We start from the raw sequence: 144,179 nt of genomic DNA on the forward strand, positions 1-144,179 counted from the left end.
TAACTAGGTTATATTATTTCTATTTAAGCATGTTTATTAAAAAAAATCTGCTTCAGCAGTACTAATGCAGCACTGGGATTCTTTTAGCAGAGGGCACTGTCCTAAAGTTCTATACCTATGCACTTTTACCTTCATGTTACAAAAAATAGTTTCTGTTAGATCTCCAAGGTACTCTAATAGTTTTTGTTGCTTTGGGAATATAATATATCAGTTTTAAATTTCACTCCACTGCTAGGAACGAAGGGAGAGGAGTGAATCAGCAGGGTCCAAACACCTTATGACTCAGAGGTTTAATGTTACCAAATAGTTTTAAGTCTTGAGCTGAATTTATAAAATGACAAGACTAGAAATGCATACTAAAACATTTTAATGGAGTGTCCTGCTCCCCAAAAGGCAAAAGAAAGAGCAATGACCTATCAGGAACAGGGATTAAGTTAAGCAGGAAGGACTCTAATAATCAAGAATAGTTGGAGATCAAGGTGAAAGACAAGGAAGATTTTTTTTTTAAATCATAGAATTTTTCAGAGGAAGGTTCTCAGACCTCAAAAAGTTTGGCATGTTTCTTGCTCATTGTTACCATTTGCAATAACCTGGATCATATCTGAGAAGAGTAGCTCTATATTGGAGATACAGTATTCAGACCATGTGATTAAACTCACGAGGCAACTGAACTCATGAATATTTGGTCCATGTCTTCAGATTTTCCTCAAATCCTCAGAAAGATTTCTTTTCCTTCCTTCCTTCCTTCCTTCCTTCCTTCCTTCCTTCCTTCCTTCCTTCCTTCCTTCCTTCTTACCTACCTACCTACCTACCACTCTAAATGTTTATATCTCAAAGTAGCATCTATAGATCTGCCCTCTGCCTTCTCATAAATGCAATGCAGTTCTATTAATACCATGCGAAAATATACTCCTTCATTCTCAAGGATTTAGAATTGTGGAAATGTCTGGAGTTGATAGAAAGTATTGTCCAACCTGTCTGGACTGCAACAAACCATACATAGAACTCCCTTGGCTTTCACTAAAACACATTTCTACAAGGAATACAAAATTTATTCATTTTGGTTTCAGTCACTTGCTCATCTTCCAAGCTAGCATATTAGAAGAGAGAATAGGGCTTAATTCTCTTCCAGAGAGAGAGAGGAGAGAGAGAGAGAGAGAGGAGGAGGATGTGAGCAAGGCCTTGGAGCAGGAAAAGGAATGCTTGGAGTTCAGCAATCTTGTCCATAATAAACAGAATTGGATTTATATTGTTTAAAGGAAGCTCTATGATAGTCAAACAATAATAATACATTTGGTAATCGTAAAAATATTGCCAACTAATATTTACCAAGCTCTGAAGAGGCCTGCTTGCTGTTCTCCTAAAACTCATTTAATTTAAATATTTAAAAGGTATTCTTTTTCCTTATCTTTTTCTTAGAAATCATATTGCCCAAGTCAAATATGAACTGAAACTTGTAACATTAGATCTATATGTATTAAAAATTCTCAGGTTAAAAATGCATGCAAAATGTGTATGTGTGTTTATGTAAAGTATAAGAGAAAACAATTTGCCCAAAAATCATGTATTCAGAAAAAAGATGCATAAGAAGATAACATCTTCTAGATACATGTACATAAAATATACATCTATTGTATTGTGTTTAAATGGATATATTTAGATGAATGCTCTCCTGTAATCTGTTTTTATTTATTTTGTTTATGTTGTTTTATTTATTTCAATAGTTTCAATAGTTTATTTTAATAGTTATGACATTGGTTTTATGCTGCCCAAAGTCACATTTAGTGAGATGGGCAGCCATATACCTGTTTTTAATAAATAAATAGTCACCTAGAGTTACTTTGGTGATTGAGATAGCCTAGAAGTTGATAAAAAGTATAGAATTCATCATTATAATGTAAATACAAATACAGCACAGTTCTTCAATGACCAATTTTAAGCTGTCCAATCAAATTGTATGTTACAACAAGTGCCTAAATAAACAGTTACTTAGCACATTCAATTTATGGGGGGAAATTAAGCATAACATCAAAATGAGAAAATAGTAAATATGGCAAATTCAGAAGATTGGAGACCATTCAAGCTGACTCAATGTTATTTTTTAATTACATTTTTTTTTACTATCGGTTTGGCCAAACCAGTAGCATTTTTTACTACCAGTTCGGCTAAACTGAGCTGAACCAATAGAATACCACCACTGGTTTAAATGCAAGTAGTTTCCCAATTGAATCTATGGTTGAGTCTGTCCATGCATTCTGAGATTAAGAAGTGTTCATTGTGTCTTCTGATTGCTAGGTAAATGTTTGTGGTAAATGTCTGTTAGTCTTCTATTTACATGATGGCAGTTGCAATCTTTGCATTATTTGTTGTAGATGTCTCCTAATTTTTTTCCCTTCTTGGACTACTGTTTTTTTGATTTGCTTAAGATGTTTTGGGGGACTTTAGTGATGCTGAGTGGGTTGTAGTTCTCTTTTGGTTGTTTCTGAGCTATAGTGAGTTATGTGTATTCATTTTCCTGGAAGATGTTGTACAGATGGTGAGTTACTTTCTGTTCCAGATTGCTACAGTGATGTTTATATTTATCTTAAACAGTTCTTCTTGGAGGGAGGTTGAAAGGGTGGTGTAATTTATTCCTTCCATTCCATTCCCTTATGATTGTTATTTCTTTAAAGATGTATCTCATGTTTTTTTTTTTTTATCATGACAAAGATGTCATTTAAATAGTGGATCTATTCTTTTGGTTATAAGTGTAGGAGTGCTACAGCTTCTAGACACTGTATAGTCAAACAATGCTATGAATCCTGAGAAAAGTGATCCCACAGATGTTCCTCTGGTAGTAGAATTGTTGATTTAACTGAAAGTAGATAGTAAGACAAAGATTGAAGATTTCCATGAATCTGGTATTTCAATTTCAGTGTATTTGGTTAGGTTGTGTACAATACAATAGATTCTTCCACTAGTTCTGGATCTACTGTATGTTGTGACATTGAATGAAACCATAATTTCATCTTCTTCTATTCTTAGGTCTTTTTATTTTCTGGAGTCATGATACAAATTAATTGATATAATGTTCACTCTCCTCTATGAGATGCCCAACTCTCTTTGTGTGTTCTAGGGCTATCTTATAAGTTGGGATTTCTAATCATGATACAATTGAATGAAGTAGTATGTTGGGTTTGTGTATGTTTGGACATCTACAGAAGCTGGATGGGTTGACTGCTTTTTATGCACCTTTGTGATTTGACCTTTCTTAATTTGCTGCCATCCATATTTGTAAAAAAAAGGAAACTGCAGAGCAGTCACCAAAGGAACATACGTGAGATGCAACCCCTGGGAATCACAAGCAAATTGTGGAGTGAGGTACTTTGTTTTCCTTATATTTCCTCCAAAGTTGATTAGTTTGTGGAGGCAAAGTATAGAAAACCTAATCCCTAGATAAACCAGCAGCAATGGCTCAGGTGAAGCAGGGACTGAGCCTGGGATCAATTTAGACAAATGGCTAAAACAGCCCCCTGTCACATATCCACCAATCATAGCAAAAAAAAAATTCAGTTTTATGCATGAGAAGGATCACAAAACCATTTATTACCTTTTTTAAAAAGTTTGAGAATCTCTAGGTCATCTGATACTCTGCTACCTGTATAGAAGCTCCATTTTTATAGCTTATGGGCTAACTCCATCAAATTTCATAAGTTAATTGCATTTTTGTCTTATGTGATATTCGATTGCACTGAAATTCTAAATCTTATTCTGTGTGTGTGTGTGTGTGTGTGTGTGTGTGTGTTAGGGAGATTCAAAATTAGCTTGAAATGTTAGGCAGAGTAGTTTTTTCTGTCACCATATTGCTTTTTGCAATGTAAATAATCTTCCCCCATCCCAAGTGAAAAACAAATATTGGTGGGAAAGCATGATAAGTACTTTTGATTATTCCAGAGAAATACACATGAGCAGCATACAGATTTTCTAAATAAATAAATAAACTTCTTCATCTCAGACAGTAGTATAGCTACAGCAGGAAATCATATTTTCAACAACAAACTGGTTATGGTGGGTGGCACTTTACTGATTGCCACCTCAGTTGACATGTGCAAATATATTAAACTTGACAATGGTTCTGTGTGTGATTTAGAGTCTAATAAGCTACAAATTAAGATAAGAGGCACCCTCTTAATTCGCTAGTCAATAATTGCAGACAAACATAATATTTATTAACTAGAACAGAAATGTAAGTGAGTTAAGTGATAAGGAACTTATTTTGGAGGGGTTTCATAAGGATAAACAAAATCTGTTTATAATATAATACAAAATACCACAATCATTTTATGCTTTCAAAATCTTTTTAATATTTTTCAAGGGAATCAAAATAAGTAATTTTTTATTAACCAAATCAAAGGGGCTGGTGAATGATACTAGGGAGAATTACTTATAACTCTGGCCTGGCCTGACACACCTCTTTAATTGATGCCCTCTTCTGCTCAGCTTTGTGATACAAGAGCATTGGTGGCAGATTATTTTTTCTATCCAGCTTCTGAAATGGAAAGAAAGCATAGAATAGCTTTGTTCTGGGCAACTTTGGTGTCAAACTACATTTTAATTTACTCCCTCCATGGACATACAAGAAGCTGGATGTGATGAACGTCAGAAAGGGATGAATATTTGTGCATCCTTTCTCTCTGTCTGGAGTGGCACTAGCCCCAATTGGGCCTCTATGTACTGTTATTTTCCATTTTATAAAACACACACAAATGTATGCACACATGGAAATGCCACCTTCCTCTGTGTCACATGAGAATATACTAAAAAGAAGCATCCTCTTTTGACTGGGCCATCAGTGATTGTGTATTCCTAAATTGTGGTTGTTAAATACTTAGCCTGAAAGCCAAGAGACTTACTTAACAGTTGCATTATATAGACAAAGTCCTAGTGGGTTTATGCTTTTTGTAATCAACTGACTTGACCAGTTGGCTGGAAAGTCTCATACATGTCATTCTCAGTCACAGGCTTAATGCACCCACAAAGAAGATGGCCATGTCCTTAAAATAGGTCATAACATCCCTTCCTTTCATTACAAATACAGCTATCATTTCCCCGCATTTAATTACATTATTTAAAAAGTTGGCATTAATGAATTTTGTAGCATGTAACTTCTCTTTTTCTTCCCACCTCCCTTGTCCAGATTTTATCCATGGTGCCTCACATTCATAACTTTCTATTTTCAGGGTTGTTTCATGTATACCCTACAGTGTCATAGCTTATTACAACAGATGTTTATCAATACAGTATGACATTAAAAATCTAATACTGCCATTTCAAACAGCTCTGTAACATATTTTAACTGACAGCTAAGAGCTGTAGGTTTCAGTATTTGTAATGATGAACAATAATGATATGCTGTGGACTGGTAGGAACTTGGAAACTAAAAGCATTATGCAACTAATCAAAAGAAGGAATGAAATAAGTAACTGGGAGTCCCTTGGACTGCAAGGCAATCAAACTGGTCAGTTCTAGAGGAGATCAACCTTGACTGGTCTTTAGAAGGCCAGATCCTGAAGATGAAACTCAAATACTTTGGACTAATGAGAAGGAAGGACTCACTGGAGAAGAGCCTAATGCTGGGAATGATTGAGGGTAAAAGAAGAAAGGGTTGGCAGAGTATGAGGTGGCTGGATGGAGTCACTGAAGCAGTTGACGTGAGCTTAAATGGACTCTGGGGGATGGAAGGAAAACCTGGAAGAACGTTGTTCATGGAGTCGCAATGGGTCAGACATGACTTTGCAACTAACAACAACAATTTACCTGGATATTATTTCAGGAAAAAGGTTTTTGGCGGCAAAATATTATAATTAGGAAACATCTGATTGCCAATCGCACTTCGATATGAAAACTTAGGATGGCTTTGCTAATAAAAATGTTTTCCTTTTTAAAAATTCTTTTTGAAAAATGTAAGCAACTGCTTTTAGATTTATGGATTCATGTACTGTGCTAAAATATTTGTGAGAAAAGATAAAGCGCATTGACTGAGGTGACATCCCATGCTTAACTTGCTTAGTAAACTGGCCCAGTTTTGAGATCAATACAGTTCACTGAAATATAAATTAACTTGAAAGGCTGGAGTCCCATAGCATGCTAACTATTCCTAAAATAAATCAGAATTAATTTAGCTTAGTATGTTGTGTGACTGCAGGTACTAAATTAGTTTAACTGATTTGGTTAAAATTATGTGTGAACATAATATCCATTCTAGATGTGATCAACTGCTATCTGTGATATAGTGAAGGGAGAATTATAGGAGAGCCAAGAGTGCTATTTCACTTATCAGATATTCTCTGATAAGTGAATAATATGGTAAGAGGAGCAGATATGATAAAGGAGATTATTTTGTCTCTTCTCTTCTTCACAGGGGAAGAATTACTCAGAAGTCACTGCCTATAGGTGTAACACTTTCACCCCAGCTATATATTTTGGCTCAGAAAGCCTTTTCTCTATGAAAATCCCATCCTTCCCCTGTTTGTAGACCCATCTTAGATCTCTTTCTCTGCATTGATTAACTTTTGTAGTTTGGTTGTCACCATTTAATAACTGGAGTGTCACTTGACATTCATATTTTACCGGTTCTTCAACCATCACCATGGAGTTTCTTGATTCTTAAAGAGCTCTTTTGAATAAAGGGCAGGGCTGTTTTTAAAATTGCTTGTTAGCTTCCTTCTGAAGGGTCAAACACTTCTCCAGCACTGCCCACGAGGGGAACATAAGCACCCTTCCCCTATAAGAATATTTTTATCTGTATAGTTTTGAAATAAAAGATACATGGAAAGTGCAAGTTATTACCCCATTATTTTCCTTCAATATGGATACTAAATTTTGGTAGCAATTTTGGCTCAAAGACAAATTTATATGACATTTGCTCATTCACCCTGCACAGATGGGAGATGGGCAGTTGCTAAGTATAATGAATAAATGAAGATGGGTGTCCATGGCAAATGTAAGAACAATCAAGATGGTGGGTGTGATCACGTATTGCAATTGTGATATGTGCTTTTTTTTTTTTTAAAGGAAAGGGCTTCTATCACAAGATATACTATCTTAACCTTTGTTTGTTTGTTTCTCACTACATTTTCTACTGCCAGTGGCTACTTCCATACCAATCCAGGTCATACTTTATTCCTCATTGACCCATTCCATAACATCAAGCCACAATTTAATAAAGTCAAGCACGTACAGCACTCCTCATGTTAGAATCTTAGCATTCCCCTCATAAAGTTGTACACAAATGTAGTTAACGCTAAGTTGCTCCCAAAGGAACACTGTACTCAAATCATTTCACTATGGGGTGGGGGACAATCCTTTTTCACCCATTTTCTCTACAAAGAGATTCACCTGTGCAAGACTGCAACAGTCCTGATCTTAGGAAGAGAACTGGAAGGGGCAGGCGGTACCTCAGAAGCTCTTCTCCAAAAGATAAGAAAACTGCTACAATTATATAAATTAATACATGTGATAGACAAGAGAAAAGTACTTCTTTTTTTAAAGTACTTTTTCTAAGACTACGTGTTGGAGAAATATTTCATTTTTTAATATAAGTTTGTGGCTCTAGAAGAATGGTCCTCAAATTTTTGGGCATCAGGGAGAAAGATTTTTTTGTGGACTGGAGGGTGCATAGATTCACATGCTGCCTGCATTCCATGGATGGGGCTTTGTGTCAGGGTTCTGGTAGTTACTCCAATTAAATCATGAGCCTTGAGCCACACTCCCAAAACTAAAGAGGATTTATTTGGAGCTACCATTCTACCTCCGGCAGTAACCTGGGTGAAGCCAACTCTGAGAGACGTAATTCATTGTCACCCTTGATCCTGCTTTCCCCCCCAGCCCTCTGGGTGTATCATCCAATGAAAAACATCCATAGCCAAGAGTCATCAATCATGCTCTCCAATTAGATTCAGCCATCTAATCAGTTTTTGAAGAAAATATGAATAGAATGTACACACACTGATTCCACACTGTTGCCTGCTCTTTGAACCCCCCCCCCTTTTTTGTTGTCAACTATAAAACATGTATACAAAATGTTTTATGAGTTGACACTTTGCTTGTTTCTGTGGCCCAGTTTCTGGCATACCGCAGATCTGTGTCAATCCACAGACTGGGGGTTGGGGACCCCTCCTCAAGAACACTGTAGTCACAAGCAGTTTTTAATAGTGAATACAGGGATAGTTTGTTGAGACAGATTTCTGTTCATCTTTTAACCCACTAACATTTGTTTGGGTTTACTGATGTGGATAGATACTTCAGTATGATTTGCATGTGCCCACAACCACTCAGATGAATTATCCACTAAATAGCTGATGGCAGTGGCAGCAATGCAGAGGATATAATAGACCTAAATGACTTCTGAATAATGGTAAGGTTGAAGCAAATTCAATGAATTTAGCATCGGTTCATTTGTTATTTATTGTACATCACCGTATACATTTTTAAACCCTTTTATGTGGCATGTTCCAAATAGACTAGGAGAAAAACTACCATGGAATTAAGCAACTTACTAAATGAAGTGTATTATCATTTGCAATTTTGGAAGAAAATAATTCTGCCTATATGGAAATTCCTCAGTGTGCAGAAATTGGCAACTCTTCCCAGGCCTTCTGGATCTGCATATTCCATTCTCAGCTTCATAACACATTCAGTTTGCATCCAAGATACCCTTTTTAAAATATATCTAAACATGTATTTGAGACATTTCTCCAGCAGGACTTAATTTATAAGGACACATGTCTGATGATTATTTCACATGTTGTCAATTTAGAATAGCACGAGAAGAATGTTTTTTAAAAAGCAAGTTCTGTGTTGTGACTTTCCATTCCTCAGAGAATCTACATCAATGTTTTCCTGAGTTTTTCTTTTAGAAACATTATTGGTTTCCAAAAACAAAACTAAAAGATAAACGGACAAGAAATAAAAGATTGGAGAAAGAAAAGGAAAAATAAAGAAAATAGACAAAGAATGCCTTCCAACTTTCTTTGACACAGATATCAATAAAAAATACATCAAACTATTACTCTAAGGTTAACATTTGTCTACATTATCTCCATAATCCCATGTACTTCTAACCATCAAATCCCAAAATCAACATTACATTTCTTTCAGTTTCTCATACACACAAAAAATCCAAAATGGTTATTCAGTACAAAGTACAAAGTTATTCAGTCTTTTATTTAATCAACCTGTCAATTTTGCCATCTCCACCAATTCCATCAGTTTCACTATCCATTTCTTTTTTCATTTAAAGATCCTTCCACCTTTGTGCATATAAGAATCATATCACATATAAAAGCAATGTTCCATAAAATGTTTCCATTTGTTTCTGTTTGTCTATGAAACCCAAAAGAAAAATCTCTGGCATGTTCACTTTTAAAATTTTCTGGATGAAAAATTGATTCCGGCATTTTGCTAGAAAGTGTTTATAAAATTTTATCTTTTATAAAAGCTTTATAATTTTTTTCTTCTATATTTCTTTGAATCCAGAAAATATGATAATTCACTAAGTAGAAATTTATCCTGAGGCCCAATAAAGCTCTCTTTACAGCGTTACAGTTGTAAGTTTGGTTGAAATCATTTGACTCCAAGCACTCTATTCATGAGCCATTTGTAAAAACCTCCATTCCTGCAGTGCTTCATGGGGAACAACTGTCTGGAGTACAAATGAGCACTCTCACAATCCCTGTGGAGAATTGTACTTCAGAAACATTATGCAAAGCCTTAGCTCTCTAGAGAAAGAAAAAAGGTGGAAGGAAAGAGAACAGGAGAAGAAAATGGACTCAGTTATGGTGGCAATACTCAAGTTACTCAACAGAAACATATAAATGCAAAGTTGCCCTTTTTGAGATTTCCTACTGAAGGGTGTTTGAAATGGCACCAGATCCAAGAGTATGAATTGACTAAGGGTCCATTGTCCAAACAGTATTGCTATTCAAATATACTTATGTATAGCAAGTATTCTGTGGTTGTTTTTGTTGTTCTTTTAGTGTCCTACTGCTTCTTGTTATTAAATTTCCATTAAAACCAAAGTCTTATTTTTATCATAGTTGATTTGTAATTGATTTTCTTGGCAATATTTAACTAGTGCCTCAAATAAGTGATTTAAGCTCAGTCTAGTGCATGAAAAATGAAAGCATCATCCACATGTAACAAGACACAAAATTTCCTTCTAACTAATGATGGACAATGACCTTCAACCTGAAGTATTGTGGTCTCCAGATCATTGAAATGTTAAATAATATAGGGCTCAGGATGCAGCTTTGTCTCACTCCCTTATTCATTGTAATGTCATCTGTAAGTGAACCTTTTCCATCTAACTTTAGATTACATTAGATTGCATTATGCTACCTTGATATAATGCTGGTACTAGATAGTTAAGATGCCTGTCTGGAACCAAATTATCTAATTTAGCCCAAAATCAATTTTACAACTTGGTTCCTGGCAGGAATATTATATGCTAATATGGTAGAAGGGAGTTAGAAGTACTACTAAAGTATTAGCAAAGGATGCCTCAAAACATTCCTTCAAATACTGGAAACTTAATCTTAATGTAAGCCATTAGCATGTACTAGAGTAACAGCTGTAGAAGTACTACATAATTAATTGGGGTTATTACATTTTGATGAGTTCCTGATTGAAAGCAGACAAATGTCACTTATATTTATATTAGCATTTAGGATGTTTTGTCAAGACATTTGAGTATCTGTTCATAAGACTATCAAATCAACATTTCCAGTGGTTCCTGGATAAGAGAATTAATAGCAAGGATCGTTTTAATTCTTTTCTGCCATCTAGTGGTCATCCAAATTTTTGCAATTCAATTTGATAATCCTAATTTTTCAAAATTACTTAAAAAGCAGTTTTAACAGTATTTCAGAGATAAATTAACACATCAAGATGAAGCACAATTTGGAAAGTCTGAATCAACTATATAATATGCTATCCTGTTTCATGTTTTTAGCAAAAGTTGATGGATGTAATAAAAATTGGAAGTTTTAAAGAAAAGACTGTACAGCCACCTATCTGAAGTGGTATAGGGCCGTGATGGCAAACCTATGGCACATGTGCCACAAGTGGCACGCAGAACCACTTGTGCTGGCATGCGAGCCACAGGTAAAGTGCGCACACACTTGTGTGCCAGCATCCAGAATGCAATGTGCGGCCCCCCTCCCCATGCCCCCGTATGTGCGCGCGCCTCACAACTGATTTTTTTTCTGTTGGTTTGAAGCCTTTTTCGGCCTCCCAGAGGCTTGGAAAAAGCCTCTGCTAGGCTTTTCAGGACGAGTTATGGGTCCGTTTTGTCACTTCGTGTAATACTGGAAGTGATGAAATGGGCCTATAATTCATCCTGAAAAGCCTTGCAGAGGCTTTTTCCAGCCTCTGGGAGAGCCAAAAAGGCCTCAAATCATCTGTGAGGTGCACTGCAGGTAAGGGGGGTGTTGTGCACGCGTGTGCAGGGGGCATGGAGAGGGGGGGTGCACATTGCATTCTGGGTGTGTGCGCACTGGCATGCACGCATTTTTTGGCACAGGAGCTCAAAAAGGTTAGTCACCACTGGTATAAAGTCTCCTGCTTGAGCAGGGGGTTTAGAAGACCTCCAAGGTTCCTTTCTTCCCTCTGTTCTGATTGTTTGATAAGCAAGGGTTTTCATTTCAAAGACAATTTAATTCAAACAAATCCAACCTGGCACAATCTCTCTTTGTTATCGCTAGTATTCTAAACAATTAAATAGCGCAAGAATTAGTTAACAAACCTTTACAGCAAATCATTTCTGAGACTACTGTCTACTACTTGGCAATTCCTTCTGGTCTGGGAGGCAAAACTTTAGTCTATGGGTGGATTATTTAAGTTCGACATTGCCCAAAAAGCTTGCTTTATTTATTTATTTGTTTTAAATTGGTTGCGCCTTGAGATATTTCATTTCTATCCAGAAACTCAGTCAATGATATTCATATGGTATAATTCTGAAGAGTTAATAATTGACACTTTGGATAATCTGCTGTGCCTTCTTAACAGGAATCATCAGCCAACACTCAAAATAATTGTAGCTTCATTGATATGTAAGTGATTTACACTCTTATGCAGAACCAGCTCCCTTTTGTTTGTTAATCATGATGTTCTGGTATAATCCTTTTCTCAGTTCTGATGATGAGTTTGTATTTCCCTCTTTTTCTCACTTTAAAAGGTACAGGAAACAAGACTGGATGTGGGATTGAGGCAGAGGTGGTATTTAGCAGGTTCTGACCAGTTCTGGAGAACCAGTAGCGGAAATTTTGAGTAGTTCGGAGAACCAGCAAATACCACCTCTTACTGGAGATTTTACAGTATCCTTCCCCTGCCACTCCCACCAAGCCATGCCCACAGAACCAGTAGTAAAACAATTTGAATCCCACCACTGGTCTCAGTCCAAATCAAGTCATAATATTCAGTTTCTCTTATGAATAATGAAGTGAAAGCTCCCAGCAACATCTCTGCAGTGTATCAAATGTATCTGCCATCTGCCTTTAGGTATTCAGCATTGACAGAGCACTTGTCATGGGACTATTGCCCTGTGCTCTGGGCAAAAGATTGCATTTGTTCATTTCTGAATTCAGTATTCAGCATCCTTCTATCTTTATAGGTCGTAGAAGCTGCCATCTCAGAAAATAGAAGCACTAGCAATTAAGAGCCTGAAGGGGAAAGCAAAATTCATGCCTGCTTAGTTCCTTCTAGAGCTAAAAGTGATGACATTGGAGGAATCCAAATCTTTTAACTGAACCATCCTGTCCAGCAGATTCAGTATCAAATAAAGACTATTGAAGACCATTTAATAAAGGTATATACAAATCTGTTTTGATGTGGCTTGGAAGCAGTTTCAGGTACATCAATGCACTTCTGAGAAATATTCTGATCCTCTTTATCCACCCCTGGCAGTTATATTTTTTATGTGGTTTAAAAAAATGATTGGCACATCTCACCTGACTTTTGACTTTTAAGAATGAACACCTTAGTTCTCTTTATCTTTCTTCCGAGAACGCTCTTCCAGATTTCTAATCATCCTCACAGTTATTCTTAGAACCTGTTCCATTTCTGTATCCTTCCTGCAGTGTACAGTCTCAAACTGGAAACACTACTTGTGAGGCATTCTGGCCATGCAGATTGAAGAACTGAGCTCCCATAATTTTGAAAATAACCAGGGAACTTCACCCTGTTGACTTCTAGATACTGTTTTCAATCAGCTACTTTTCCAATGTTTTTTTCACAAATACTATTTCCAAGCAAAATTTCTCCTAATGCATACCTGCTCATTTTTATTTCTGTTACTTTTCTCTTAAACTGCATTCAGCTCACTTCTCTAACCTGTCAAGATAATTTTAAACTATTTCTGTCCTTTAGGTTATGAACTATCACACCCACCAAGGGCAAATTTGATAAGCATTTCCTCTATCTACTTATTTAGGAGAATTCTGGTCTGAGCGATGTGAGATCCCACTTGATATTTTTCTTCAATTTACGTAGAAATATTTGGTAAATTAAATTAGGATATGATTTTCATGATTTAATGAGTTGCTTTGCCTTCCAGCCTACATTTATCCAGCCAACTGATTGGAATTCTATGGAATATTTATTCTTGTATTAAGCTTATTTTCCCTATTCAGATCCCCACAGCCTCCAGATGGTGAGAAAGAACATAAATGACAATGCTTGGTCAACCCACGGTAGAGAGATATAACTGAGGACCATCAGCATACTTACGATACCCCACCCCATGCCTGCAAATTACCCCATGTGTTGATTAGGAGAAACTGTGGAGTCTTGAGGAATACCGCCAAGAAATGTCTAGAGCTAGACCATTTCCCATGCTATTACAGATTAGAATTGCTCCAGAAGAAGGAGAAGAGCCATTGCAACACAATATGCCTACTCCTAGCTTGTGAAGGCAATCCAAGACAATATCATTCATATTCAAAATGACTACATTTGATCTGCTCTAAGACCATTTCCTAGATACTGATACCATATTGAAATCAGTCATTTCTTCGACCCTCCTTTTTTCTTTTTCCTCTTTCAGTTATCAATTTCTCTAGTATATTCTCAAAGATAATTCATACCCTACGTGAACATTCTTCTAGCCTTCAATATTTAAACTTATTCAGGATAAATAGATACTTAAGCTTAAGTTTCCATGAAGCCTAACCTTACATGCCTATGAAATCTAACCCTATATCCTATCTCTTCATCCAATTGTGTGATGGAAAACATGCCCCTTTTTGGAGAGCATTGAAACAGAATGGCAACTGGATTTTTCTTCTTAATATTTTGAATGTATCAAACATTCTTTTTGTAAGTATCTTTCTCCGACCTGAGTTTATTTTACACTGTAGCTTTTCTGACTTCATCTCTCCCTCTTTCTTGTTTTCTTTTCTTTTCTTTTTTTTACAAAGAACCCATATTATGTGACTATTTCTTTTTTAATACCTTCTGTAAAATTTTTGTGCTTCTTCTGCAGTGCTCCATTTTTATCTTTATTGGTACCATTTGCCATCATGCTTCTACTATTTCCATTTTTGGAACTCCCACTCATCTTTAGCTCCTTTTTTAATTAGCTTCTGTCATGAATTGTAATTATCACTGCTTGGAGTTAATTAAAATCTGCTTTTCTAAAAACCCAAAATACCACTTCAATTATATTCAGTTTTGGGGTGTTATTCACTTGTTTACTTGCTTTTATTGTTTCTTGCCTGATAAACATTATGTTGCAAGGATTATCTATCAATCATTACCTGTTTGAATTCCAGTAAACTCATGGTTGTGATACCAATGATGGTATCTACTCGCCTTGTCTTTAGTTGATCTCTCTTCCAAATGCATTAAATTTTCTACACATCTGAAATCCAACTTTTATCTTCATTATGTTACTTTTATAGGGAGCAGTTGATTTTATTTTATCATTGAAATATTTCTTTTTGCACACCAGTGTATAATCAATAATTGTATTCAACATCTCCATTCAAAGCAGTAATTTTTCATTCAGCATTTCTGATGATCCTAGTCTCACAATAGTGATAGCACTTAGACTTATATATCACTTCACAGTGCTTTACAGCCCTCTCCAAGCAGTTTACAGAGTCCACATATTACCCCCAACAATCTGGGTTCTCTTTACCAACCTCAGAAGGATGGAAGGCTGAGTCAACCTTGAGCCTGGTGGGATTCAAACTGCCAAACTGCAAATTGCATGCAGTCCAACAGTCAGCAGAAGTAGCCTGCAGTACTGCATTCTAACCCACTGCGCCACCAATAAGAGACTACAACTGATAATTCAATGGGTTTTATAATACAAACTTTAGTAGCCGGTGTTTCTGCATATTAATATTCTGTCTAGATTTGTCACAGTATTTCTCCCAAGTAGCAAACATCTCTTCATGATTTCATGATTACAATCACCATCCTTATGAATGTTTGAATCTAGGGAAATAAAATCTGTTATCATTTAGACTTTTTCTTCACATACTTTCATTGGGTTAGTATTGCCCATTGACTATAAAATAAATAGAGTATTGAACAAAAGACTTTTGAACTCTTTCATTTCACCTTCTACAATTTTGTTAAAACTCACTTCTAGCAATCAAAGTGGTATCTATCATCAATATATCTAAGGTTGTTGATAATTTTTCCTGAAATTGCAATGCCAATTTCTATTAAACTTGGCATTTTCTTTGAAATATTTTGTTTCATATTCTAAGGATTACTTGAAATGAGTTAAGCACTTTTGCTTTTTCCCTGCTCCTCGTCATCTTTTTGCCATTTTCTCCCATAAATGGACCAATCATTTCCTTGACTTTTTAATTGTTTTTTTACTTGTTGAAAGAAGATTTTTTTATTTGGGGAATTTTTAAAACTTCTTTTGAGATCTCTGAATGTATCCCAACTTTTCCAGTGAAGGCAATAATTTGGAAGTCCTGTCATTGCTGAAGGCATTGAGAAATTTGGTAAGGAAATATCTTGAAAGGATGACCTAATGGGGCACGGTTTGTCTGGTGTATGTACATTGTTATTTTAACAGCCCAATCTGATTTCACCTGGCATTTGCTTCTTTGTCCAAACCAACCTCTACCTCAATATATTTAATTGATATAAGCAAAGCCAGGAAGGCTACAGCAGGTATAACTGAATATTTGCACAAACCTTTTGGCCATTATCTTAATACATTAGTGCATTTTATCTAGGAGAATATCATCAACGTTTTCTCTTCCTTTGAATTTTTTTTTTTTGAAAGCAAATTATTTTCCATGAAAAATACCAAATATTTTTTGATAGATAAAATAATTCCTATGCACTCAACTGATAAAAATTTTCAAGATGCATTGATAACTTAAAAAATAAACATGTCTTCAAGATTATTTTAAAAGGAGGTTACAGAAGAGTGCAAAGTTATACATGGATACCAGTTTATGAAGGCTCCATGTTTCACAGCCTATGAATTATTAGTGTTTTGGGGTTTGTTGCTTAAGGAAACAGAATATCAGATTAGATAAACTATTACTTGGATCTGGCAGGATTTATCTTTTGCTCCTATTTTCTCTATTGTGAATGGTTTAGTAATACATTCCTATTAATGCAGATTTAAAAGAAATCCATCATGGATTTATCTGAAAATAAAACAGAATGATCTGCCACGACAGAGTTAGTTTCAGCATGAATAAGCAGCAATGCAGATTTGCCTAGCATCTCTTAATCTATATTCAAAACGATGGAATTATGCATTAAGTTTTGTAATTTTTAGCTCTAACTCTGTCTCGCTCTCTGTGTAACATACAAGGTAACCTACAGTAAAATGCCATTCAAATTGGCTTGGTTGCTGCTGACTTCATTGACATGCCCATGTAGGTTTCTTGCAGCAATATGGGAATGGTTTTTTAAAGCTTTTTTGCAATCAATCAAATCTGCAGCTGGTGTTTCCTGGTGGTAAGATATATTTTCATAGTTCTTGCACTAAATAAGGAAAAGTCTCTAAATTATGAAAATTAGGTATGAAAAGATATGTGGATTTTATATTCCTTAAATATTTTTTTTAAAAATATTCACAGATCATCTAATTTACTTGTGACACTGTAATGGATAATTTTAAGCTGATCCAGGCATCTCTAACTTGGATACCTGTTGCTGCACTGGATCACTCACAATACTGAATCACAAGCAATCCATTTTTTAAATTTTTTATATTCTCCATCTTCCTGGCAGAATATTTTGAACCTTGCTTGTTGTTTTCCCCAAGTACCTCAAGATAGCATTTGTTAGTCCTGAAACTGGAAAAACAGAAAGCAAAGAGATGTAGCACAGACAGTGCCATGGTTTAAAATGATGGCAATGTCCTCCAGACACATGTGGTGTGGGGGAGGGAGGAAGAAAGTTACAAAAGGTTAAGAAAAATAAAACTATTTTGTAAAAGCTGTTTTTCTGTTTAAGCAAAATGTTTATCTAACCATTTGGGTCCGTGAAGATTATGTAGTTTGCTAATTATTGGGGGGTGGAAGGTTAATCAAGTTACATGTGTAGAAATTTTATGGCAACTTCTTAATGGAAGGATCATGAAGTAAGTCTTAAGAAACTAAATAGAAATCCTCACTGAATTAAAGTCCTATTGATTTGATGGAGTCACCCATGTAGATTTCTTGATAGCAATGGAGGGATGGATGGAGAAGGAGAAGGAGAAGGAGAAGGAGGGAGAGAAGGAGAAAGAGAGAGATATCTTACAGCCACAGCTGTTGCTGATGGTCTTCTATGAAAATACTAATTAAGTTTGATGCTGCTGAAGTTCTGAGCACAGACTAGGTAATCCAAATGCTTCTGTGCACTGAAACAAAGCAGTAGAATGCCTAATGTTATTATTAGATTTTAAAAGTGACATAGAATTCATTCCCCTAGCAAATATTGCCTGCCCAACCCATTTATTGCATAAAATACTAAATAATAACTGTGTTCCCTAGCATAAATTCTTGTATGAGTACAGTAAATGTATTGCATGAACCCTCTGTTTGTCCTATGTTAGATGTTTCAATGATTCTGTTACGTAAATAATAATATTAAATTTTGTTGGTAGATGAATAATTAAAGGGCCTTTGCAGAGTATCTGAGAGAGCATGATGGAAACAAGAGGAAGAAGAGAAGGACATTTCTAATTTAAGTAGAAGCCAAATTGCTTCATGCTTTAATTCAGAACTTTTGTGGATGTATACAACTTAGACAGAGTACCTGAGAGATCAGATATTATGCAATTAATGGACAGAAGTCAATAGTTTGCACAATTCATGAAACACAAATATAAAGTTAACTGATTTTGCTAACCCAAGAGGATGATCAAATCAATCTAATTTATTCAGTAGAAATACATATCTGAGAGATTATCAGTATCATTCTATTTTGTACTACAGATAATCCCAAATATGCCTTTTCAAGAGGAAACTGGACTTTCTGGTTTTTCTTTGAAGACATTTCGCTTCTCATCCAAGAAGCTGAAGAAGCAAAACATCTTCAAAGAATGGATGAGAACTGAAACATCTTCAGAGAAAAAATAGAAAGTCCAGTTGCCTCTGAAAAAAGCACCTTTGGGACAACCATGAACAGGATGACTGAAAATCTCCTTGTTTCACCTCCTCAAATATTATATGAATAAAAGTCACCAAAAGAAGAGAATGTCATGAATGGAGCCAAATACTTACATCTGTCTCAGGATAATGTTGCAGGATCCAATCTTAAAAATTTATTATTCCAAGCTTTCAAGCTCATCAGATAACCGCTCTTTTTCCAGAATATGTACAGCAGGCTGTTCTACAAATTGTACTTATATGATGCCTGGTTGTGTGTAGTTTTTAGTTAACTAAGGTGTTGATGGCTGGCTATTAAAATGTTGGTTATTATTTCCTTGTGACACTGTGTCCTCGGTTCTAAATACCCACAGAAGAGAATGTACTTAACTCAGGGTTGAACTGTGGAGTTTTTGATGCTTTCTGAACTTGGTTGTTTCCTTGCAGACATTTAACTACTGTACTAGTTAACACCATCCATGTGAGCGAGTGTGGATTTTGTTCCAGGATAACATATTGCCAGTTTTGGTAGGGGTGTAGGTTTCTCTTTGGTAGTTCCTTGATTAGGATGTTGCTTTCTGCTTGATTCTTTGCCTGGTATTAATCCTTGTCTATCTGGATGTTAGCTGCTGGATAGGATGCATTTTTGTTTCCTTCTTAGCTTTTTTATTATTGCTTTTCAATGGTGTACAATTATAGTTTACCTCTATGTGTCTATTGATGGCTAATTTATCTGAATGCCAAACTCCCACGACTTCCCTAGCATTTGGTGGGGGTGGGGTTGGTTTGATCTAAGATGCTAACAGTTTCCTAGTTGAAACTGGTTGAGGCTGTCCATGTATTGCAAGATTAAGGAGATTTCATTGTGTCTTCTCACTGTTAGCTGGTGTTCATGGTTGTACTCTGCTAGTCTTCTCCCTATCTGTCCTACATAATGGCTGTTACAGTCTTTACACTGTATGTTGTCCATTATGTTCTTGTCTAGTATGTTTTCTTACAGTATTATAACATAAATACTGTATGTACTGATCTTCAACATTTCTGAAAACAGTGAAGAAAACTTCCACTTAAGCATTTTTTAGCCTTAATTTACCAGCAAGGAAGTATCCTTAGATAGAAAATTCTAATACTGTCATCCTAGACTATATTCCAAATATTTGGAGAATAGAAGGTGATAGAGTTTATCAAATAGATCCTGATAAGATCAGATTTTTTAGCAGCTATATCAAAGAATGGTGTACATTTAGACAAATTTATAGTTGCTTCTTCAACAAATCCCATGATAAAATCCGTCAATTTATTTCCAATTGATTGAGATCATATTCTCCTTGATTTCTTTTCTTGCCTTATGAAATATTTTATGAAATATGCTTCCTACCACAAAAACAGCTACTTGAAAAGATAATAGAAACTCTAAAGCTAATCCCACCCAATATGAAAAAAAAATACATTTTCTTGTACCACAAAAGAATAATTTGTGTACATTACAATGGCTGAGAACTATGGCTTTCTTCTTATCTGCATCACATTCCTTCGTCAAAAAGAGAGCAGGCCAAACAATTTGTTCCTGTGTTATTTTACAAAGGATTCAACCAGCTGAAATCCCTGATAAATTTGTCCTGCTTTGTTGCTATGATGAATCATTGTGTATTTTTCTGCTGCATTGGTTAATCTCATTCTGCAGTCTAGGGCTTGTATGTGCATTAAGAGATAAATTGGACAGTGACCTCTACATAACAATGTTACAGCCAATGCTAAGAACTTGCAACTATACTCTTTAACGTCATCAGGTTGTGTGCTTTATGCACGACTAGCCTTTATGCCCTATCATTGGGTAGGGAAGGCTAATGCTGATGGTTCCAGTTTAACTAGAATTTTAAAAATATATCTGAGAAAATGGATCAACTATCTACTTTTTGATGTTTACTTTGAAAAAGTGGAGATAATTGTCATAACACTCCAGCCCATATGCTATGAGTAGAGCAAAGAGTGAAGAATTTAAAAGCCTATGGGCTGATTTTTTAAAAGAAATATTTAAGTTGAAGACAATCCTTGTGGGGCAAACAATCCAACATTCACTACCACGTGGTCAACTTTCAAACAGAACAGCTTTTTCAGCCAAACATAGAAATGAATGCACTGGAGCATTTTGACCAATGGAATGGCAACTTTTATCAGGCAAAACAGTAGAACATAAAATAACAGGATTGGAAGAGACCTTGGAAATCTTCTACTGCAACCTCCTGTTTGAGCAGGAGACCCTACACTGTTCCAGACAAATGGTTGTCCAATATCTCTTTGGAAATCTCCAGTGACAGTGCATTCAGAACTTCTGGAAACAAGATGTTGATTGATTGTTCTGTCAGGCACTTCTTAGTTCTAGATTAGTTTTCTCTTTAACTTCCATCTGTTACTTCTTGCCCTGTCCTCCAGGGGAGAATAGATCAACCTCCTGTTGTTGTTGTTGTTGTTGTTGTTGTTGTTGTTTTTGACAGCTTTTCAAGTATTGGAAGACTGCTATCATGTCACCCTTAGTTTTCCTCTTTGTTAGACTAGACATACTTAGTTCCCACACCGTTCATTGTGAAGGTCAGCCTCCATACCCCTTATCATCTTTGTTGTTCTTTTCTGTACTGTTTCTAAAGTCTCTGCATCTATTTGGTCTCATGGTTACCAGAACTGGACATAGTATTCCAAGTGTGGACTTACTGGCACAGTATAAAGCTGCACCATCACTTCATGTGATCTTGATGCTATCCCTCTCTTGATGCATCCTAGGACTGCACTGGCATTTTTGGCAACTGCAGCATACTGCTGGCTCATGCCTAATTGGTCATCTACTAAGACTCCTAGATTCCTCTTGCAGTTATTGCCATTGAGCCAGGTACCTCCTATTCCACACTTGTGCATCTGCTTTTACTCTTTCTTTCTTTCTTTCTTTCTTTCTTTCTTTCTTTCTTTCTTTCTTTCTTTCTTTCTTTCTTTCTTTCTTTCTTTCTTTCTTTCTTTCTTTTTTTCTTCCTTTTTGCCTAAATGTAAGACCTTACTTTTCTCATCATTAATTGCATTTTGTTGGATAGGGCCCATTGTTCAAGTCTGTCAATAACCTTTGGTATCTTGAGTCTATTTTCTAAAATTTTGGCTATTCTACCCAGCTTGGTATCATCTGCAAATTTGATGAGTTCCACTTCTATCCCTCATCTAAATCATTTATGAAGAAACTGAAGAGCGCTGGACCTAAGACAGAACCATGTCAAACCTGGGCATTTTATGAGGCAGGAGGTATTGGTGGCATTGGACTGTAGCAGAGAGTGGAGTGGCAACAGTGGTGCTCCACAACACTCCCATTTCTTATGTAGCCCCTTGGGGAAATTAATTCCACCCATGATCCATGTAAATATAATTTCTCTTAGCACAGTTGGTCAGACATTTGTGAACTGCTGGTGGTGATGCTGTCTATCCCACATTTCTGTATCTTACCAAGAAGTAGATTGTGATCAACTTTGTCAAATGCCTTACTGCCTTGCTAAATAAACTATGTCCACAGCATTTTGCTGATCCACTCCTTTAGTCACTTTGTCATAGAAGGCAATAAGGTTTCTCTGGCATGTTCTATTTTTAACAAACCCATATTGGCTTCTAGTAATAGCTTTGCTTATTTCTAGGTGCTCGCAAAATGATTGCTTGATTACCTTTTCCAGGATTTTTCCAGGATTTTTCCATATATTTAATACCCTTCACTTCACTGATAAGGGGACATTCTATATGGAAGAAATTGTTATTTTGGTTATGGAATGTTTCAAAATTCATAATCAAACATGGTGGTGTATCTTGATATATAGCACTGCATTATCTTAGAATAGGCTACCAGATCTACAATTTCTGTGTTGCAGCCCCTAAAATTTCCTCCAAATTTGTCACCAAATTTTAAAAGAAGGAGGAAAAATATCATTGGGAAGTACTAGCATTAATTCTACCCTAAATAAATTTCATTTAATGTAAGGAAAATAAAAATCAATTTTATCTTGTTCCTGTCTACATTTTTTTAGTAAATCCATGTACTGAGCTTAGCCAAATAAAAAAGGTTGCCTACCCATCTTGGGCAGATAATTATTTTGGCCCAGGGGCATTGATGTCCAGTACCTGTCAAAATTATATAATTCACGTCAAATGCATGATTACTTCATGCCCTTTACCCTTATGTCACTTATACCCTTTACAGATCCTCAGACACACTCATGGTCAATAGTTTCAGAGTGGTTTTGCAGATTGTGTTCATTACTTATATATGAGCAGGACAACTGACAGAGTCAGTACAATGTTCATCTTTTTTCTCGTGCCCAAACAACCAAGGCATGTTTTTTTTTAAAGTAATATATAGTGCATGGGATTCTTGCTTGGAATTTTTCAGATGCCATCTTTTGAAAGGTTGAGGGATGCAAATAATGGAAAATAACCGTAATACATTTGCTTCCAGTACCTTCCCTCCAAATCTGGGTGTCAAAGGGGGAAAAATCCATGTTTTGTTTAACAAACCAAATTACTAACTTACTGGAATGCAAATCTGTCTATTGTAAACACATTCTGTGGATGAGATCCAGAAGTACAGTTGTATGCATGCACGTGTGCCTTGGGGACTCCTGGGAACTGCCTTGACTTGTGTTTTTGGGAAAGTGTTTCTAAAGTGATTGGCCATTACCTCCTTCCTAGGGCTGAGAAAGAATAACAGCCCAAAGTCACCCAATTGGCTTTGTACCTAAGACAAGACTAAAATGTAAAGTTTACTACTTTCTAGGCTGATATTTTAAGCACTACACCAAGCCAGCTGACCTTTAAGGGAGTGTGATGGCTCTGTGGTTAAAAACGCTGAGTTTGTCAGCTGGAAAGATCCAAGCACCTCTCTGTTCTTGTCCCAACTCCTGACCACCTAGCAATTTTTAGGTCTGTTAGCAGTTCAAAAGCATGCAAACATGACTAGACAATACTGGTTCCCTCAGTTAAGAAATGGAGATGAGCACCATCCCCTAGAGTGAGACACAACTGGGCAGGGGAAACCTTTACCAGGTATTTACGATCTCTAGTATCATTGGTTTTCTTCTTTTCTTGCCTTGCTCATTCCACTTTTACAATGATTATCTCTAGGCCAAAATTTAACATTCTTTTCCATCTTGAAACTTCATGGCAAAACTACTATATAATGATTCTGGAAGCCTTGGGGGAGAAAAGTGGACTTACTTACAAAAGAAAATCTATCAATAAGCCACAAAAGAAATTTGCTTACTGTCCAGTTCTTTACATTATCCTCTTATGGAAGAGCTTAACGTAACCTTCATGCTCCTAATGAACACAGCATATAGGCTCATAGCAATAAGATTTATAAAATAGATCAGAAGATTTAATTTTTTTTTTAAGCAGCAACCATTTTCTGCCTAGCTAAAATGCATGCAAAATCATGTCAGTAATTCAGTTCTATATACACACATAGAAACACTAATTGTTATTCTCTTGTAATGTATAGTATTTAGGGATCTGGATCTCACAATTCATTTTAGTTTTTCCTTCTTAAGGCATTAAGAAATAGGTGCTTAGTGCTTTTCACAAAATGAATATGAAAATAATATTTAATAAAAAATTAAAATAAAATTTGGTCCACTTATTTCAGAAGGGTTCAAGAGCTGCTAAATTCCATCTTTTGTGTTCATTTAGTCTTAAATTACCACTTGTTTAAACAAGCAGGAAAATTCTGAACATTGGTTCAAGGCATGCCAAAAATTAAAGCTGTTATGTTAGATTCACTTTTAACATTGAGTTTCAGCCACTTTCTCATACCTATTTTATAATCATATAAGAGTCCAGGTTTTTTTTCCTTCTCCTTTCTTCCAGGCATGAAATTAGAGAAGAATTCAAAAGAGAAGACATCTTGCTAATAAAAATTACATCTGCTCAAGGTATCTGAATGGTGATTGAACAGATTTGATCGAAGCAATAATCCTCGGGGCTGATTCTGAAAGAAAATGATGTAGACTTCTCACAAGTATGCAAAAACATACATTAAAAGCAATCAGACATCTAGGTGGGAGTACGGAGAATCTTTGAGCTATGTTTGATCTTGATTTGATTGATAATATTATGAGGTAGAAACTGGGATAGTTTTGTTGCTAAAAGTGTTCGATATGAACACACAAACTAAGTGCTTACTTTTTTCACTGGTACAAGAAGCATTGGTCTGATCTTAAATATGTTTCACCAGAAATAAAACCAACTGGGTTCAGTCAGACTTTCTCCAAGAAGATAGATGCACTGTACAATAGATTACAGTCTCCCTGGCTTAATTTACTTTGCTAGACAGAAGAAAAAACTGAGATAAACACCATCCCTGAATTCCAGGGAGGGAAAATGTAAGAAAGGTTCAAATGAAGGAAATATATCAAGAGACTGTAAGCATGCTGCAAATAAAGTCATCCATATAGAGAATATAAAATAAAACATAAAAGAGAATTATCCTTTTTATTGCTCTTCCAAATTGTAAGACATAACCTCTGACATTTCTGGTAGTGTTCCTATTGTTATATCAAGATCAATAAATCTTAGCTAAATCCCCTCACTTGTTTTTCACATTGTTTTAATCTTATTATAATTAAACATATATTCAGATACAAACCTTTTTTTGTAAATTTTATTTGAGTTTTCATAAAAATATACAAATAAAACATCTTTTTTGAAAGTAGCATAATCCCGGGTTACATTTCTTCGTACAGACACAAATTCAATTTCATGCTCATTTTTATGTTCTATTCCATATCTTATTACTGTTTTACATTTTCTGCATAGTTTCTCCCCTCTTTTAATTTTCTCAATTTTATTTTAATTATCTCATCTCAATTCAAATCATTATATTTATATTTTTTGTCTGTCCTGTTTCAATTATCTATTATCTTTTCTCATTAAACAAAGTTTCTCCTGTAGTTACTGATTGGAGTATGACGCCTTTATATCTTTTAAGTTTATCCATTTAACTCTTATTTAGGCTTCACTATATATACCCTAAAGTTATAACATTCAATATAATACATAACTTCCTTTCAGATTCTGCTTGGTACATTCTTAAAATACATACTATATTCTTAAAAAAAGAAAAAAAATATAAATATATGTAATTAAAACAACACATTCCATTCCAATTCAATTCTATCATTAATATTAATATTCATTAAACTCTTAACTTCTTTAACATTACTTTTCAATTAAATATCATACTTCTATGGGAACAATTATAAGCTTTCCATAATTAATTTCCCCCCCTTCACTTATATTTTATAAAACATTAACTAATTAAAATGTTCCCGTCCCTTCCTAATTCAATTTTCTCATTTATTTTATTTCACTTATTTTATTAACAAACATTTCACTAAATTACACTAACTATTTTATCCCTCATTTTAATCATACATTGTTTCCAATTTTCTAAAGTTATTTCTATTACTAACATAACAATACAATCTTATGTACCTTTACAGAATCCTTTTTTCAGTTAAATTTTCACCCATTATCTCTAAATAGGTCCTATTTCTGTATATCTTGTTCTGGTCCTTTGTAACTTCTTTTCCTTTCCTTCTTCTCTCTCTTCTTCTCTCTCCCCCTTTTACCCCCTTGTCTCTCTACCTCTATTTCTCTCTTCTGTATTCCCCACTTCTGTTGCTTTCCAGTATTATACTTATTTTTCAAATTATTTTTCTTTTCTTTGGTTGTTTTTTTAAGTCTTAAATTCTCCATTCTCTTTCCCCCCTTTCCTTTTTCTTCCCCACATAGAATTACTTGTTCATTAAAGATGGCTTCTTCTTTGTCCCAGTCTTCTTGTTTTGCAGACGTTTCTTGTTGTTTCTCATAGTTCCAAATCTCCATTTCTAAGAATTGAAAAACAAAGCCAAAAGAACCCCTCCCTTCTTGTGCATCTTCTTTATACTTTTAAAGTTCCATTTTCAATTCATCCAGAAGTAGTGCCATTGTATAAATTTTTAAACAATCACCCGATTAATTTTAGTCATTCAAATGCAATAACCAAGAATCCAAAGATCACTAAGTAATCCAAATACATGCATGCTGTTTCTTTTTGCTTTTTTTTTTCACTTTCTCTTCCTTAGGTTCTACTGTTTAGTTACAAAGTTTCACTTAAAATGTATCTTTTGGAAGTCTTGTTGAAGTTTTACTGTAGATTCTTTTTAATTCCAGGCAGTCTCCTCCCTCTTTCCAGATCCTGCCCTTTTATTCTTTTTCTCTCCCTTCCTGCTTATGAAAAAAAAAAATTAGTGTCCAGAAATCTTTATTATCCCTTTGACATTTTGTTTTATTTTCAGCTTAATTGCCTGTTGATGTCAAAGTGGATTTTTCCGATTTCTTATTTAAGTCTCTTAGTTGTCAGTATAGGGAAAGGGAGAGAAGAAGAAAAAAACCAAACCTTTCCCTTTTCACTTTCTTTCGCTGCTTCCAACTCTTCTTTGGGAGCGATGTTATTTTTTGTAAGTTTAAATTCCAGGGTACCTTAGTTGTTGCTTTTACAATTTAACCCAGTCAGCCAAAACTTTCACTTCTTATCTTCCTCCTGCACATTCTTTTCCGGTCGAGTTCTTCTTTGAGGTGGCCATTTCTGACCACCGCTGCAACCGCCTTTGGGAAAGGGAGTAATGGCCAGCTGAGGAGGAGAGATGCGGCTCTCCTCAACCCTGCTGGCAGTCTCCCCACCCTTCACTACCTCTATGGGGTGGCTTAGCCCCGAAACCAGCTCGCTTAGGCCGCTCCAGAGGCAAGCCCAGACCAAAACTGCGCATGATCGCAGATTTCTGTCTGTCGCCGAAGGAACTCAAACCGGAAGACAGTCAGATACAAACCTTTTTGTGGTTAATTGTCAGAATTACATTTGTTTGGCTTGGTGCTTAGTACTGTGATCCAGGATTGGAGACAGCTAAGAGAAGTCAGATAGCTGTCCTTCCTGGGAAGACTGAATAAAATAATGTTAAAGGAACACATGCAACATAACCAAGGCTGTTTATTGTACATGTTGATAGTAACAGGAAGGGTTTTATCCTCCTACAAGTATGAAATGTGGCATAATGATGAAATACTTGACATTTCTCACATTGGCCAAGAGCTCAAAAACAGAGATGGCTCTGTGGTCCCACGCCTCTGCAGAGTCATTTGCAAAAATGAATTAAGCAAACATAAATTCATTTATACTATAAATTCACTCACTAAAAACAACACCATCCATAAAAACCTCTGATCTTGTCCTGACCTAACCTTACAACAATATGCCCACTCCCACAGAACTCCCTCTGCACAGAACTCAAAAATCATCTAGACAATGGAGAGAAGGACCTGTACATTGATTACCCTGCAGACTGTATCAAAAGAAAGTCACACAACCCACAATTCAGCATCCAAACCTTCTTCAACCAATCCACCATCACCCAAGACTGGGCACGCATGCCCCCAACTACCTCAATTCAAACTACAACTGGCCTTAAATGCAAGCTACTCAATGCAAGAAGCCTGTAAATAAAATACCTGAATTTCTCCTCTTACTAAATACGGCAAAATTTGACATCATATTTGTCTGTGAAACATGGCTCAATGCATCTCTCCCTGACTCCCTTACCTCAGTAAGAGACTATCATGTTTACCGATCCGATCATGAAATCCGTAGAGGAGGTGCTGTTGCTATCTTCTATAAAAAGTCCTTACATCTAAAAAACATCCAAATTACCCAGGAGATTGCTCTTCCTGAGGCCATTATCTGCGAACTGACCTTAAATATCACATTTTGGTTCTTACTATGTTACAGAGCCCCTGATTATGACGTCAAACATGTAAACAAGTTAAATACAATACTAATATGGGCAGCATCTTGCCCACTCACTTTTATCTTTCTTGGTGACTTCAATCTACCTCATATTAACTGGACCTTAAACGAATGTACAACTGAACCCATACATGCAATCTTCTACAATGCTGTAACAAATCTGGGACTGGAACAACTAGTAACCAACAATACTCGACTTAACAACTGCCTCAATCTCATCTTCTGCAATAGTTTGAATTCAATTTATGGAATACAAATTAAAGAACCCTTTTCCAACAGTGACCACAACATGGTTGACCTTTGTCTCAACATACGTCCACACAAAAATATCACAACAACAAAAACCCCAATTATAACTTCAAAAAAGGCAGCTATGATCTTATAATCAATGATCTCTCTTCCCTTGATTGGCAATTTCTATTCACTGGATGCAATACTGTTGAAGACCATTACAACATATTCTTACTAGAAATCAAACAAGCCATCAAACTATATGTACCAATAACAACTCCCAAAACCAGGAAAAACAGATTACCCATAACAATAAGGAAGCTTCAATCCAAAAAGAGATCACTTTGGTGAAAAAACAAATCTGGTCATGTTGCCAACTTCAAAAGCTGTTACAAAAATCTATGCCACCAGATTAAAACTGAATGCACTAATTATCACATTAAACAAGAGGAAAACCTTCTACTCACAAATTCCACCCGTGCTTTCTACAATTTTGTAAACAACAAACTAAAAGACTCAAGGTCCATCCCACCCCTGAAAGGACCTAATGGTAAAGACTGCAACGATGATACCATCAAAGCAAACCTCTTTAACACATTCTTTGGCTCAGTATTTGTAAACAGCAATGGATCAAGCCCAGTACTTCCTAGTCAAACCACAAAGACTACAATGATCTAATACATATCGATTTTACAGAAGACATTGTTGAAAAAGCACTGTGCAATCTAAAACCATCTCTATCTATTGCACCGGATGGAATATGTGCCTACTTCTTTAAAAAGTTACTGCCATCGCCAAACCTCTAAGCATAATCTTTGAAAAATCTTTCAGGACCAGCTCCTTGCCAAACCTATGGTCACAAGCCATGGTCATCCCCATCTTCAAAAAGGCAGACCCCAGCCTAGTTGAAAATTATAGACCAATCTCCTTATGCTGCATCACCTGTAAAGTCATGGAATCAATTATTAACCAATCCATTATCCTCCACTTAGAGACAAACAACCTACTCTCCAATAAACAATTTGGTTTCAGAAAAAAACTATCGTGTAATTTACAAATGTTACACTGCAAAAACATATGGACTACATGACTCAATCAGGGCAAAGCAATAGACGCAATGTACATAGACTTCTGTAAAGCCTTTTATTCAGTAGTACATGACAAATTACTACTAAAACTAAAATCTTATGTTATCTCTGGACACCTACATAACTGCATGGAAGCATTCCTGTCAAATAGACAACAAATGGTCAAAATTGGGAGCATCCTATCAAATTCCGTACCTGTCAACAGTGGTGTCCCCCAAGGCAGTGTTTTAGGACCAACTGTCTTCATACTCTACATAAATGACCTCTGTGATCATATTAAGAGCAACTGCGTTCTCTTTGCTGATGATGTAAAGCTATTCAACACCACAGACAATACTACTACCCTCCAAAAAGACCTTGACTATGTATCAGAATAGTCAATCAAATGGCAACTTCAAATCTCAACAAATAAATGCTCTGTCTTACATATTGACAGAACAAATCAGAAAATAAAATACAAGCTGAATAGTCAAGACCTTGTTGATGATCCAAACTCTGTCAAGGACCTTGGAAAACTCATCTCTAATGATCTAAGTGCTAGACCCCACTGTAACTACATAGCCAAAAAAGCATTAAGAGTTGTTAATCTAATCCTATGTTGCTTCTTCTCTGGTAATATCACACTACTAACTAGAGCATACAAAACATTTGCTCGACCTATACTCGAATACAGCTCATCAGTCTGGAACCCTTATCATGTATCTGATATTCACACAATTGAAAAAGTCCAGAAATATTTCACAAGAAGTGTTCTCCACTCCTCTACTCATTGCAGAATACCTTATGCCAACAGACTTGAAACTCTAGATCTAGAAAACCTAGAACTGTGCCGCCTCTGGTTCAATCTAAATATCGTATATGAAATAATACATTGCAATGTCCTACCTGCAAATGAATACTCCAGCTTCAATCATAACAACACAAGAGCACACAATAGATACAAATGCAAGGTAAACTGCATCAAACTTGACTGCAGAAAATACGACTTCAGCAACAGAGTGGTCAATGTTTGGAATACTCTACCAGACTCTGGTTTCTTCCCCAAACCCCAAAAACTTTAACTTTAGACTGTCTACTATTGACCTCACCCCTGTCCTAAGGGGCTTGTAGGGGGCGTGCATAAGCGCACCAATCATGCCTACCATCCCTGTCCTATTGTTTCTATTGTATCTATCTCATGTATTCAAAACTATATTTATTCTTATACCTGTATCTTGTAAGCAATTGACAAATAAAATAAAATTTAAAAATGTAAAATGTAAATAATCCCACCCCCCTCCACTCCGCCCCCACCTTCCACATGTGTCTTTGGTTTTAATGTTTGATTTTAACTTTTTATGTTTTAACTTAGATGTAACAGTAAGCCGCCCAGAGTTACCCTTTTGGGCGGTCAATAAAATAAATAAACAAGCAAACACATGCACATATATAAATACAATACAGTACTATACAATACAATAGGTAAGTTGTTTTGTTAATTTATCAAGCCTTCCAGCTAAAGGATCATAATGTAATTGTATTACTTCTTTTATCTTTCTGTTTCCAATGTAATGACCAAATGTATATAATCTGTAGAAATGTCTCACTCCAGGTTCTCTGTTGGCAAGAAGCCTAATGATCACCATAGTGCATTCTAATAAAAGTATATACTTTATTGCATGTCTCTCCAATCATTTATTTTTATTTTAAATGAGCAATACAACAATATCATCTTTATTGTTGTCACATTCATATGCTGTTTCCTTCTTTTCTTAAAATGCACCATCTCTCTCTACTTGGTGAGATTCTCATCAAGTCCATCCTACCATAACTTTGGTCTTTGCCTTTGTCTCCCTAAAAAATAACATGTGCGGCCTGATCTTCATTCATAATTAATGAACATCAGAAACCTTCTTAAATGCACACATTTCACAGTGGCTTGTTAAACAGCAAGAACCTGGTCTGTGCATATTCTACTTGGCATAATGCTGTATGACCCTTGCCAGATCTTGCTCATTGTCTAATCTCAAACCCTTTCAACCAGTGTTGTCACTACTATGTAGCTTTTTCAGCATTCACTCCTGCTGCCTTTTCATTTATATAAGGAAACAATGACGACATTCTTCCAATCTTCAGGTACTGATGTAGTCATTCCAGTTTTATTCTTGTGATTTTCATTTTTTTTCTTTTTCTTTCATGCCTATTTTTTTTGCAAAATTCACTACTGACACCACTTTAAAGTGGTCTGTTCTATATTCCGAATATCTTACTACCTGTATACTCTCCAGTTCTCCTTGTCATATACCATAACAATCAAATCAATTACTTTTTAAGGTTATGTTCATTCTTTTGCCATTATACAGATAAACAATTACTCCAAAACATGTATTGAAAACCTGTTTTTCTAGAGTAAGTAGTATCACTATTTATTCCTTTTCTATACTATCTTCTCATTTACCACCATCTGTTCATGTTCTCCTAGTATTTTCCATGCATCACATTCATTCAGAATGCTGCACAGTTTTCCAAGAGTCATCTCCCTTTTATTACTATTCACTAGTGTGTTATGCACTTACCATAATAAACTATGTATATTGATTTCATACACATCCACAACAATCGAGATGACACAAATTCTACTTTCTGGTTCACATCTTAGCACTTGCATTCATTATTAAATCTACACCTTCAATTCCCTGAATGTAGTAAGCAACTCCACTTAAGTAGATCAGACCAAATCTATAAAGTCCTTCTTTTGTCTTATTTTAATGGATACAACAACATATTCTTATTTCTCTCCTCTCACATTCCCAGTCTATGCTATGGTCTTTATCAGATAAGCTCAGGAAAAATGAATTGAAAGTTCTGCTTAATGCTTTTTACAATATAGATAAGGCATAGATCAGGGGTCCCCAAACTTGACAACTTTAAGACTTGTGGACTCCAGAAGACCACAAATCTTAAAGTTGCCGAGTTTGGAGACCACTGGCATAGATGATCCAACTAGCCTTAATGTGGTCATTATGACATAGCATTCTTTATTGATGGTAAAGAGTTTTGATACAGAGCTTCTTTTTGAATATTTTGTGTAAAGAAGTTCTTATTGATCTCTCCCATTGTTCACACAATCTTATTGTAGGTGGATATACTGTAGGACTGTGCTGGTTTGCTAGCCAGTCACTAGTATTACTCTTCAATGTCTATGTCTGGCATAATGCTTGAAAAGGAGCATATTTAGACATATAGCTATGTGAGTGCAGGTTTTGAAAAAGTTTAACTGAATCTGTAGATTCAGATCCAAGATAAGAAGTAAGCTCATATCAAGAATACGATCAACAGAGATGTTTCCACTATTCCTTCTATCTCTTTCTATATATTGACATTTTCACTAGAGAAAATAGAACATATCATTGAAGTTCTGCAACCATGAAATCAACCTCTTAACAGATTTTTCTCCCTGATAAATAATGAACTCCCTTGGCAATGCCACAGGCCTGTTTCATTTGACCTTTTCTCTTCCTGACACTATGCAAATATTCAATAATAAATTACACATAATACTTCTCATTTATTCCACATTGTATGAGCTTCTAAACTTTTAAGCTATATCTCCCGAATTGGAGTGAGCTGATTTAGCCAAACTTTATGACACAATTGTTCCAAAAGTCCCCGAGAATGACTAAAATGCATGCAGAACATCTCTAGCTTCCAGGTCTAGCCATTCTTTCTAACAAATTGATTCAATGCTTTCCAAACACAGAAGTAATGCTTTCTAAGCATATTCATGAAAAATTGCTCTCTGGACAAACTACTGTTACCAAATCGCTTTATGCACTAAATGCTGAGATTTAGATATTCTGTTAAAAGTTCTATAAGATTCAGAACTCACAATTCAACTTTTGGCTTTTCTACAAATTCCACAATAAATTGGCAGAAAGAGAATTATCCAAATTTACATTTTGACTTAATTTTTTTAAAAAAAAATCAAATTTGTCATATTGTGGATATTTGGATTCTATCACCTGATATCGTGACAGTATTACAATCCTCTTTACTTTTAGCTTTTTAGATGATTGTGGTTTTAATACAGAACTTTCAAATTCAACTGAAAAAATTAATAGGATGTTAAACAGAGTGGAGATTCAAATTGCAATGTGACTTCTGCCTGTAGCAGATAATATTCTAGTCTTCTCTAAGAATGCCAGTATAGGTAGTTCTTGATTTATAACCACAATTGAGCTCAGGATTTTGGTCGTAAGTCCGGACAATTATTAAGCAGATTGTCATGTGACCTGATTCAACTGTACAAGTCACAAAGCAAGTTGACATACTTTTAAGTGAACCACATGGTGTTAAGTAAACTATGGTTGTTAAGCCAATCTAAAACACAGTCAGCATTTTGCTGCGGTGTGCCACAACTGTCAATGCAATCCTAGGCTACATCACCTGAGGAACAGCTTGTACCCTTAAGCTTCAAATATCAAATACAAGGGGATATTTAACATAGGAAGAAGTATGAATGCTGTATGAATGCTGGAATTCTTGTGAAGAAGCAGGTAAGAAGCTAATAGGAGTGATGAACCATCATAATTTCCAATGAAGTAGCACTATTAATGTTGTAAAATAAATTGTGATCTGTGTGAGTGTGTGTGAATGTGTATGTGTGAGGGGGGGAGACAGAAACAGAGATAGAGAGACTTTAAACACTAAAGTATGTATTGGTACATTAATTTATGAGGTATAATCCTGAGTTGACATATAAATAATATTTCAGTAATCAGAGCTATGTAAGGATAATTCGAGCCAGTTTACTAGCATTTTCCATCCTCAAAAATCAGCAATAATATCTAGAATTCTTTCTACCTTGACTTTAAAAAACAAAAACTGAAATAACAGCTCCACAGTTTTGGAGAATAGGTAAATTTCTCTAGAGTTAACTTAATGTGTTCATGGGGGTGGTTCAGATCTGTTTACATTTACACTGATCTTCAGCTGTTATATTGTCATAAATTATCTCGAATAGCGAATTCTTAAATTGATAGGCAAAGCTGCATCAAAGGAATGCTGAACTTCTTGTTACCAAGGCTACAAAAAATCTGTAGCAATAGATCTATTGAATCTATTGCTCAGGAGAGCCAATTATCTGAAACATTTTATTTGGAAAAGAGATTAGGATTAACACTGGAATTATCCAAGGTAGAAGCAATGATATGCCAAGAAAAGGCTTTCTGCAAACAGTTAGGGACACATTAAAGTATTAATTTGAAGAATTTAAATTTTTAGTTATTAATAACAATCTTTCTATTCTAAAATTCAAATACTTAATCACTATGGTTCCACTAGGAAAAATTCAAGGAATGTAGGCCTTCTAATAACATCTTGATAGTCAGAAGACTGGGGGCAATTGTAAACCATCTATCTAAGTAGGTTTCTCCAGGTACATCAGAAATCACATGCAGTTCAGCTCATGCAGTTCCTCAGGTTTACAAAAGGATGTTTCATTAAGAAGAGTTCAGAATTCCCTTTACATGAATATGCACATCCTCATTTGATTAGACATCCAAATGTCAGGTTTCACATTAAATCACAAGAAGGGAGCTGACAGATCTGTCATTATATCCTCTGTATGATATCCTCTATATGATATTCTATATTCGACAGCAAGCACTGAGCCACTCTTTCATCATCAATATCTCTTTGCTATGCAGACAGTCCAACTGCTCTTCCATGTTCATTTCAGTGTGCAGAAACATGAGTCAAAAGATAGTCAATCAGGTTTCTCCTGCATCATTTACCACAGAATTGTGATAAATCCTTAAAAAACTTCATTAAGTAAACTCAGTCACAGTTGTGTTTTCAGCTCAAAAAAGTAGCAGTCTAAAAAGTAATTGGAACCATTGTAAGTGTAGCAGGTTAAGTAGGAGTTAGAACAACCCATTGACATGGAACTTGGGTTAAAGTTGGAATCCAAATACTATATCTCGAAATTATTAATATTGAATGGGCAGGAGCCAGAAAATAGACGTAATGCCATATTTACTTAAGTTAACCAATTCACTATTTATCAAACTGCAGAAAGCCTGGCCAGGAAGATGTCACCAATATATTGGACCATGGAATAGAACATCAGATAAAATAAACTAAAATCATCATTACTTTTAGGAGGCTGCAGCTAGCAAAAAGGCTGGATCAATCTCAGTTTGTGACATGCTCAGGACACACTATTTGGAGAAGTATGTCTCACTTAACTTTTAGACTCTAGTCTAGTCAAACACGGTTACAAACATGGTTTGTAACTTCTAATCAGAAAGCTATTAGAAGCATTTCGTTCAGAAAATGCAGGCCATTTTGTTTTAAAAGGGCAAGTATTGGATTTCTTTTTAAGAAGCCTGCATTGGATTTTTCTGAGATGGGCAGAACTAGGACAGTACTGAAACTTCAATTGTCAGGCAAAGTGATTTCTCAATTCCAGGCAATCCTGAGAAAAGCAAACAATGTCATCAAGGATGAACATTATCTGGAAATTAGTAGATTAAGTCTGACTCTATTGTTCCTTCTGGACCCTTCAGCAACCATAAGAATTGAAGGCTTTAAAATGGTTCTGTTCCTCTCATTCAGGAATATATCAGATCATGTAATTTGAAAGCAGATGCTTCTCAAAACAAGATGAATTATGTGGTGCCTATACATGTCATGCACAAGCAACAGACCCACATGTGTAGAATTCAAGCTTGATGTCTATGGAGATTCTCAGTCATCCAGGTTGATTGTCCCAAAGGTTTTTCTTTGACTAAAAAAGTGAATGCTTATTACTTTATTTTTTTCTGCCTGTTATACAGGAATCTCTCCAGACTTTCAGACCCAGCCTGGGATTAGATAGATGACACTCTATAGAGCTCAAGGGGGATAGTCCTGGATCTCTTGAGGTTGTGCAAGGACTTGAGGCTAGTTCCAAGCTTGAGCCCCCACTTGTTTTCTCAACAGTACAATTGAAAATGGAATATTAGACCAGATGAATTCATAGCCTGATATGAAAGGCAGTTATTACTTATATTTCTGCATTTTTTTTCTTAGATTTTTCCATCCAAAGTAAGTATAGTTTTGATACTGACATATATGAATAGTGTCTTTCAATCTCTCTTGCACACAAAGATACACATCAGTTACTTTCAGATAAATATATATGAAAATGATATCAGATCCACATTTTAAGAAAATTGATTTAATTTGTAATATATTAGTATATGGATTGGAATAAAGCTTTTCTTCAGACTACAGATATGATGGAGCTCTTAACTCAAAAGCCATGTAGCAAAATATGGAAAAATTGCATATAAATATGAGAAAAAAGATATTTTCATTGCTTTTGTAACCTACCTTATAATATGTTGAAATTCTGTTTTAATATTACAATAATTTTCATAAATCTGTTAGAAAAGCCAATTTGTATATTTGTAGCATTGGTCAGTAGAATCCTATCTGCACAAGGCTTTGTGTGCTTGATGAGGATTGGGTTACTTTCCTTCTCCTCTTCCTCCTCCTCCTCCTCTCTTCTATGCAGAATGAAATAGTAGTCTTGGGTAAAGGATCCCAAAGGAGAGAGCAGTCTCTACAGCTTTCTCTCTAGGCCCCTCTTCAATTTAATTTTGATGAAGGGCAGAGCTGTATTCAATCTGGCCTCTTTTGCCCATTGCTGCCCTCTGATATGGTAGAGGTCAATGTTGAAGTAAGACTTAGCAACCAGTTTGATTGCAGTACTCCTTCCAGGCCAGCCGTATGGCCAGAAAGGTTGTTAGCTCCACCAATTAGAAGGTAGTAGTGCAAACAATCTCTAGGAGAGAGAGAGAGAGAGAGAGAGAACTACATCATTTTATCAGAAATCATAGAATGTTGATTATCCTTTCATTGGATATTTCAAAAGGTCTTCTCATGAATTTAAACTTTGATATTTACTAGTCTAATTATTTTAATGATTTCATCTCAGGATAAGCCCTGTAGATATCAGTGTGCATTGAAACACTGAGAAAGAACATAACTCACAGACTAATCTTGCTCTTTTTCACTAAAATTGTGAGATTTAAACATCAGCAAAATAAAAACATGTTGCATAAGCTTAGCTGATCCAATCGATTCTTTTCCCCTTTGCTGTATTTCAACAGTTTTGTTTTGTTTTAAATCCCCCCCTCCCCAAGGAGTATAATTCAAGGCAATCACAAGATGCTCAACCTCTCCTGCTGTTTCTTCTGCTGCTACTTGTTCCTTTTTCTTGTTATTCTGAGCTGAATCTCCACACAGCCATGTGTATCTTTGCCTGCTTTCTTGCCTTATTCGAACCCGGGAGCTGCCTTCCAGCTTGATGAATACAAACTGTTTGATTTGGAAAATGCCCACGCCTGTGAGAGCAGTTTGCATCTCTGAAGAGTTCAGATTCATTTGCTCCTCTTCCTTCTCTTTTCCAGGCAGGCAAGGCAGAAGCTGTATAAATAGCCAAGTCTGTGCTACCTCCAGTTTGAGATAATCCAAGCCTCTCAGAAGCGAGACATACAGCAGGGAAGAGCATCAAGCAGCTTCCAAAATGAAAGATGATGTATATTCCAGACTCAATCTCCTGACCAATCTTGGGAAGCTTGGATGGATTACAATAATACTTCAGCAAGGCTGCTGATATCCATTAAAAGCTGTCACTAACCAAGCGGGATAAGAGCTGGAGAGAATGTTATTCTTTCCACATCAGATTAATTTGAAGAGCTGATATCCTGGAAAGGATAAGACCTGAAAATTCGGATGGATTAAACTTTTTAAACCTTTGTTAGTGGAATGGGTGAGTGTTAAAGCTTCTTTTCATTTGCAAGAGGAAAATGGCATGATATTAATTCTTAACAAATCACAATTATAACACTTTGGCGATTATTTCAGAACAGATTACTGCTGCAAGAGTGGTACTTTTTTGCTGTTATATCTTAGCCATACTTAAAATCATCTATGCAAGCAAAGGTGTTGTTAAACTGGATAAGTTTGGATGCTAGGATATTAGACTCTTCTCTTCTGAAATAAATCTTACTGATGTACCTGTTTTTAAGTAAAATACATGGGGTTGAGCTGCATGATTCTAGAACGTATATTTTCATTTTCTTTCTCAACCTTTTGTTACACCAAAGCTTTTACACCACTGGGTTTTCACCGAAATCAGAATTCCATTCATTTCAACATTCCATTATTTTGAACATTGATAAGGGGAATAGAAGCCCCAGAATAAAGTGAAGTTTGTGAATGGGGTTTATAATTAATCTGTGCTACTTGATTCATCTCTGAAACTACTGAAAGACTAAGGGTCCATATTTTAAGGGTTCATACTTTTAAATGAAAAGATCATTAGATATTTTTGATTAATGAAGATTTAAAAAAAACACATATTGCTTTTTAAAAGGTTGTATATACTGCAATTTTAATTATGAGAAATATTTTCAATATAAAAAAGAATATATTTCAATTCTATTTTCATTTAGTACCTTTTGTCATAAAATTATTATAAAACAAAGTTACTATAGGCTTAAGATACATCTTAAGACTAAGTTCAGAGGAATGGCTAATAAGTAAGAGGCAATGTTGAAGATAAATATTAATTGTATCTTTATAAAACAGAAAACTATGCTTGCTTATAAAAAGGAATATTTTTTAAAATTAGCTTATATTTTAGTTATGAAATCCTATGAAATCTGAACACCAGCCTATTAACAGAGGCAAATTGTAACTGAAATCTATGATTAGCTATATGCTTAATTAATAGCAGACACACTATTACATTTTCTCCATTGAATAATGATTTAGCACCTCTGCCCATGCATGTTTACAGTTCAAAACTAATTCATGACAAGTCAAAGAAAAGAGGTGAGATATTAAAACATAAGGATTTAAAAGAATTTAGAATGATAGAGAGAAATAAGAATCGAGAAGTGAAAGAGTGTGTTTCTAAAGAGCAAATAAACAAAAAATATATAATTTTGCTGTTTATCAATAAAAACTACAATATGAGAGTTCTGCAGGAATTTATTTGATATTAGTTCTTTTTCCTAATAGGTTCTGATAGACTCTGAGCAAAATATAGCATAACTAATTAAATAAAAAAAAAATGAAAATGAAATTTGTTTAATCCTGTTAATTTTCTAATGCATGTTTAACTCTAATCACATTTCCCTGGAAGTAAATCCATAGACAACCAGTGGAATATACTTATTTGTTTTCAAAAGATGGGGCTTGAGGGAGTTACATCACAGATCAGAGCATGTTTACTCTGGCATACTCAGTGTGCTTTGGTTTACAACTTTAGCACCCTTTCTGCAAACATTATTAAGCAAATTAAAATCTGTGTGTTTATTAAAAATAGGGTTGAAAATTTAACTGAGAATGAAAATAGTTTCATAGAAAAGACAAACTATTTAATGTTATTAATGAGAGTAGTTTCTTTAAAAGTAACCTTTAAAATTCAGTTTTCCACTTCTAATGTTCAGTCAAACAATTTCAAGTATTGAGATTATCTGCACTGAAAGTCTAAGCAAGATTATTTAATATTATAAAGAGGGGTCCAGAATATTTATCTCACAATCTCAGTTTTTACAATAATTTCTATTTTTGGATGGGAGTGGGCACTACATACACTGATTTCTCAATATGAAACATAATTTTCTTTTTATTTTCTTGGAGGCTGATTCAATGCAGAAAAAATGGCCCCAATTCTTTAGAAAATGTTTCATCTGTATAAATTGCACTGCACGAAAACAGATTTTCCTCTTTATAATATCAAAGCAATAATGCCTACTAATACAAACAAGTGATAACAGACTCTTATAATGGTAATTCAGTATAATGTTGTCTTATCCTTTAGTAAATTGATACAATTTCCTCTCACAGTAAGATCAAATTTAATATGTGGCATTTATGTAACAACTATAGCTATTAGTTTGCTGAAGTTGTTAGAAGACATTCATCTTTTCAAAGTGCAAATTGGCTTCAATTTAAAAGAATTTGAGGCAAACAATCACACTTGAGATTCAGGAAATTCATACCTCGCATGTTATGTCATTACATGATTATACACAGGATGATTATTGTTTCTGTCAGGAGCTTCAGAAACAAAGAAAACACATCTGTCAAATTTAGAGATAATTTGATCCACTTTGGATGTTTCTGTAAGGTAATCTTGCTAATTCAACTAGTTTATTCCTGAAGTTTTGTGTCCTTTTTGTTATAAATAAATGGATGATGATGATGATGATGATGGTGATGGTGATAGTGATGATGACAATGATGATACCATCATTTGGGTGAACACTGTGATTCCATTTCACCCCAATAACATAGTCCTTTCCTCTGCCCATAAAGTAGACTACCATTAATGGAGGAAAATTCTATGCATGTGGCAGGAAAGGGGGGAATATAGCAGAAGACTTGGACGCCTCTTATGGCAATTAAGGAAATGAGCATTTTAAAACCAAACTGATGAAAATATCACTTTTTTTTGTTTCACCCCTGAGAGGCTGCTGTATAAAATCTAAGAAGAGACACTTATCACTTCTGCAAGGTAGTTTTGAGCACACTTTCTGTTTTGGGTGCTGCTTTAGGTAGCTGATGTGCCATAGATTTTAGCTAAGTAGATTAAGAACATCAGTTTAAGACACATCCGTCCTCTCTGAAACCTCATCTGCAAATTTTAGGAAATGATCTGAAGCCTGTTTCCTGGCGATATTATAGGAAATCTGATAGCAGAAGTCATCTGCTTCCCTTGACTGTTATAGAATAGTTCATCATACAAGGAACAGCTGTTCAGTAAAAATTAAGTACAGTTATATGGATATAAGGCCTGAACTGGGTTGTTTTATGGTGCCAGAGGAATGGGATTAATCTATTTCCTCGTGCATCAGTTCTAAATGGAAACTCTGACACTAAAAATTGCTATTTATTGCTTGAAAGGAAACTAGAGGTGTCGTGTTAATTTTTTAATGACTTTTCCCATTTTTAGGAAAATAGCAACTCTTTTGTAGGAATGAATTAGATTCAGCCATGGAAGACTAGTTTCACCAATAAACAAGTGGAGGCAATCATCTTGTGTGTATAAAAAAGTGTGAGAGGAAAGAACTATGTGCCATTCACTTTCCTTGTATCCTCTCAATACAAGGATGTTGCCTTATTAGCATAGTGAAGATATCTGGGATAATATTGAACCAAGATTCAACTGCCAGTCAAATCAGCTTTTGTACACAGAATGGAAGAGATAGCTCCATTTTTATGCGCACTTTGGAAACGTGTCTTACATTAGCCATGAATTCACATATTAAGTACTTTGGCTAAGGTTGTTGTTTTTGCTGATTATTTTAATTTTAAAAAACAGAAATAAAACAAAGTATCCTGATTTTTTTAAAAAAGCTGGCCTCACCATTACCACTATTTGTACTCATACTGATTCACAAAATAGTAAAATAGTGTTCAAATCCAGTTCCAGCTACATATCTAGACATAATTTTAATGACAATTTAACATCCCAGATCACCGCTGAGGGAGCATTCCAAGTCAGAAGAGGTTTAATCATAAGTAATAAAGACAATGTGCTGAAACATTGTAGAAATGGAATGAAATACAAATCATCAGAATCTGGATTGGTTGATGAGCTGAAGGAGATGTGCAGAGAAAACTCTCAACATTTCAGGTGCTTTTACAAGTCTTTATCTGCAGCATCCTAAAATAATTTAAAATTTGGTGGTTCAGTAAATATCATTAAAACACAGTTGATTTAGATGATAATTTTTTTTAAATAGGTCCAAACTGCTTTGCAAGTATTTCAATATTTGATTTTATTAAATCAAATTGTCAACTAAATCTATTTATCTGTCAATTGCAATAAAACATATATAATTATTTGCTTTTTTCATAGTTTATATTACATTATATTATATTTTCATAGTTTATATTATAGTATAACAGATGGCTTGAAAGTGGAATTTCACAGATGATACTATCTATATATCAGTAACTTTCTTCAAAAACTGTTGGTGTATCCAAGTTCTCTCTAGAGCCAATCTTCTTTGTCCTATATTTTTGAGCTAAACTTTTTTTCAATAAAGCAACCATTGAACCATATAGGACATTATAACGTTAACTTGCTGAAAAGTACATAGGGTATATACATTTCCTGTGGGCAATGTATATAATGGGGTAATTTTCTAGCTTCTTGGAAAGTTATGTTGCCCAGAGTTGGTTTGACTTTAATTAGAAAATTATAGAAGAGCTAAGGTAATGAAAGAAATATTCTTGTCCATTGGTACTATAGCCTGGCTTTAATTTAATGTTGACTATTTTAATCATTTATTCACACAGTATTTCATCCAGAAATACAGTATAATGGATACAGTGACATTTTTAACTAGTATTTTATTGCAGCAATTGTAGCCATTTGGATTGCTAAAGCTAATGACGGCTCAAAGTCTGTTTTGCCATTTCTCATGGGGGTGGGGTATTTTCAAAGCACATCAGAAATTATTTTTCTTTCACCAGTATTTTAAGCTTATTTTGCCATGCCATTGCTATTCCACATTATTCTACTACCATATAATTTCTCTGGATGTCGTCAGTACTCAGCCTGGAAAAAAATTTCAGGAGGAATTCCTTTAGGAAAAAATCATTTAAGAATTCACCGAATTGGGTGGAGGGGAGGATGCAAATTGAAAGATTATTATAATGAAAGACCCACCATTCAGACTCACCTATGAATTACCAAGCATTGAAGTAAGTCAAAGATCACTCTCCACTGTGAAAATTTCACAGAGAAAATTTCAAAAGCAAAAGCTTTTTAATCAAACTGAGTGAGATCTGGTAGAGGGAAATGCAGGATTTTTTTTGTCTAGTACTGAAGAAATCTCTTTCTACTTTATGGCTTAAACATCTGCAAACTTCTTTGCTTCTCCTTGTTTTTTTCAATCTTTCTTCAGCTTTTTTTCTCTTCAGATTTGCATTTGATTTTCTTCTCATAAATCTGTTCTGCTGAAGTAGCACCCACTTTGTATATTTATATATACTTATCAATGTAAAGTATTTTGTGATAAATACTTTTTGAAAATATGCAGGAATGCTCATTAGAGGAAAGGGCTTCAATGCAAATTTCAGCTGAAGTCATAGCTGGCAGAAAATCTGGTTTTATTGCTACATCATCAGTGAAGAACAAATATGACTCTCTCATCTCAGTTTAATTTTAAAAATATATTATTTCCAAGTCCTCAAATTTATCTTTGTGAGCTAATTTTTTTAAAATGCAATATTTCTCTTCCTTACTTCATCTAGCTGATTTTCTTTTTAACATTTTTAAAAAACTATCACTTAATTCTCTGTTACAGTAAAATCAGTCATTATTTCATATCTGAAGAAAGTTTTCTGCTTGTTCTACAAAGTTCAGTTAAGAGTGAATCCAAGAAGTTAAGAGTGAATCCAGTTAAGCCAAGAAGAAGTCTTTAATATTTTGAAAAATTGGCCTTTGTTTTGATGATTTGCTGTTATCAGTTCTAGGAAGCATGGACATAACCAATAGCACAATGAAGAATCTTATAATGAGAAACAGTCATATAGCCCTTTAGTTGGCAAATCCATATCTTTGTTCAATAAAAAAAAAATCTACTAAATCATCCCCAGCCACCATCTGAAAATCTGTAAATAGGATATCCATCACATGATAGCATGATTGTCAGGAAATTCTTTTTAATGTTCAGCCTTTCTTTTAAATTTGATCTATTGATCTTTTCCCCTAGAAAAATAGTTTCCCTCTTTCCTGGAGCAATCATTTAGGTCATTAAACTGAGGACATCTCCCTCTTTTGCCTTCTTTTTAGTTAAACGTGCACAATTCTGTTGATGATTCTTCATAGGACTTCCCCTCTGATTATCCTAGCGGTAATCCTCTAGCATTTAATTCTCTAAATATGCTCCAGGTTTTTTTCCTTTTAAACTGTGGTCCCAAGAATTGAACAGAATATTTCAAGTGCAACTGAAGTACCAAATTTTTGTTTGTATCCTGCTAATGGTCCACTGGAATGTCTATATTCTTTAACATGTACTCATGCCAAATCTGAACCTGTGCATTTGATTTTCTCAACCATGATATAGCTCTTTATATTTGTTATAGTTAAACATCATCCTGTTGTATTTGAACTGTCTGTCAAGGTCATTCTGAATTATGCTTTCATTCTCTAAGATGTCAGAAAACCTCCTTAGTTTAATGGCAATTTAACATGGATTTCACTCCATACAGTAAGTCATTTATAAAAATCAGAACTGATTTAACCACACAAAATTTCTTAGAAGGCTTCAGAAATTTTTGTATAAATATGATTAGGAGACTAAGATCTAAACAACACGGGAAGGTGTGGAAAAGGTGGAAAAGGGGCTAATTGAACTTATTAGAATTAAAGGCTGCCTGAATAGTTGTCTGAAAGGAAATTTTAGAAGATGGTTTTTGATATGCACTTGGTTCTAGATGAATCTATATTTTCTCCTGAAATATCTGATTCACAATTTGATAAAGACTGATCTGAATTTAAAAGTCTAAGAGATGCCATGATACAAAACCACTTCCATTTTTTGAGACTGGGTCTTCAGTTATAACCACACTCAAAGACAGAGGTAGCCTGGAGATATTTATTCTGCACATTAATGATAATTCAATTCTTTGTGCAATATTAGATAATTCCCATACACTGTATATGGGGCTATTTTGGAAAGCTGGGTTAAAATGCAGCAATGTCTTTCAAGAGATTTTATAAATGTGATTCTGAAAATGTTGTTGTTGTATCAAAACATTGCAAAACAGCTACATTTGTACCCTTTTGTGCTTCAAAGCACCTTTTTGGGGACATGAATACAAAGCACCTCACAAATTCCATTGATTATTTTCATTTATATCCTGTCCTTTTCCATGAGAACTCAATATTTCCTAAAGGGCTTTCCCTTCATTTTATCTCTACTGTCTCAACCCCAAGAGATGCTTTGAGCTTAGAGACAGATTGCAGCTCTATTTTTGAATTAAAAAATTGTCACATTTGTGAGAAGGTATTTAGATATTCTTGTATATACCGCAGTGTGTGGTATTTTTACAAACACAGAGTCAGGGATACAGTGTGGGGGTAAACTGAGAAGTTATTTTTGTAAAGGACTGCAAAGTAGGCAGTCAAATTCAATCTATGAAAAAAAGAAACATCTTGAATTGAAATTAAGACTGCAATATGTGGATGAAAACAAAACTGGATTCCTCCCCCAGTCTCCCCCTCCCCCCCATACCATATATATTATAAGACTCCTGCTAAAATAGAACAGCAGAAATGTAGAAAATGCAGAAAACATTTTGCTGAAACATCAATTCTGAGAGGAAGGCTAGAAGATGCTTAGTGTCAGTGTTTCCCAATAGAATTGGCTCCAGTTTGTCACTGGACAAAATGCCTCCTTTGATTGGTTCCTAAAATTGTGAGACCTGTTGGTTTGCCTGGCAACCAGAATACTAAACACAGTCACGAAGCAGCACTGCAGCCTTTTCCTGGAAAGCCTGCAGGTGTCATTTTAATTACCTTCCAAAGCATTGTGGGAAAATAAACCATCCTCCTCAAAGATTCATTGAGGGAGAGTCATTAAATTAGTGACTTAAAGGTGTCTGGGGCAATGGAAGTGCCAGCTTGTTTATTATTATAAATAAATAAAAATATTTTTCAGGGTTCTAGGAATTGTCACCTTTACACTGTTGGAGATTGAAGTGTTCTTGCAACATGGGAATGTTCCTGAAAGTGGGAATATGATCTCATGCATAATTAGTGGGGCAGAATTTATGAGTATAACAAGTTATTTATTTGAGGGAATGCATTATAGGCAAAGTCCAGAACCTAGGTAACTCATCCTATCAGGAAGAAAATCCAAGACTCCATTTGCTTAAGAAGTAGGGTAAAAAGAAGCAGTCGTGGATTACCAATCTGCTAGACAAAGAACAGACTGAAAAAAAGGAACAAAGGGTAAATACTTAACTCTGAATGCAAGTTCTACTTCCCTCTTGCATTTAGAAGGATACAAAATACTGAAGTATTTTCAGTTTAGTCTGTCATACAAATACGGCACAAGAGTCCAAATATACCAGATGAAGGTGTGGTTGAACAGAGAAAAGGGCAATTGCAGGCAGAAAGCAATCTGAAGGTCACATGTCAGTGAATTATACAAGAAATGAGGAAGGGGAAAGAAAATGAGAAAAAGTCCTACACATCCCAGTTATACAGGCTTTATACCAGAGATTCTAGAGAACCAAAGTAATGTTAGGCAATACTCATAAAGCATGGGCCCTGTTCTATCTAAAAGTAAGTTCTTCTATTGCTTTTATCAAGGAAGTGGCTTCATAACGAAATATGAGCCTCAATTAAAAAGTTTCAGACAAAGTATATCTAACCTAGTACTAATATTAGATTTTTCATTTTTAAGAGGACATATTTCAACGTTTTAAATGATCCATTTTTGCAGAGAACAGCAGGCTCCATTTTTAATGACAGGAACAGTTCAATCATTAGAGGTTGAGACCTTCCCACTATAATTGTAATCCTGGCCCAGTTTACCATTTAAATAATGGGTTGCTTTGACAAATGTTGTAGTGAGTTACAAAGAGGAGTGGGCATGTCTATGCTTAAAGTGTACACTATGTATTTGACCTTGCAAATTTTATGCTGTATTTTCCCCTTCTCACCTATTCATCTGCATATGTTTTCTGAAATTCTTGTATTGCTGGCTAGTTTAGAATTTGCAGGATGGATACCAAGACTGGAGAACATTAAAGGAAGTGCCAGGATTGAAACAAACAACTTTATGTTTATTGAAATTGTCCCCATCCACTTACAGTACCAGTATAGTACCAATCTCCCACAATGTGCCCAAGTAGTGGGCCTCAGAATTTGACTGATGAAGGGCTTGATTTCACTGGGCAAGTTTTATAGCCCTGCAAACTCTTTCTCCCCCTCTAACCTTGTTTGGTTTAGACATCAGAAAGAGAAAGTTATATATTAATGAGAATTAAGTATCTAATAGGCACTGTACACTTGGTACAATAAAAGAGAGGAACAGTTACAGGATCTGGGACTGGAACAAAAAATGTTATTTCATAACTTGAGAGAATAAATAGGAAGAATTAACTTGTCTAAGCATCCTTAAAATTCAGGTTAATAACGGAATATCACACCTATATCTATTATAAGGATGGGGTACTAACTGTAAAATTGGAATCAACTATATGGAAACTGAAGAATACTGAAGAACTTTAATTGAATGGCAACAGTCTTACTATTTGCCTAAGCCCACAACAGCTTCTTAGCTGTGCTTTCTGCAGGAATAATTAGATGCAAGGGGATTGGGTGTGCATGTATTAAGTTATATGAATGTCAAAATTCTTTCATTCTTAAGACTGGCATAGATATATACCAAGGGTCTTCAAACTTGGCAAATTTAAGACTTGTGGACTTTAACTCCCAGAATTCCTGAGCTAACATGACTGGAGAAGAAATTCTGGGAGTTGAAGTCCGAAAGTCTTAAAGCTGTCAAGTTTGAAAACCCCTGGTATATACAGACACCAGGCAGAAAAGGGATTGACATTAATACATCTTTACAGTTGAAGATCAGAGAAAAAAAGGCTCTCTTATACATTTGGCATCTTCATTTCCTTAGTGATATTCTGACTGTCATGAAAGTAACTGTTCAGCAACCACAATCGGTTAACAAGCTCTGCTGAAAGATTTGGGAAAGTCGAAGTTACTAGTAATGGGAAGAGAGCAGCCCAAAGAATCCATCCGTCTCTAGAAGTCCTTCCCCCACTTCTCTTTTTGACACCTAACCCTTTTGAAATCAGAATTAGAACCCCATCCAGGGCAGTTGAATCACATGAATTGTAGTCTTTTTTTTTCTCTTGATAGGAAGATTTTACTGAGCATTATACCTGTTTTCCCCAGCTGTTTTCCAATATCAATATACAATTTTGGCTGCCTAAGCAAGAGCAAGTTTAGAGGTATCTTTCCTTTTCTTTGTTGATGGCTGAGATAATATTCATTGGTGATACAAAACTGAATTGTATTTGCACAATGTGTGCCAAGTGGGAATTGTGAATGTTTGTTCATTACAAAATAATTGCCTCTCTGCAGGTAAAATGGATAAAATTGGATTGCTCGGAGTATGAAAATAGAATGCCCCTTTCCTTCTCAAAGAGCTGACAGTGCCTCAATATCCATTACTAAGATCTTTTTTCTCTCTTACTTTTTTTCCCTCCCCCTCCTCCCATCTTTATCTGTTTGTCTTGGAGACTCTCTGATGCCAGCAGAAGAATGAAGAACTTCTCCAGGCTGATGAGAAATGGCATTGCAAAGCTGGAGGAAATATTCCTCCCACTGACTGAAGTAGGATGCATGCTAAGGCTTTGACTACTGGTGAAAGATTGAAGCCTAGAGAAAACCTGCCCACTTGGCAGAGAAAGATGAACTGGATAATCTTCACGCCTTCCAAAGAGAATTTAGTTTCTATGCTGAATTTAATCGTTGTGGTATGCTGGCAGATTTTCTTCTCCTGATGCACTACTGCATGGTAAGGCCTGGTTCCTTCCTCACACAGAATGCTATTTGTGATACAGCAGTTTGTTATGGTTCTTGTTTCCATTTTAATTGTAAAACACGTGTAAAATGGTCTTCCTTCCATTATTCTTCTGATGGGTATTAGTGCTTACCATTATCAATCAAATGTTTATGACACTGAGTTTAAAGTAGTTTAAATGTAGTGTTTTGTAGTAGTTTGAGATTTCAGATGATGAGTTTGTGACCTTACCATGCATTTATTTGTGAGTTGTTCATTGGTTTCAATTAAGACTATAAATGAAAAACAGGTCACAGAATGTTTTTTTTAAATCTGCTGCCAGTCTAGCATGGTACTTTCAAAATAGTCTTCCGCAAGCTTCACCCTCCTGCATATAATAAATGATATGCCCACAAATGCCCTGTGAATAGGAAAATATAGATTACTAGGTAAAAACTGGTCTAAAACCATAATAAAGTTACTTACTGTTTAGATAGCAAGATGTAATGAAATGTTTGACTCTGTAGGCATGGTGAAACAGAGGATAATTGGATTTTTAAAAATTCAAGATTGATTAACCACCATCCTCACCAGTGGTGGGATTCAATTTTTTTTTTCCTACCGGTTCTGTGGGCATGGCTTGGTGGGCATGGCAGGGGAAGGATACTGTAAAATCTCCAGTCAGAGGTGGTATTTGCCGGTTCTCCGAACTACTCAACATTTCTGCTACTGGTTCTCCAGAACTAGTCAGAACCTGCTGAATACCACCTCTGATCCTTACTTATTTTGATCTCATGCATACCCATGACTACACAATAAAAGGAATGTGTCAATCACACAGATGCTCTTTTCCAGCAATTTCCACAATTGCAACTATAGTTTCTTATAACAGAAATCACCAGATAGCATCTTCAAAAATTTCTGGAAAAGCTGTATTTTCACTACATGCTCCTCTGTTCAGTATGGTACATGTTTAAAAAAGTCACAGTGAAGCAAATGTAACTTCAGCCTGTTCTGTAGGTAAAATATGAACTTTACACCTTTTTTCTCACAGCTGAAGAAAGTATGTTAAGCAAACCTACAAAGAGGCTGAATCCCACAAAAGTTAGGTAAATTTGTTTGGCATCAAACTGAAGATTTCCTCTTGATAAAGAAACATATTTTATGCTTTGGTAGATGACTTTGGGTCTTTGTATATTTTTGAATTAGCAAAAATTTGTGACTAGATTAGTCAGATAAAAGGATGGCCAGAATGTAACTTTACATAAGAAAATACGATATGTGTGAATCAATTTTTAATTAAAAAGACCTAAGTGAAAGATTTCATATTTGTAAACGTATTTCCCTGATAACACTAAAGGACAGGTGTTGAGAGGCATTTCATTTCTGCAATTTTTAGAGCAATTTCAAATACCATCCTAAGCTTGATTCAGAGGATCCATGTTAGTCAGTATAATTGATTGATTATGCACCATCAAGTTGTTTTCAACTCCTACCAACCACACAGATATATTTTCTTTTCTAATCTGGTCTTTCAAGTCTCCAAAAAGTGCATTCATCTTCACTGTAACAAAGTCCCTCCACTTTTTTGGTGGTGGCCTTCCTCTTTCCTTCTGATCTTCCGGGTGTTAGAGCCTTTTTCAGAGAATTTGCCTTCAGATAATGTAGGATATATTCGTCCTGGTCATTAGTATTACTTACTGTTAATGAGGAACTACAATGTAAACACAAGAGAGAAAGGCACTAAGTTAAAACTTCAGTGTCTTTGATGCTCTCTGAGCTTGGTTTTTTTTCTCACAGGCATTTCATTGCCAAACTAGCACTGATGTTACCCAATTTGGTAATGAAATATCTGCAAGAAAACAACCAAGCTCAGATAGTACCAAAGATCTCAGAGTTCAACCTAGAGCTTCAAATATTTTCTTCTTTTGTTAAGTTGACGCCCTTTGAAAACCCTGAGTTTTACTCTGAGTTGAAACCTTGAAAAAGCATAGCATGAGAATAAGGTCAGAAAAGAGTTTATTTGGCAAAATTAAATTCTGGATTGTTCAAAGGATGGAGGGGAAAAACTGAACAGATGACATGAACATTATAGACTTATATAAGACACAAATTGTGAAGATATAAAACTTCAATCAGAAAGAAGAGTCTGGGTTAACAAATTGCAGTTGTTGTACTTGTGTGAAATGCTCTTTAAAAATACTACCTGATGGCCTGGTGTGCATAGCATACTAAGGCAATGGCCTGGTGTGCATAGCATACTAAGGCAATGACTGGATTTCCCACAACACATACAACCGCAAGCTAAGCTAATCTATATTTTTTCTAGGAAAGACAGTCCTTGTACCAGTTTTTATAACAGTACTGTAAAATATTTTGGTTCTAGAAAAGCTGCATTTATCCATGCTCAGGACTTCAAAAGGAAGTCAAAAAGTGTGTGTGGGAGGGGGAAATCTGCTGTATATTCCTACACACACACACATACACACACACACACATTCTGGCTGCCTCCCTTCCAGTGATGCCTTGTCTGCCCCAGTTTCCACCATGCAGTATCTTCTCAGCATCACTTCACAGAAAAGGGAAGGCTCCCTTCCAACTCCCACCACCTGGCCAGTCTTCACAAACGGGCTCCCCAGAAGAAGAAAAATACATCTAACCTCCTTGTAGGAAAAGCAAGCCTTTTAATGAAAGAGAAAAATAGCTGCAGAAGAGATAGACACCCCTTTCCATAACAAACCCTTCATAAGGTTGCCAAGAAGGGAGAGAAAAGGAACACGTGTACGAGCATTTTCATTGCATGCTGAGAGGGCTGGCAAAGACTGGAAAAGAAGACAGCTGACACCAAGGATGCAAACAGTGCTCCCAAATAGGAACAACAATGTTTGCTGCAGGGTCTGTCAATATATTCAGAGCTCAGGTGCAAGAAGTTCTGCCAACAGTTTTTTGTCATTTACAGTCATTGTGTTATAAGCACTTGCAGGAGGACTGACTTCAAGCCTGGTGTGATTTAGGTGCCCCTGCAGCCAATCAGGGTTAGGAAAGAAGCTGTGTTTAGCAATGAGCTCTATAACTGAGAGCCTGGCTTTTCCTGTTGCTGTTTCTCTCTAATTTGTTTCTGAGGAGGCAGGCCGAGCAGGTGGTGTAAGGCAAATGTGTTATTCGGACAGGGCTACCATATGGTATTTATGCAACATGGCTGATCTGCTGAAGGTATTTTAGCCCAATATAAATTTGCAGCCATTTAAAGTTGAATCTTTTCTCTCCTTAACTTCAGAGCTGAATGCCTGAATGCCTGATAAGCCTGACATAATTTTACCAACTTTCATGTTTCATATCAACATATCAAATTGTTCAATGCACTATGTCCTCCAGAAAAATCTTCTGGCATAACCAGTAAGGAGCAGAACAACTAGGGAGGAGTGCCCAAAGTTCCCGTCCACAACAGAATTCATAAGGATATTCCTCTCAGGTCCCTAGTAAACCAAAGTGATGATCTGGCTCCACCAAAAAGAAAAGGGCACTTAAGGCTGATAATATCAAGTACCCAATCTATTTCAATAATGTCTCATTCAGCTCCACAGTCTTCAGATCACCAACTCCATCTGGTTAAAATACTAAGCTCAGCGTGCGTTCCACTATATGCTGATGCCAGGAACCAGCTGGGGTAGATATATAATTAATCACTGTAGGCAGGAAATTCTGAGCCAGCTCTGACAAGGCAACCTCAGTGTGAACACTGAAATCCCCCAGGCGAAGATGGGTAATTTATACCATGCCTGAGATTAATCTAACTAGCTTGGGAGACAGCTAGCCAGCAGAACAGACTATATGATAACTATATACCTTCTCTATCCTAGGAACTTCCTGGATAATAGCACACACTCAAAATTTTGGAATCTATTGATTAGAACATCTAGTTAATGGAATTTCTAGGTGCCAGGACTCTTATGTCTCTTTGCTTTCCAGTTCTAGGATTCAAAGTAGTCCAACAGAGATAGTTGGGAGAAATAAACTCCTCTCATCTCCCCTTCCCCCAGTCAGATGTCTCTGATACACACCGATAGAATTCTCATCCAGGATGAAGTCTGAAATGAAAGATAGCAATAGTAATAATACTTAGACCTATATACTATTCCATAGTGATTTACAATCCTCTCTAAGCATCAGCATATTGCCCCACAGCAATCTGGATCCTCATTTTACTGACCTCAGAAAGATGGAAGGCTGAGTCAACTGCTGGGAGTTGGCAGAATTAGCCTGCAATATTTTATTCTAACCACTGCGTCACTATGGCTCAGTTTATGGTTTACCAGCAGTTGATCTGGCATAGAATGGAATGGAATGGAATGGAATAGAATAGAACAGAACAGAACAGAACAGAACAGAACAGAACAGAACAGAACAGAACAGAACAGAACAGAATAGAATAGAATTCTTTATTGGCCGTGTGATTGGACACACAAGGAATTTGTCTTGGTGCAAATGTTCTCAGTGTACATAAAAGAGAAGATACACTCATCAAGAGTCAAGAATCATAAAGTACAACACTTAATAATAGTCATAGGGTACAATAAGCAATCAAATCACACTAGGAAACAGTTAATATAAATCATAAGGATACAAGTGACAAAGTTACAGTCATACAGTCACAAGTGGGAGGGAATAGGTTGGAAGAGCCATTTTGATTGTTATCTTAAGTCCATTGGTTAGAAAGGAAGTAAGACCAGCTTTCTGTCCTGCTTTCTCTGCAATGACTGGTTGCAGCCTCCTAGCCCAGGAGTCGCCAACCTTTGGGACCTCAGGGACCACCAAACTCATAATTTTAAATCCCAGGGACCACTGACTGGTTCTGTGGGCATGGCCTAATATGTGGGCGTGGCTTTGTGGTCATGTAACTGGCTAGGCATGGCTTGTATGTAAATATTATAAATACTTATATAAATATTGATTTTTTTTATTTAAAAAAGAGCAACTTTTACCCAAAAGCAGGCAAAACAGGCAGGCAGATTGAGTTGCTCACAGAATCACAGATTCATTCAGAGATCTATCTATCTGCCATCGGCTAGCTCAGTCTATCACATAAAATTTGCTTGCCATGAGTCTGCACTGAATAATAGAATCTTCAGTCCTAAGGAAGTTTTGGGTCTGCTTAAAAGCAGAACCAAAGATCTAAAGACTAGCTAGAAAGCAAGAAATCCAACCATTTCCTGCTTCCTAGCTAATCTAAAACTCCGGCACAGCAGAACAGCTGATGGTCAGAAAAAGGAAAAAATAGCAATTTAGCAGTCAAGTTTGCCAGGTAAGGAGTGAGTGGGCGGGGAGGGTTCCCGCAGGCCATGTGGGTGGCGCAGCCTTGTGTCCCCACACAGCCTGGATTAATTGCTTTGGGGGGGGGGAGTCTTCTGGGCGTGAGATTTCTCTGTGGCCCATCAAAATTTTGTGGGCCGTGGCCCAGCAGTTGGTAACCACTGTTCTAGCCTATCTCCCTGTCCTTTATTACTTCAATACTCTTTCCCAGACACTTTCCCATTCCTTACTGTTCATTAACTTCTGACACTTCACTTAATAGTAAGTTCCAGTAAAAGCAGCAATCCAATTTCCTTCCATCAAAAACTGCACCTATATTTGATATACATGCACCAGAAATATAATACAAAGAGTGCTTTAAGAACTAAGGCCTCTCTAAGGAGCTTTTGAAAAATAGCTCCCTTTGATGTCATTCAGGGCAATATTCTTTAAAATCAAAGCTCCATAAGATTGACTAGGCAACCCATGTCTCTTTGGGTCATTGCTCCAAAGTTATTTCCTTACTTAATAGATCACATATGGAGAAGAAAGCATGGGAACAGGAACAACTTCTGACTTCCTGCCCATTGAGTTTCCTTGTGGGAAGCTGGCAGGAAGCATCAGAAATCTTTAGCACTAGCTGAGAAGAGTATGTGGGGGCTTCCTCCCACCCTGTCTCCCCACTTCCCTCCTTCCTATTCCTTCCTCCTTCTCTATTTCTTTCTTTCCGCTTCCTTCCTTTCCCTTCCCAGCAGGCAGGCAAATGGCTATTGCTGGGTGGGGGAGGGAGCTAGAGATTGTGAGAGTGGCTGGGAAATACAATATTCAATATAAGCATCATGTGGCAGCAGCAGCAGCAGCAAGCCAAGTACAGCAGAGCTAATAGCACTAAAGGAACCACAACATCCCCAAATTTTATGCCCTTGGAACTAATGGGTCTTGGATTTGGGATACATTCTGTAAGTTAGCCCATTTGCGGTACCTTGGTTCAAACTTTGTTGCCCTGCAATGCAATGTTTCTAGCCCAATTAAAGATTATGACAATGAGAGTTTTAGTAGCGTATAGATGAAGCTTTGAGCCAAGTCAAAGGAGAAGACAGTGCTCTGTGGAACACAGGGGTATTTTGGGACTGCGTGCAAATCTTCAGATGTGCAATATTCTATCCCTCACACTCTACCTAAGTGAAATGGTTCTCTTCTTTTTAGTCTCTGTGGAATCTAGTGTGGATGGAACTAAGAACATGCTTGGGCTTTGCACAGATCTAGTCAATGATGTAAGAATATTTAGTATAGCAAGTTAAGCTGCTTCACAATAGAGATCCTTCTCCTCCAACAGTAAACAATACTGTATATTTTAAGTCACACAGAAAACTAAGTATGGAAGTAGTTTTTCATGCTTCTCTGAAGGTTTTCTTAGAATATAAAGTATGCACGTAAATAGGCATCTCATCATTAGCATTAGCAACCTTGCAGATCATGAAGGAAGTCAAACAAGATTGTTTAACTTTAACAATATATAAGTTTTTAGATGGGAGATTACTAGGAAATATATGTGTTTTGTGCCAGATTGGGAAATTAAAAATAAAATCCCACAGGAAGATTGTGATAAGCTGTTTTTGTACTACAGCCAGGAAAACTACATACTATCAGGATATTTTCTTTTTGAAAAATACTTTTTATTGATGAGATTAACAATATTAAAAGTTAATAAAAACTAAAATCAGAAAGAGAAAGGAAAATAGAAAAGAAAAAGAAAAAGTGCAAAAAAGGAAAGAAAAAAGAAAAAGGAGCAGAAAAGAAGATATATGTAAAAATAAGTTTTAAAAAATGACTCCTGATCCTCCTTCAACAAGTGCAGGCAAATGTAATATTTCCAGACTCCTTATAAGTTTGCATGCATAATTCATTTCTTCCCATAATTCCTTCATCCGTTCACAAATCCAAAAATTGCTGTCACGTCTGTCTAAGTATTGGCAAAAAAATCAATGAAGAATTTTCAGAATTTTATAGAAGTATTTCATATATAAAGCCTGATCAAACAAGTCTGATCTGTTTTCAACAAACCCATGCTGGCTACTAGTTATAATTTCATTTGTTTCTAGATGTTCATAGATCTGTTTTTTAATTATTTTTTCCTATATTTTCCCAGATACATTAGACTGATTGGTCTGTAGTTTCCTGGGTCTGTTTTTTTTTTTTTTTTTTTTGGAAGATGGGAATCACATCAGCTCTTTTCCAAACCTCTGGCAGTTCCCAGGTATTCCAGGACTTTTAAATATATGGTACAATGGTTCTGAGATAATATCTGCCAGCTCCCTCAGAACTCTGGAATGTAATCCATCAGGTCCTGGTGATTTATATTCATTAAGATCAGACAGATGTTTTCTTACCATTTATTTTAATTTTATTTCTGGTCTGTCTTTTACAGTTATGTTTTGGGTAGGTTGGGCTATAGTTTCTTTTTGCTGGAAGACTCATGCAAAGAATGACTTAAGTAGCTTAGCTTTCTCTCTACTGCCTGTTACTTCCTTGGCATCTTCTCTCTTTTAGTGGACCAACTGTTTCCTTGACTTTTTTCTTGTTATTTATATGTTGAAAGAAACTTTTATTATCTAACTTTTGTTGCAAGTCTTTGTTCATTCTGAGCCTTTGCTTTCCTGACTTCATGTCAGGAAATGTCAATGAATCATCTCTTTCTTAATAGACTGAACAATTTATGGTCTCACCAATATATTTTGTTATTTAGTTATTTCAAAAATCTCAGCAAAAACATTAATATTCCAAAATTTTCTGACCCCTTGATTTCTTTAAAACCTTTTAAAATTAAATTCTTAATTTAGCTTTTTGCCATTTATTATATTTTTTAAATATTTTAAACTGTTAAGTTTTGTTCTATTTGGGATGACTTTTTTTTTTCACCAGGTAGCTATCCAGAGTTCTTTCCTGGGAGACCTCTTTTAACATATAATTGTTTTAATTATAAATCCAAAAATGGCATTGGATTAAACCATTGTCCTTAAAGGCTCTGCCATCAGTGAGAGTTTGGTGGTTTCACTTGTCTCCCACAGGCCAACTAGGGGTGGGATCCTACTGGCATAACAACCTGTTCAGTGACCATGTGCTTTGCGCACATGCGCAGTACTTGTAAATCAACTTCTCCTGCAAGCAATAACCTTCTCCTGCTGACATGCAGCACTCAGCTGTGCTGCACAAAACAACTATGGTTGCTTTAGTAGGGAATAAAGGACAGCCTAGAGCCCGGGTGGACAGGTGGGCACAACTGAAGCAAAGAAGATCTTCAGAGTGAACCGGTAAAATCTCATCCCTGGGGCCAACCAATGTTCTGCAGTCTTCTTATGAAGAGTAGCAGTCTGAAGCACAAGTGAGCAGTCTCTTATACTCTCCTTATATGGAGAGGTTCCCTTGGCTTGACAGTTAGCTCAGTGACAAAGGATAATATTTGTATCTCAAGCCTGAAATGAAGCAAAATCTCCGAGCTTGGTTGCTTTCTTGAAGATGTTTCATTACCCAAGCTAGGTAACATCATCACCAACATCGTGATCATGTTATCTAGTTTGGTTAACAAAATGTATGAAGAACAACAACTAAGCTCAAATGGGTGAATGATCATAGATGACTGAGAATCTCTACAGACTTTTAGCTATACAATTTGGGATTTGTTACCTTTATTTTACAGAGTACAACCCGTGTACAATGAGATTGGCTAACACCCTTTGAATAGCAGTAGGAATGGATTTCCAGAGTGGGGTGAATTGCAGACTACAGGAACCAGAAGCACTACTTAGGTGACCCTGAGGAGACAGATAAACTTCCAAGTGTTTCAACAACTCTCTAAAAGGATGCAAATGACAGCTGTCTGCAGGGAAAATAAATTCTTCCATTCCCCACTATCCTGTCAAAGCTGAAGAAATTTCTTAGATGAGAAGTGAAACATCTTTGAAGAAAAAACAAGAAAGTCCAATTTCTTCCTGAAAAAGCACTTTTGGGACAACCAAGCTCAAAGAACACCAAGGCCCCCTCATTTACTTCAGTCTTAGCTGTGCTGTCCTTTTCACTTCTCCAGAGACATCTTAGCTTACCATGCTTCAGCCAGATCTTGATAGAACTATGAATTCTGAACTGTACCAGAAAATTCTACAACAACAACAAAAAGTTGGGATATCTGTCTGTAAACTAAAACACAAGTGAAAAGCATGATAAGGCAAAAAAAAAAAAAAAAGCAACTAAAGAATGTTAAAGTAGTAGAAAGTTAATGTTTTGGAATGGCCTCCAGGGCTGTCAAACTCCTTGCCTGCAGGCCAGATGCATCACGCCGCTGACCATCCCCATGCACGGTTTAGTAAAAGGTAAAAAAAGTCCCAACACATCACATGATGCCGCTGTGACGACATGAGTCTGATATCCCTGGCCTAGTCAAAGCCCTGACTTCCATTCTATAGAGATGTTGTGAAAGGAACATATTGTGAAAGAAACAATGTGAGGAAGCCCTCTAACATTCCTGAGCTGAAGCTGTTCTGTAAGGAGGAATGTGCTAAAATTCCTTCAAGCCAATGTTCATGACTGGTGAACAGTTAACAGAAACGTTTAGTTGTACTTATTGCTGCCCAAGGGGCCACACTAGTTTTGTGTTTTGCCATACACAAATATGTAGCTTTCAATAATTTTCTCCAATAAATCAACAAATGAGTATGTTTTTAATTAATTTGTTTAACTAGGTTCTCTTTATCTAGTTTTAGCTTTTTTTATATAGAACAGACTACATTTTGGGTCATATTTGTGCAGAAATATTGAAAAGTTAAAAAAAAGTTCACAAATTTTTAGATCTCATAAGGTTTTAGCCATATACAACATAGCATATATTTCCTTTCACCTTTTTTTAATACAATTCTTGTTGACTGACCTTAACACTGAGACACAGTGATTTATGGCACTATTTAAAAAAGAAGAGAAGGGAAGCTAACAAGTGAATAAAAACAATTCATGTGGACAAAAGTTTTGTCAGATCAAGCTCTTTGATTGTCATGGAAGCAGAGTCATTAAAGCTTGGGGCATAATTCTGTTTCTTCTCTTCCAAAGTAGTTCACTTTAATAACATTATTTTTGCTCATATAAATCTTCTTTATTCTGTGATTACAATAAGCAAACTAGGTCAATAATGGATATATCAGTATTTTTAAGCTCTTAAAAAAGCATTTTTATCAGGAGACAATTTTCACACTGAAGAGCATAACACAGGATCAATGGAATATGCAAATAAATTGTGTAAATCTTAATAAATTGTATAAATGTTAATAGTTCATATACCGTATTGTGGTGCTTTCAGCTTTGCTCGCACAAGCACGAAGCCGAAAGCACCAGCCTGAAGATGGCGAGTGGGACCTTGTCGAAATGTTGCCAAGATGCTCTCAATCTTACACAGGAAAAGACCCAAACACACCAAGACCTACATATGTGTGTGTGTGTGTGTGTGTGTGTGTGTGTTCTTATGTTTTCACAAGTATTTATATGTATGGTATTCAGCTTTGTTTGGGTATTTTCCCACGTCATTATAGTTGTGCTTTTAAAGTTGTAGCAACATTTCACCAGGAATCCCACCACTGACAATGGATCATTGTTTAACTGGAACAGAATGTTAGAAGTTAGAAGTTTTGTGATTTTGCAGTGAAGCTGCTTTGCTATGTAGAGGGCTGAGTTGAGGACTCCGCAGACTTTCCAAAAGCAGCCAGACCAGCCACAAAATTATCAGAGAAGCCATAGAGATTGAAAAAAGACCTGAAAGCATGCATAGAATGGATGACGCCACCAGACTGTCAATTATCTGCAAACCTGCACTCTCAAACAAAAAAATCTCCACACCACAAGCCAGGCAAACACCTGGGCACAAAAAGACTCCCCCTGATACCTCCAGCTCAAACACATCTCAACCAGGCACCCAGATGAAACCTAGCTTCCTAATAAATGATAGCCATCCATTTACCCAGAGCCAAGCTGCACTAAAAGCCTCCAATACAGGAAGCACAACGTTGCCAGCCAATCAAGACAAAAAAAGCTACAAAACAGACAGAAGATATTAGAAACACCAATCAAGCAGAACACAGCAAATTCCAAGACCAATAAACACAGACCAAGACTCCCAACCAATCAGGATGAAGAAAAAACCATTCTGGCACAGCAGTAGGCTAGCTCCAAATTTAAAACTGAAACGGCTGTGAAAGTCTGACTCACAGACGAACACTATACAGAAGCCTGATGATGGCAGATGAGATTCTGCCAAAATGTTGCTACAACTTTAAAAGCACAACTATAATGACGTGGGAAAATACCCAAACAAAGCTGAATACCATGGGCCCACCCTCCCACCCGGGCTCCCATACTCACCTTTATCTACTGAATTTGAAGCGCAGCTCCTTTGCACAGCACAGAAGAGTGCCACGCGGCAGCTGCTGAAGTGACTGGGAGCGTGCAGGTTTGCAGGAGGCAAGTTAGAACATCTCTGCGCCTCTGCAAATGTATGTTTGGTGCACAAGTATGCGCAAAGTGTGTGCATGCATGCAAAGCGCACTCACCAAGACACGCCCACTGAACCGGTGGCAAAAATATTTGAATCCCACCACTGACAGTGGATCATTGTTTAACTGGAACAGAATGTTAGAAGTTGGAAGTTTTGTGGTTTTGCAGTGAAGCTGCTTTGCTATGTAGAGGGCTGAGTTGAGGACTTAGCAGACTTTCAAAAAGCAGCCAGACCAGCTTGTTCTTTAGCAATATCAATAATACTTAGATTTATATAGCACTTAGACTTATATACCTCTTCATGGTGCTTTACAAACTGTCTAACCAGTTTGCAGAGTCAGCGTATTGTCCCCAACAATACTGACCTTGGAAGAATGGAAGGCTGAGCCAACCTTCAACCAGTGAGAATCAAATTGCCGAACTGCTGGCAGCTGGCAGTCAGCAGAAGTAATGTGCAGTACTGCATTCTAACCACTGTGCCACCACAGCTCCTCCTTAGAATATTTTGCTGACAGGCCCCAACACATTTTTGACCTAAGAAGGCATATGGTGTAAAAAACAGACTTCAGGAGTGAGGATGCTATCAATGTTTTAATAGTGCTATCATTATGTTTCATTCTTTTTATTGATTTATTTGTTACTTATTACTGCTTTTATTGTGTTTAATGGATTGTTTTCTTTGAAGTTCTAATATTGCTTGTATTATGTTATAATTTATTGTTTAGGTTTCAGTTTAAGTTATTGTTTCAGAGTTTTTTTTTAACTTTTTTTAGTTTTAAATGTCTTAAATGCCCTTCTTTTGGTGCAAAGGTAGAATATAAATGTAATTAAAAAAGAAAAATGTGCCTTTTGTTATCTTTGATAGCTAGTGAATGATTCCCATGATTTCACTTCCCTTGTTTCCTCAAAATGTAATGTAGCAGTTGAGAATCAGTGTTTCTCAACCTTACCAACTTTAAGGCGTGTGGACTTCAACTGGCTGGCTGGTGAATTCTGGGAGTTAAGTCCACACATCTTAAAGTTGGCAAGGTTGAGAAACGCTGTCCTAAAAGCAGGCATAAGAAGTTGGAGATAAAGAAATAGAGGAGAAAACCCCACTGCACATGAAGTGCTAATGTGATGATGGAATTTCTCGGTACTGCATGAAATTGTAACCACTTATTATACAAAAGTTCTCTATTTTTCCTCCTTTCCCTCTTGGTGTCAATTCTAGAAATAGACTAAAATTCTACAATGATTTAGGAAACAGGCCTTCACCAACTGCTCTTATTTTATAGATATATTTATGAGAGAATAACTTCCCAGCTCCTGCTGGAGAAGCATCTCAGTTCCGCTAGAAGATTAGACTCACCTATTTTGGATGTATTATGCTATGGGTTCTGCAATTGCCACTTTAAAGGTAGTGAATATTTTTTCCTTCTTTTTAAGGCTTTTCCTTGCCCAAAGTTGATGTCAGATTAGTTATAATAAGCAGCCTTTGTCATTAATATAAATATATATCTATTACTGATTATATTGGTACTTATAGGATTGAAGTGGGTTTTTAAGACCTTTATGACATACAAAATAAGTTTGTTTTTATTCTTATTTATTATTTATTTATTTTTGCCTTGTTGCTTTAGAAGATGGGAATAAGCTGAATGCAATGGATAAGGTAGATAGAAATTGATTACTATAAAATCATAAAATTATAGATTGTTTGACTAAACCACTAGATCCTCCTCTCAATCATTACCCTCAACCTATATCTATCTGTGCCTGTAATGAGCAGCATCCTATTTGAGTTTGCCCCATTGATAAAACTGGGTGGTTTTTTTTTCTGAATAAAGATTTTATTGTATAAAGTGCTGGTGAACTTAGGTGTCATCTGTAGATTTGATAAGCATGCCTTCCACTCCACCCTCCAAAGAGTCACTAGAAGATGAGCTAAACTCAAAGGAGAGCTAATCATACTTATTTTGTATTTATGCAGGTATTTGAGAATACTAATAAATAAAGTCAATGTGATAATGAAAAACTATCCTGCTGAGAAATATTAAAGAAAAGCTATTTATTTCATGCAACTGGCACAGAATATTAATAGCACTATTTGTGCACAAACTGGGAAGATGTGGCATGGGTGGATAACTGATGTCTTTAATAAAGAAACTAAGCCTTCTGTTTTTATACACACACACACACACACACACACACACATATATATTCATATATAATCGTGTGTGTGTGTGTGTGTGTGTGTATATATATATATATATATATATATATATATATATATATATATATATATATATATGTTTTCTTAAGTTTTCGCAGGTACTTACATGTATGGTATTAAGCTTTGTCAGGGTATTTTCCCACGTCATTGTAGTTGTGCTTTTAAAGTTGTAGCAACGTTTCGGCAGGATCTCATCTGCCATCATTAGGCTTCTGTATAGTGTTCGTCTGTGAGTCAGATGTAAAATCAACAGCTGTGAAAGTCTGACTCACAGACAAACACAATACAGAAGCCTGATGATGGCAGATGAGATTCTGCCGAAACATTGCTACAACTTTAAAAGCACAACTACAATGATGTGGGAAAATACCCGAACAAAGCTACATACATACATACATACATACATACATACATACGATAGAAAAAAATGTTTGATACTGATGGGAATGGTTTCCCAGTATCTACCATAACATAGCAAGAAATAAGTTGATTTCTCTTAGATGACAGACAATTTTGACTGAGTCCTACCTTTCCAGAAACAGAATTGTCTACATGAACACAATTAGCAGTTTGAAGCTGCTCTCTGTATGAATTGCAAATACTGTTCACTGACAATTTAAATGATGGCTCGGGTTGAATATGACTAGGTATGAAATTATTAGAAGACACATTGATTAAATACATTGTTCTTTCTAGAAACAACACCTGATTTATAATCAGGACTTGATTAGAAAGAAATACAAATTCTTGTTTTTTTTCCAGCCTTGATATGATTTTGCTGATTTAGGAGATTTGGAGAAGATAACTCTCAGTTCCACAGTGAAATAAGACATCGGTTCAGGGGTTGGGCTGCTGGGGCTCCACAGGGGCTCAGGAGAGCCCCAGCTAGGATTCTGTGCAGTTTGGAGAACCCCCAAATCCCACTCCTGGCTGGCCCCCTTTGCCCTGTCCCTCCCAGGAGTCCCCATGTGGCTGTTTGGATGCAGGTAAGTACAGGGCACATGTGGAGGCTCTGGGAGGGTGAAAAAAGGGCTTCCCAGAAGTTCAGGAAGGCTGGAAATGGGTCCATTTCTGGCTTCCAGAGAGCCTCTGGACCCTGGGAAGGTTTTCGCCCTCCCATAGGCTTGAGGAACGCCTCCAAAGTCTGGAGAGGGCAAAAATGCCACCCCCTGCCATGGTGCAGGTCAACTAGGCCACGCCCACCATGGCCATGCCCACCCAGGAACTGGGCAGAGAACCCTTTGCTAAAATGTTGGAATCCCCCACCTGTATAAGTACCTCCTTATCTCTTTATTGAAGTATTTATCATGGGGAGGAGATGACTGTAATTCCAGAATTCATGAAAAAAATAACCTTGGGATCACAATACTAATAAACATCCCATACAAAGAGATATAAAAAGCTCAAGGCAGTCAAATGTCTCATTAAAAGATTCTAACTGACTTCTTCAGTTTCCTGTTCTCTGGATATGTTGGAACACAACTTGCAGAATTCCAGCTGTAGCCATTTCTCCGATAATAGCTCCATATTCTTACTATTGGAATCTGGGGGTTGGCAGGGAGCAAAGGGGGACAAATTATGAAATGTACATTGTGACACAAACCATCTGATTGTATGTACATGGGATGTGAAAATTGGGACATATATATGAAAAGACAAGTTTTATGTTGTGATGTTATGATGTACATTTCATAATTTTTTCTTCATTCCAGTTTATGCTGGGCACCTATGATCTCTGTACATTTAATTCATGTCTTTATACTGTTGTGTGTTCTTTAATATAGACCATGATTTAATTGTACTGACAGTTAAAGATTTTTCAACTGTTACAGAAGAACTCACATCTCCTTACAGAAGGATCTCCAAGTAATTCTCAACTCTTTTATTTTTTTTATATTACTTTCCTATGCAAAATATTGGAGCTGGTTGTAAGCCAGATGAGGCTTCATAATGTGTGAGCATTTCTCCACAGAATATCATAAAAGTCAGACAGCATAGCTTTGTCCAGAAGTAGAAAACAGGAGTGGCTGCATAGGTATACATCTCAATAAATGCTCAGATGATTCTGCTCACCATATTGTAATGAATTACAAAGCTGTTACATAATTTTGCTGTAGTACAAGAGATGATGGAGAATTTAAATTAGTTCTGCAAAGGAGAGTTAAGATTGTTCCATTTTTCGTTGGTCCATGTGTGAACAATCCCTATATATCAAAAAGGATAAATCATATATATTAATGAGTTCTTGAGTCTATGATTGGGGGGTAGGGAAGTAAATTTTATCTGGGTACAATGAGAAGGCAACAAAGAGATAAGAACTCTTTGCTGTCATCTAATGGCCTCCCAGATATTTGCAGCGCAGGCATTTAAATAGTTGGCAAGTTCTCTTGGAATGCAAATGGCAAATAGTACTTTAAAAGGAAACACTCATTTAACCTCCGTTGATACAAACCTGAGAGCTGCAAACTTTAATCAGTTTAGTTGGTCAATTAATCTTTGGAAAATTATTTCTTTCAGGACATACTCCCCACTAAGTTTAAGATTGTATTTAGACACTCCAATACTTTGTTTTATTTACTTGGAATTCAGTCCCATTTTGGTGAACTATATTAACCTTCAGATAAGAATATATAGAGTTATAGCCTTAATTGGTTGATGCATCTGGCTTTTTAATCTTAATCATTGGAGGTCAGTATAAGGACATATTTAAATTGTGGGATTGAGAATTAAGAGCACTTTAATATAGAAAGCTATTTGTTTCTGGCACAAACTGTACAAAAAAAGAAAATACTAAGATGACTGCTTTTACAACAACAAATAAAAGTTTCTGTTGATTAAATTGCAAGCTGTTTTACCTTTTTTCTGCTAACTTACAATATGATATTTGGTAGAATGCCAAATATCATATTAGAGAAATAAGTACTTTTTACAAATGAATACTGCCCTACCTTATATATATTTAGCTATAACTAAATCTCATTAAAGTCAGTGTATTTCTCAAAAACAAATGTTTATATTACTGTTTCCTAAACAAAAAAAATGATTATTTAGATCAGATGCTGACAGCCTTTCATTATCAATGTAAAATCAAATTAAACCCAAAACTTCCAAGACTGTAATTTTCTTTCTAATTTAGAAGACATTCAAACAATGAAATATTATAAATATTTATTTTTTGCAGATTCAGAAATGTAGTAGGATTGACCAGAAATCATCAACAATGCATCAATGCTACCTTGGTTCCATAAATCACCAAAACCTATCTGCAATAGGTTCATATAATCAAAAAAACTTTATCTGACAGAAACTTACAATAATCCACACAATGGATCTGCACAGGGTCCCATGACTGTTCCTTATCTATGAGAGGGATTCAGCCTCCAAAAATAGTTTTACCATATTTTATGCCATTCAGGGATACAATAAGGATAGAGAAATAAGTACTTTTTGCCAACTTCATTGCCAGAAGGGCTGGGTCAGACTTGCTCTTCATCTTCCTCCAGCACTGCTCTAAAATTTGTTCATTTTAGAAGTTCCAAATGATTCCCAGAATCCATGGGCAGAAAGAGTCTGTGTAGGAATGATCTGATTCAAGAGTGCAGCCACATAGTCTCAGTCCAATTGTGCACCAGAAGTTCATCAGGTGTTTGATCAAACCAGTTAGGAGGCATCCGAGTAAAATACCAAGGCTAACAGAGACTGCTCCATCTTTAACAAGAGTCTGATGATAATATTCCCCCAACTTCTGTAAAGCCTTTGATTCAATGATACATGACAAACTACTACTAAAACTAAAATCTTATCGTATCTCCGGACAATTGCATAACTGGATAGAAGCATTTCTGTCAAACAGACAACAAATGGTCAAAATTGGGAGTGTCCTATCAAATTCTGTACCTGTTAATAGTGGTGTCCCCCAAGGCAGTGTTTTAGGATCAACTCTCTTCATACTCTACATAAATGACCTCTGTGATCATATTAAGAGCAACTGCGTTCTCTTCGCTGATGATGTAAAGTTGTTCAATACCACAGACTGCTACCCTTCAAAAAGATCTTGACTATGTATCAGAATGGTCAAACAAATGGCAACTTCAAATCTCATCAAATAAATGCTCTGTCTTACATATTGGCAAAAAAATCAGAAAATAAAATACAAGCTGAATAGTCAAGACCTTGTTGATGATCCAAGCTCTGTAAAGGACCTTGGAATACTCATCTCTAATGATCTAAGTGCTAGAGCCCACTGTAACTACATAGCCAAAAAGGCATTAAGAGTTGTTAACCTAATCCTACACAGCTTTTTCTCTGGTAATATCACACTACTAACTAGAGCATACAAAACATTTGCTAGACCAATATTTGAATACAGCTCATCAGTCTGGAACCCACATTACGTATCTGATATTAGTACAATTGAGAAAGTCCAGAAATATTTCACAAGAAGAGTTATCCACTCCTCTACTTGTTGCAGAATACCTTATGCCACCAGACTTGAAATTCTAGACCTAGAAAACCTAGAACTATGCTGCCTTTGGTCCAATCTAAGTATAGTGTATAAAATTATACACTGCAATATCCTACCTGTCAACGAATACTTCACATTCAACCAAAACAATGCAAGAGCACACAATAGATACAAACTCAAGGTAAACTGCACCAAACTTGATTGCAGGAAATACGACTTCAGCAACAGAGTGGAATACTCTACCTGACTCTATGGTTTCTTCCCCAAACCCCCAAAACTTTAACCTTAAACTGTCTACTATTGACCTCACCCTTGTCCTAAGAGGTCTGTAGAGGGCATGCATAAGCGCACCAATGTGCCTACCATCCCTGTCCTATTGTTTCTTTTATTTTTCTTACATGTACCCATTTCATGTATTCATAACTATGTATATACTTATACCTATTATCTTGTAAGCGATTGACAAATCAAATAAATAAATAAACTTCAGATCATACTGCTACTGTCATAGAGATAATGTGTGAGTCAGATTATCAGCTTGGTTGAGATACAGTATTTTGAGGTGAAGCCTGCTGAAGCCTGAAACAGAGAGGTGGTGGTGCTTTGTAAATTGTGTTAATGTTAAGTGGATCCTTACACCATTTTGCTCAAATCACACCCTCTGACAGTCAGGGGGTTTACTAGAAGATTTAGTATCATCTTTCTAAAGGTGGGAAGAGAAAAAAACTTTTTCCTCTACTCTTTTTGGCTTTCTGACAGGGCAAGGTAACTTCAATTGTAGAATAATCTCTTAATTTTGAATTAAAGGTAAGGAACAAATGTTTTGTATGCCTATAATTGCTTGTTTAACTTAAACTGGCAATCTTAGTCAAGGGCAGAGAATCTTGCAAAATGCTTTTCTCTTACATGCTGTTCTGAGACTCTTGGCGACAGAAAAGTAAAAGGCAAAGGATAGGAGATGAGTTGCAAACAAATTTCTTTAAGCATGTATCTAAAGAGATTTTCCTATGCTGGGTGACTTTGTGCTGTTGAATTGATTATTTTTATCATATTTACTTATATACTTATAAATTACTTCATATTTCATCTATCAATAATATTTAAATGATAAACATAATACTTTATAAATTACATCATAAATTATTATTACCAATAATACATAAAATGTTTACACTGTATATCGTATGTCTCTAATAAATATACATAGTTGTGGGTAATATTTTTATTATATTTGTATCTCCTTTATGTTAACTGCTTCAGGTTTTGTATAGAGATTCACAGGTAGTTTCCTAAAAAGTGTTCATATTCCAGATTTGAAATCTTGTATACACAACAGTTCCAGAAGCAGGCAGCTGATAGCTGCTTCCCACAAAGTACAGCAGACTCTCCTGTCTTTGTGTCATCCAGACACAATGAAATATCATTTTCATAATCCCCAACCATGGTGGTCATTTGGGAAATGTGAAATATAAACTCTAATTTGTTGACAAACAATCCTTTGGATTGGCCAAATTGGAAGATAACCAAGGTAGAAGTGAATCAATCTATCACAAGTTTCTGGTGTTGGGTTATCACAGTTTTCTGGGTTTGATTTTTCATTTACAGGCATTTCATTATCCACATACTGTAAGTAATATCTTCAGTGCTAGTTTATAATGCTTAAGAAGTTACCCTAGAAGGTAATGAAATGTCTGCAAAGAAGTGCCAAGCTCAAGGTATTCTAAAAGCTTGCTGGTTGAGCATGAGGGTAATCTAATCTAACATAACTAGAAAGTCACTGATTGGAGAAAGTTAAACTAAATTCTGATTGCCAGTGGCAAATCAGCTTTATTTGTGTGCTTATGCAGGAAAGAAGCAACTTTCTTTTTTAGAGAGAAAGTGTTAAGTTCGGGAAAAGAGAGGCTGAACCAGAGCATGAGTGCAACAATACTTTATTATAACAATAAAGGGCTGACCGTGCTTGCCACGCCTGGAACTGGCTCGCAGCAATCAGCGACTGGTTGGACCCCGCAGCCTGCCTTTATAGCTGGCTGCTGGGGAGAACCAACCAATGAGTGAAGGGCAGAACGCCCACGCCAAGTGAATGGACCTGAGTGAGAACTCCTAGAGTTCTCAGGACATAACACCCCTTCCCCCCAGATGCGAACACGCATAGTCTTTGAGGTAGGCAGGAGGTTTATGTTGGCACCCGGAACGGCGCAGCTCTGGAATGTTGTCTGTCCGTTCGGGGTCTGTCTGGGAAGGCAGAGTCTGCAAAGTGTCACCAGTGTGTCCCTCGGTTCGGGCATGCCCGGGCTCGTAGGGTTGGTCACTGGGGACGTGCTCCCGTGAGACTGGATCGGGCTGGTCAACTGTCTGGGCGCCGCTGTCCGTGTTCGGGCTTTCGGGACCGGCTGTTGGTGTGAACTGGTCGCCGGGCATGATGTGGATGTGGGGCTGATGATGAGGCCTCCTTCGTCTTGTGACTCTGGATCTCTGCTGGCGATGGTGCTGAGGCGCCTACGCAGTTGGTCTATGTGCCTCCTCCAGACACGGCCATCCTCCAGTCTGACCCGATACGATCGCGCTGCCCGGTGATAGCTATGATCTCGCCCGGGATCCACAGGGGGTCTCCAGCGAAGTTCCTCGCGAAAACTGGCTCCTGTAAGATAAAATGTCTAACCCCGATGTGGAAGCGAGGGGAGAGTCAGGGCAGTATTGTGGGTGAAGTCTGTCCAATACAGTCCTCAGACGCCTGCCCATCAGGAGCTCAGCTGGGGACTTATTGGTGACTGAACAAGGAGTTGAGTGTTGGCTCATCAGGAACAGCGAGAGTTTGTGGTGCCAGTCATCCTTGCTGAACCTAGCCAGGGCTTCTTTAGTGGTCCTGACGGCCCTTTCAGCCAATCTGTTACTGGCAGGATGAAATGGGGCTGTGAAAATGTGGCGGATACCCAGGTTGGCAGCGAAACGGCTGAACTCGGTCGATGCGAACTGTGGGCCATTATCGGAGACAATGGAGTCGGGTAGCCCGTGCGTTACGAACAGGCGTGTTAACACGTTGGTGATTGCTAGTGTGGTGGTCGTGGATAGCTGTGCTACGTCAATCCATTTGGAATAGGCATCCACGACCACTAGGAACATCTTCCCATGCAAGGGGCCGGCCAGGTCGATGTGAATTCTGGACCAAGGAGCGCTGGCGCTTTCCCATCTGGTAGGGGTGGCAATGGGGGGAGCAGGACGGGATTCCTGGCAAATGCTGCAGGAACTTACCCAATTGACAACGTCCTCGTCGAGACCCGGCCACCACACGTAGCTGCGTGCTAATGCTTTCATTCTCACGATGCCAGGGTGTCCCTTGTGCAACGCCTCCAGAACTCGGGTACGCAGTGAGGTCGGGATGACCACTCGAGTGCCCCATAGTAGACAGCCCTGCAAACTGGACAACTCCTGCATGCGAGTCTTGAAAGGTGTGAATTTGTTTTCAACATTGCCACCCGGCCACCCCTCCTCACCCAGTCGAGCACCTGGGCGAGCGTTTGGTCTGCCTTGGTTTTAGCAGCAATGTCAAGGGCAGTGATGGGCAGGTCCAACTGGGTGATCTCGAAAATAGCGTGGACCGGAACAGGGTCTTCAGCCGGAGCCGGCAAGGGGCAGCGACTGAGAGCGTCAGCGTGGGACAGTGTTTTACCCGGGCGGTGTATAAGTCTGTAGGAGTAGGCTGCTAGGAAGAGGGTCCACCTTGTCATCCTAGGGGAAAGGACTTGAGGGGTCTGTTTGTCCCGGCCAGTAGGCCCAGGAGGGGCTTGTGGTCCGTGACCAGCTCGAAAAAATGGCCAAAGAGAAATTCGTGAAATTTTTCACGGCTGCAACAGCTGCTAGGGCTTCCTTATCGATCTGGCTGTAATTGCGCTCCGTTGCAGAGAGCGTCCTTGAGAAAAAGGCGATGGGGACCTCGGCGCCATTGGGAAGCCTGTGACTTAGTACCGCCCCAATTCCAAAAGGGGATGCGTCTGCTGCCAGCACTAAAGGGAGGTTAGGGTCGAATTGAATAAGTACCGCCTCTGACGTGAGTAGTGATTTGACGGCGTGAAAAGCATGGTCTTCTTTGTGCCCCCAGTGCCATGGTGACTTTTTATCCAGTAATCTGTGTAGGGGTTCGGCTACTGATGCTTTATGGGGCAAGAAGGATGCGTAAAGTTCAATAGCCCCAAGAACGCCTGAAGTTCAGTTTTGGAGGTTGGAGTGGGTGCCTCGTGGATTGCCTTAACCTTGGACTCCAGGGGGTGAATGCCAGAGGCGTCAATTTTATAACCCAGAAAGTCCACCTGTCTAGTGGCAATGGCACATTTTTCTTTTTTCAACTTGAGGCCATGCTGTCTGAACCTCTCTAACACTGCTCGAACTCTCTGGAAGAGTTGGGGTCTGTCCCTGGCCGAGACTAAGATGTCGTCGAAGTAGGGTACTACACCAGGGAGGCCCTGCAAAATCCGCTCCATGAGGGATTGAAAAATACCTGGGGCAACACTTACGCCAAATTGGAGACGCTTGCATCGGAAGGCACCCCTGTGAGTGACAATGGTCTGGAGTTCCGCTGTTTGGTTATCAACAGGGAACTGCTGATATGCTTGAGACATGTCCAATTTAGCAAAAATGCTGCCTGGTTCGAATGTGTGTAATAAATGCTGAATGACGGGCACAGGATAAGCGCTAACTTGTAGAAATTTATTGATTGTCGTCTTGTAGTCCGAGCAAATTCTCAGGCTACCGTCTTTTTTGAGGGGTGTGACAATGGGCGTCTCCCATTTGGCGAAATCTGTTGGCTCAATGACCCCTTGTTTTAACAGTTTATCCAATTCCGCATCTAGTTTTGGCCGAATAGCAAATGGGACCCTACGCGGTTTTAGCCTGATTGGGACTGCCTGGGGGTCAACTGAGAATGAGATGGGGGTACCGTTATAACACCCCAGCTCTTCGCTGAATACATCTGCGTAATCAGCGAATAAGGAGTCAGTGTCTGAGGTTGAGACAGCATGGACTCCTGTTAGCCCTAGGCCGAGATGGGGAAACCAATCGAGCCCCAATAAGGTGGGTAGATTGCCGTTAACTACCACTAGAGGTAGGTGACCTTTAAAAGCTTTAAAACTGACAAGGAACTTGCCTCTGCCGATTACAGAAATGGTCTTCCCCTGGTAGTCCTTCAGGCTGAACTGGCATCTCTGGAGCCGGCTAGTGGATAGGCTAGGTTGGAGCCTCTTGAGGGTGTTCCACGAGATAATTGAGAGCGCTGACCCTGTGTCAACCTCCATACGGCATGGTTTACCTTCTAAGGAAACGGATAGAGAAATTTTACTAACAGTGTGGCAAGTGTGCTTGGCACGGTGGTGCGTGCGACAGTTTAATACTTGCCTCTGTGGTCCCGAGTGCGAGGGGGTGCCTTTGTGCTGAGCTTTGAGGGGCTTGGCAGACTCTCGCGATGTGTCCCCTTTATGACAGTTATTGCAGGTGGCTCCTTTAAATTTGCAGGTGGCCCTCTGATGAGATCCCCACAGGCTAGGCACAGGGTGATGTGCTTGGGTGGACCGATGTTTTCTTGTTTGGTTCCTACCTGCGGCCGTCTGTCATTGAGAGGCGGTGGACGCCGTTTCATCACTGATGGTTTCCTCTGCTACCACCTCCTCGGAGTGGACTGGAAGTGATGTCAGCTTGGCACTTGGGCCATGGATTTCGGTGGCTGAGTGCGCTGCCAGCTCAGCTGCCAAGGCCTCCTCGACTGCTTGTGCGAGGTTGAGGTCTTTTTGCGAGAAGGCGCCTTTGCAGGTGGAGGTCCTTGACCCGCAGACTAATTGATCGAGGAGCATGTCCTCCAGGTAGGTTCCAAACCCACAATGCAGTGCTGCTGTTCTGAGGGCGGCCATATACTGATTGATGGTCTCCTTGTCCGCTTGCTTCCTCATACGGAAGGTGAATCTCCTGGCAATCTGTGAGGGCCTGGGAGAATAGTGGTTAGTGAGGATTTCAAGTAACTCAGACCACGGAACGTTTTTCAACTCACGAGGGCCACGAGGGCCGTGGCAGTATCGAGCGGTGGCTCCACAGTAGATCAGGAAATACGATTTTTCCGATGCTCTCCAGCATCCGCCAGGCCGATTGCATCGATATAATGATTAAAGCGGTTCTTATATGATTCCCACTTCTCCTCATCTGGTTTGAACGCTGGGAAGACTGGATTGGAATTCATGGTGCTGGGACCGGTAGAACTACCTGTGGAAAAAAAATCTCTCTGGGGCAGCAGACAATGTTTTAGTGCCTGTGGCAGGCAAGTGATTTCAGCTCCGGAGAGGCTTTTCGCAGTCCTCTCTTTCTCTCTGGGTTAACCACGTTTGGCTGTTAGCCGTTGGCGGCGTTTGGATTCGCGCCTGTGTGGGTGTCAGTGACTTGACTACAGCGCTGTGCTGTACCTTTAGGTTTGAAATTCAAATGGCAGCCATTTGAATTTCGCGCCTAATACTGAGCGGCTGCGGCTCGCAGCGCTTCACTTTCCCTGTAGCTGGGCTAACAAGCAGCTACAGACGCTTCTAACTATCGATTCTGACCGCTTTCTCTGGCTGCGGATCAGCGTTCGTTGCTTATCGCTTGCTGACCGCTTTCTCTGTCAGCGGATCAGCGTTTGCTCTTTTTGTTTGCTCTTTTTGTTTGCTGACCGCTCTCTCTGGCATGCGGATCAGCATTGCTCTTATCGCCGGCCGATCGCTCTCTCTGGCTGCGGATCGGCGGCTAGTGACTCAGCGGTTGCATGGTGCTTCTGGTAGCCATCCCATCCTCGTCGCCAGTGTTAAGTTTGGGAAAAGAGAGGCTGAACCAGAGCATGAGTGCAACAAATACTTTATTATACAATAAAGGGCTGATCGTGCTTGCCACGCCTGGAACTGGCTCGCAGCAATCAGCAACTGGTTGGACCCCGCAGCCTGCTTTTATAGCTGGCTGCTGGGGAGAACCAACCAATGAGGAAAGGGGAGAACACCCACTCAAAGTGAATGGACCTGAGTGAGAACTCCTAGAGTTCTCAGGACATAACAGAAAGTGCTCAAACAACAATTAAGCAACAAGTAGACAAGCCAATTTTGCTCATCCCTGTGGATAGTAGAAAGCGGCTAGATCTTTGAACGTAGCAGATGGTTCTAAACCTGGCCTCCTCACAGCTAGGCTGAAGTATGTTTACAAGGTATTTTTTCCTCTTCGCTCTGTGCACAGAACATATAACAAGGCAGCCCATCTAATTACAACACAGAGTGGGCTTATGCATCTCAGGAGAGGCCTTCATGAAACAAAAGCAATATATATTGGAGACCTGTGAAAGGAGAGCTCATTGTTGGATTTAATAGACAAACTAATGTTTAAAACTGAATTCCTCAATTCAGTGGACAAATATTTTTTTAGAAAAAAAACTCTTCAACCTAAATTTCAGCCCTGCTGTGATTTTAAATGAGTTTGTTTGTCCCATGCCCTGTTTTTTAAAAAATCTAAATACTAAGTTGGGAGATTTTCCCCCTCCTCTTATGTGCTGCTTAGTCTTTTTAATAGAGCTGCTCTGCAAATCAAGACATTTAATGCCTGAATTCCTCTGTCAGTAGGGTTTTTTCCCCTCCTTTCTCCTGTCAGGGAGAAAGCCTCCAGCCACACTGCAGTCTTATGCAGTTATATTTGGCAACAAATGCTAGTGAATGTTGTGGCACTTATTTCCAAATTAAAAAAGCAGGTTTCACTTCTGCATCTTCTATACAACTTTACTTAGGAGTAGATACTAACAACAGGCCCTGAAGTCTTAATTTTTAAAAAAACTGCATTTTTGTTTAAAAAATTGAGGAAGCAATGGCATGAAGCCTACATGAAAGCAATTCAGGATTAAAGGAATAAAAACAATACAGCACATTATGATATCCTTTCCAATGTTTCAAAGGCTGGGTGTAAAGGGTTAACATTTCATTACCTTCTGCTTAAGAGAGCCTCTGAGTCATTCTATCATGGATAGGTGGCATTAAGTTGTAAATAATCTAAGGTGACAGAGACCAAGCCAACCTTTCCAAAAGAAAGATTTTATATTCATCAGCCTACCAATTGCAATCAAAGGAAACAAGAGCAATTGAGGGATCCTTGAAAGGAACACCAAATGTTTAATTGCTAATGTGAAGCAAGCATTCCACGTCAAACCTAAATTCACTTTTTACATTACTCAAGCACAAAATGTTTAGTGAGACCGGGATAGTAGAAATGCTAACAGGAGGTAAACATCTATATTAACTTCTTAAAAGAAATCTTGGTTTTCTTTCTGTTTTGCACAGGATATGGTAGTACAACCTACTATAGGTACTTCTCAACTTACAACTGTTTGTTTGCGGACTGTTCAAAGTTACAACAGCACTGAAAAAACTTATGACCCTTTTTCACACTTATGACTGTTGCAGCATCCTGATGGTGACATGATCAAAATTTGAATACTGGGCAACTGGTTCGTATTTAGGATGCTTGCAGTATCCTGGGGTCATGTGATCACCTTTTGTGACCTTCTGACAAGCAAAGTCAATGGGGAAGCCAGATTCATTTAACAAAGGTGGCAAGAAAAGTCATACAATGGGGCAAAACTCACTTAACAAATTTCTCATTTAGCAACATAAATTCTGGGCTCAATTGTGGCTGTAAGTCAAGGACTACCTATATAATCTTGAGATGACATGGTCTCCATGTTGTCTTATACAGTATATTAAAATATGTCATTTAGACTGGAATCAACCATTGTCTTATATCATTCATTATCCACTCAGAATAGTTTTGTGACAGAGATATTTTACATGAAATCACCTAATGAGATCACAGTTGCTTTCATGTCTTCTATATATTCTTTTACTTTACTTTACAGTCCCTATTGGTCTTTTACCCACTCTATGACACCTAGAATGTTATATTAAAATCACTACTCATATGTGAATGTGATTGGGCAGAGGTCAAAGCATGATTTTCATTGTATCTGTATCTGGAAGACTATGAATTTCACAAATCCAATGAACTCTACTCAACAAGGAATAATACCTGACTGAATTTGTCTGCATTGGGAAGTGAAGTAAAGCCAAGTTAAGCTTGCACAATGGGATACCTTAAGGGAATATCAGAGCTGTAGGTTAAACTGAAAAATCAAAAAGTATCAAGGAAGGAACAATGGTTAACTATCCAGAATCACTGGAGTCAGGAGGTGTACAAATCTTATAAATAAGCCTTCATACTGTTGCTATCAGGTTTCCCACAACAAGGGCCAACAAGGATAGGGATTCCCTGGAAACACCAAAAAACCTGAGTAGGCATTAAATATTTATTTTAAATTAATAATTGTTACCATTAAAAGTAGTTGACTACTACTGAATGAAGTTGGAAAGCTGGTACATAATACCTCTTGTATCTATGGAGTCCTCCTTGGTCTCTGAATTTGGTTGTCTGTAGTCAATGATTATCCAACTAGGTAACACTATCAGTACTAGTGAGTGTAAGGTTTGCATTCTGAAAATGGAAGTTACTCAGTCCCCCACTTGCAAGCTATGCATTTAATTGAGAATTAATTGATTGAGTAATTTTAAAAAGTGATCATAAGAGTGTATAATTATTAGTGGAGCTTATTTTCCCAAGTTTGAAAGCATCAAGACTATGCAGAATTTGGAATTAGGAAGGTAAGAGTTGGCAGGATATCCTAGTTTTGCTACATGTTCATAGATTAAAATCCTCTTGGTCTTTTTTCATCTTCCTGACTTCATTTATATGCCCGATGGCAACAATTATCTACTTCAGACATTCAGTTGTACTTGTAAAGGACTGCAAAGTGTGGGGGGGAGGGGAGTCACAAGACATGCTTGTGGCTTCTGCCTCTTTTTTTCCTTGGCCTCTAAATATCCAGCTGCAAATCTGAAGGAAGGCTGTATTACATGTTCCTAATTGTCAAGGAAACTATTAATTAGGGCAGGGTTGATTTCATTGAGGGCCACATCAGGGTTGTGTTTGACCTCAGAGGGCTGAGGTGGGTGTAGCCAGGTGGGCATAGCCAGCTTGACATCACTCATGTTGGGGCTGCCTATGGTGGCCTGAGCACTCTGCCAGTGAAAATGGCTCCTGAGCTCCTGCAATTTTCTGCCAGCAAAAACAGAACTTAGGAGGCCACATCCTTTTTTCACTGGCAGAGGCACCATGGGCCAGTCATTCACTGTTTCCATAGTGGCCCCATGGGCCGGATTTAAGCACCCCATGGGCTGGATCCAGCCCCCAGGCCTTGAGTTTGACACCCCTGGATTAGGGTCTTGGATTGTGCAGAGGTCTGTGTTGCTGGAGAGGCATATCATTTTCTAGAATTTTGAACCATCTGTGACTATACTATGTATGCACTATATTGTTATTGTGTATTGTTCTCTTGAAAACCTCCTTGCACATGTAAAAGCCTCATTGAAATATGTAAGTTCAGCAAATGAAGCATCTATTATGAACTAATCTCCCTGTGGGACACGTTTATTTTCTAGTTGTTATGCACTGTTGAAAGCACAGAAGCCTGATGGGCAACAAAAATTGCTAACTACAAAAAAAAAAGAGAGTAAGTAACAGATAATAGAGGAATAGAGAAGCCAACCAATTAAAAATACTATGAGTGGCCCTTGTATCCGAAAAAAAATTGATGGTGGGAGGAAATACTATTATCACCCATTAAAAGCATGACTGTGATAGTTAATTTAGAAAGAAAATGCTTTATTCAGTAAACAGAGCACAGAGCAAAAAGGATACTAACCATGTAATATGTCAGCCTTGAAAACCCTCTGACTACAATTTTGTTTCACTTTCCACCACTTCATTATTATCACATTATTATTTGTTCATTATTTTAGATGAATGTTTCTCAACCTCAGAGATATTAAGATGTGTGTGCTTCAACTCCCAGAATTTCCCAGTGAGCAATTCTGGAAGTTGAAGTCTGGACATCTTAATGTTGCTGAGGTTAAGAACTATTGTTCCAGATAGCCATGTTAAATAATTAAACTATTGTTCTAAAATTAAGTAATATAGAAGACGAAAAAGCTCCTAACACAACAAAAATAAGAAATATTCAACAAAATTTCAAAGCATTGAAAATAATAATTGATATACATTAAAGTGCTAATATTTGGAAAACAGTTAATAAGGAATTTTAATTTTGTTCAAAGTGCTAGTCTTACATCAGTAGATTCTGGTTTTTAAAAAAAAAATAAACTTGATGCAAATTCCATATTTTTGTTTATGTTTCCCCACATGAATAGTGCTGTGAATAATTCTCCTATGTGTTCATTTTGTAGGCAATTTTACTCAGTGCTAATATATGTATTTTATGTACATTTTCACCTAGGTACACAATTTTGTGTGCAATTGTGACTAGATATACATTTTCCCCAAATATACAAAAAAGCTTTGTACATCTTTTTAAATTGGAGAATTCCATTGCCACATTCTCAAAACTGCAAAAAATGTAAAGAACAGTTGTATTTTTATTCACATTTTGATTCAAGAATTATAAGTTATATCGTTTTGTATTAAAGTGCAAACAAAATAAATTGAAAAACTACCCAGTATAAGTCCAGTTCTTTTTAAGCTTTCAAGCTTGGATGTGATGGAATATAGTTAGGAGGTGGATCTCCTGAATGGAGGGATTGCATTCCAGAGGAGTGAGAGGCCCAGATGTTTTGTGTGAGAGAAATAGGGTGAAGACGGCCCCTCCTTAATAATTCTCAGAGTATGTTATTAATGCAGGTAGTATTGTTCTCAGTCTTGCAAGATTTTGTCTATAGATGTGAAACAATAGAGCATTCCGCTTGGAAGAATTGCCACAGGTCATTATTGGTTTTGTCCTTGATATTAGGGGCTTGAAGTTGCTAACTAATAGTTGGTTGTAGAAAGCAAACTGAGCAGGTACATAGCTAATTCAGCCATAATTGCATTGATGGGGATATGCATTAATTTCTATCTAAATTATAATAATCTTTTCTCAATGTCCATCACTACATATAAATTAATATGGGCAATTCAAATTGGTACCCTCCTTTCTCATAGTTTTGGTAATGAGGGAGTGTATTGTTGCCTGACAGATTAGCAAATAAGAAATACAGATCTGATATATGAGAAGAAGTGAAAATTGTCACAAATCCATGATCTCCCTCATTGAACTTGGACAGACAATTTTCCCACATAGGCATCCTTTACCAATCCTCATGTTCATTCTGGTTGGTTGCTATTAATCTTCTCCCCTCTCTTACAAATTTGATTTTGTTCCCTTATAATGTTTCTTATTTCACAATAAGAAAAGGCTGTCCCCAACACCATCCTTTCTTTTTTCTTTTTTTTTTTAAAAAAAGGATGCCTGGCAAAAAAAAATTTCAGTTGCCCTGTTCTGAGGAATTGTTCTAATTTGATGTGATTTGAGAACTTCTAAGTAATAAAGGGTTGAATCATACTCAGAGTCGACCTCAAAAAGCAAAGTGGTAGGGATGTATCATGCCCCTGTCAGAATCTGATTCAGAGGGGGAGGCCAAGCAGCTGACAGGGGGTGGCAGTGTGGCTTCGTTGGCTGTGGAAGAAATTGGGGAAGGGCACAGTCCAGCTGGGCAGAGAAGGGGAGAGATAGAGCAAGGGAGAGATAGAGCAAGGGAGAGGAAATTCAGAGGAAGACCTAGGCCCACCCCCTCTTCATTCTAGGGCATGCAGAGAGGAATGGAGAAGGGAGCAACATGAATTGTGTGGCTTATGGGGGAGGAAAGAGCCCTGATTCCCTTCATTAGTTGCAGCTGGGAACAAAGTGTTTAAAAAGGGAAGCTGCACACAGCAACTTGTTGGGAGAATATCATGAATTATCTGGTATCATCGAGGCTTATCTGTGTTCCTGACATCTTCCCAACTGTGTCTGCTTTCAAGTCTGCAATTCCTATTCCTGCCCTATCAAGTTAATTACCACAGCGTGGTTTGTTTGGATTTTTAGTTACAGTTTGTATGTACTTTGTTTTCAGACTGAATTTCCTCCACTTAAAGGCTGTTCCTGGGAGAGTTTTTCTCCAGCTGAAGGTTACCTGGACATTGGGGTCAAAGTTAGAGATAATAAAGGGACTCTTCTTGCTTATTTGACTGTGTTGCCTTTGTGCCATGCCCTGGGTCATGACGGGATGTTTGAAACTTTCCAGACATAAACTTCTGGTTTCAAATGACCTCTGCCCAAACCAAAGCATGCATTTTTCAGAGGTTTGGTCTGGAGATGAAACAGAGCTGGATGGTTTTAGATCTGATCTGAAATATGGATATTCCAGATAAAACTGTGTTAAACTTTCCAGTTCTGTTTCAGATGTTGTGAGTTCCCACCGCTGGCAAAATTTGGCAACCTATATTGCCAGCTTGTTTTAAAGATACCTGTGTTGAGGATTCCTGTAGATCAGAGGTCCCCAAACTTGGCAACTTTAAGACTTGTGGATTTCGAGTTGAAGTGTACAAGTCTTAAAGTTGCCATGTTTGGAGACCCCTGTGGTAGAGTAATTGAAGTAGCTGTCAGATGCTACAAAGGCATCAAATAATGTGCAGATAGTGACTTTGGATGATTAGCTTGGTGGAGGAAACTGGATTCTCTCATGTACCAACTTCACCATTCCACCTAATTCTATCCATCTATTGTTCAGAGAACTGATTTCCTATGCTGACAATATCTCCCAGGACCAAGAGTGCTTACTTCAAACTGTTGGAGGATAGTTGGATAGATGCCCAGTTGGAGGATACCAAACTAAGTTGCATCCAGGACCTTACTTTTATCTTAGGATTCTTTTTGGCAGGCCAAAGCACACCTATTTCAACTTAAGGTAGAATGTTTGGCACTTTGCCATGGAGAAGAAGAGGTCTAGTTTTTATTGGTTTGTCCAAGAGCGCAACATGTTCTGGTTTTTCTCCTGAGTTAGATTAAATAAGGAGATGGGACCAGCTCTCATTTTGGATACCCAGGGCCAAGGTCTGATCATACTTAGTTGTCTAGTCTCTTGTCTACCAACCAGTATCCTGAGAGGATAACCAGCATCATAAGAGCTTTGATAGTGCAGTGGTTGAATGCAGTATTGCAAGCTAACTCTGCCTTGCACTGCCAGGAGTTCGATTCTGACCGGCTCAAGGTTGACTCAGCCTTCCATCCTTCCGAGGTTGGTAAAATGAGGGCCCAGATTGTTGGGGGCAATATGCTGACTCTGTAAACTACTAAGAGAGTTCTGCAAAGCATATGAAGTGGCATATAAGTCTAAGTGTTATTGCTATTGCTATAATAATAGTACAGTATAATCATGCTATTCATGCCTAATTGCTGATTTGGTAGAGCTACTTGTCTTTCTTATAATAAATGCCTTCCTGTTGGACTTTCCTGACTTAACACTGAAAGAGGATTAATGGCTAACCCTTTACCTTTTCTCTAAAACAACCACATAGCAACAATGCGTTCATTTGCTCAGAAATGGCCAATAGCGAAGGATAAGTGCTGAACTTGAGTCACATTGATCTCATTAGAGCAAATCATTTTGAGAGGAGTGCCTGGCTCCTGAGAGGCACATTGGATAAGACCTAGGTGGTTCCCCTAGCTGTCCCTTTCAGTTTCCTAGCAACTGAAAGGGAAGGTTAAGAGTAGAAGACATTACATGGCTCACCTATCTTACTGTCCTTGAACACCTCCACTGAGTGAAGCTTATATTGGAAAAGATTTCAGATGAGTTTATCTATTCAGTGCAATACATGAATTGTGCTGAGATTCATTCACTCTTGCTCTCTACTCTCTCATCACTGCTTCAGCCCTACTTTATCTTCATGCACGGCTAAGTTGGTTGATGTTGCTGGTTCTCAGCTCTCATCTGGCTTGGTCAAACAGAGGGGGCTGGCACTCGCAACGTACACATGCAGGATGGAAAAATTCACTGGCTAACAAGCCACAGAGCCTAGCCAGGAGAAAATAGATGACAATTCTTTGTCACTCATTGGGCCACTTCCTGTCTAGCTAAAAAGTAAATTACTGCTGTGAATTGGAATTTTGGGAATCTTTTTGTGAAGATTCCAAGGAGAAAGCAGAAGTTTTCAAAAGAAAAGCATTGTGACTATTGCAAATGGCATTTGAAAGGTATGCATTTGTGCTTATTCCAAACATGTGATAATAAATGCAGAAAGTAGTAATGCATTTTGATTTTAATTCTAATATACTATTAAACTTGTGAAAGCTTCAGATTCCATCAGCTGCCTTCTTTGCATTCTAACAAGTTCCTTTGTCAAATATGTACCAGCCAACAAGAGATTTTCACATAAAGTTATGTCCCATTTTCAATTTTTCACTTTTTAATAACATATCTGAATTTCAAGCTATAATGTTTACTACTGATTCCAAGTCTCTGATGAACAAACCATTTCTGCAAACCATTTCTGCAGATTTACTGTAATGATCCCAGCAAGATAATGTGTCCTATGTCTTTGGCATATTATTTATTTGTTTGTTTGTTTGTTTGTTTGTTTGTTTGTTTTTGTCAATTGCTTACAAGATAATAGGTATAAGTAAAAACATAGTTATGAATACATGGATACATATAAGAAAAATAAAAATAAATAAAAGAAACAATAGGACAGGGATGGTAGGCACATTGGTGCACTTAAGCACACACCCCACAGACCTCTTAGGAAAGGGGTAGACAGTCTAAGGTTAAAGTTTTTGGGGTTTGGGGAATATCCTTGGTATTTAAATATCTTCAAAGGCACTCTGAAAACTCCACAATCAAGATGAAACAGAACATAAACTGTAACTCAGGAAGTCATCATATATCCCCACCCAGCTCCCAAATGTTATAGTGATGGCTTGTTTTGGTTTGATTGACTCTTTTAGAGTTTTTAACTTTTGTGTTCATCTTTGCCCTCTGTATTTCAGCCTGTTTTATCATGTTTGTTGTGGAGACCTCAGAGTACAATTAAAAATGCAAAATATGACACGCTGGTTGCCTGCTAGGCTTAAATAAAGGAGTGTGTATGCTATTCATGCCTTTAAATACCGTGTATATAGTTGATAGTGAATTACTACAAAATTCTAACTGAAATTATTAGTTTAGTCTGTTTATTGTCATCTTATTTCAAGTTTAAAAGAATTTTGCAAAGCAAGGGTGAATGAAGGATTCACAATTACTACTGAGTTCTGAAGATGTTAAAGCAATTGACACTTAAGATACAAATAATGACAACCAGACGGGAATTTTTGTGTTTCTCAGGATGTGGGCTCTCTTCTTGACAGCAGCATTCCTGCCTGCCTGCCTTCCTTCCTCCCTCCTGCCAATAAATAAATGTAAATCTTCAAATGAATTTTAAATATTCGGTTGGTGGTAGATGTTACATGTTCCTCTCTCCATTTAATAAACAATGAAATGACTATGTGTTGCCAAGATGTCCTTGTTCTTTGAAGAAGGTGATTTGCTGGGAGGTTTCTGTATCAGATCAAAAATATAGAATTAGTAGCTCTGTCCTCACATTCCTTTCAGTTAAAATACCTATAAAACTAGGGCAAATGATTGGTTTTTATTTAGGGAAGATTATGTTCAGGTTTTTGGATCTATAAGAGTTTCATGTTTTGCAGCCCAGGACCCTTGTTCTGAATCCTACTGTTTCCTTTAGTCAAAATATCTATTTTAAGTTTTGATTTCACAGAGACTAAAAAGAGAATAACAGACTAGGAAGGGACCTTGGAGGTCTTCTTGGAGGTCTTCTAGTCCAACCCTCTGCTCAAGCAGGAATCCTTGAACACCTCCACTGAGGTTGTCCAATCTCTTCTTAAAACCCTCCAAAGTTGGAGCATCCACCATTTGTGGAGACAAGTCGTTCCACTGATGTCAGGGAAATGTCAGGGAAATTCTCCTTAGTTCTAGGTTGGTTCTCTTCTTGATTGGTTTCTATCCATTGCTTCTTGGTTTCTATCTATTGCCTTCAGATCAGTGGTGCTATTCTACCAGTTTGGCCCCATTCTGGCATACCACTAGTGCCGAAGATCAGCAGAGACCAAACCGGTTCTCTCTGAGGAGCTGCTGGGAGCTGTTGGGCCCACCGGCCTGCCCAGCTTTCCATACTGACTTTTATTCCCTGCTTTTGAAGCACAGCTGCTTTGCACGGCACAGCAGATTACCACACATCAGCTGCTGAAGCTACAGGGAGAGCACAGGATTGCAGGTGAGCAGAAAAGCCTCTGCATGTGCGCAAAGTGTGTGCACACGCACAAAGCATGCCCACCAAGCCACGCCCACCAAACCGGTGATAACCTACATTGCAACCCACCACTGCTTCAGATTCTTTGGAAAATAAGTTTATCCCCTCTTTTTGGGACAGCCCAAACTACTGTATATTTCAACCGTTGTTTCTGTTAAGCTGTAGCCAGCATAAAAGTTTGGGAATGAAAACCTCTGTTTTGAGTTTGAACCAAAACATATTTTTCATTTTGCATACAGTTGTACTTGTTTATTCTTAGTGCACAGGTATTGTACATGACTGTTCCCACTGTGAATTTTTTGAAAACATGGCAATGTGTATAATATTATTACATCTATTTTTATTCCTTTGGCAGTGTGGAGTTCAGCTTTAGCTAAGATGGTACTTTCCATACTTGGTTTATTTCCAGATATACTTGTAAACATAATTAGGACATAACTTAAATTTCTTGAGGAAATATCCAGATTCTATTGCTTCTATATTACTTATTTTGGGATACAGCCAAAATGTTATTGAGTTATATAGTAAACAGCAAAGAGATGGATCAGATGCCTCCAAAGACCATTCCAATTCTATTATTTCAAAAAATAAATATAATAATTTCATAGAAAATACCTACAAGTATCCAACTCCCGATTTCTAAAAACATTAGTTCTCTGGCTGAGGTGTGACAAAATCTGGCATCCCAGCACAGTGTCACAATAAATATTTAACTTAGTACATTGGGATGTAGGCTGAATGCCTGCATTTAAAATGTCATTGCTGGTCTTATGATAAAATTTCATTTTACTGTAACCAAAAGAATTTCCTGAAAACAATGACTTCTTGTCATTTATCAAACTGTCCATATTTTACTTTATGTTCAGAGTAGGTAGGTAATAAAAGAGAAAGTCAGTTAATGGTCATGTTTTTATTGTGCGTGTGTGTCTGTGTGGAATTCCAGTGTGAAATCCATGCATTGTCCAAGAAATATTTTGCCACAGTTGCTTTCCAAGCGTACATGATTAGTTTTGGAGTTGAGTGTGTGCTAGATAGAGCTTATGACTTGGGAAGTAGGGCAAGGTTTGTGGGAGTTTTGTTATGGCAGGGGGAGTAAGAACTTGTAATGAGCAGAAGGAGGAACAATGAAAATCTGGAGGCAGACCCTCGTGTGGTAGATAAAACTTATTTTTGAGACTGACTTCATTTGCTATCTCCCAGTAAATGTATTTGGTCACTGGGTCCTCAGTTGTCCTACTCTCCAGCTGTTGCTGCTAAATACCAAATCAGTATATAGAAGACTGACTTCATCTGTCTTACTAGTTGCACAGCACTGCCTCTGAAAGGGCACTTGGAAACATTGGGGGATTCTTTATTGGAAAATACTGAAAAGGCGCTGGAAAACACTGACTGTTTCCTTCTGAAATACTCAACCTGAGTTTCAAGTGTGGCACTACCCATTTCCCTAGAATGCTGTTGTGTGACATTTGTCACCTGGGAGGCTTTAACAACTTTCAGAATTACCATGCAGATTTAAGACAATTGCTGGGTTTGAAGGAGCAGATAGGTTGGTGGCTATTAGATCCATCTGTGTGGCAGCCTATTTTATGTCAAGGAGTTGGTTGGCGATGGACTATTAATTCTGGAATTCAACCTGCCATTTGAGTCACATCCTGTTTAGGAGTTCATGACCATCACTGCAACTATGAACCTTTCCCCAGATCATCAGGGATCTGATTCACATATACTAGATCTAGTTTATATCCTGAGACAATTGCAATGAAATTTAAAGATGGAAGACATCAACAACAGTCCTTTGGTTATTGTCGGACAACTCTCTGATTACTTTTTGAGCTGCTGGTAAGATAAGACCTGTTGGCTCAGAAGCCTGCTGAGTTTCAGAAGCAATTTGTTGGCTCCCCCACCTCAGCTGGGGTTAATTGGACAGTTCAACTTAGTCTCTACCTGGAATGACCGGGTTACACTGACCTTAGATTGGAATTGGATTGTTCCTATATCCAGTCATTTGCTGTGCAAAACATGCTTATTCTGCCCTTATTGCATCTGCTGTTGATTAACAACCTTTCTCAGGGTGCTCCCTTTCTCCTGTAGTACTTATCCATCCTGTAAGATCTAACAGAGTTCACATGATTTGAATCCCATCTATCAAACAGCAGTTTTTGATTGGACTGAGAAGGCATGCCTTCTCTGTCATGCCTTCTGGCTTCTGGAACTGCATCCTCCAAGATACCCAAAGAGCCAGCCACAATTTCACTTTCTTTTAGATGCATCTAAAGGCATTGTGTGCTTTTATGGGTTGGTTTTGCTTTCATTGTGTTTGTTGTTTGTTCAGCTATCTTTTTTTTCCTTTTAGTTTACTTTATTGTCATTGCACCTCGTACAACGAAATCAAACACCATCTTCAGTGCACATCATGAGCATGAAAATAAATGCAAACACACATCCTTCACCCTTCACACAGTGAACCGGAAACCCCCGACACCATACCAACACTGCGCTATACAGCAGAATTCAAAAGAGCTACTGCCCTGGGATAGAAGCTGTTTTTCAGCCTATTTGTCCTTGTTTTTATTATTCTGTACTGTCTGCCAGATGGTAATAGTTCAAAAAAAAAAGGTTCCCAGGATGAGATGGATTTTTGAGAATGTTTTGAACTTTCTTAAGGCAGTGGTAGTTATAAAGCTCTTCCAAAGAGGGGAGAGGGCAACCAATGATCTTTTGGGCAATGACATTAACCCTCTGGAGTGCTTTCCTATCTGCCACTGTGCAATTAGCAAACCATACAGAGGTGCAATATGTTAAAATTCTCTCTATGGTGCAGCGGTAGAAAGTCAACAGCAGTTTCTCTTTCAGTTGTTGTTTTCTGAGAAGCCTCAGGCAGTATAATCTCTGCTGGACCCTTTTGACCAGGGCTGCAATGTATGTGGACACCCCAGGTTTTAAACAATTTTGATTGTTGTTTCAACTTATGTTATTTATATCTCAGCCTCTCAGAGTCAATTCAAGTGGGCAGTACATAAATGAGAGAGTTTTTTTTCAAGTTGCAAGTCTATAGTTCTGAAAATTCTAGGCAGAGAATACTATACAAAAAGTAATCAAGTCTGTCCCATCATTTTGTCTAACAGGGTTCTGCATGTCCACTCCATTTGCGTAGATGCTTTTGACAATGAAGCAAAATAAGTTATTGAGGAATATGGTTTCTATCTCATGCTTTCTTGATTATACAATAGTAAAGCTCCATAAGACAAAACATCTCATTGAAACATATCCTAGTCAGTCTGCTTTGCCCTAATATTGACAAAGCTCATGACAACCTTGCCTCACAAATTATATCTGTGGTTCTATCTATGAGCTCTGAGACAAGGATTTCTAACCAAGATTTGTAAAGTGTGGTGCTGAGAAGATAGACTATCTTCCCTAACAATGTGCTTTTCTAGGGAGATGCTAACAGAACAGTGGGTTCTTTCAGGAAAGTCTTCAGGCTTAATTTTTCCTGTTTGCAAAGTCTAGCTGTTTAGCCTGTGGATTTGATCTTCTGTTTGTCTCTTTTTGAAGCTGCTATTTTAATCTTTTCATTTTAAGAAGTTTATTTTTTTCCCCTATCTATTATCCCTGGATCAATGTGTTCATGGAGGGATGCCTTCAGGAAGATTAAAAAACCAGCTATAACTGTAGACTTACCCCCTTTTATGGGCATCAATTTTCCTGGTATTGTCTTGATTGCCCACCATCATCCTGACATCTATAATTATGCAAAAAGAAGAGAAACTATTTCAAAAACAATAGCTTTCAAGTACAACAGAAGAAATAAGCCAAACCATGACTAGCTAGCTAGCTAGAAGATAGAATAACTTTATTGCCACTTTGAGTCTGCATACATTAAAATGAAATTTCATTGCATACAGCTCTCAAAGAGTCATCCCCTCCAATCTACACTACATAAACATGACAAAATAAATACAAAATTATGCATATATCCACATACGTTATATGACACAGAGAAACAACACAGTCTAGTTTGGATATATACATATACTGTACGTGGAGAGAAAAATGAATCTTGCAAGTTCACCAGACAGATGGCATAGGGAATAAAGCTGTTACAGAATCTGGTAGTCCTGCTAGAAATAGCTCATATTTTATTTTGGTTGAAGGCAAGCCTCTATGGTGGGAGAATAAGCCTCCAAGTTTGTTTGTTTTGGGGAGGTGTACGCCACCTGTCCTGCTAGAGCTTTACAGGATACACATTTTTGAAATTGAAAAGTGGGGCTGCATTTGAGAAGCATTTTGAAATGGCTGCTGATATAGAAAATAGCAGTTCAGTTATCGGACGAAAGCAAGCAATATACCCTTAATTTCTTTCTCTTTTTAAAAAAATATTTTATTAGTATTCCAAAATTTAAAAACATAAAATAAAACTATATGCATTGCTATCAACATCAAGACATCTTCTACATTTCCTTACATTTTTCAATATATGATTACTTATTCCATTACCATTACATCTTACTCTTGTTACAAATCAATATATTTCATCTTACACTTCAATCTTTTCTATAACATATATATATATTTACATACTTCCTCATTCTTTTCCTAATTGCCATTTTATTTAATGTTGGAAACCACTCATCCCAGGCATCCCAGGCTCTATAATGTATTGAACCTTCTTTGTCTTTTAATTTCAATGTTAGCCTGTCCATCTCTATATAATCTATTATTTTCTTTATAACCATGCCCTCTGATGGTATCCTTTTCTCCTTCCAAAATTGTGCATAAGAAATCCTTGCAGCTGTTAGTATATGTAGTATAATGTACCTATCTTTTTTACTACATTTTTGTGTTATTATACCTAATAAAAAAATCTGGGTTGAATTCAATTTTCTGATTTATAATTTCCTCTAGCCATTGTCAGATTGTATTTTAGTATTTCTTCACTTCTGGCCATGTCTACCAGATATGAAAATAAGTGCCTTTTTTCTTTCCCACACTTCCAACAATCAGGGTTTAAATTAAACATTTTTACCAATCCAGCGGGGTAGGTGCCACCTGTAGAACATTTTATACAGGTTTTCCTTGTATGCTGTGGATATGATTAATTTGTAATTTCTTTCTCAGCTGAGGTTTGGCCCAAAGGGCTTAGTATTTGTATTTAAAACAGGGGCAGATAACCTGAGCCTCTGTTCTGGTTTAAGCCTCCCTGAGTATAATTTCTGCCTTCTCCATGCATTTAGGTCTAGTCTGTAGCAAGAACAGTTTGTTGCTTACTCAGATGATCAGTAAGAAATGCTTTTATTCTGGGTGCAAAAGATAGTCTTGCTATCTTCTGTACCCAGACCTGCCTTCCATTGAGGACCTGTATACTTCTTGAGCCAAAAAGAGGGCTGTGAAAATATCCCTCACATCCTGGACAAAAATTGTTTCAATTTCTACCGTCAAAATGACGCTATAGGGCACTGCACACCAGAACAACTAGAAACAAGGACAGTTTTTCCTCTGAAGGCCATCACTCTGCTAAACAACTTATTCCCACAACATTGTCAACTTATTTACTAAGACTGTATTAGTATTATTTCTCTCATCCTTGCTAGTACCTATCTCTTCCCACTTTTGACTATAACTGTGTTGCTTGTATCTTTACAATTTATATTGTTCTATTTGTTTTCTAGCATGATTTGATTGCTCATTAGTAACTATTACTATCAGTGTTGTATCTTATGATTCTTGATTAATGTATTTTTATTTTTTATTTTTCTTATGTACACTGAGAGCATATGCACCCAAAACAAATTCCTTTTGTGTCCAGTTACACTTGGCCAATAAAGAATTCTATTCTATTCTATTCTATTCTATTCTATTCTATTCTATTCTATTCTATTCTATTCTATTCTATTCTAATTCTAATTCTAATTCTAATTCTAATTCTATGCTATTTCTATTTCTATTCTATTCTATTTTAGTCAGATCTAAGAGTATGATCCTAGTTTGTCTGGAAACACCAGGGTGGGGAAATGTGTTGTAATCTTATAAATTCTGATTGCAAATTGTCAATTAGCCTTCACTCTCTTTCCTTATGCTGTAGGTTACTCTGAGAAGAACGTTTGAGAAACTGGCAAACAAGATGGTAATTACTAATGGAAATGAAGAAGAAAAAGGAAATCAAGAGAAGGAGAGCAAGGAGGAATCCATTCTTGCCCTGTTGGGGATTATTGGAACAATTCTAAACCTTATTGTTATCATTTTTGTGTACATTTATACAACATTGTGAGTTGCTGAGGAAAACTGCTGATGACATCTAAGAAGAGACCTTGGCAAAGCATTTAATGAGAACTGACTCCTTAGTATATGAAATAATAGCAAAAGGATTGCTTGCAAAGAGTGGAGTCTGAAGCATATTAACTGAGCCAGATTTTTGCTCCCTATAGTTACATGGAAACTTTCTTTTTTTTCTCTTTCTCTATTTTCATTCATTCTAGAGAAATGTCTGCAAATATGTAAATATCTGATTTGGGAAACAGCATTTCAATTCAGCCAAAGACTGGACACTATCATAATAGTGACAAATGTATAGCATTTCTATGCCAAAATCTGTACCATAGATAGCTAGATAGCTTTCTTTCATGTTTCATTAGGTCATATCATCTCTTTGGGGTCCTAGTGTGGTTGTGGCAAGTGGGCTTTTTAGCTTCAAGTGAACTTGTATGGTGCAATCACAAATGAGAAGCAGGAGGGGAAAGATGGATTCTGTTGAGTTATTACTAACAAAATATAAAATTTTGAACAAAGTAAGTAGCATCACTTCTTTTTCATTTTCTCTTATTGTCTTGACATCAGTACCCATTCATACCAATGTTTATAAATATATATTTTTAATAAATGTGCTATATTTTTAGCATGAAGTAAACTCATTGGCCATGCTTACATTATTTGATCAACCTAATTCTATCCCATGAAATAACTGCCATCTCTTCTACCACACATTTTTCAAAACTGCATGTGTAATGTCCTTTGTCTAATGTTAACAGAAATCAAGGAGTTAATATGCTAGTCTGCAGCATATTAATTAACTTAATATGCTGTGGACTAGCACTCAATTGAGTGGCCATGAAGGCCTTGCAAAAGATATCCCGATATCATGAGGGTCTTTATCTACAAAGTTCAGAACTGTGAAAGCAACGATGTTCCCTGTGACATTCTATGGAAGCAAAAGTTGGATTTTGGAGAAGTAAGATGAAAAGCATATTAACATTTTTGAACTTTGGTGTAGGAGAAAATTCCTGATAATACCATGGATTTTGTACTAACCTATTTATGTTTTTATGTATGTTTTTAGTTTATATATATTTTAAAATTATTTTTCATGATTGTAAACCATCCAGAGTTACCTTGAGGTAAAATGGGTGATCTATAAGTTTTACAAATAAATAAACAAAATGGTAGCCGAGGAAGCAAATGAATCAGAGAACAAATCAGAATTCTCACTTGAAGCAAATGACCACATTCAAATGATCATATTTTGTACCTGTTATGCAAAATTCCCTTCAAATGATCAGTTGAGTATTCAGAGATTGTTGAAGTTCAGTTCCCATCAGTCTTCACCAGCATAGCCAATGGTAAGAGATTAGGAAGACATTTTGTGATTTTCAGTGGTTTTCATCTCAGAATCTTTTTTTCAGTACTAGTGTTTCCAAATGATAATAGCTTTTCAGAGACTGAAAAGGACAAATTTCCTAACCTTTGCTAAGTCTGTAAACTAGAGCTTTTTGTTTGTCACAGTCAGTTTTAGACAGATTAAACCCATAGAACTATACATTTGAAATAGCAAATTTAGATTACTTGAGCTCTAGCCAATGATGTCCACACAGTAAGGAAATCAGATAGGAAATATGTTAAATGTGAAATTGTACTCCAAGCCTTGCTGCTTTTCTGGATGCTGATAACCTGCACATTCAAAAGGAGTTGGGTTTGGATCTGAACACCACGTCCCTCCTCTTGCCTATTTTGACCTCATCTTGAAAACACTGTTTGGTTCCATCACCTTATTCAAGCATCCAAGAAGATGGATTTCTATCCATCGCTTGAACAAATTTAATGAGCAAGAAAACACCATGTCCCTTATTTAATAGATTGTCAAACATAATATTAAAAAGTTTGAATCTGCCTTCCTAACTTAAATCTATTTATCCATCCTCTGCACTCAGAAAATAGAGGGCGTGGTTTCTCTTTCATCTGTGGGGCATCATTTCAGCCTTTGAAACAGGGCCATCATGAACTCCCCAGTTTTATCTTCTTGGGGTTGAGTATATCTAGCTCCTTCAATGTCTCTTAATAATAGTTTATAGTCTCCTAATTATTCTCACTATGGTTTACTGAACTTGTTCCAGTTTCTCTGAATCATTCTGCAAATGTGATGCCTAGAATAGGATGCAATAGTCTGAGGCTGACCAATGCAGAATGCAGTGAAATGATTACTTCCTTTGATCATGAATCTATATTTTTTGTTGAAACTACCTAAATAACATTTGCTCTTTTTGCAACTACATCACAGTTCTGACTCATATTTATATGCTGTTGATTTCTATCTTTTTCAGAAGCACTAGTGTTAAGCCAAGTATCCTCCACATTATTCCTGTTCATTTAATTGTTTTTAAACTTTGAATTTGCGTCTATTAAATTTCACCCTGTTATATTCAAAATATAACTTCACTCCATCCAGATCATTTTGAGTTCAGTATATATCGCAATCAGTTTTGTTTCATCTGCAAATCTGATAAGCATTTCCTTCATCACTTCATCCAAGTCTTTAATAAAAACATTGAAGACTCAACTTTGTGGCAGCCCATTCATTCAATTCTGTTCTTTAAATTGATAAGTAACCATTGAAATTATTGAGTTGCCATGTCATTAATTTGCTAAAATCCTAGTCCTAGACCCATCTATCCAGCATTTAATTAAGTTGCTAATCAAAATGGCATGGAGTTCTCTTGCAAATGTTTTACTGAAATCAAGATATATTGTATCTATGGCTTTCTCTTTATCCATTGAAGTAGTTACAAGACAAAAGAGGAGATTGTCCAGTATTTTGAAATCATGCTGATTTCTGATAATTACCCTACAGTTTTCAGGACACTGTAATGGGGTGTTAGCATGGCCTTTGGAGACAGGAGGTGGAGTTGCAGAATAGATAATAGTCAGACAAGAGATATTTCAGCTGACAGAAAGAATGTGGGTGGAGAAAGCATCTTGCAAAAAACTCTCCCCAGCTCTTTGGAAAGTAAAGGCAAGGGAAGCTTATCTATAAGTATATATAGTAGGTTCCTTCCACAGGTTTTTAAAAGAACCAATATATCCTGTCTGTACTCTAGTTAGGGGAACGCACGCCCCTAACTACCTCAATTCCAACTACTGCTGGCCTTAAATGCAAGCTACTCAATGCAAGAAGCCTTGAGACTAAAATACCCGAATTTCTCGTCTTACTAAATATGGCTAAATTCAACATCATATTTGTCTGTGAAACATGGCTCAACGCATCTCTCCCTGACTCCATTACTACACTAAAAGACCATCATGTTTACCGATCAGATCATGAAATTCGTAGAGGACGTGGTGTTGCTATCTTCTATAAAAAGTCCTTACATCTAAAAAACATCCAAGTTACCGAGGAGCTTGCTCTTCCTAAGACCATCATCTGTGAACTATCCTTAAATGTCACATTTTGATTCTTACTATGTTACAGAGCACCTGATTATGACATCGAACATATAAACAAGCTAAATTCACTACTAACATGGGCAACATCCTGCCCACACACTTTCATCTTTCTTGGTGACTTCAATCTACCTCATATTAACCGGACCCTAATAGAATGTACAACTGAACCCATACATGCAACCTTCTACAAAGCTGTTACAAATCTGGGACTGGAACAACTAGTAACCAACAATACTAGACTTAACAACTGCCTCAATCTCATCTTCTGCAATAGTTTGAATTTAATTTATGGAAAACAAACTAAAGCACCCTTTTCTAACAGTGACCACAATATGATTGACTTTTCTCTCAACATACGCCTACACAAAAATCAACACAACAATGTGATCCCCAATTATAACTTCAAAAAAGGCAACTATGATCTTATAGACAACGATCTCTCATCCCTTGATTGGCAATCTCTATTCACTGGATGCAATACTGTTGCAGACCATTACAACATATTTTTACTTGAAGTCAAAAGAGTCATCAAACTATATGTACCAACAACAACTCCCAAAACGAGAAAAACAAACAGATTACCCATAACATTAAGGAAACTTCAATCCAAAAAGAGATCACTCTGGCAGAAAAACAAATCTGGTCACATTGCCAACTTCAAAAGCCGATACAAAAATTTATGCCACCAGATAAAGACTGAATGCACCAATTATCACAATAAACAAGAGGAAAACCTTCTACACACCAATTCCACCCATGCTTTTTACAATTTTTTAAACAACAAACTAAAAGACTCAAGGTCCATCCCACCCCTAAAAGGGCCTAATGGTAAAGACTGCAACGATGACACCATTAAAGCCAATCTCTTTAACACATTCTTTGGCTCACTATTTGTAAATAGCAATGGATCATGCCCAGTATTTCCTAGCCGAACCACAGAAAACTACAATGATCTAATATATATCGATTTTACAGAAGACAATGTTGAAAAAGTACTACACAATCTAAAACCATCTCTATCTATTGGACTGGATGGAATATGTGCCTACTTCTTTAAAAAGAAGTAAAAAATTCCATTGCCATAGTCGAACCTCTAAGCATAATCTTTGAAAAATCTTTCAGGACCAGCTCCTTGCCTAACCTATGGTCACAAGCCACAGTCATCCCCATCTTCAAAAAGGGAGACCCCAGCCTAGTTGAAAGTTACAGACCAATCTCTTTATGCTGTGTCACCTGTAAAGTCATGGAAACAATTATTAACCAATCCATTATCCTCCACTTAGAGACAAACAACCTACTCTCTAATAAACAGTTTGGTTTCAGAAACAAAACTATCCTGTAATCTGCAACTCTTACACTGCAAAAACATATGGACTACACAACTCGATTAGGGCAAAACAATAGATGCAATCTACATAGACTTCTGTAAAGCCTTTGATTCAGTGGTACACGACAAACTACCACTAAAACTAAAATCTTATGGTATCTCTGGACACCTACATAACTGCATAGAAGCATTCCTGTCAAACAGACAACAAATGGTCAAAATTGGGAGCGTCCTATCAAATTCTGTACCTGTCAACAGTGGTGTCCCCCAAGGCAGTGTTTTAGGACCAACTGTCTTCATACTCTACATAAATGACCTCTGTGATCATATTAAGAGCAACTGCGTTCTCTTCGCTGCTGATGTAAAGCTATTCAACACCACAGACAATACTACTACCCTCCAAAAAGACCTTGACTATGTATCAGAATGGTCAATCAAATGGCAACTTCAAATCTCAACAAATAAATGCTCTATCTTATCTATCGGCAAAAATAATCAGAAAATAAAATACAAGCTGAATAGTCAAGACCTTGTTGATGATCCAAGCTCTGTAAAGGACCTTGGAATACTCATCTCTAATGATCTAAGTGCCAAAGCCCACTGTAACTACATAGCCAAACAGGCATTAAGAGTTGTTAACCTAATCCTATGTAGCTTTTTCTCTGGCAATATCACACTACTAACTAGAGCATACAAAATATTTGCTAGACCAATACTTGAATAATGCTCATCAGTCTGGAACCCACATTACGTATCTGATATTAGCACAGTTGAGAAAGTCCAGAAATATTTCACAAGAAGAGTTCTACATTCCTCTACTTGTTGTAGAATACCTTAGGCCACCAGACTTGAAATTCTAGACCTAGAAAACCTTGAATTATTCCGTCTTCGGTCTGATCTAAGTATGATATATAAAATCATACATTGCAATGACTTACCTGTCAATGAATACTTCAGCTTCAACCTTAACAACACAAGAGCACACAATAGATACAAACTCAAGGTTAATCACACCAAGCTTGATTGCAGGAAATACGACTTCAGCAACAGAGTAGTCAATGTCTGGAATACTCTACCAGACTCTGTGGTTTCTTCCCAAACTCCAAAAACTTTAACCTTAGACTGTCTACTATTGACCTCACCCCTTTCCTAAGAGGTCTGTAGGGGGCGTGCATAAGCGCACTAATGTGCCTACCATCCCTGTCCTATTGTTTCTTTTATTTTTCTTATATGTACCCATTTCATGTATTCATAACTATGTATATACTTGTACCTATTATCTTGTAAGCCATTGACAAATCAAAATAAATAAATAAATAAATAAAATGTATAAGCCCATCTGTAAATAAGTAAGCCCTCAATTTTTTCCATGTTTTAATTTTCACAATTTAACTATGAGTGGTAAATTTTTCATGTTTTAATTAAAAATGTGAGGATTAGTTTATCCGCAGATGGAATTATACCTGAGTATATAGAGTAATTTGAAATATATCTGCTGACCCTGATATTCTGAGCTTCTTGGTGATACCCATAATGCCCATGTATGCCAAAAACATGTCCAAAAGAAATCAATCTCTGAGGCCCCAAAACTGGATCGACAAAGTCCATCATTCTAATAGTATTTATTATATTTTATATACTGTTTTAAGTAAATTAAAAAAATTGTTAATAATTAATCATACTATTAAAGAGTCCACTAGAATTACGTAGCCAATAGGTTTAAATGGGACTTTTGAATGCAAAAAGACAGACACCTGGCCTACAATATACCTGATATCACTATTGTGGAAAAGAAAGAAGACCGGTCCATTGATGTTGCAATATCAATGCACAAATTGAGAAAAAACTAGAAAAAAATAACCAAATGTCATTATTTGCAAATTGAAGTTGAGCGATTGTGGAGGAATAAATCAATGGTTGTACCAATAGTAATAGGAGCCCTTGGAACAGTACCAAAAGGGCTGCCTAGATTAGGGATATCAAACTCAAGGCCTGGAGGCTGAATCCGGCCTGTGGGGTGCTTAGATCTGGCCCACAGGAACACCCTGTATACAGCAAGAGACCAGCCCATGGTGCGGCTGCCACAGCCTCCTGAAATCCTCTGCCAGTGAAAATGGAGCTTGGGAGGGCCTCACTGCCACATACACACCCACAAGGTCAAAAACATCTCTGATGGAGCCCTCAATAAAATTGAGTTTGATATCCCTGGCCTAGATACGTGGATATTTTGAACTTATTATAGACTTGAATATCATGACTGAAAAAAACCCACCCTAGTCAGAACTGCCTATATACTCAGAAGCTACCTTAACAGCTTTTAGGTCATTGGTTAGTGCTTAACCTGTTAGGTTTTTGCCAGTCCCAGACTGTGAATCAAACTGAAAATTAACCCTAATAATAATAGTAGTAGTGGTAGTTTACATCCTGAAATATCTTTAACACATCAAACAACATCTGCCTATCTTAGGTCCTTCAGAAGGACTTAAAAGGTGAATAAAAATGCTAACTCCAGTCTAAACATCTGCCTGACTGTGCAGTTGTTAATAATGATGATGATGATGATCACTGTCCAAGCTGGAGAAAAGAAAGGCATCAGATCTTCTCTTCATTGTGCTCTTCATTTAAGTTCCATAACACCTCTCCAAGTCTTAGACCAAAGGGGCTATGAATTCAGAGAACTGAAATCTAACATTTTTGAAGAGGACCTAGATATGGAAGGCAGATTGAAGCATTACTTTCTATTAGATTTAAACAACCAGCAAATAGAAAATAAATTCATAGCACTTACCTCAAGTACAGCTGAAGCTGGACTTCAAAAACCTTGAGAAGAAGAGTATTAAAATGTTCAAACACTTGCTGCCTTAATGAATTTAATAATAAATGAACACCAAAGATTTCTACTATGGCTTCCAAAATTTTGTACTCTACAATTTTTGCATTAAAACACCTCATCAAATTCTTTGTATTATTTGCTTCTTAATCATGCTCTGTGAAGAGCTTGATGCTTTCTGCATGTAGTGTTGGGCCTGAAATAAGGCTATCATATGCACTCTACAAAAATCCACAAATACAAGAGTTGGCCCTATGGTGTATCTATTTACTTCTCATGACTGTCTTTAGTTTGGGAGCCTTCGATGAAGCATAGAACAAGAGTGAAAAGCTTCTACCAAGAAAGAACACATTTCAACTTTATTCCTTGTATCAAGTCAATGCAAATAGAAATATCTTCCTATTTCAGCTAATGGATGAGGTTCTAACATACCAATAGCACTTGGACTTATATACCACTTCATAGTGCTTTACAGCCCTTTCTAAGTGGTTTACAGAGTCAGCATATTGCCCCCAACAAAGTTGGCTCCTCATTTTTACCCACCTTGGAAGGATGAAAGGCTGAGTCAACCTTGAGCTTGATGGGATTTGAACTGCCAAATTGCAGGCAGCTGACAGTCAGCAGAAGTAGCTTGCAGTACTGCACTCTTACCACTGTGCCACCAAGGCTCATGTTCTTCTGTACATCACCCTTACTCCAACTCAAAAGTACAGAGTATTTTGACAGTATTAATTATCAAAGCAGAGCCTCTATGTTATTGTCAGCTCACTGCTGAGATAAGATGACCTGGCCAGAATTAGGAACTTTTGACATGTAAAATAGAGAAAATCTAACTCTGGTTTTTGCAGTTGACTTGTGAGATGAGTGGCTGAGAATTGAAGGATTTCAGTCAAGCTTACAGCTGTAATGCAACCGGTATGAACACAAGGGTCACACAAGGATCACTTTCTTAAATTTTTTTGAATGCAATTAAATTACAGCTAAGCAGAGATTTTTTGTGCAGAAAGATAAGAGACATCCACTTGGTAAGTGAAAGGAATAAAAGTTTAAAGGTTTAAAAACTTTTGGCAAAAAGCTTAAGAAGGAGTAAATGGGAAAAGTTTAAAATGGATAAAGGGGATAACTATTCTGAAACTTTTTTAGAGAGGAGGAATGCTTTCTATTGAAATTAAACAGAAATGAACCTGACCTTTGTGGGAATGTTTTCTGTCTATTATTAAAGAATGAAGACAATTGGTGGATTTTATAAAACAAAAGATAAAGTTAATGTGAGCCAGAGTGTGATGCTGATTATAGTGTGCCATTTGAGATAGAAGTGTTAAGGACACAAGAAGACAAAATGGGGATGAGGAAAGACAAATTGATGATGCAGTGGAAATTTTGGAGAGTAAGACAGAAATTATGGACAGAGAGCTAGAAAGAGAAATAGATAAAAATAGATAATTTGGCATTACTGGAATTGAGAAAAAAACAATTTTTATTTGAGATTTAGAGCAATTCCATATCTGGTGAAGATATACAGAATCAGTTGTTAAAGCTATAGCAAGTTTTATTGATTGGGTTGAGAAGAATATAGAAGCAGAAATAACTAAGGTATGCAGAATAAATAGATTTGCATGAATAAGAAATGTTTTCTTTGATTTGATGGACAGTTTGGGGCTTATAGTCATATAGAAATGGGCAAATGGAAATTCAGGAGGAGAGACATGATAGCAGTCTTCCAATATTTGAGGGGCTGCCACAGGGAGGAAGGGGTCAAGCTATTTTCCAAAGCACCTGTAGGCCAGACAAGGAATAATGGATGAAAACTGAACAAGGAGAGATTTAACCTGGAAATGAGGAGAAACTTTCTGAAAGTGAGAACAATCAACCAATGGAACAGCTTGCCCTCAGAAGTTGTGGGAGCACCATCACTTGAGACTTTCAAGAAGAGATTGGACTGCCATTTGTCAGAAATGGTGTAGGGTCTCCCGCTTGGATGGGGGGTTGGACTAGATGACCTACAAGGTCCCTTCCAACTTTGATTATCTGTTTGATCTGTTTGATAGGTACAAACTTTGGTTACATTTTAGAGCTGAGAAGCAACCACAAAAAAATATTATAATTTGGTCTGTGTTTACCTTTTGTTCCCTGCATGCCAAGGGAAAGGCAGTTAACCTCTCTTCATTTTGGATAAGAATGCATCTTTTTCTCAATGGGGTGCTAAGAAGCTTAATGTTGAAAAAGCATTTTGCCAACCAAGCATGGGGGAGCTATCAAAGGATACAATCTGATGACTGTGTGGCTTTGTTTGCTATTTTGTGATTCAAAGCATGCTGCAATGCAAGATGCACAACATGACAAAGGAAAGTTATCTTAGCCAGCCCAGATTCTCCCACACATAATATAAAAGGAACTAGTTTTGCCCCACAAAAGGACTAGCACTGATACATTCACCATGGGAAGCCCACACTGTCACGCAATGAATGGACTATTACAGTTATAGCCCCACAAACAGATAAGCAAGGGAGGGCAGGTTGCTCCTTCACAGAGAAAAAGCTTTCCAGTGCTAATATGCACTATTTGGAATTTAGCTTTCTGGAATTTAGCATGGTAAGGTAAATTATTTTAAAGGCCAAGCTAAATAATGTTGCAAATTTCCCCACATATTTTGAATGGGGAAAAATATGAATAAAGAATGGAGGGAGGGAAGAGTCTTCCATTGTCACTTTATTTATTTGCAAAAGAAAAAAGAAAACAACTATTCACAGCTTTGTCAGTAATATACTCTTCAGAGACTAATCAAATCATATATATGGGAATCATATATGAAAAACATGCCTATATTTTCTCCCAGTTCCCTTACATACAGTCAACATCAAAATATTCAGGCAAAGAAAAATGTTGAAAACCCTTCTCCTAAATCATAATATTGTCATATCTTTTGTCTTGTAATATACCTGTGATAAGAGATAGAGTTGCAATGGGATGTGAACTGTGAGATACTAATATTGTACTGTTTGTTCAGACAGCTAGCAAAATTTGACAACAAAACAGGTCAAGTGACACCAATAGATTTTATTCCATTACTTTCTTTATGATTTTGTAAAAACTCAGGAACCTCAGGGGGGAAGAGACTTGCAATTTTATTTAGCTTCATCATCACTTTGTACTACTTGGACTGAGGACCTTCTCCAGGCTTAGGTGAAAATGTTGATGAGAAGCTCCCTTGTGAAGTTTTCCTTTGGGGAATCACCCTGAAATCTTTTATATTGAAAATGCTGTGGAAAAAGCCCAGTGGGAGAAGTTCTGTCTTGATGTCTTTCTTTGAAATGTTAGGAAAATGCAGAAAACCAGGGAAACTTTGTGCTGTTAGCAGTGGCGGGATTCAAATTTTTTTACTACTGGTTCTGTGAGCATGGCTTGATGGCATGGTGTGGCTTGGAGGGCATGACAGGGGAAAATACTGCAAAATCCCCATTCCCTCCCCACTCCTGGGGGAAGGTTACTGCAAAATCCCATTTGCTCCCCACCCCACTAACCTGCTTTCCAGCTTCGTTCTCCTGTGCAGGGAAAGACCCAGCGAATCAGCTGGGAGTCAGAAGGCAGAGAATAGATGGGGGCAGGGCCAGTCATAGGTGGTATTTGCCAGTTCTCCGAACTACTCAAAATTTCCACTACCGGTTCTCCAGAACTGGTCAGAATCTGCTGAATACCACCTCTGGCTACTAGAGAGATGGTTGTGTGACTTTGGGCCAGTCACTTGCTCTCAGCCCAACCCACCTCATAGGGTTGTGGGGGGAAATAAAAGGGGGAAGATGTGTTAGATATGTTTGCTTCCTTAAATTATTTGTAAAAATAATAAAGGTAGGATACAAACTAACTAACTAAAAATGACAATATGCCAAAGGAAAGACTCCTTGGTCACCTCATCACATACTAAGAATAACCACACAATACTTTACCTACCCTAATTTTATTAAAATTCTCTTATGCTTTGAATGAATTTCCAAAAACAAAGTCTGTTTAGTAAATTGAATAAAAGCAAGTAGAACAAAATGCAAGAGAACTTCTCTGTGTGCCCCTAATTCTCTCAGCCAACATGTCTGACCTCCAGCTGAGATCTAACCAATATTAGTCACAATATAGCATGCTACTTTTTCTGTGCTTCCTGATCTCAATTTTTGTTCTTCATTGTAAGAGGTAGTCTGGGACTCTGTGTGTATTTGCATCTCATCTATTTATGTATTACTGATACCGAATAAGTACAACAACAAGAAGAAAAACAAATCAACAAATCTTAAACCACGTGAATATTAATCCCAGTGTCTTTTAATTTTATTTTTATCTGCTAACCTTGGAGCTATATTTTTAAGCTGAAATCAGTGTGAAACTTCTATTTTTCTTCTGAAATAAGAGACACTTTTCCACCATTTTAGGGAGTTCTCTTTGTTTGTGCTTATACATACAAACGTGTGTGTGTGTGTGTGTGTGTGTGTGTGTGTATCTAGCAGGAGGCAGAGGAAGAAATTGAAAACACACAGAATGAAAGAACAAGCCTGAGGCTGAAAAATCAAATCAAGACTTCTCATAAATTGGAGTGGAATTTTGAGCAAATAATTGGCAAATGTGCTATAACAAATGATCCCACCCAGATGGGTGGAGAACTGAATACTCTGCAGTAAATTGAAATCTTTGAAATATGGATCCCTAAAACCCAGCCCATTTTTCAATATTAAAATGTGGGTTTTTTTGGAAGCCCAAAGCAGATGGCAGAGTCTAGATTCAGTTTAAGCTTACAATCAAGCTGCATTGTATCACTCCTATCTTGCATACGGCCTCAGGCAAATATCTATGCTTTTGTTGACATATCTTATGGCTGTCATTCCTAGAACAGTCTATTCTGTGTATAATCAGACCTGTCTGTTAAGTTTGAGCAATGAGAGGCTGAACCAGAGCATGAGTGCAACAGTACTTTATTTTACAATAAAGGGCTGACCGTGCTTGCCACGCCTGGAACTGGCTCGCAGCAATCAGCAACTGGTTGGACCCCGCAGCCTACTTTTATAGCTGGCTGCTGGGGAGAACCAACCAATGAGGAAGGGGGAAGAACGCCCACACAAAGTGAGTGGACCTGAGTGAGAACTCCTGGAGTCCTCAGGACATAACACCCCTTCCCCCAGATGCGAACATGCATAGTCTTTGAGGTAGACGGGGGTTTGTGTTGGCGCCCGGAACGGCGCAGCTCGGGGACATTGTCTGCCAGTTCGGTATCAGTCTGTGACGGTTGAGCCGGCATAGTGTCGCTAACGCCTCTCTCCGGACTGGGCATCCTCTGAAACCACCGGGTTGGGTACTGGGGTCGATCTCTCGTGGGCTGGATCAGGCTGGTCAACTCTCTGGGCGCTGTTGTCCGAGTTCGGGTTGACCGGAACGACTGCTGGTGCAAACTGGTCATTGGGTGCGATGAGGCTGGGCGGCGGATGAGGCGGTCCCCCTTCGGCTGGCGACTCAGGATTCTTGTTGGCAAGGGTGCTGAGGCGCCTTCTAAGCTGGTCTATGTGTCTCCTCCAGACGCGACCATCCTCCAGCCTGACCCTATACGATCTCGGCCCGGTGACAGCGACGATCTCGCCTGGAATCCAAAGTGGGTCCCCAGCGAAATTCCTTGTGAAGACTGGCTCCTGTAACAAAAAATGTCTAACCCCCGAAGTAGAAGCGAGGGGAGAGTCAGGGCAGTATTGTGGGTGCAGTCTGTCTAATACAGTCCTCAGGCGCCGGCCCATCAGGAGTTCCGCTGGGGACTTATTGGTGACTGCACAGGGGTTGAGTGCTGGCTCATCAGGAACCATGAGAGTTTGTGGTGCCAGTCATCCCTGCCAAACCTAGCGAGGGCCTCTTTGGTGGTCCTGACGGCCCTTTCAGCCAACCCATTACTGGCAGGGTGAAATGGGGCTGTGAAAATGTGGCGAATGCCCAGGTTGGCAGCAAAACGGCTGAATTCTACTGATGCAAACTGTGGGCCATTATCGGAGACAATGGAGTCGGGTAGTCCATGTGTAACCAACAGGCGCGTTAATGCGTTGGTGATTGCTAGTGAGGTGGTCGTGGATAGCTGTGCCACGTCGATCCATTTGGAATAAGCGTCCACGACCACTAGGAACATTTTTCCATGCACGGGCCGCCAGATCGATATGGATTCTAGACCAAGGGGCGCTGGCGCTCTCCCATCTGGTAGGGGTGGCGATGGGGGAGCAGGACGGGATTCCTGGCAAATGCTGCAGGAACTTACCCAATTGACAATGTCCCTCGTCTAGACCCGCCACCACACGTAGCTGCGTGCTAATGCCTTCATTCTCACGATGCCGGGTGTCCTTCGTGCAACGCCTCCAGGACTCGGCACGCAGCGAGGACGGAATGACCACCGAGTGCCCCACAGTAGACAACCCTGCAAACTGGACAGCTCCTGCATGCGAGTCTTAAAGGGTGCGAATTTGTTATCAACGTTGCCTCCCGGCCACCCCCTCCTCACCCAGTCGAGCACTTGGGCGGCGTTTGGTCTGCCTTGGTTTTAGCGGCGATGTCAAGGGCGGTGATGGGCAGGTCCAACTGGGTGATCTCGAAAATGGCGTTGACAGGAGCTGGGTCTTCAGCCGGCGCGGTAAAGGGCAGCGACTGAGAGCGTCGGCGTGGGATAAGGTTTTGCCCGGGCGGTGAGTAAGTTTGTATGAGTAGGCCGCTAGGAAAAGTGTCCACCTTGTCATCCTAGGGAAAGGACTTGAGGGGTCTGTTTGTCGCCGCCAGTAGGCCCAGGAGGGGCTATGGTCAGTGACCAGTTCGAAAAAATGGCCAAAAAGGAACTCGTGAAACTTTTTCACGGCCGCCACAGCTGCTAGGGCTTCCTTGTCTATTTGGCTGTAGTTTCGCTCCGTGGCCGAGAGCGTCCTGGAGAAGAAGGCGATGGGAGCCTCGGCGCCATTGGGAAGTCTGTGACTAAGGACCGCCCCAATTCCAAAGGGGATGCATCTGCTGCCAGTACTAAAGGAAGGTTGGGGTCGAATTGGATGAGCACCGCCTCTGACGTAAGTAGTGATTTGACGGCGTTAAACGCCTGGTCTTCTCTGTGCCCCCAGTGCCACGGTGACTTTTTGTCTAGTAATCTGTGTAGGGGTTCGCTACTGAGGCTTTATGGGGCAAGAAGGACGCATAAAAGTTCAGCAGCCCCAGGAAAGCTTGCAGCTCTGTTTTGGAGGTTGGCGTGGGAGCTCGTGGATTGCCCTGACCTTGGACTCCAGGGGGTGAATGCCAGAGGCATCAATTTTATAACCCAGAAAGTCCACCTGTCTAGTGGCAATGGCGCATTTTTCTTTTTAACCTGAGGCCATGCTGTCTGAACCTCTCTAACACTGCTCGCACTCTCTGGAAGAGTTGGGGTCTGTCCCTGGCCGAGACCAAGATGTCGTCGAAGTAGGGTACTACACCAGGGAGGCCCTGTAAGATCCGCTCCATGAGGGATTGAAAAATACCCGGGCAACACTTACGCCAAATTGGAGACGCTTGCATCTGAAGGCACCCTGTGAGTGACGATGGTCTGAAGTTCGCTGTTTGGCTATCAACAGGGAACTGCTGATATGCTTGTGACATGTCCAATTTAGCAAAGATACTGCCCGGCTCGAATGTGTGTAATAAATGCTGGATGATGGGCACAGGGTAGGCGCTAACTTGTAAATATTTATTGATTGTTGTCTTGTAGTCCGAGCAAATTCTCAGGCTACCATCTTTCTTAAGGGGTGTGACAATGGGCGTCTCCCACTTGGCGAAATCTGTTGGTTCAATGACCCCTTGTTTTAATAGTTTATCCAATTCAGCGTCTAGTTTTGGCCGAATAGCAAATGGAACTCTACGTGGTTTTAGTCTGATTGGGACTGCCTGGGGTCAACGGTGAACGAGATGGGGTTCCATTATAACACCCCAGCTCCTCGCTGAACACATCTGCGTAAGTCAGCGAATAAGGAGTCAGTGTCTGAGGTTGAGACAGCATGGACTCCTGTTAGCCCTAGGCCGAGGTGGGGAAACCAATCGAGCCCCAATAAGGTGGGTAGATTGCCGTTAACTACCACTAGAGGTAGGTGGCCTTTAAAAAGCTCTAAAACTGACAAAGAACTTGCCTCTGCCGATCACGGGAATGGTCTTCCCCTGGTAGTCCTTCAGACCGAACTGGCATCTCTGAAGCCGGGTAGTAGATAGGCTGGGGTGGAGTCTCTTGAGGGTGTTCCACGAGATTATTGAGAGCGCTGACCCTGTGTCAACCTCCATGTGGCACGGTTTACCTTCTAGGGAAACGGAGAGAGAAATTTTACTAACAGTGTGGCAAGTACGCCTGGCAAGGCGGTGCGTGCGACAATTTAGTACTTGCCTCTGTGGTCCCGAGTGCGAGGAAGGGGGCCTGTGTGCAGCGCTTTGGGGGCTTGGCATACTCTCGCGATGTGTCCCCTCTTATGGCAGTTGTTGCAGGTGGCTCCTTTAAACTTGCAGGTGGCCCTTTGATGCGATCCCCACAGGCTAGGCACAATGTGATGTGCTTGGGTGGACCGATGTTTTCTTGTCTGGCCCTCTACCTGCGACCGTCTGTCGTTGGCGAGGCGGTGGACGTCGTTTCGTGCGTTGTGGGTTTCCTCCGCTTCCACCTCTTGGAGTGGACTGGGAACGATGCCAGCTTGGCACTAGGGCCCTGAATTTCGGTGGCTGAGTTCGTTGCTAGCTCGGCTGCCAGGGCCTCCTCGACCGCTTGCACGAGGTTGAGGTCTTTTTGCTAGCAGGCGCCTCTGTAGGTTGAGATCCTTGACCCCACAAACTAATTGATCGAGGAGCATGTCCTCCAGGTATGTTCCAAACCCGCAGTGCAGGGCTGCTGTTCTGAGGGCGGCCATATATTGATTGATGGTCTCCTTACTCGATTGCTTCCTCATACGGAACATGAACCTCCTGGCGATTTGTGAAGGTCTGGGAGCGTAGTGGTTAGTGAGGATCTCGAGCAACTCGGACCACGGAACGTTTTTCAATTCTCTAGGAGCGCCACGAGTGCTGCGGCGGTATCAGAACGGTGGCTCCGCAGTAGATTAGGAAATAGGATTTTTCCGATGCTCTCCGCATCCGCCAGGCCGACCGCATCGATGTAATGGTTGAAAGCGGTTCTTATACGATTCCCACTTCTCTTCGTCTGGTTTGAACGCCGGGAATACTGGGTTGGAACTCATGGTGCTGGAACGGCTGGGCTACCTGCGAAAAAAATCTCTCTAGGACAACGGGCGCTCGTGGGTTACTAGTGATATCAGCTCTGGAGAGGTTTTTTGCTACCCTCTCTTCTCTCTCTGGGTTACCACGTTGGCTGTTAGCCGTTGGAGGTGTCTCGATTCGCGCCAAAATGTGGGCGTTAGTGACTTCCTACAGCGCTGTGCTGTGTCTCATACCAGCTCGAAATTCAAATGACACCCGTTTGAATTTCGCCCAAATTCAGAGCGGCTGCGGCTCGCAGCGCTTCACTTTCCCTATAAGCGGGCTAACAAGCGGCTACAGACGCTTCTAACTTTTGGATCTGACCGCTTTCTCTGGCTGCGGTTCAGCGTTTGCTCTTTGATCGCTCGTTTTGTTGGCTGACCACTCTCTCTGGCTGCGGATCAGCGTTCCTCTTATTGCCAGCCGATCGCTCTCTCTGGGCTGCGGCTCGGTGGCTAGTGACTCAGCGGTTGCATGGTGCTTCTGGTAGCCATCCCATCCTCGTCGCCAGTGTTAAGTTTGAGCAATGAGAGGCTGAACCAGAGCATGAGTGCAACAGTACTTTATTTTACAATAAAGGGCTGACCGTGCTTGCCATGCCTGGAACTGGCTCGCAGCAATCAGCAACTGGTTGGACCCCGCAGCCTGCTTTTATAGCTGGCTGCTGGGGAGGAACCAACCAATGAGGATAGGGGAATAACGCCCACACAAAGTGAGTGGACCTGAGTGAGAACTCCTGGAGTCCTCAGGACATAACACTGTCCAACATATAGTCACTAATATGTTAAAAATTTAGATGAGAACTAAATTTTAATGTATGGAAACTATACAAGATGACACTCTCCTAATGCATTTGAATTAGAGTTAGGGTTAGATAAAGAACCACCAGAAGGCATTGTTGTCTACATCAAGCAACCACCTAGACAACAGATTAAATAGCCCCAAAGCTCGTATTATTATCAATCCTTTTTTCTAGAGACACATTTTATCCTCACATATGGAATTTGAGAAAGACGATTGATTGATTGATTGATTGATTGATTGATTGATTGATTGATTGATTCAGCCACTCAGTTTAATAATGACTCTGGGGAGTATCCAGATGAAAAGCAAATATATATTTAAAAACAAAGAATAGCATAATAGTAACTAATTGGAGAGGGGTAAAGGGAGACAAGCACACCTTAACAGAAACATATACAATACACCAGATGGGAAAACCGGATCAATTCATTCCAGAACTTGATGAAAAAATACCCTAATTTGCAAAACCAATTTAAAAGTGTGCAAGAGTGGGTGAGCTAGAAGTCCTGGATGGTATTGTTCCAAGCAGCAGATACCATGACAGAGAACATATATTTTGTAGGTCCTGTCATATCAGTGGTGGTATTCTACTGGTTTGGCCTGGTTCAGGCAAACCAGTATTAAAAATTGTTGCCTTTTGGCCTAACTGGTAGTAAAAAAACAGCTGAACTAGTATTTCTTTTTTTTTCCTCCTGATGATCAGCTGTTCTGATGATCAGCTGTGCCAGGAACCTCCTCGCTGTCTTTCTGCTTTACCCAGGCAGCTTCCCTGAGGCCCAGGAGGCAAAAAAAAACCCCACAGAACCAGTAGTAAAGATATTTGCATCCCATCCCATGTCAGATGTCATTGTTTAATGAATGGAACATAAAACACATCCATACTGCTGGATCTTTTGGCATGGTCTGAAATGATGCAAGAGAAGTGGTCCCATAGGCTGATAAAAAAAGACAGATCACACACTGTTCAACATCAGGGATCATGTATATCTATCAATGAAGTATCTGAACATGGGGTTGCCATGTAAAAAATTGGGCCCTAAATATATCTGTCCTTTCCCAATAGTATGGGTAATAAATCTGGTGACTATCCAGTTACAGTTACCCTCATGATTTAAATGAGTCCACCCAGTGTTCCACAGTAGTTTGCTGAAACCAGCTACTGAGATGAACTTAGAAGCTGACACCACAGGGCCTGTGCAGGATGACCATTATGAGGTAGACAGTATCCTTGATACTCGCTGACGGAGGGGTAGGCTTCAATACCTAGTTAAGTGGAAAGAGTATCCTGTTATGAGGCATCCTGGGTGGATCACAAACCTATGGCAGCTCCATGATTACAACACCATTTCTATAAAACATACCCCACTAAGGCGGTTGGGAGAGGGAAATATCTTGGCTATGTATCTCATGTTGGTCCCTTTTGTCTTCCAGACGGATCCATGGTAGAGGGGGGCGCATGTCAGGCTCCAGGTGCTTTCTGACCCATTTGGAACCAGACATATCAATGGGGCATGAGGGGTTGCCAACAGCAGGCTGCTGCTGTCCAGAAGACCGGGACTAAGCACCAATTACCTGGTGATCCAGCACTCGTCGATCTGTCACGAAATCTATCAGAGCTGCTGCAAAATGGAAGGGCACAGAGAGAGAGAGAGAGAGAGAGAGAGAGAGAGACAGGCTGGGCTAATGAAGGCGGCTGCGAGGAATGCAGGGGTTGGAATGCGCGGGGGAGCACGGAAGTGACAAGATAGCATAGGAGAGAGATAGCGTAGAATAGGTGGTTTTGGCTATAGAAATGGGGGTGTGATAAGGGAAGCGAAGGGGGGAGTGATAAGAGAGACAGAATGGTGGGCGGATATTAGGAGGGTGTGGCTTTAACCACTCTGGGCGGATGCTGGATAACCTAATGATGGATTACTGAAGAGATATTTAAAGCACTGAGAGAATCTAGCTCTCAGAGCTGGCTTTTCATGGAGTGTCCGTTCTTGCTGCTGTTAATTCTGAGTTCTCAAAATAAAGCAGAAACATGACTGCATTAAAGTGTGAGTACTGTTGCTTTGTGAGTAACTGCTCAGGAGTTCAGAGGCAGCTGAGAGAAGCCCTATGCCATGAAAGGCTTTATAGGAGATATCAAAATCTTGAAAGTCACTAATAACAGTGAAGTTCTCATTCCAGAAATAATGTCTGCACATAGCAGGATGCACCCATAACTGCTTGTGCGGGCGTATCATGTAGCTTGTGAAGGGCAGCCCCTTATAAAGTACATTGCAGTAATCCACAAAAACCATCTTTTGACTAAATCACCTTTGAGAATTGAAAATTTCAGCCTAACCATAATAAAACCTGCCCACTCAAAGAAGCCTTTTATAAATGTCAAGTTCTAACTTGATTCCATTCTTATTTTAGTTCCCACTCCAGCACCATTCATGACATGTCACTTTTTATTTTTGACCTTATTGCCAGACTTTGCTCCCTGGTTTGGGGGATTCTGCTAGGGATTTGGGGATTTTGCCTTTTCCCAGAGCCTCTCTAGGTTCAACATCATTATCAAAATGCAGTCCCTCCCAGATGAGATCCATACCATTAAATATGTTTAAAGGTGCCTGGTTTTTCTCTCTTGACAGATAGTGGAACAGGATCACAATAGTCTCCCTGGATCAGACCAAAGTTCCAGTACTTTGACCACAAAAAATCTAAATAAATTAGTGACAAATATTAAAAAGTAGTATCAGATGGAGATAATCATATCCGTTATTTCTCACCAACCTCCTATAATTAATCTCTCTCTTGACTTATTTTCATCCAATAATATTCTCTTCCTTGATAGCACAATTTAATGTGAGGATATCTACATAGGTCAAGCAGTAATACTCTCAGCCTTGCAAGGTAGTCCAGACAAGATGAACAAATTCTATTTCATACCATATCTGAATCTTGCCAGACTAAAAGTACATTTCTCCCCTGTCACCTCTATAGACAAAGAAACTAGGAAGGGTCCCTTCTAAGATGTCCAATAATCACAAACTCACCCAATATTTTTTTTTCCCAGATCCAAAACATTTCAATTCTTTTTTTAAAAAAAATCAGAATAAATATGTGATTGAGGAGGGGGAGTCAAAGCAGAGGTGGTATTCAGCAGGTTCTGACCAGTGCTGGGGAACCGGTAGGAGAAATTTTGAGTAGTTCGGAGAACTGGCAAATACCACCTCTGACTGCCCCTGCACCTATCTATTCTCTGCCTCCTGAGTCCCAGCTGATTGTCTGGGTCTTCTTTTGTTGCCCTGCACAGGAGAATGGAGCTGGAAAGCAGGTTGGTGGGGTGGGAGGGAATGGGGACTTTGCAGCATCCCTCCCCTACCACGCCCACCAAGCCACACCAGGTCCACCAAGCCCACCAAGAACCAGTAGTGAAAAATTTTGAATCCCACCACTGAGTGAAAGACTTCAAATCAGTAATTAGGTAATATTTCAAGCATTTTTATACAAGTTTTATTGTATTTTGTATTCAAACATACCTACATCGAGTGGCAAGGGGAAGGCAGATGAAAAGAAATAATGACTTATTAATCAAAGTAAATATAGTGGGAAAACAAGTCTAAATGAAGTCCCAGGTCTGCTGAGCCAGTTCCTCATTATGCCCCCATAAGTCTAGCTCAGATGAACTTAGATGCAATCTCTCTTCCTCTAGTAAAAATCAGTCTCTAAAAGATTCACTTAGCCTTTTGTTCAGCTTCAGAATTTTACAATTCACTGGAAACAATTAATCCTAGTGCTGGGATTCCACTGCCTAGAAACTAAATAAAGAAGCAATCAATAAGCAAGTATTTTTCCATCACTCAGCTCTAGGGTGACTGAAATTTAAAATGCGTGTAACCATAAAAACACTAGTTCTGAAATCTTACAAATTTATTTATAGCTGTTGTTTCTCAAAATGGAAGGCACGTTTTTTTCCCCCTCTTCATCTTAATCCCCATCCTGGCATTTCCCTCAAGCCCCACATATTAAAATATAGTAGAGTTAAAACAAAGCAACTGAAGTAAATCAGGGGTTCCAATCTTAACAACTATGATTTTCTGGATTTCAACTCCCAGAATTCACCCAGCCAGGATTCTGTAATGTTGGAAGTTGAAGTCTGCAAATTGGCCAAGGTTGGACACCTCTGAAGTAAATGACAATTTTATTTTATATTACTTTATTCTCCCAGGTAGCTAGAAAGAACTAGCAGCCTGGGCCCAAGGCCTATTTCTCAATGGCTGTTTCAATGGAGTTCTCTCTACATAGTTTTAATTGGGATATTCCTGGTGTAGGGACATCAGTGCTGCAGTAGGTTTTACCTTGTATCACAAAAAGACTTCTTCAGCATCAAAAAGAAAAAAAAATCCACCCAGACTATAAATCCTGCAAGGTGGTCCCTACTTTTGAAGAGTTGTGCTGAGCAAGCTTCAGTGGAATGTAAGATGAGATGTCTGCAGAAATGTCTGGGACTATCCAAACACATGGGAGCAGAACAACTGTAACACAATTCATGAAGACAATCCAGGAAGAAACTGTAAGTGGATATTTTTTATCAAAAGCTGCTGAGAAATCAAACAGAATCAAAATAGTTACATTTTCATTGCTTCTCTCCTGCAGCAGGTGATCCATCAAAATGACATTCCCTGTTTCTGTCCCAAAGTTAGGCAAGAATCCAGGCTGAACAAAGTAGAACATTGGTCTCCATGAAGTTCTGCAGCTGGATTAACAATATCTCTCAAGCATCTTTTTGATTAGACAGTATTTGCAATTTAAGTCTTTGTTAAGGGAGAGTTTGTTCAGGAGTGAGTGGGCAGATCATTTCCCTTCAGACCAGAGGTACCTTTCCATCATACAAAAATTTGCTTACCTCATCATAAATTCACTGAATCCATCCCCATTTACTAACTCAGAGTTGTCAAGTAGTCAAGATGAACAGGGATCAAGATAGCATATAATAGACTACGAGTATGAGAAATCCATATCCACAAAAACCGAAAGTGATTGCATACGATTAGACTAAGAGAGAGACCTTAGTGTACATTGTATCAATATTTGGTTCAAATCAGCAAGATGATGAATAATTTTACCTTCTAAGTGCATCACAAATCTGCTATTACAGAGCATGTGATAGTAACAAAACCAATAACCAATCTATAGGGCTTGAATGTGGCTAGGAGATGTCTTTACTATCAAATCTGTAGGCAACTACTCACAGCTCAGGCAGCCATAATTCACACCCATCTTTCTGACAACTGGATATATATCTATTTTCAAGAGCACCTTTGTTTCACTCAGAGTTTACAAACTTACATTTAAAAATGTATCCTTCAAAAAAAAATCAGGAAGAGGAGGAGGAAGAAGAGGAAGAGGAAGTGGAAGTGGAAAATATAGCTGGACAGTGTGCTAGCATCCAGGTTCGTTTCTCTATTCCTTCCATGGCAACATCTCAGATTGCAGATCATAATTCAGGAAACTCAGACAAAAGCTAAAAGATTGCCTTGAATGTTTCTCATTTGCTTTCCTCTGTGCAATAGAGAATTTTTCCTTCTCTGTTGTTATTTTTGTTTTAGTGTATACCTTATCCTTCATAACCTATAAATCCTCTTTTGCTCTTATTTTCCCAGAATGGAAATGTATTGAAAACTTCCATCTTTCCTATCTCCTTCCAGAGAGCACTGCAAACAATGCCTCCAATTCTGTCACTTTGAGTAATTTAAGAGTTGCCCTCCCAGGAGATTCTTTTGCTAGCTAGCTACTGAGTTCAGTTTTCCATTGTTCTTAAGGTGATTTAGAACTAATCTAACTGCACCTGTTTGGGGAGTTATTAGCTAGCTAAGAGTACATCAATTTATCATGAGTCTCTCACCAAATGTAGAGCAGGTGTCAGGTCACTGTCTTACTTTCCTAGTGGGAAAAATACCTCAAGCAAATGTATCTGTTGCTAATTTTACAAAGTTCTGTTTAGAAAAATTCAAACCATAAATAAATGAGGTTATTATGAATGCAGAACATTCAGAAGCTGATCTAGTGGGGAGTAATGAAAAGGAAGATTAAATTTTTGTGGTCTATCATTAAGTCTGGGTTTATACATCACACTAAGCTATGGTTTCTTTATTGACTTGGGTTTTGTAGAATGCTCCATAATATATAAACATGATTTACAAATTACTCTGGATGAGTTCACAGACCTGCTAAGTTAAAGCCAAAAATTGGCACTGAAGCTTGTACGAATACAGTGTAAATACATAGGAGAGAGAATACCAACAGAAGCTTCTCTTATTTTTGCACAAGGAGTTGCACTTATCAGCCAATACAAAATAACAGAGTTGGAAGGGATCTCGGGGGTCTTCTACACATTCAGACATTCTGAAATTGCTCATTTTTTCAATCGTTTATTTTTGGCCTCTGATTCATGCAGATAAACTTATACAAACTCAGTATAACAGATTTCAAGATAAAAAGGGTATAAGTATAACTGAACAATGATCTACCCTTCATAAAATTGAATAATCCTGGATCAGGCCAATGAGGTTTGATCCAGTAGAATGAATTTATTTGGTGGCTTGAATTATTAGGTTCTTTCATTTGGCACAACAATCATTTGAAGAATCTTAGAACTTGATTATCATGATTGCCATTGACTAGGAGGCAAAAAGTGGTTCCTACCTTATATAACTAGGCTGATAGCATCTGTCATTTCAAACTGTGAGCAAAGTGTATTTCCTGATCTAATTTTAGATATATACAGTATATAACTATAGAAAGCTATAGGTTGAGACATATACTATCTATGTATGCATGTATCTATCCATCTATCTATCTATCTATCTATCTATCTATCTATCTATCTATCTATCTATCTATCTATCCATCCATCTATCCATCTATCTATTTATCTATCTATCTATAGGTGAAACTCAAAAAATTAGAATATCGTGCAAAAGTTCATTTATTTCAGTAGTGCAACTAAAAAGGTGAACCTAATATATGAGATAGACTCATTACATGCAAAGCAAGATAGTTAAAGCCGTGATTTGTCATAACTGAGATGATTATGGCTTACAGCTCATGAAAACCCCAAATCCACAATCTCAGAAAATTAGAATATTGTGAAAAGGTTCAATACTCTAGGCTCAAACTGTCCCACTCTAATCAGCTAATTAAGCCATAACACCTGCAAAGGGTTCCTGAGCCTTTAAATGGTCTCTCAGTCTGGTTCAGTAGGAAGCACAATCATGGGAAAGACTGCTGACCTGACAGTTGTGCAGAAAATCATGATTGACACACTTCATAAGGAGGCAAAGCCTCAAAAGGTAATTGCAAAAGAAGTTGGATGTTCCCAAAGTGCTGTATCAAAGCACATTAACAGAAAGTCATGTGGAAGGGAAAAGTGTGGAAGAAAAAGGTGCACAAGCAGCAGCGATGACCGCAGCCTGGAGAGGATTGTCAGGAAAAGGCCATTTAAAAGTGTTGGGGACTTTCACAAGGAGTGGACTGAGGCTGGAGTCAGTGCGTCAAGAGCCACCACACATAGATGGACCCTGGACATGGGCTTCAAATGTCATATTCCTCTTGTCAAGCCGCTCCTGAACAACAAACAACATTAGAAGCGTCTTACCTGGGCTAAAGAAAAACAGAACTGCTCTGTTGCTCAGTGGTCCAAAGTCCTCTTTTCTGATGAAAGCAATTTTTGCATCTCATTTGGAAACCAAGGACCCTGGAGGAAGTCTGGAGAGGAGGAAGAATGGAGAGGCACACACTGCAAGATCCTTGAAGTCCAGTGTGAAGTTTCCAAATCAACAGTCTGTGTTGATTTGGGGAGCCATGTCATCTGCTGGTGTTGGTGCTTCATTAAGTCCAGGGTCAATGCAGCCGTCTACCAGGAGATTTTGGAGCACTTCATGCTTCCTCCCGCAGACGAGCTTTATGAGGATGCTGACTTCATTTTCCAGCAGGACTTGGCACCTGCCCACACTGCCAAAAACACCAAAACCTGGTTCAATGACCGTGGGATTACTGTGCTTGATTGGCCAGCAAACTCGCCTGACCTGAACCCCATAGAGAATCTATGGGGCATTGCCAAGAGAAAGATGAGAGACATGAGACTGAACAATGCAGAAGAGCTGAAGGCTGCTATTGAAGCATCCTGATCTTCCATAACACCTCAGCAGTGCCACAGGCTGATAGCTTCCATGCCATGCTGTATTGAGGCAGTAATTGCTGCAAAAAGGATCCAAACCAAGTACTGAGTACATATGCATTCTTATATTTTTCAGAGGTCTGATATTGTTCTCTGTACAATCCTTGTTCTATTGATTGCATGTAATATTCTAATTTTCAGAGATTGTGGATTTGGGGTTTTCATGAGCTGTAAGCCATCACAATTATGACAAATCATGGCTTGAACTATTCTTGCTTTTCATGTATGGAGTCTATCTCATATATTAGTTTCACCTTTTAAGTTTCATTACTAAAATGAACTTTTGCACGATATTTTAATTTTTTGAGTTTCACCTGTATCTATCTAACATCTCTCTATCATCTATCCATCTATCTATCCATCTATCCTCTATCATTCATCTAATAACATTAACAGTAATGAGTGAAGATGATTTATGCTATCCATGCTCAATATATAATAATTTGCATATCTTTTCTGACTTTTTTTCATAAATCTGAATTACTTTGGCTATAGGTTGCACCTACGATTCAAGTCACTTTCCCATATGCTGCCATTATTTTTAAATCAGTTTTATATTCATGCTGAGGCTGATGATCACTATACTTACCCTAAATATAAGGTTCATTTTGGTGAGTCTCATCTTGGGATTTCCCTATTCAAGGACAAAGTTCCTGCACATCCAGGACACAGAGTACATCTGATGGGCTTTTATTGTAATGTTCCTTTTAGAAGATGCCATTGATTAGCGTAAGTCCACCCTAATTGTGAACAGTTGTTTCATGATCAGACATAAGTTGAGGATTATTTGTGCATAGATTTATGGCTTATTGCTCCATGAGCTAATATTTCGGCTGCTTTTACTTTGTATTCTGTCTCCTGATTTCTTTGTTTTTAATGGCCTGCTTGTCTAGTTAGTTTTTCACTTTGTTTTGGATTATATCTGCACTGTTTTAGCCCTTCTGAGGATTCATCAGTAAAGCAGGATGTAACTCTTGATAGAAAAAAGCAATCCACAAAACCTTTACCAGCAAAGAATTGTTTCTAATGAAAATCCAGCACATTGTCAAAGTAATTCTATCACTATCTATAAACACTTGCATGAAAGTCAATTATCATCCAATTACTGAAGGTGATTCAAAGGTTATGTTTAAACTGCTCCACAGAGATAGTAAGATATAATTTCATTCATTGACAGTAGCAACTGAAATGGAGAGAACAAGTCTTCCAGGAGTAATCAAAGTAGGTTTGAACTCCTGCACTAGAGGGAAATATCTTGATATCAAAGGGTGCCCTTCACACAAGTACCATTCAGCTGAGCCCCTACATTCAGGAGGGAGAAAAGGAATCTCTGCATAATTGAATGGAGACGCTTTGTATGTGAATGACATGTTGACATTGATTAATTGTATTAATATTTGCTCAGAATTTTCTGCCTGTACAGTGTGATTAAAGTTACTGCTGAAATTGGTGGCCCAGTTTGCATTCTGTCCTTTAAACGATTGCTAAATAATTTACTGTAATTAGGTATCAAAGTACTGAATATTTCAAATGAGAGATGCAGTCTGATTAATAAAGATGGGATGGATCCAATCTCTGCCAGTGTGGTATTCCCTGAACATAAATCTGATTGTATCTCTGCCAGCAGAAAAAGAAAGAAAGAAATGATCTCTGGCAAATTCTTCTTCTTTGTAGTCCCCAAGGTCAGAGAAGGAAGATATGGGAGGCAAAGTAGGAAAGGTCATGATGGTTCTGCCCCATTTATGACCATTGTCTCACTGTAAGGAGGTTGGTCAGTTCCAAAATGTGATAAATAAAAAATATATTGTATTCCAGATGTTGAAAAATGAATGTCACCAGTGTAGCTCAACATCTCTGCAGCCAAGTTGGAATCTGAACTTTCTTAGTTCTAAATTCAAGAGGAGAATCATTTAAGTAGAACAGAAGATATGTGCAGGTACCTATTCTACAACTGGTGAGGGGCACTAGTGGCACAGGCACTGAACAGGGGTTAAGCTAGGGTTTTCCAAAAATGTCAATATTGACCTCCCAAGGGGCAATGGGACTCATTATGATTATTAAGAGCCACTTTGGTCTAATGATTCAGGTGTTAGCCTAAAAACCAGGAGACTGTGAGTTCTAGGCCTCTCTTAGGGTGAATGCTGGCTGGGTGACTTTGGGCAGTCAGAGTGGTTGTTGTGGAAAAAAAATAGGAGATAGAAGCATTTGGTATGTTCACTACCTTGAATTGATAAAAATATGTGATTTAAAAAGGAAGGATAAAAATCTAAAAATGAAAATCATAATTATTTGTAGTACTATTAAAGCCGAAGAGTTTGGGAATGTCCAAGGTAAAGGGAGGCTAGTCAAAAAAAAAATCCAGATGATAGCCACAACCTCATGACTAAAGCCACCAGCCTGACTTTTTAAAAATCACCATCCCAAGGCATAACTCGGTTTCCAGAAGTATGAAATAGCTCATTTCATATATAAAATCTACATGTATTAGGGAAAAGTATGCACAAAAAACATATTGGAACAAAACACTTATAAAGATGTACACACCTTTTTGGTGTCTATGTTTGTAAAGATAGTGGTAATAGGCTAAATAACACATAATAGAAAACATGAGATACTAAATGAATTTAGATACATTTTGTTTTTTGCTCTTTTTTGCCTTTAGGAGATAGACAGAATTGGACAGCAATGAAATGCAGGCTGCTAGCCATACATGACCCAAGAGCCTCTTTTTTATAACTTCTGAAGCCATCCAGTTAGATGGCATCATTGATCTTATTTATTTAGAAGCTACCACACTGAGAAAATTGAAAAAGAAACATCGAGAACAGGAAAAACAGTGACATTACTATGGTTGATGGCTGAAAATATAATTTTAAAAAGAATATTCCTTTTGCTACAAAAATGTGGGTTTGGAAAATTTAGCAATAAAAGGAAACCAGGCTACTAAAGAACAGGGTGGTTGGACACCATCAAAGCTGACAACAACCAAAGCATAGAACAACTCAAAGAAGTAGTGCAAGATTGGAAAACCTGGAGACACGTGGCCCATAGAACTGCCAAGAATTGGACACGATTGAATGAATAACTTCATTGTCATCATCATCATCATCATCATCATCATTGTTGTTGTAGTAGTAGATGGGGCGTGCATAAGTGCACTAACATGCCTATCGTCCCTGTCATTGTATTTTTATTCTCTTATTCTTGTTCTTGTTTTTGTTTGACAAATTCCAATAAATAAATAAATCATATCACCCCAATCTGGAAAATCCATTATTGCTTGATCAATTTAAACTCCATGCTGGCTGGGGAATTTAAACCCCATGCTGGCTGGCAAGTTGCAGTCCACGCATCTTAAAGTTGCTAAGTTTGAAAAACACTGATTTGAACATTAACAGGCATCTTGTCTTTTACCTATGGAAGATGGACCAGAGAAAGAGAGTGTAATGTCTAAGCTGAACTAAGACTATGAAGTTTAGAATCTCCAAGAGAAGCATTTTCCGTCTCCAAAATAAATAACTTAGAATGTGAAAAGAACTCCAATCAGATTTAAATGATAAAAATATACAGCTGTATGAAAATTGGGTTGTTTCTTACAGCTGATTTTTTTGCTGCTATTTATTGTGTGCTATACTATAAGAGCTGGACATTTTAAATCCACTGGTTTATCTTTGCTGTTGCCACCTTGAGTTCTCCAGAGGAAAGACAAACAAAAATGCTCTGAATAAGCCAAGTAATTAAAGATCTCACTCAGTTGTTTGTCTTATGCCTTAGTAAGCTGTTGAAAGCTGGTGTTTGTTTACTGTTGTCAGATGATATTCTGGTGATTGTATTGTTTTGTGTCATTTACAAGCAGAAACAAAGAAAACTAGGTTAGGTCCAAAGAGAGAAGATGGTTCCCTCACAGAAGTGGAGATGGATAAAGCATATCCCTTGGTCTTCTGGGCATCACTGAGCAAGTTCAGAATGAGACCAGTGAGAAATTAAATGGCTTCCTTTCATAAGTAGACCTTTTTACAAGCACACATACTAAATAACAGGGTTTCCTCCTCCCCCTTCTAAACAATGCATTTTACAAATGGTGTATTCCTTCTGCAATGCTTTGAACTGGCTCATTGGCAAAATAGTTCTTTTGCGACTGTGAATGCTACCACAAAATAAAAGAGGTTGTCCTGGTTTTTTCCCCATGATTAGTTAATGTTCTGTTAATTTATATTTCTTTATGGCATAGTCATTGAAATATGCCAAGTAGTTCATCTATTTCATTAGTTGTGCTTGACTATCCAAAGAATTCTGTCTCTTATCGGGTTCATTGGATATGGAGGGAGGGAGGATGAATGGGCTGAAATATTATAATTAATTACGATAATATCTTCAAAAACCCAAATACACAATTTAAGCATAAAACTAATAAAGATTTGTTTGAGATGTCAATACTGATTAATACTGATCATAATCAATACTGATTATGATTAATCCCCAGTGTTTTTCCAGAAGAGCGTTTCCAGTGTTTTCAGAAGGCCATCCAAGTAGGAGCTATTTTTGCTACAGGGGATAAGCTACTTGAAAGAAGGGGAACTATTGCAGAGAACGCCCACTCCTCCTGCCATGCCTCCTAGTAAGTGAGACTCTTACCAGGAGAGTACCTCTTCAATAAGGCAAGCAGAAACTATTATATAGGGCATTATAGGAAGCAACTGGTACTTTAAATTGTACCCAGAAGTCTACTGGCAATCAGTACAATTCCCATAACAGATGCATAATGTGACAGTATTGTGATTAACCACTAAGCTCACATGTTCTTATGTTCTGGACTAGTTAAAGCCTCCAGTAGTCTTGAATGGCAGCCTGATACAATATAGAATGAATTACAACTATCTAATTTAGAAGTAAAGGATATGAGTAATCATCTCTGGTACATTCTGTGTATGAGAGTTCATGACTTGGAATAGACATGGTAACAGGTCAGGCAATGAGGACTGTTTGGTGACCCAGACAGCTCGGAGCCTGGACATGGATTAGCTTACTGGTCTGTATATAAGAGTTGGTTTGCTTCTGTGAATATTGCTTCTGTGATTCTGTGCATATGTGATTCTTTGCTTCTGGATTCTGAGTTCCAGTTCTGGATATTGTATACATGCATCATACTTTATATTATTGTGTATAAACAAGTTTCTACTATAAATGAATCTTGCTGAATTATTTACTTGTGTTTACTTGTTGGATTGATGCAAACTCTGATATTCTGTTGCAGATAAATTTGCAATTGGTGAACTACCCAAAGCTGTGCAAAAGCCCTACAAGGCTATTAGCTTTACCTGCTCTTCTAGCAAGAGACATGATTCCAAGAGGACTTCCAAATTGTGATCCTGCTTTTTCTAGGGGACCACAGTCCCATCAAGAGTCAAATATGATACACTCCTGTAATCAGTCATGCTCTGAATCAACAGCCATTTTATTTTGCTTTGAGCCTCTTTTTCCTCATCCAGACCCTGACAGTCTGCAGACATTGAGTCAAGGTTTCTATCATATCTCCCATCAGGTTAGGAGTGGAGATGTTTAACAGTAAGTGTAGTTGTAAAAAGAAATATTCCTCTATTTGGTTACATGGGGAACTCGTAATGAAATGTATGGAGGTCTGACCATTCCTACCATTACACCCACTCAGGTAGGAGTACAATACTTTAACACCATACCCAGAAATCCCAACCTTCAGTGATAGTCCAAGTACTGTGGATAACAGTATCAAAAATTGCTGAAAGATCTGAGAAAATAGAATGATCACACCTCCTTCATCCATGACCCATCATACATCATCCATGAAAATGACTGATCTATTTTCAATTCTATTCAGGACAGAACCAAGACTGCCATGAATCTAGATAATCCATATCCTTCAGAAACCTCTGCAGTTGTAGCTTTACCACTTTCTCAATTGTGTTGTCCCCAGAGGAGAAAGGGGAAACAATAGTTGCTCAATTTTATTAAATCCAGGCCTAGATTTTTAATGGAGACTCAAGAGTTAATTTTTAAAGGCCTGTAAAACCCTCCCTTCTCTCAAGGAAGTATTGACTTCAAGCCAGACACAAGTCCCAGCCTCCTTCCTGTCTAATTTTATGTGCGGCAGTATAATGGTGGTATGCTGCCAGTTCGCATCAGTTCTAGCGATCCGGTAGCGCCAGTCAGCAATTGGCCCCACCCACCCACTCTCGCTCTTTCCTGTCCTATATTTTCTTTGTTTGTAGCTCGCTGATTCGCGAGGAAGAGCAGATTGCTCTGCCTCAGCTGTTTTACTCACCAGTGCTGACAGTAAGGTAAGTTTTCAAGCTTAAAATCGCCCGTCTAGAATACTCTGTGTGCGTGAAGTGCGTGCCCACAGAACCGATAGTAAAAAAAGTTTGAATCCTACCACTGGGGCAGGAATCCAATTCACAAATGATAGAACCTACATTACAGAAAATTCTATCCACTTTCTCAAGATTCAGAGTGAAGCCTCCCAGGTAACAGTACAATATATCCATTATATTATCTCAGTAGATTTTTCTGTCTTGTTTCCATCTCAGAAGAAGTGTGAGCAATTTTATGCATAAAATGGTATAGAGATGCATAAACGACATGAAATAGACATATTTGGTTTTCTTTTTCTCCTGCTTTAAATTTCTTTGTCTTACTATGTTTTTATTCCTTTTCTATGCTTTGCATAATATTGGTTATGCAAAGCACAATAAAATGACTAGTGTGATAACTATGTGCGCCTCCATGTGGGTTGTCATCAGCAGAGTACCAACTAAGCAAAATCTGCGTTCTTGAAATATAGAAGCTCACACTGGAATTACAAAATAGTTGGAAAGACGCTATTAATAGACTCACATAATTATTTTGCTTTCATTTTCATATCCCATAATGTTACATTAATAGCCCAATTTTCCTCTGGGAATAAAAGGTAATTTCCACGAAGTTTCCTTTTCTTTTATCATAATCACAACAAGGCTTTCTGGCTAGGAAATTCTGGGAATTGAAGTCCAGATATTTTAAAGTTGCAAAGAGTGAGAAACAACGGACTAAGAGATAATAATGGGCTCAAAGTCACTCAGGATCAAGTGAACCTTAAAACCTCAGTCTTCTCAGTTCTGGGCTAATATCTTCACCATATTGAGTGTGTGTGTGTATGTGTGTGTGTGTGTGTGTGTGTGTGTGTGTGTGTGTGTGTGTGTGTGTATGCGCATGCACATGCATGTGCTGACTCTGTAAACACTTAGAGGGTGGCACTGTGAAGTGGTATATAAGTCTAAAAGCACTGTGAAGTGGTATATAAGTCTAAGTGCTATTGCTATTTTTAAAGGGAGGTCAGAAGAAGAATGGCTAGCTCTGCTTATTTTCAACTTTGGCTCCATCAACCGCTTCCTTTGGTCACAACTCCTATTAGCATGTAGCCCTAAACTAGTGATTCCCAAGGGAATGAAAGAAAGTTGCCCAGATGAATAAAAAAAAACCTTTCAGTGGAGGCCTAAATTTTCTAAATACAGTAGAATACTTTTACTTTAAACTTTAATGGCCAAGTGTGATTAGACAGACAAGGAATTTGTCTCCATTATATAAGCTCTCAGTTTACATACAAACAACAAATTAATATGATCACAATAATGATACCAATAAGAGAAGGCAGTAGAAAAAGATGAGAAGGATAATAATATCACAGCCATACTACATGGATAAAAGCAAAAGGCATGTCGTTTTGCAACTGACATTTATGAAGAAAATTAACATTTTTAGTTCTAAACTAAATTGTATTCAAAACAGATTTCCTTACCATTATTAAATCTGTAAAAATGAAAACCATATACCATCAGCTCATTTATTCAAAGTGACTTTTCATTGCTCAAGTGTATGTGCATTAATTGAGAATTCTTGATTCTGATAAAAATTGAATAATTTTAATTCTATTAAACTTGTGAAAAGCTTCAGATTCCGTCAGCTGCCTCCTTTGCATTCTAACAGGTTCCTTTGTCAAATATGTACCAGCCAACAAGAGATTTTCACATAAAATTATATCCCGTTTTCAATTTTTCACTTTTTAATAACATCTCTGAATTTCAAGCATATAATGCTTACTACTGATTCCAAGTATCTGATAAACAAACTATTTCTGCAAATTTACTGTAATGGTCCCAGCAAGATAATGTGCCCTATATATTTGGCATATATCTTGGTATTTAAATATTCACATTTTGTAAACATGTCCCCATTACCTTTTCTAACCGTAACAGAGATGCATGGTTTGTTGCAGAGGTGGTATTCAGCAAGTTCTGACCAGTTCTGGAGAACCAGTAGAGGAAATTTTGAATAGTCTGGAGAACCAGCAAATACTACCTCTGACTGGCCCACCCCTATCTATTTTCTGCCTTCTGAGTCCCAGCTGATTGGCTGGGTCTTCTTTTGTTGCCCTGCACAGGAGAATGGAGCTGGAAAGCAGGTTAGTGGGGTGGGGAAGGAATGGAGATTTTACAGTATCCTTTCGCTGCCATGCCCACCAAATTATACCACGGCTACCAAGCCATGCCGACTGAACCAGTAGTAAAAAAAAAATTGAATCCCACCACTGGTTTATTGGTTCAGATTTTGGACTTGTACCAGAAAACCCAAGTCTATTCTGAGCCATAGAAGTTCAGCAGATAACTTTGGGCAGTTACTCTCTCTCAGCCCGACCTACTTCACAGTGGAATGGGAGAAGTAGTACTATGTATATTACCTTAAGCTTTTACACTGGGTAAAAAACCTCTAACAAATAAGCTACAACCCCAGGAAAGATAGACAATATGTCTTGTTTCATTCTCACTCAGACTTTTCTGGTATTGATTGTCCTTGGCATGTTATTTTATTTGTTTCAAAAATAATTTGCTTTTTCTGCAGCAACCTGAAAATAGGCTTAGAGGTCTGCGCAGACTCAGCTCCATATAGCTGATGAAGTTGCCTAACTTAATACTTCCAAGTTAATGCTGAATCAGAAGTTCTTGAGAACTTTTGGCTAGAATTTGGTAGCTGTAGCAGACAAGGTTATTTAGAATCAAACCTTACTTCTTTTCATCAATAACAAGACAAATATAAATCAAGATGTGATATAGTGTAAGCCAATCATTTGAATTTTGACATGTCAGATCAACAACGAAAGTTCATAAGGGTCATAAGGGTCTATCTTATGGATCTCAGATGGATCCTGGTTTTGCCTTTTGGCTTTCAGCCATATTGTTGGAAAATGGAAACTTAGAAACTCTCTATGGATTTACCCATTATTTCCCAGATGTTATGTCTTACCAGCCAGCTGCCTTAAATACTGCTGATATCTTCAATGACTCTGAAACATCTCTCACCATTTTTCAAAATCCCAAAGATTAGCAGCATTGAAGCATTTGTAATAGAACTAGCAACAAAGAAATACAGATACAAATCATTTAACTCCTCTCTTTGATAGCCCTCAAATATGGGAAGGTTACTATCAGATCACCTAGTCCTTCTCTTTGTTAGACTAGATCAGAGGTCTTCAAATTTGGCAACTTGTGGACGTCAACTCCCAGAATTCTCCAGCCAGCATAGCTTGTGGACTTCAACTCCCAGAATTTTCCAGCTTAGTTATGCTGGCTGGAGAATTCTGGGAGTTGAAGTCCACAAGTCTTAAAGTTGCCAAGTTTGGAGACCCCTGGACTAGACATATCTAGTTCCCACATCCTATCATATCCTTCATCCTATTGTTTAGCTTTTCTCTGCATTCTTTTATAATCAATGAAATGCATAATCAATAAATCAGTCGTATATATATACATACACATACATACATGCACAACAAATAACTCTGTTGAAAGAACAATAACTTAAAATGAAATTCAGAATGGGAAAAACCTACTGAAAATACATCCAGTGTTTGCATTGACTGTCTCACTATTCAGGTGAATATACCAAATACAATTGTATATTCTTTTCTGGGTTTTCTTTGCCAATTCCAAAAGCATGCCAGAATTGTTTATGTTGGCACTGTTTCTCATAACTTCTTCTCTCTGGAAATGCAGTTCATGTTGTTTCCAAAGATAATACATTAATAGAAGAATAATATCTTGGTTATACATTTACGCTAAAAAGGATAGACTTTACTTCTGAGGATGTTCCCAATTCTTAAACACTGAGGGCCATCTTTTGTACAAAAAGAGAAATGCAGGGTGTTTAGCAGTATAGCAATGGCTGTTGCAGCTTGTTCATCCAATTTCATACCTGCTAAACTCTTTGATAAAATTCCCCAGACAACTTGACATCAGGGCATCCTATTCACAAGGTAATTAAGAGCTGCAACTCACAAATCGTTTGTATTGGGATAAAGATCCCAAACTATGTGCAGTGCAGAGGTGGTATTCAGCAGGTTCTGACCAGTTCTGGAGAACTGGTAGCAGAAATTTTGAGTAGTTTGGAGAACCGGCAAATACCACCTCTGACTGGACATTTTACAGTATCCTTCCCCTGCCACGCCCACCAAGCCACACCCACAGAACCAGTAGTAAAACAATTTGAATCCCACCACTGACTATGTGTATTGGGATAAAGATCCCAAACTGATTTAAAAGATGCTTGCTAGTTCAAGGCAAATACTTCTTTTTAAATGCCTGAAGATGCCAAGGAAATTCAACCCCAACTTTAGTCAGAGAAATGAAAAAAGGAGGAAGACCCATGTGTGAAACATAGTTTATAGTATGTTCAACAAAAAAAACCTGAGGTACTTATATTTCCTTGGTGATTTTAAAGGAATTCAAACATTGGAAAACATACCCTTAACTATAACGTGCCAGAGTTTTCTGTGGATGTCCCAGTTTATGAAACAGCTTGTCCCACATGATAAAGTTGATCCTCTACCCCAGGGGTCTTCAAACTTGACAGCTTTAAGACTTGTGGATTTCAACTCCCAGAATTCCTCCTCCAGTCATGTTAGCTCAAGAATTCTGGAAGTTGAAGTCCACAAGTCTTAAACTTGCCAAGTTTGAAGATCCTTGCTCTACCCCTTTTAATTTTGCAGAAAGCAGCTCAAATGTTGTTCTTATCCAAGCTTTTCTAGGGTGCTTTACTGTCTGTCAATCCTGTGGTTAAATTCAATTTCCCCAATATTTTTTATAAATCTGGGTTGTTTATAATTGTGGACTGTCCACGATATATATTGCAGCAATCAAAAGTTAATAAGCACACTGTTGCATAAATAAATTTAGAACAGCCTTCCTTTCTCCCTTTTCTTTCTTTCTTTCTTTTTCTGAAAAGTCTTCCTCCAAGTAATAAAATATAGCACTTATCAGGGTTAGGTTGTGTGGAGAGGAAGGGAGGGAGGGAGGGAGGGAGAGAGAGAGAGAGAGAGAGAGAGAGAGAGTGTCACAAATTAGAAAAAGGAAAATTAGTTTTCTTTTCTTTTCGCAGCTTTCTCTATTTATCAACTGTAATTCTAGTCTGTTTAATAATTGATAACTGTATACATACTTCATGTGAAACTGACCTATTTTATTAATCGGCACATTTTCCCTGGAAAGCCACAGGTAAAAAGATTTATCCAGGACATTTGCAATCTGGCCACATAACTGCTGGAAATATGATTTCAATAATGTGTAGTCTTCAGAATCTTATAACCTACTGACCAAAGGAAAACAAGATTATAAACAGAGAGTTAAGAATTTATTTTGTGTTCTCTCTTGGTAAATCATTCCATCTAGTCTGTGTGAGATTTCACTTGTTTCATTAATTGTTCCTCAGATTAGATTTCTGCTTTCAGGAATGCTCATAACCACAATTCTTCCACCTTTATCAGTAATAAAACTTTTGTTCTTAAATGTATAGAAGAATGTGCTTGAGTTTTCATTATTACAATTTTAAAAGTTTTGAAGAAATGGTTGTCTGCTAAGTTGCTGTCATCATTTAAATTTTCCATATGTCCTTAGGAACCAATGGGGCAGCACTTGGTCAACAGTTGATATAAAAATTAGTGATAATTTAGCCTAAGAGAGTACAATCATGTTAGTTCATAATATTTTGCGTATCAGGGGAGCTCCTAATATGAGCAGCAATCCTGCACATTATTAAGATGTTGCCTATTATGTTGACTACAACAACCCATGAGAAAGGAAGATGAGCATATGTGTGCAAAAATTTCAGGTGTATTAAGATAGCTGTCAGTCTAAATATCAACATGGTCCCAAATAAAAAGTCTGATTTAAACCTTACTGAGCTGTTGCTTCCCTAATCATTAGTAACACAAATCACATACTATAGCTTTTAATAGACTTCATAGAGATAAAGAATTTTTCCACCTTCACTTGGACTGAAGATCCCCAATTCTCCAGGCCAAAGGACACTCTCACAAAATGTTTGTGTTTTATGTGATCATTTACAAAGTATTTATCTGCCATAAGGCAAAAAAAGCATTTGATTGCAACCACACACTATTTTATTTTCTACAAATGCCTCTGGCTTCTACATGAAAACACAGAGGCACTCTTGGACATATAGATTATACTTCAGTTATCTCCATTTCTTTCTCTCTTTTTTGTAGCATGCTAGTTTCACATCCATTTTCTTATTTAAAGAAACTAACAAAATAAAATTAGGCAGGGCAGAAAAACTGATGCATATAAAACAACAATTTAACCAAGGGAGGGATTCAAATTTCTTAAGAACCAGTTCTGTGGGCGTGGCCTAATTTGTGGGTGTGGCTTGATGATCATGTGGCTGGATGGGCATGGTTTGCTGACTGGGCATGGCTTGGTGGTCATGTGACTGGCTGGGCATGGCTTGTATGTAAATATTGTAAATATTTATATAAATATTGATTTTTTTTTAAAAAGAGCAATTTTTACCCAAAATCAGGCAAAGCAGGCAGGTAGATTGGGTTGCTCCCAGAATCACAGATTCACTCAGAGATCTACCATTCTGCAATCTGCTGCTTGAGTCTGTCACATAAAATTTCCTTGCAAGCAAACTCATAAAATTTGCTTGCAAGCAAACACACAAAATTAACTCACAACACACCATGTATGTAAATATTGAATTTTTTATTTAAAAAAATCCACTTTTGCCCAAAATCAGGCAAAGCAGGCAGGCAGATTGAGTTGCTCACAGAATCACAGATTCATTCAGAGATCTATCTTTTTGCAATCTGCTACCTTAGTCTGCACTGAAAAATAGAAGTTAGGAAGGTTCAGCTCTGCTTTTAGATTAGCTAGAAAGCAAGAAATCCAACCATTTCCTGCTTTCTAGCTAACCTAAATCTCCCCCACACCTGATGGTTGGAACAGCTGATGGTCGCAGGGAAAAAAGGAAAGATAGCAACTTAGCAGGCAAGTTGGATGGCGCGCATGCCAGCCAATGGTGCAATTTGCTGGTTCTCCGAACTGCACAGTATAGTAACAACCGGTTATGTAGAACCAGTGCAACCAGGTAGAATCCCACCCCTGGACCAGAAAAACAAATGTGTTGTAGCCCCTGGATATCATACCAAAGATCCAAGATGTGAAAAATTCAAAGGTGGTATTGATGAAGATTTGATAAAATAATTTTTTATCAAAAAAGCAGATTATTTAGTTTGCAGTTTCTATCACCATGAAATTTCTTGAGAAAAGATGCATGATCACATGGTGGCAGGAGAGACTCACCTGAATTAAGGACTCATAATGATTATTGAACATTCTAAATAAACATCCAACTTACTATGCCAGAGGAAAACTGCCTTTTCTTTTCAGATAAAACTTATCCCAGAAAAGAAAGATTGTGATCATAGAAAGATGACATAAAATTTGCTCAGAAAGTTGAAAAAAACAAAGCCTAAAAAATTGGAGTTATTAGTCTTGTTTAGTTTTGGAATAGCCAAGGGTATTGTGTATATCTTTATGTGTATATCCTTAGTGCAGTGGTGGGATTCAAAAAAAAATATTACTGGTTCTGTGGGCATGGCTTGGTGGGCATGGCAGGGGAGGGATACTGTAAGATATCAATTCCCTCCCACTCCAGGGGAAGGATACTGCAAAATCCCCATTCCCTCTGTTAGGAATATAAGTCACCTAACAGGCATTTGGGTTAGAAATATATAAACCAGGATAAACATTTTAGTACTATGTCTTTAAGAGATTGCAAAAACTGCAATTGGGTGTGGTTTTTCAAACAGCCATAAGATGGAGCCAGAAACTTGGATTGTCTTAGTCTGAGTCTCAGAAGAGAGTGAGTAAGTCTCTCTGTTTCCTTCTGTTGGAAAGTATTGCCATTGCTCCATTTCTTCTAATTGACTGATATTACTGGATTTGATGTAAGTTTGTTACTGAACTGTTTTTGACACTGGAATTTGATATTTGGATTATCCCTGGATTGAAAAACCGACTGATTTACCTGTGAATGACTTTTGGACTGCTTATTTTGGACTTTGCTTAAACCTTTCTGGAAGTAAAACCTACATTTACTGTACAGTGTATCTGTGTGCTTTGTGTATTATTCCAACACTACTCTCTATACGTCTCCCTGTATGCGCTCATTCTTCTAATGGGGAATTACCTCAACGCTCTCCCCACTCCTGGGGGAAGGTTACTACAAAATCCCATTCCCTCCCCACCCCACTAACCTGCTTTCCAGCTCCGTTCTCCTGTGCAGGGCAACAAAAGAAGACCCAGCCAACCAGCTGGGTCTCAGGAGGCAGAGAATAGATGGGGGCTGGGCTGTCAGAGGTGGTATATGCCGGTTCTCTGAACTACTCAAAATTTCCACTACTGGTTCTCCAGCACTGGTCAGAACCTGCTGAATACCACCTCTGCCAGGGGTGAGATTCTACCTGGTCGCACCAGTTCCATAGAACCAGTTGTTACGATTCTATGCAGTTTGGAGAACTGGCAAATCACACCATTTGGCTGGCCCCACCTCACCCCGCCCAGTCACTCCTTACCTGGCATGCATGCCATCCAACTTGCCTGCTAAGTTGCTATTTTTCCCTTTTTTCCCCCAACCATCAGCTGTTCCAACTATCAGCTATGGGGGAGATTTAGATTAGCTAGAAAGCAGGAAATGGTTGGATTTCTTGTTTTCTAGCTAATCTAAAATACAGATACAGATAATCAGAGTTGGAAGGGACCTTGTAGGTCATCTAGTCCAACCCCCTGCCCAAGCAGGAGACCCTGGCCTACACCATTTTTGACAAATGGCAGTCCAATCTCTTCTTGAAAGTCTCAACTGATGGCGCTCCCACAACTTCCGAGAGCAAGCTGTTCCATTGGTTGATTGTTCTCACTGTCAAAAAGTTTCTCCTTGTTTCCAGGTTAAATCTATCCTTGTTCATTTTCCATCCGTTATTCCTTGTCTGGCCTACAGGAGCTTTAGAAAATAGCTTGACCCATTCCTCCCTGCAGCAGCCCTTCAAATATTGGAAGACCGCTATCATGTGTCCCCTGGTCCTTCTCTTTACTAGACTAGCCAAGCCCAGTTCCTGCAACCGTTCATTGTATGTTTTAGCCTCCAGTCCCCTAATCATCCTGGTTGCTCTTCTCTGTACTTTTTCTAGAGTCTCAACATCTTTTTTATAATGTGGTGACCAAAACTGGATGCAGTACTCTAGGTGTGGTCTTACTAAGGCTTTATAGAGTGGTATTAGTTCTTCCCTTGATAAAAGCAGAGCTGAACCTTCCTAGCTTCTATTTTTCAGTGCAGACTCAGGTCGCAGATTGCAAAAAGATAGATCTCTGAATGAATCTGTGAGTCTGTGAGCAACTCAATCTGCCTGCCTGCTTTGCCTGATTTTGGGTAAAAGTGGCTTTTTAAAATAAAATAAAAAAATCAATATTTACATACATGGTGTGTTGTGAATTAATTTTGTGAGTTTGCTTACAAGCAAATTTTATGTGACAGACTCAAGCAGCAGATTGCAGAATGGTAGATCTCTGAGTGAATCTGTGATTCTGGGAGCAACCCAATCTACCTGCCTGCTTTGCCTGATTTTGGGTAAAAGTTGCTCTTTTTAAAAAAAAAATTCAATATTTATATAAATATTTACAATATTTACATACAAGCCATGCCCATCCAGTCACATGATCATCAAGCCACACCCACAAATTAGGTCATGCCCACAGAACCACTTCTTAAGGAATTTGAATCCTACCCTTGACCTCTGCCTTAGTGTGACTAGTGCTTGGGAAATAGAATTAATATGAATTGGAATGGGGTTGCAATGAGTTAAAATGTCTGCAAAGTATCTCTACCAACCTTTCTGGTTCTCTCCCCCACTTCCTCCCTCTCCCCCTCTCTCTCTGCATGTAATGGTAGAAGACCATTGATATGCTTTTATATAACTCTGTGGTCTAAGCACTGAGAGGTGCATGCATTCTGTGGACAAAGATTGACCACTTATACATTAAACCATAAAGGGCCTTTTGGTAATCAGGGTAGAGAAAGGGTGGAGAATATCAGCCTCTTTCAGAATGTTCCCTGGCAGAGCATTTAAAAATTATCTAGGGCTGCTTGCCCAATAATCCTCTAAGATATTTACCCAGGCACATCGTTCTCAAATTAAATAGATGGGGTTTTAACAAAGAGCTGGCTATTTATTCAGTTTCATAAGTAGCCCCGAACTAGGACTGAAGTATGAATGAACCATCTTCTGCCATTTGGTAATGCAGTCCAGCCAGTCTTTTCTTTATAAATAATTCAACATCCTTTGCCTGCTTTATGCTGCTGGGCAAGAAAAACACCAGGGTCTGATAAGCATAAAGCACTTGATCTCCAAGCAGAATTCCACATCCACTTGGATGATATTTGCCAAAGGCAATAAGCTGCCAATTCCTCCACTAAAAATCATTGCAGGGTTTGATCAGGAGGGAAGATGGCAGAATATGGTGTATTTATATATTCATCAATGCATCCAAAGATGAGGTTTTTCTGTTTATATGTTCACAGAATTATCCTGCCCTTTAATACAGAAGCATTTCCAGAGAAGCTCATTATCAAACCTACTGGGGAGAAATAATGTCTCAGATCAAAAATAAATCAGGAAAAAGGGAACAGGCAAACTCATTGCACATGAAAAGAGCTCAAGACCAAACAATCCTAGGAAAATGAAAAAGTGCTCTGAATGCTGAAATTAGACTGAAGCAGGCACCTGATAAAGCTCTCCGGGGGACCACATTTCATAAATGGAGCACAAGTGCTGAGAACGTCCTGGGGCTATAAACACAGGTCATTTGAGAGAAATTATTAGACAAAACCCATGGAGGGTTAATCCATCACAGGTTATTAAGCTGTACCAGCCCAAAATGGAAAATGTCTAGAAAAAAAGAGGATATTTTGAAAGGTAGGGACACCTTACAGAGGTGGTACTTTACTGAAAGATTGTACAATCCAAAACTGATTAAAGAATTAAATTGCAATAATAAATAGAGGTAGGTGGGTGAACAGATAGGCAGGCAGGCAGGCAGAACAGAGGCTTTGGATAGCAGCCGAACCAAATGCAAAAGATGACTGATCAAAGTTTTCCACACTATGATGAAATAGTCTGCATTCTCCTATGCAAATCCTATGCACATTGTTGTTTACTTTTTGAAGCATTTTCTTTTTCAAATCTAACTGAAATAAATAATTTCAGTCTTCTATTAAATAAACTTCATGAATTGAAGAAATGGAAATCCTCGGGGAATAAAACATGACCTTCCATAAATGCAAATGTGCATATGTATACAGTGCCTTTTGAAAATCCTTTTCAAAGTCAGATTTGATTTTCAAATACTGTTCGATGGCTTTTATAAAGCAAAAGTTGAGCTTATCTTTCCATTTAGCATCACAAGATTTCCCACTGTGCCATAAGAAATCTGATATCCAGATATTTGTTAAAATATCCTACATTTCTTTGCAATGAAAATAACAGTAATGAATCTCTAACCTTTTACTGACAAGCAACCATTTTTCTGAGTGATGAAATAACTATATAATTGATGCCACAACTCTGCAGACACTGTTGCTCCCAGGTAACCATGCACAGCTGGCATTTACTTTTTCAAGTACTAGTGTCATGCCCCCGTCAGAGCCTGAATCTGAGGAGGAAGGTGAACCGAAATTGGAGCTGACAGAGATCGAGGGGACGGCTTCATTGGCTTTGGAGGAAAATGGGGAGGAGCAGCCCAGTCAAGCCAAGGTCTTTCAGGATTGGGTTGGCTTGTACACAAGGAGGAAAGGGGGGCAGGATGACCAAGAGAGGCTAAGCAGTGAACGTGAAAAGCAGAGCTCAGGCGATGAGCAAGGACCATCCCCTCCTGATCCTTGAGCACGGAGAGTAGAGAGAAGATAAGAAGAGTGCAGACTTAAGGAAAGGGGTAGGGCATTTGTTGAGAACAAATGTTGAATTCCTGGAGTACTGAGTGCCGTTTGAACTTTCCTGGATTCCTTGCATTCTTTCTGGATTTCTGCTTTACAGCCATGGTTTTCACAGCATTGGGTTGGACTATTTGCAGCCAGAAGCTGCTTGAAGTGTGTGTGTGTGTGTATGTGAGAGAGGGGGGAGACAGAGACAGAGACAGAGAGGGGAGGGGGGAGAGAGGGGGAGGGAGGGAGGGAGAGGGGAGGGAGGGAGGGAGGAAGAGAGAGGGAGATTACTTTGCTTGGGACTTGCCAGAAACGTGGGAGTGTTTGGGGAAATTTGGAGCAATAAATGGGCTGTTTGAACTGCCAGCTATCTGTGATACCTCTGTGCCATGCCCTGGGTCATCACAACTACTACTCAGATGGATTCATTCAAAAGCTAATATAAGGCACATGGCAAGTGATATTTCAGTGGCCATTTTAAAACTAATAAATAGTACATTGCCGAAGGGGAAAAAATTAGATTGGATCCAGAAATGTGGAAGTGGATTTGTAGTCAAGCAATGGGTTCTCCTGTGACCTCCATTTCTCATTTATAATGGCTTGAGGGTCCACACAGTATGGAATCAGCAATTCTCCAAAGGTTGATGAAAATCATCCATTATTGCACAAAAAAATAAATGATACTACAATAACAGAAAACCATTTAGTTTTCATCAGTTATATAGTGATTTGCAGAACCTGAGGTCACATTTTATATATGAACAATCAGTGTTCTGCTGAGCTGTGATGCCAGATGTAAAATTGTTTAGAAATTTGGATTTAATATACTTACTGTTTTATTTCATATATAAATGTTATTTAAAATGTTAATAATTTAATCATATGCTATGAAAGCATGTATTTTAAGACCATTTTTAATTAATGCATGATTTTGTAAAGGGTTTCCATCCCCTCTCCCCACATTTTTTGTACTTATTAGACAAATACACATTAGATAGTCTTTAAAGAGTTCTAATATAGGCATGATAAACTGAATATTAAAAGAAGCTATGGAATATCAAAAACAATTTGGATGTTTGTCTTTTATACTTCATCCATCAAGTACAAATTAACCTCCATCTCAAAGCTCAACCAGATTTTGCATGATTTTTGACAAGACGGTGCCCTTACACCAATATAAGTTGCACATAGGTATGAAAAATAATATTGGCCACAATCATAAAAGTAACATTGTTTTGTGAACTGGTTTAGCACTTCCATTTATAAAGCATTTTGGTTTTTTGTGTCATTCATGTACATATTTAATCCCACATTTATATATTAGAGAAAGAATGAGATGGCAAGGATACCCAAGTACAGACAGGCTTTATGTCTTCAACCATAATTTAAACAAAATTAATTTTTACTATTTAAAAACATAGGCTTTTGGGTGAAACTACACTTAGAGTACAACTCTATGCAACTACGTCAACTCATCATTGTAACAGCGGTACTCTTGTTTGTAAGAAATGAAGACAATGTTAAAATCAACCCCAAAATGAAACTTATGCACATTAAATAGAAATACCTGAGGATTCCTGTGTAGGTTCATACAAAGACCCTTTTCCATTATCTCTATATGGATATACTATGTACAGGGATGGGATGCTGCCAGTATAACAATAGTTCGGTGATTGTGCATGTTGCGTGCATGAACAGCAATGCAAAAATTCTTACCTGCTATGTTACTTCAGGGGAGTAACACAGCTGAGGAGTGGCAATCCGCTCTTCCACACTGATCAGCTGGGATGATAAAAGTCAGTACAGTGCAGGAGCAGGCGGGCGGACCCACATGATCGTCGGAGTGAACTGGTTCGTTCCCAGCTGATCTTCGGAGCTAGGAGTTTGCCTGAATCGGTCTGAACCGGCAGAATCCCACCCCTGACTATGTACAAGGAAGTCAAAGTTGTAAATCAGTATTCATGTCAGCACATTCTAGGATGGGGAAGTGATTGGTCAGTTTTTCTAGCCATCCATCACTATTTACCTCCACACACCCAATATAATGTAATTTGCAAGCTATAAAACTCTGAAGATTGGAGAATATTAATCTGGATTCTCATATCATCCTTTACTGATTATTCCAAATATTAATTTTTGGGCTCAGCAAAATGTCGTATATGGCCTGGACTGGAAGTTTTGCTGTTGTTTGCAAATTGATGAACACCTCCTACAATCCTTCTCATTGATTGATGAAAGTGTGTAGACCTTTTCATTACAATAAAATACTGAATCAACCAAGGAAATTAAATTTATACAATATTTTTCATATGGTGCATAGAGTTTGCTGCTATATGATATAGTGATGGTCCCGGGACTTCCGGTCTGCAGCACTTTGGGGCAGGCAGGAATCCGTGACTGTGTGCGGTTTCTGCCTGCGCTCGCTGCCTGAGTCCCCTGAGCCACCCGGCTTCAGGGCTAGCCACCTCCGTAGAAGGTGGCGAAGACAGGGGGGATCTGGCAGGGTCGAGAGACATTGCACCTCTCTTCCCTAGCTGGCAAAACCCCCTTCTCCAAAGGCAGCTGAGCGGCAGTCAGAAATGGCCACCACATAGAAGAGCTCAGCTGGAAAAAGAAAGTGCAGGAGGAGTCGCGAAGAAGTGAAAGTGGTTTTTGCTGACCGGGATAAAGTAAGAGAAAGTACCCTGGAACTTGAAATTTGCCAAAGATAAATTGTTTCCAGAGAGATTTACAAGCGGCGAATGGAATTTTAAAAGGAAAAGTTTTTTTTTTCTTTCTTTTCACTCTCCTTCCTAACGTGACAGCGAATGGAACTATAAGAGAAATAGGAAAACCCGCATTGGAGGTAATTAAATGCTAAAGGGATAAGGATTTCTGAACATTTTTTTAAAAAAAAAACTTTTTTTGCTGTGAGTGGGAAGGGAGAGGAAAAAAAATTGGAGCAGAATTTGAAAATAAGGAGAAGATTGCCTAGAATTTTAAAGAGTTATTAAACATTAACAAGACTTCTAAAAGATATATTTTAAATGGAGCTTTGTGACTAAACAGTAACCCCAGAAAGAGAAAGTGAAGAAAGGAGAAAGTATTAAAAGAAACAGCCATTTGGATTGTTTGGTGATTTTGGAACTTCTGAGAACTATCTTTGATTAAAAGCACTTGGGTGGTTGTTTGGAAAACCTTTTTCTCTCTACAATGAGAGGTGTGATGGCTCAGTGGTTAAAGATGCTGAGCTTGTCAGCTGGAAAACTGACAGCCTGGGTTAGAAACTCAAGTGCCATGCAACGAGGTGAGCTCCCATTACCTGTCCCAGCTCCTACGACATAGCAGTTTGAAAGTATGAAAATGAAAGTAGATAAATCAGTAACACTTTGGTGGAAAGTTACAATGTTTTATTCACCTCAGCATATAGCGGTGCTGGCCCCATGACCATGGAAATGTCTTCAGACAAGCCTGGCTCCTTCAGCTAAGAAACTGAAGTGGATGAATTGAAATTTGAATACCAAAAATACAAAAACGAAGAACAAGAAGGGAAGGATTCTCTTGGCACTCTCTTTCAATTTTTAGAAATGGCGGTTTGTACTTATGAAAAGCTGACTGCGCAACAGGATGACTGGGATAAAGAAGAAGCCATCTTTGATGAACAAGTGACTATTTGGGGAAGGAAAGGAGAAAGAGGAAAAGGAAAAGACTTGGAAAAACAACCAAAAAAGAGAAAAATAAGGTGAAAGTGGATACTATGTTAGAAAACAACAGAAAGGAGGAAAGCAGAAGAAAAAAAGGGAGGTGGAGAGACAAGTGGGTAAAAAGGGCAAGTAGAAGAATAAGCAAGGGAGAAAGGAAGGGATGAGAAGGGATGAGAAGCCTCAATGGTGGGGAGCAAGATGCAAAGAAACAAAATTCTTTTAGAGATAATGGGTAAACTTTATTGAAAAAGGGATTCTGGAAAGGTACATAAGATTGTATTTTTATATTTGTATTTAAAAATTAATTTAGAAAATTAGAAACACTATGTAATTTAAAATGTGATAAAACATTTAGTGTAATTTAGTGAAATTTTTGTGAAGAAGATATAGTGATGGTCCCTAACCCTAACTCGGACTAATATTGGACTGGAAAAACATAACTGGGGAACACAGGTTCTTATTAGCCACTGTTAGAAGAGTATATTGGATTAAATAGATCTTTGAGATGATCCATAGCAGCTCTTACACTATTGAATCTGCTGCTTCTAAATCAGGTTTCCAAGGAGACAACAACTACTCCAAATACTGGTAACTTATTGATCTGAAGCCTAACTTCTTGAGTTTATTCTAAGCTCTAGCCTTCTCTTCACAAGCAGATACTTGAATTTCAATACATTTAGATGAGGAAGATGGCATGCCATCTGAATTTCCTTAAAACATCATATTGCTTTGAACGATCCTGTATTAATAAGCAACTTGCAGATTATTTTGTTCCCATGGAAACATCACATGTAATTTATTTAACAAAAATGTGCTGAATCCAAATTAAACATCAGTTATATCAATCCACTAAGCTTACATACTAAATGTTAGCAACGAAGAACATTAAACATAGTGATTTTATATTTTAAGGCAAGGATCTTTAGATGCTTCTAATTAAGTAGTCCATGATGTTCAAATGCCTGATCATATGTACCCCAAATGTTATAATAAGTGGTTGGCTACCTTTTGGTGGTTGGGAACTATGTTTTATAGTTGAGGGAAGGTGAGGGCTACCATGCTATGGGTATAAAGTAAAACAGGTCTGAGAAGGAAACTGAATTTTGTTTTCTTCCACATTTTTGAAGGAAGGTAATTCTTTGTTTATTAAACATAGATTATGCTTGTTATAAACTTAGTGTGTATGGATTCACCTAAACCAGGGGTATCAAACTCACATCATCATGGCTGTGTCAAATGACATATTGGGACTTTTTTTTCCCTTTTGCTAAACTGGGCATGGGCCTGGCCAGCATGTGACACATCCAGTCCATGGGCCAGGAGTTTGACATCCCTGACCTAAATTAAGATATAAATGATGGTTTATAATGTACAAAATGTAATGTAAAATATAAAAAATGTCACATTCTGGCTTAATATCCTTTATCACTGCCATGTGCCAAAGAAGGATTGTCCATGGAAAAGGTTTAAAGATAAAGGTAATATTTTCATTAAACAGTGCACCTTCAATTGTTTTGATTTTCTTTGTTTTCCCACTTCAGAATGATGGGAAATCAACCTATTAAGTTTCTGACAAGTGCTTCAGTGAATGTTGGGATAGTTCTGAGGATAAAGTAGATTTAAGGGAGGCTCAGTGGCTAAGATGCTGAGCTTGTCAATCAGAAAGGTTGGCAGTTCAGCAGTTCGAATCCCTAGCACCACGTAATGGAGTGAGCTCCCATTACTTGTCCCAGCTTCTGCCAACCTAGTAGCTCGAAAGCACATAAAAATGCAAGTAGAAAAACAGGGACCACTTTGATGGGAAGCTAACAGAGTTCTATGTGTCTTTAGTGTTTAGTCATGACAGCCACATGACCATGGAGATGTCTTCAGACAGCGCTGGCTCTTCGGCTTTGTAACAGAGATGAGTATTGCTCCCTAGAGCTGGAAACGACTAGCATTTATGTGCAAGGGGAACCTTTACCTTTACCTTAATCTGTGCTGTGGGAGATGGGGTGGGAAGGTGCAATTTGCCCTGCCTTTATAGTTTCTTTGTTTGAATTTATAAGCAGTGATCTCTTTAAAGCAGGGTATCCAATCTTGGCAATCTTATGGGGAAGTCTCCCTGAGGTCGGACAGCCTTGATTTAAAGTAACTTAGTATGTTACTATCATTCTTGCATGACCACCACTTGATTTGGCACCTGAATGGATTTTTTCTAGCCCCCAAGCATTGAAATAAAGATGATTTCCAAATTTTTGCAAGCCTTCTCCTAAATCAGATTGCTTGATATACCTACTCTCTTCTTTCTCCGAGTCTGTATTTCCAATTACTTGTAACCTAAGACTTAACAAGGTTATTGAATCAGACTGTACCCAAGATACCTTATGAAGAAAGTAATTTAGCATTGAAAATTGTAATTTTGCATGTGGATTTATTATTTTACTTACTTCATTGTATTTTAAATATTTGCTCAGAACCAAATTTTCACATTTTGCTTTTGCAAACAACTTTTCCATTATGTCGATATTTCACTTTCCCTTGGTCCAGTTTTCTTTACCCAACTATTTAGCTGGAAAACAAGTTTTAGAGAATGAAAAAAAAATCCACTACTTTCCAATGGTGAAATATATTTACTACTAATCCTATATTTCTCCCTAGACAGTCCAGCAATTTTGCTGAGTAGAGTAGAGTAGACAAATATGATTAGACACACAAGGAATTTGTTTCCGATGCATAAGCGTACTTATAAGCAACAAGTGATAAATCATGATCATAATCATAAAATACAACCATCTTAAATCACAAGATACATTGCTCAATGACAGTCATAGGATACTAAATAATCAACATATATCACAACAGGGTACTAATAAAAGCAATCAACATAAATCATGAGATACAAACAACAAAGATATAGTCATAAGAAGTTAAGGAAAAAGATAATAAGAAAGATGAGAAGGATAATAGTAATAGTAATACAGCTCTACTAGGTGCTTTGACATCCCAGGACATAAGACAGTCATGTGGAAATTAGTTGTTTAGCAGAATGATAGCATGGGGCTATTTTTTTTTTCTTTTATAAAACATGAGAATGCAAATGTGGAAGATGATCTGAAAGGAAAATTGAATGCACATTCCAGTGTAATACATTCATTTTATGAAAACTTTAAAATTAATGTTTCATGTGTGTAAATAGCCCTAATACACCTGCCCTATGATTTCTTTTAAATGAACAAATCTACATGTATTAATTGTATTAATTACATTTCCTGTTTTGAAACAATTAAATATAGTTCCCCCAAACCTGGAGGCTCTTGTGCAAATCTCCTACTTGCATTTTTAAACTAAAATTCACTTGGCTACTCAAGGAAAAAGAAACTAAACTACATAGGCTTGCAACAGGTTCATTTAGTATAATAGAAATGGAGAACACTACACCAAACTCCAGAAAAGTAGAGACACCTTAGGCAAATGAAGCAGAGTTGCAAAAGAAAGCACAAAAAGTAGATTGTGAATAAGTACTGAAGGGGGCAAACTGGAAACCAGTGATTCTCAGGCTAGATAGAATTGCTATGTTACATTTTCTCCTCTACCTCCTCTGGCATCAAAAGACTGGAGAAGCATCTATTAACTGTTAAGATGCCTAGTGTTTAACTTCAGGGGTACAAATGCAAAGTAATAGCAAATGATCCATTCTTGTCTACATTTTTGTCTACAACAGAAAATTTAACCGAGTTGTGTTTTTGGTGTTGATTCTTTTGTTGAGGAAACCAATTCCTGAATAAGTGAAGTATCTGAAGAGTTGACAGTTATTCCCAAATTCTGGTCTGAAACCTGATGTATCACTTTGACCCAAAATAATGTTTGTTTGGCCCTGGATGAGGGGGTTTGATTGACAATTTTACTCAAAGGCTAGTAAGCCTATGTAGGGTTACCAGACATTGAAAACAAAAGGAAGACATGTCCTTTTTATTCTCACCTACCCCCATCTAGCAGGCATAGTCTTAAAATCAAATGTTGACTGGCTTTTTGAGCATCTTTCTCTCCTCGAGCAGCTTTTTTTTCTATTAGGCAGCACTTTCCTAATAAGTGCTAATTGTGAGTTAACAAGTTCTGATCAGTGACCCTAATTAATTATTACCTTTGGGCTCGCTTGCATTGCTGCCTGAAATTGACAGGACCTTAATTAGTCACCAGCTGAAAGCTTTTACCTCCTAAACAGGAACGCCATAAGCAAACAATTGAGACTAGCACATTCCTCTCAATGTATTCCCATTGTGTGCCTGTTTACTCACTTGTAATACCTTCCCCTCCAGTAAGTGTAGAGCAAATATTAAAGAATTAGTGTGTACTTCTTTTCCCTCACTTATTCTCCTTTCCAATTGTCCTTGTTCTTCTTTGCTTTTTCAAATATCTGGGTAGACAGGTATACTTTATAGTAGTGGTTCCCAAAGTGGGCGGTATCGCTCCCTGGGAGGCAGTGGGATGCCTTGGGGGGGGCGCTAAGAGGCAAGGGGGACAGCAGGGGGCCGCTAAGAGGTGGCAGTGGGGTGTTCAAGGTGTTGGCCCTGCAGGTTCACCCATTGACTGTAGCACTGCTCCGGAGCCGGGGCCTCCAATGCGGAAGCAGTGGCACATTACGCCTCTTAGCGCCCCTCTGCCGGCCCCCTTGGGGATGCTAAGAGGCAGCAGGGGGGCATTTGAGGCGCTGGCCAGACCTGCAGGTTCACCCATCGACTAGCACCACTCCAGAGGCAGCACCTCCAATGCGGAAGTGCTGGCACGTTATGTGCCACCGCGGCTGCGTTTGATGCACCGCCCCCCCGCTGCTTCTTAGCGCCTTTCTGCTGGCCCCCTTGGGGATGCTAAGAGGCAGAAGGGGGGCATTCGAGGCACCAGCCCTGC

At 38.2% G+C, this 144,179-nt stretch overlaps 1 protein-coding gene across 2 annotated transcripts; it reads left to right on the forward strand.

The window, feature by feature from the left end:
• The first annotated feature begins 37,977 nt into the window (after positions 1 to 37,977).
• TUNAR (transmembrane neural differentiation associated intracellular calcium regulator) lies at positions 37,978 to 92,281 on the forward strand. 2 transcript variants are annotated; one of them, XM_087922147.1, is made up of 3 exons: positions 37,990 to 38,571; positions 49,098 to 49,375; positions 91,214 to 92,281. In XM_087922147.1, the coding sequence occupies exons 2-3, from the start codon at positions 49,337 to 49,339 to the stop codon at positions 91,397 to 91,399; spliced, it is 225 nt and encodes a 74-aa protein (XP_087778273.1). In that variant the 5' UTR covers positions 37,990 to 38,571; positions 49,098 to 49,336; the 3' UTR covers positions 91,400 to 92,281. The 2 variants fall into 2 exon arrangements, with proteins under 2 accessions (XP_087778274.1, XP_087778273.1); XM_087922148.1 differs by lacking the exon at positions 49,098 to 49,375 and having other exon boundaries at positions 37,978 to 38,571.
• Positions 92,282 to 144,179: the final 51,898 nt, after the last annotated feature.

The sequence above is a fragment of the Pseudonaja textilis genome, chromosome 1 (genome assembly GCF_049901715.1).
Source record: "Pseudonaja textilis isolate UNSWEBS1 chromosome 1, rPseTex1.2, whole genome shotgun sequence".
Classification (NCBI taxonomy): Eukaryota; Metazoa; Chordata; class Lepidosauria; order Squamata; family Elapidae; genus Pseudonaja; species Pseudonaja textilis.

Coding starts and splice junctions, on each gene's coding strand:
- TUNAR (XM_087922147.1), top strand. CDS start 49,337: ATGCTGGCAGATTTTCTTCTCCTGATGCACTACTGCATG. Junction 49,376..91,213: donor TCCTGATGCACTACTGCATG/GTAAGGCCTGGT, acceptor CTTATGCTGTAG/GTTACTCTGAGAAGAACGTT.